The 144,179-nt window shown below is 45.4% G+C and overlaps 1 long non-coding RNA gene and 1 pseudogene across 1 annotated transcript; one reads left to right on the top strand and one right to left on the bottom strand.

Annotated features, from left to right (window-relative positions):
* Positions 1 to 81,160: 81,160 nt before the first annotated feature.
* Positions 81,161 to 104,475, top strand: LOC142572466 (uncharacterized). Its single transcript, XR_012826088.1, has 3 exons — positions 81,161 to 81,250; positions 100,420 to 100,464; positions 104,131 to 104,475. It is a non-coding gene; the product is annotated as an uncharacterized LOC142572466 (long non-coding RNA).
* Positions 104,476 to 122,431: 17,956 nt separating this feature from the next.
* On the bottom strand, positions 122,432 to 122,601 carry LOC142567897 (U2 spliceosomal RNA; annotated as a pseudogene).
* Positions 122,602 to 144,179: the final 21,578 nt, after the last annotated feature.

Here is a 144,179-nt window from a genome sequence, read left to right as displayed (position 1 = left end):
CAAAACAAGAAAGGGCCAGATTATCCATTTGGTCGTCTTTTCTTAGTAGATAACGTACACATTATTCAAATAATTTAGTGGACATTGCGCTTGTTCTACCCTTATCAACACACTTAAGAGATCGTAACATGTTGTAGGTGCTAAGTAACCTTATCAATACGCCCCCATTCATGTGCATTCTACTGAAAGTGTGGCAAATGTATTCATCTCGAAGTATGAGACAAGAGACATTGCAGACTGTTCTAAGCGGAATTGCAGTTCTTAACGTGATTGTTCAAAACTGTATTCACTATGCTGAGCATGTTCGTTCTGCACGGGCATATTGCATTAACATCCGAAAAATATGCACTGTACACTCGGGTATCTTTCTTTGAGCAATTATTATTATAGGAATCGTTTCGGATTCTCGTGTTTCCTTTATTTTTATAAGTACACTGTGTTTCACATGAACTTGTTTTGAAACGAAACGTACCGTTGCTGGCACCGGCGACCATTACGGTTGTTTAACTGCTCATCATACTGTAACATAACGAAACATTATAATGGTACTGATTCATATTACCATGTAGTCTTTAGTCAGAGGTAAACCGAGTTAACTAGAGACATAAGTGATGAGGGCAAATTATATATAAAACTGCTATTGAACTGTAAAAATAACTCATCGAATAGTTTTCCCTGACATTGTTGCACTTGCTTTGTGTGTGTGTATCTGTGTCCTTGTCTTCCGTGCTGTGCTCGTGTGGCCATGAATTACGAACTTGGCCACACCCTTGTCAGCTTTATTAAACAAGGGGTTCAATTCAGTTGAATCTAATACTGCATGTCAAGTGACTGACGTGTTCTTCGTTTTATCTAAATATTATGGACTGGCAGTACTTGACAAGCATTAAAGCACAATATTTTTTTATTGCACTTAAGCTGAAGGTGTCATTGATTGCCAGGGAATTTTCATGAAAACAGCCAGGGAAGGCTTGGGAAAAGATCGGGGAATATTAAAATGACCACATAGGTATGCTGTCTTGTTATATGTCATACAAAGTTTCCAGAGAATCTCTCTGTTCAATATATTTTTAAAACGTTTCACCTCATAAAAAGTTGATGCAAATTGGTCCCATTTATTAAAAAAATGAAAGGCAAGCATACTGACATGACATTTTTTACTCAATTTGTTTAAATAATTTACTGTGATAGCATTCATTCGAACTATAGTTTCAGTGTTGTTTCCTAGGAGGTGCGTACTTGTCGTGTCATGACACAAAATGCTCGCGTGGTATTTCAGGTGCTCATGTGGTATACCTACCTTGCAAACATATTAGCATGCCCAAGAGGCCTCATTACCTGTGAGAAACTAAACAGCCATATCAATACAATCAATCCATCTGCCTTCTGTTCAAGTTATGGCCAATGACCCATTCATTTAAGAGTATGAGAAAGACACTTAAATGTGTATCAAGGAAAGTAAATTACAATCTTTGCCATGATACTGTGAATACTCTAGTCACTCTTCTGAGCGTATCCCTGTGCACGGGCATATTAAATTACCAGCCAAAAAAATGCACAGACAGTCGAACTCGGTAACCTTAGTTCAGCAATTGATATAGAGATAATTTTGGATAATTACAATGATGTGTCATATATGAACTTGTCTTAAAAAACATATTGTTGCTGTAGCACTAGCAGCAGTTGGGACTGTTTAATTGTTCATCATGCCGTAATATGAAACATTGCAGAATAGTACTGATTTCTATTCACAAGCAGCCATTAATCATACTTAAACCGCACTGAGTATTGGCTTAAATGGCTTGAGTAAGTATATGAAGCTGCTTAGTGAACCTACAAAGAATACACAACTGTTATTTTCGGCTCAGATTCTTGCATCTGATTATTTGCAGCATACATTTGCAGTATCTTTGTAACATATGACACGAAGGTCAAGGCCGGCCTGGCGGCCCTTATGCCATGGGGAAGTAGTCTGTAAATCTGTAAATAGTCGCTTCCGATCATAGCGTAAGATCTGCATATTAAGAAAATTAATATATCAAGCAATAAAAAGAGTTAATTCAATGTCGGTGCACTGGTTTTCTTTTTTTGCATTCCATGATTCAGCACTAGTGAATTTGCTTCAATTTTTTTCTGTTTAGGCAGCACATGAGAGTGCAGCTGGTTCAGGAGCATTCTTAGGCTATGGACATTAATGCATAAGTGCAGATGAGAAGCAACACGTGAACATACATAATATACATTGAAACTTTTTTTCTGTCATATGTAAACAGAAATGTAAACTAACTTGTAGATAGCAGATAGCTAGCAGATTTCGTTTAACCGGATGTATTGCATGCAAATGTAATATTTCTTAAATGTGCTCGTGCACAAATACTCATGCAGTCTTGCATAAAGATTCACGGCTCCGTGCATTTGAGATTTTTCGACTGCTTCCATCTGCATGCATAATTTTCTATGTACAGTTCCCTGGGTATGTTCTCATATGCACGCTGGATGCAGTACATAATTATAGACATTTCTAATAGACTGCTCATTAACAACCCCGGCAGCGAGTGCTTATATAGAATCGAAACGCATTTGGCAAAATGTATGCTTTATATAGCTAGTATATAGGGTGTCGATCCCGGCTATTTTTAGCCAATATGGGCAATGAAAATACAAGATTTAAATAGAACACGATGCAAGATATACTACTATAAAAAGACCCACAGGTCAGATCGCTGACGGCTGAACACCATAAGTCTTAAATTCTGATCTTACTGCCCCGTCTTTTTTACATTATTCTTCGTTGAACAGCTTCACTGAATTTATGTTAGCTCGGACACCCTGTATTAACAATAATGGACAAATAGCGTAAGGCTACAGTCTATAGATTAGCTATAGACTGATCTGCAATAATTGTCTGCAGACAGTCAATGGACTGTTGACCTTATACTTTTTGTAGACTAGTCTAAAAATGTGTGTCTATAGGCACTCTATCAACTGTCTATAGATAAATGAAAATTCATGTTTGTAGAGAAATGTCTGCAGAATGCCTATAGAAAGTGTGTTGAGGAATATACAGTTTTACTTTTGTAGACTGAAGTCTATAGAATGTCTATAGACAAATGTCTATAGATAGTCTATAGGCATTTGCTTATAGACATTTTGTAGACTTCAGACTGCAAACGTTCAACTTTATATACCTCTATTTTTGTAGACATATTCTATGGAATGTGCATAAACAAATGTCTATAGATAGTCTATAGACATTTGATTATATACATTTTATAGATTTCAGTCTACAAAAGTAGAACTGCTGTATACAGTTCTATTTTTGTAGTCTGAAGTCTGTGGACTGTCTATAGACAAGTGTCTATAGATAATCTATAGACATTTGCTTATAGACATTTTATAGATTTCAGTCTACAGAAGTAGAACTACTGTATAGAGTTCTATTTTTGTAGACTGAAGTCTATAAAATGTCTATAAGCAAATGTCTTTATAACTGTCTAACCCTATGCACTTTTGTCTATATACATTCTGCAGAGATTTGTCTACAAACGTGAATTTTCATTATTCTATAGACAGTTTATAGAGTGTCTGTAGACTCAGACATTTTATAGAGAAGTCTATAAAAGGTATATGGCCATAAGTCTATAGATTGTCTACAGACTAGACTAAAGAAATGTCTATAGACAGTCTATAAAAATTTCTCCTTCGACAGTCTATAGATATTTATCTATAGCCATTCTATAGACTTCAGTCTACAAAAGTAGAACTGTATAAGCCTATACACATTTCTCTATAGACATCCAGCAGACATTTGTCTGCAAACGTGTTTTTATTAATCTATAGAAAGTCTATCGACAGTCTATAGAGCCAGACTTTTTATAGACTAGTCTTAAAAAAGTGTACGGCCATAAGTCAATAGAGCGTCTATAGATTTTCTATAGACAGTCTATAGACCTAGACTTTTTATAGACTAGTCTACAAAAATTGAATGGCCTTAAGTGTATAGAATGTCTATATACTAGTCTAAAGAAATGTCTATGGACAATCTATAGACTTCATAGACAAATGTCTACAGACTGCCTATAGACTTTTTATAAAAATTTTTGTAAGCGTATCATCTGAGTTAACCAGGCGGCTAGCAGATGGCAGGACGAAGTCCAATTTGTCAACAACTCGAAGCAAAGGCAAGAGTTTGAGGCAATAGTTGTGCGGAAACCCGCAAGGTGGAGATAAGTAATTAATAAAGGGAAAATCAGACATCCACCCGTTCGTAGCAATTGCTACAAAAGAAACCCATACGGGTTTCTCGAAAGAAAAGCCTCGCAGTTGAAGAAAAATTCGTCCTGCTCCGGTACTCGAACCCGGGACCATCGCCTTCTCCGCGCAGCCGCTCTGCCATCTGCTAGCCGCTTGGTTAGCTCAGGTTGTAGAGTGGCTGTCCTGGAAAGGCGGTGGTCCAGGGTGCGAGTCCCGGACGAGGACGAATTTTCGTTCAACTGCGAGGCTTTTCTTTCGAGGAACCCGTATGGGTTTCCTTTGTAGCAATTGCTACGAACCGGTGGATGTCTGATTTTCCCTTTATTAAGTAACAATACGTGCGTATTTTGCTGCAAGCTACCAGAATCGTTGCACGATGGAAGAGCACGCTCTGTTGGCTGCAGAGGCTAATCGTGCACCGGAACAGGACGAGCTCAAAAGGATCGCAACGACATTCATGTCGGCTTGCTCACAACTGATGACTCCATTGTATCAGTAACGCTACTTCCGAAGCCCTATTGGAAAGAGCACCTGTGGCAGTCAGCCTTCACGTATGCGACAGAGCATGATCTCAAAGAAGAGTACCTTGTTACCATCAGCGATGAAAAGTGAACTATTCGTTTATATTCTGGACAACAACCTTTCTAAAAAGTTATATACAACAAACCACATGAACAATTCGCTGTGGCAGTCAGTGTGTTTCACGTGATAATGTCAATAGTTTGAGAACTATGCGTGTAGACTTATGTTTTTCTGCCTCCTCGAATAGGAACATGGAGCTAAAAAAACATGGAGCGCTTGTGTATGTATGTTTCCCTTCTTCGTCCTTGAGGGTTTTTGTGCTACAGGAAGAACTGCAAAATGTTACACCAAAAACCTAAATATCTACACTGATGGACTTTATTTCTCGTGCTAGCGCCTGTGTATTTCTTTTCTCTTCTACGTCCTTGTGTTTTCTGCGCTACAGGAAGAACTGTAAAAAGAAGGCTCACTTGACTCTAGAAACGCAAGCACAACACTAAAGGAACACAATCCGAAAGCGTCTGCTCACGTTTCAAGAATACGAAAACGAATAATACGTTGACAAGATTCTTTGAAAACACCTTAAAACGCTTGATGCAATACGGCACTAGTTTTTTTTAAGTATGTCTCCGCGTTCTGTCGCTTATTCCGCCTTTTACCATTCTTGTTGCTGGCGGAGAGGTAACGCAGATGCAAAGAACATGTTATCTAATCCAACAAACTAGAAACGAGATTTCAGCAGGCGTCCTCAGCAAGAATTACGAAAAACATAGGAATGTACACAAGTTACTCAGGCACATTTCACACATGAAAAGCTTTCCTGCTTCATATGTGTTAACCAGACGAAATATTGTATGCAAATAAGAAAGACAGGGAAACACTTTTGTGCCCTGAAGCACTAGGCTTCCAGGTCTGTCGTTCAATCTCTGTCCACAAAAGAAGTGCAGATGCACTTGCATTAAAAAGCATAGATGTAGATGTGTCCCGTACGGCACCCACGATAAACCAGACCACCGGCTGTCTCCCAAGACGCCAAAATAAGGGGCGAAGTGCCTTTAAAGTTATCAAAATGACACATGATAAATCATATGAAATAAAATATTCTAAATTAATATTATACTCTGCGGCTTTAGTTGTCGAAACTACGATCTGATTATGAGGCACGCCGCAGTGGAGGGCTCCGGATTAATTTTGAGCACCTGGGGTTCTTTAACGGGCACCCACTACACGGTACACGGGCATTTTTGCATTTCGCCCCATGGAAATGCGGCCGCCGTGGCCGGGATTCAGTATCGCGACATCATGTTTAGCAGCACTACGCCTTAGCCGCCAATCCACAGAAAATATTCTGTACACCGTTCAAGAACAACAAACTTCTGGCGCTTGCCAAGAGGGAAAGAGAAACGAGGACACAAAGAGAGCCGACTAAGTGCATTGTGCAGTATTCCCGAGCACCCCGGCAAGACACAGCAGAGCCCTGTTTCTTCGGCAACTCAAAAGCCTGCTATACGTCTGGCCTTCGCAATTTCAGAGAACACAGGCCGTAACTCAAACTCACCGGAAACGTTCCAGCAACTTGATGGCACGCAATATCCATGCTCTCTATTGCAGTGAAGGTACTTTTCGAGTTTTTCCCGAACAACATTCCCGAGATCAGCGCTCTTTTCTTTTCAACATTTTTAGGTGTACCTGATACTGAAGCAAAAGCTTGCCGCATAGTATATAAGACCCTCACAAATATAATAGTTCTCGGGATAAAGCCCGACTTCCGTGAAGCGCCAGTGGTGTAAATACAAAAGGGGAAAAGTACACAGTTCAGGCTGAGAGGGATACTGAGAGGGATACTGCTTTTCCGAACCGTGCCCTAATGAGGCCGCTGTCGGCTCCAGCGTTTGGTTCTTAAACCAACTTGCACATTAGCACAAATTCTAATTTCACAGCCTGGGAAGCTGAGTTGAAAGAGCTGTCAGTGAATGTAATGCATGTTTATGTGCCACCAAATTTTAACGAAATGTGTCTCTAGAGACAGACCTGTTGAGAAAATTACAGGCCTGTTGCGCTGCAGTGAAGGGATTAGGAAAAACTTTCTGAACAGCAGCGTTTTCCATCTGTGTCGGGTAGTAAACACCCGAGCATCCGCTAATGCGTATATGGAGGCGATTTTCAGCTCCTCTGTTTCGTGAATTACGACAAATCTTCTGCATGGAAGTTTAATCAAGTCTTCGAAAGTTTGCGAAGCACACAAAGTGCTGAGCTAAGCATAGGTTTGGTGCAGAGCATTGCATATGCATATACATAGTTTTGTCGTGGTGTCGCTTCTAGTACAGCGAGAATCACAGCTGTCAATCTCCAAATAATTGTAGCAAGATGTATCCAGTATAGCACTACGAAGGAACTGCTCATGAACAACGACTCGTCCAGCGGGTATTCTTTGCCTCAAATGGTGAGATCGCCACATGTATTGATCGTTCTATGGTGTAACATCCATGTGGCCCACTTTAGCATTTGTTGATGCTAGCTGCTACTATAGCGGTCACAGGCGTGGTGTTTGGGCAAATACGGAATTGCGGAACGTGATCGTCGCTAAACCGTTCGATTTGTTTCTGTATCGTTGATATGCTTCTCGTAAAAATGGCTGCAAAATTTTGTTTTAGAGTCCGCGGGCGATATGGCTATTTATATTTGCAGTGAACATTACGCTAGCCGCGTTTAGAATGACTGTTAAGTCAGGAGCTGTTACTTCACACCCTAGTACGTGCTGTAGCAGATTGTTAATTAAGCTTAGTGCGGATCTTACTCGGATAATCAGTACGGGAATAAGTTCTGTTCATGGGGTGTACGTATTCCTGCGAGTTGCGCGCGTTACCTTGCGAGTGTACAAGAACAGTAGCAACAGTAGCCAACCACGTCATTTGCTACGATGATAGGAAACGTTGTAAGTGGCGATACCTGTCACCACTTTTCTCAAGGTGTGCCACAGATATACCATTCAAGGTTGCGGACATTAATTTCATAAGAAGAAAAAAGGTTTAACCGCCCTCTATAATCAAAACAATTCACCCAGAGGATCTGGTATATTTCGGTTAACAGAGAATTTTGTCCCCAATATGGGAACTTAAGAGAAGAAGCTGCCAAAGATTTATAATGCTCATAAAGTATGCTACATAAAGTACACTGCTACAGCCTTACATATATGACTAGCAGTATGTACTAAATAAATAAATAGCGCCTCACCGCTGCGCTTGCGCTGAACCGGAACACCGGACGGTTGTTTGTATTCAAGTTCGCTTCGCGCCGTTGACCGCGTTGTGCAGCATGGCGCCACACCTTCAAGCGAGCGCTGCCCTGTTTGTAACAGACATGCCAACGTTTTAACGTTGAGCGCTTCGTAAGAACGGACGAATGGCATGACATTGCTTTTTCTGTTTCATCCTGCTGCCAGAGAAAGGTTTTAACACTATTTCAATATATTCAAATCTTTAGGAATGGATGTGGTTGCTTCAAGATCAGATATTGCCCTGTAGCAATCGTAGGCCAAATGAAGCGCTGTGCATGTTTTTCGCCTCGCAAATACGATGTGAAAATGAGTTCCACACAGCGACTCGCCTGTTTTAACGCGTTGGCAAACGGCTAGAGCGACATCATGCGATGCCAGCTCGCATCTTTCTTCGTGCTACCCTTGCAAATCCCAAACGCGTCCATAGGAGAAGACAAAAAAATGAAGCAACAAATTGAACTGGAAAAAGACCCATATGCCCGTATCATAATCCTATATGACCTTATGGGTTTATATGGGAAGATACAGGCTTTAATAGAGGATTGTATACGATGGGGAAAACAGAATTTTTCTCGAGGCCTGCTCAACCTTTGCGTCTAGCACATAGCTGTAGCAAATAGGCAGTTAATTCTTAAATTTCTGTATTGCTCCTTTGATAACTTTGTTTCGTCAAAGCCGGTGAACGAAAATGCGAGACGAGTGGCGAAAGAGGAAATGTGAAGGACCACCCACACCGGGTACGGCGTAACCCTCTCGATGAGCGTTGGCGCCAGCTTACGCGTCTTTTGGCGAGTCCTGCGCGTCTGGCAATAGCGGAGACGCCCGGGCGACTCGCGCATCTGCATATGGGCGTACCCGCCGGAATCGGCTAACAGCGTGCCGGCATCGTGTAGCCCGCACACGAAGTTCCGGCACAGGGGCTCGCAAAGAGGATAAGCTGAGAGAAACTGCGCGAAGCGTCGCCAACCTGTCGAGTGCGGATACCATCAATAATTAATCTTTGCTTGCTTGCGTCGAGGCTCGACTGGCACTGCGGCACGCCCGAACGCAGACACTATAAAACAAGCACGCAATTTGTGAACTGCGGCGGCAGGTAATCAGCAAGAGCGGAAGTTTTTGTGCAACAAGTAGTAGCTTCATTCTTGAGCAGTGGATTTGAAAGAACAGGAACGCCGTTGGCAAGGCAAAAATAAGCTTCCAAAAGCAAGTCGCGTGAAAGGAGACGTTTGCCGCGTGGTCGGAACCTTCTAGTGGCGTCGTTGCGCGTAGAATATGCGACGGTGTATTGATGCTAATGCAGCTTTGTCACATATGCACTGTACGCATGATTTATATTTAAAACGATGTAGTAGTTCTTGAAAATAAAAATAATAGCAAGAAGTAATACTCACCTAAACTAAACGTTCCTCAAAACCAGAGATGACCGACGCGGCTGAGGGTGATCTATAGCAGCACTGCGCTACCCGCAATGAAGCGCATGCAAGTTGCACGCGTGCGCGTACATCGTATGGCTCGATCGCCGGTCGCCTATCCCGCGTCACACGCATATACAGGCACCGAGCTGCATAAGCTGACGCAACCTACCGCGTACCTTAATAGCTATGGCGTTTCGCTGGGGAGTTCGAAGTCGCTGGTTCAATTCCGGCCGTGGTGGCTACGGCTCTATATAAATAAAAAAATGAAAAAAAGACCGCTCGTGTGCTTAGACACAAGTGCACGTTCCTCAGGTGGTCAAAATTAATTCGGAGTCCCTCACTACGACGTGCGTTCATATCATGTTTCTAGCACGTTAAGCCTAGTATTTGTAATTTAGGCTAAGCTCACAGGCAGGGTTAGCCAGATGCATGGGGCATGTCCCGCCTGGACAGTCCTTAATATTGAACTGCACGCGCCCTTCATGCCTGCAATGAAACGTGCAATCCATCTCGAACAATATGGCACCTTCGGCATATGCGCCTGTGTTCATTTGCTGCGTTCCTTCGCGGCGCTGGCGAAGTTTTGCGCTGAACGCATTAGATTGTTCTTTATACCAGCCGTGACTTCGGCCGTGAAAAACGCATTGTTCTGTTGGGCAACAACTGAAAATAATGTTTTCCCATACTGCTTATACACTCATTATGACGTAAGTGAAATTACATTAGTGCAGCACGTGCAGCATGTTGCGAATAGACAATAATTATAAAAATGCAAGTTGTGTTCCTAGAATACTGTATTTTCAGCCATAATGGTGCAGCAAGTGCGGGGCGCTAATGCGTACTTGGAAAGCGTTCTTGCGTCCCCAATCACCACAGGGACATCTGGGCGATAGGGGCACCCTACGGTTGTGTGCCTCTATATCGAAAACTGTCTGTTGTGCAAGCCATGATTAGTAAAGCAGCGACCGAGAAGACAGTTTGAAGTTCGTGTCCGGTCGCGTTGCTCACTTCAAATAGCGGCACATGAAGGCTAGCGGGTCGTAGAACACACGTTATGAGCACACTTAATTGGCCCGCATAGCTCCTAAGCGTGATTGAATTTCGGAAACAACGAGGAGTTATATATCGAACTCGCCTTTCCACGTTAGACCAGAAAAATCCAAAACCCGTTGCAGTGTTTATTTGCCGTCAGATGTGTGCGCAATTGAAGAAAGACGGAATATCCGTCCTGAAACAGGCCGCTCTTACTTTCGGGATCGTTACCCGTCGTATAGGGGTATAAATCTTTAGCGACAAATATTGAGTTTGAGTTTACTTTTCCCACAATCAATATGGTACCTAGTAACAAATCTCGCGCTCAGTGTAGCTGTAGTGGTCAGACAATGCTTCTCAGGCACTTTCCATATGCATTCGCTACTATACGTGAGAATTCTCAAAATACAACCTTCCTGAAAGGCAAGCACTAGTGCGGAAATACTACTTAAGGGCAACGCCATGCTTACACCACCAGAAAAAAAAAAGAAGTTTTGCATTGAAGTGCGTTCGGTGCACTCATACCGTGATCGTTATGGTGTAGCCTTTTCAAATGGGTGATGCCACAACCGGATCGGACGAAAGAGTTGACAGTGAAAAAAAAAGGAAGAAGAAAAAGAAAGAAAACAGATGACGTTCTCCATATAATATTTCAAATAAGAGCTTTCTTATTATGTGGCAGCACATGTCTTTCATATGTCGGTCACGGCACCAGTGCTTTAGGCGCTTCTTCCTCTTTTAAATGGTTCCCAACTACGAATCTGTCAGTCCTGGTGCCATTCACAACACGTCGGTTCGGGTAGTAGCGGCTGTAGTACAGTGCCCGTGAGTGTGTGAGGAATGCTGTAGGGATAATTTAAAAAAAAATATATGTATTACAGAGTTTCTCCAAAGCTCACCGTCACACACAACTGGAGTCCAGTCGTGATGAGAACTGGGATCTGCAAGGAAATGCGCCGCGTCATGCCTTGCAAAGAAGACCGCTTCCCGTTCTGTTGTCGTACATGCTTTGATTCGAAATGGTGTCGTTGGCCGAGTGTCCATGGCCCAGTGCGTCTCTTGACCACCGCTTCTTGTCCACCAGCTGACCAGGCACTTTCCCGTTCCAGCACGGCTCAAGCTTTTAGGCCGGGCTGTCGTGCAACACTCGCTATCGCCCACGCAGTAGCCTTATTCTGGCTATCCGCTTGCTGCTCACGCACTGGAGGTGCATACCATTGGATCTAGCCGTTGACTGCGAGAGTTCGCTGAAGTTGAAGAGGACCTAGAGAAAGTAAAGTTTGTCTACTTTATGTACAGGTCTAGAAACACGTAAAATAACAGTAAAAAGTCATCGATGACCCTCAGCAAATCGTATGCTGCGGCCCGTGGCAAGAAGAACGTCTCTCTCTTTCCGATGATTCTCGGGCTTATAACCCCTTCACGGGGTCACGTCATTTTCAGCCAATCATCGAGCCCGTGCTGATGTCGTCCTTTTCATCCTATCGGCGAGCACGCACATGTGTCGCCATGTTCATCCACTCCTAGGGCCCGTGCAAGTGGCGCCATGTTCGGCCATTGGGGACACTCCATGGGCTTTATTCTACGATAGCGGCCTCCACCCGGTGCTGTCTCCTCGCCTGGTAGGCACTCAGCAGGAGGGGACTGGTCGTACTTGAACGACCTTCCAGTGCTGCAAAGCAGCTCGGGAGTAGGGTCAACTACCTCGAACCGTGCCTGCCTCCAGTTGCACTTTTGGGAAGCGTCACACAAAGGGGGGGGGGGGCGTTACTCGAGGGCGCGTTACTCGAGGGCCGAATAGCCGACTTTTCTGACGGGTCCGGTAGCATGGTCGACGCGCAGCTGCCGCACCATAATCAGAATGCGATGGCGAGTGGGTGCGTTCGGAGAACTTGACCGATGCTAATTAATAATCCTTATCAAACACTACATATGTAGGCGCATCAAACAGCTTATCAGGTTGTGAACACAGGCAATGCTAACATCGGGCTGTAAATATGAAGAGCTAGGCACAAGGGCAGGCACTGTCTAACTTACAATTTTATTGAGGAGAAAAAGGAGGAAATACAATAAGCAATCCTGCGCGCTCATACAATAAAATTGAACCATTTTTAGAGCAAATCAAGCTTCCACTCCAAGATGAAAATATAGGGGAAGTGCCACATAATTAACAAATATTTATTTTCTGGTATTTAGGGACCGAGCAATCTCGCTCCCATGCTGCTTCCCATGTTTCATTATCACACATTGCGCTCAAAGGAGACATATGAATAAAAAAGGCAGGCTAAGTACAAGAAATTCCTTAAGTACTGCAGAAGAAGTAGAGTTACCTTTGACATAGTGCACAGCCTATAACTTTGGCTACTCGGCATGTACTAAAAGTGTAGGGGCGGCACTAACGTACGCGCCATGCGTTAGGCTGAAGCTGCACTGCACGTGGCACCGTTGCATGTGCGTTCTGACCGTTCTCATGGAGCTTCAATTTGTAGTTTCCTTCTCCCTGGGAAGCACCGGAGAAGGGTGATAGCCAACCTGCTCCCTACTCTGCGGCTTCAGGATAGGAACACTAGGAGCCTTTCATCTGGTCGCTCCAAGAGACGGCGCCTCAAGGTCCAGTCATTACTTCGATTTCTATACGACTAAAAATGGTCGATAATATCTGAACTGAGCTGCTCCTTTATTGCTCCGCCACACTGTTGGCGAAAAGTTTTTATCATTATTTTAATAAACGCTTTCCCCACACCTACATTCAGATATTCCTGTTTTTTTTCTTTCAATTACCACTCTTTCGGTTCGCATCTGTGTGGGCATGTGTTTTCAGGCTCATTCGCTTGACTCCACATTTCGTATCTCCTTCTTCCGAACGGTTTAGCGCTGTCGGGCACCTGTTACTTGACTTGATTTAATAATCTTAATCCTCCCTTTACACGCCCTCCTCTTCTTCATTACTTTCCGATGAAAAGGATTCAGCAGTGTACAATGACCGAGTATTTCCATTTGATTAAGAAAAAACGTCACCTAGCGCTAAATACCGATGTTCACAGATGCTGCTAAATGAGTCGCAGAGATGAAAGTGCGCATCAGAAACGATATAGTGAATAAATACACAGAATTTGGTGCGGAGATACAGAGCCTCCATGCAATCCGCCGGCGAGCGGAGCGACGGTACAGACGCACTAAATCGGTTTACGACCTTAGAGAGGCCAGACGCATTCAACATAAAATTCAGCGTCGCCTTGCTGTACTGCAAAATCAACGCTGGAAATCCTTTTGTGTCTCTCGATCCGCGTAAACCTCTGTCAGTTGTCTGGAGAACAGTACGTCGACTTCGAACAGCTCCTCAACAACGCCGGCCATTTAAATCTCTAGCCCTCCACCAAGGACGCCGAGAAGTCGACGTAGCCGAAGATTACTGTGCAAGGATCGCGGGTCCGGCGATCACCCATTTACCTTGTGCACCCCTTTTATTATTGTCCACCCTTGCTCCCGAAATCCTCGTATGGACGCTCCTTTCTCCATCGAAGAACTGGAGGCCGCACTTGCTGGGTGCAGGCGCTCTTCGTCACCAGGACCCGATGACATCACATACTCTGCGCTTGCAAACCCTGGTGAAGAGGCCAGAGATGCACTTCTAGGTCTATACAACGCATCATGACGTGACGGCCTTGTCCCTACCACGTGGAAATCCAGTCGCCTTGTTCCACTCCCCAAGCCTGGCAAGTCTTCATTGGAATTGTCATCTTACTGTCCGATAGCACTGGCCAGCTGTGTCGGCAATGTAATGGAGAGAATTGAGAGTTTTAGCAGTGCCGTATTACGGTACGGTAAGTGCGGTATACGGTACGGTATTACCGTTCCGTACTAACTTACCGCGATGACCGAAGACGTTTTAGCTGCGTGTGGCGCTCGATGCGTACGGTAATGGGATAATGATGATAGCGGCTAACATTAGGGCTTTGTAGAATACAATAACTATGCGCTCAGCGCGAACTATTCATTTTGACGAATACTAGAAAGCTTTAGCTTGTCCATACACGCATTATTCTTTACAGAAGTGCCCGGCTACGGATAACTTTGGACGCCAGTCACAAGGCCGGTAGCGACATCTTGTGACACTTCGTCCTGCAACACGTGAATCCTTTTGTTAGATAGGGGTTCTTATCTAATCAATACATAAAAAAGGGTTTGTTTCTTGTAAATTGCACCGCTGCTGACACTTTACACCAGCAGATAAGTAGAATATGGTTAGTTACTGCAATAAAAACTCTGCGTCCCCTCTAAGTAATCTCTGCATCACTAGATGGCGCCACCTACCTGTTTCCTTTTTTTTATGCCACTGTTTACTTGTTGCGACTTCGTCGCTCCCGAGAAGGTGATTTAAAGTAACCTCTTGGCTTGCTATTATCATGGTAAAAAAAAAGCACGCGAGACGTGGATTTGTGGCCGACATCAGCTTCTCACTGTTTTGGCTTGGTGCAGCTCGGCTCGCGACACACGGTGCCAGCCGAGCCTTACCGACTCCTTACCGTCTAGTATGCAGTACGGAAAGTCATTCCGTACGGTAAAGTTCGCGCATGCGCAGTCCTCGACCGGTACGGTATTACGCACTTACCGTACCGTATACCGTACTTTCCGTAGCACCGCTAAAAGACCCTATTGATCCTTACACGGTTAGAATGGTACTTGGAATTTTACAACGTCTATCCAGAGGTAATGGCTGGCTTTCGACGCGGACGCTCGTCAATAGATAGTGTTATTGACCTCGGAACATATGCACAGCACGAGAAACATCTGAAGCGAATCACTGGGGTGTTATTCCTTGATGTTAAAGGAGCGTACGACAATGCCCATCATCATGCGATTCTGGACGCCTTAGAAGCTGTAGGGATTGGTGGACACGCCTTTCGCTGGATACGCAGCTATTTGAATGGAAGATCTTTCTTTATTTTGACTGAAGACGGACCAACGGCGTCTAGCTATACCAGTCGTGGAGTACCGCAAGGCGGAGTACTCAGCCCGACTCTGTTCAACCTGGTGCTCGTTGGTCTCGCCGATCCGTTACCGCAAACCGTTCAGCTCTCCGTATATGCAGACGACATTTCCATATGGGTTTCAGGAGTGACACGTCTACAAGTCCGCGCACGACTTCAGAAAGCTTGAACAGCCGTGTCAACATACCTAAGAAGGCAAGGCCTGGAGCTTCCCCCTGAGAAATATGCACTCGTTGCCTTTACTCGCAAAGCGATGGCTCCGTATGCTTCGCGGATTAATGACCAAACTGTACGATACAGACGAACGCACCGATTTCTTGGCGCCATCATTGATAGGGACTTGTCTTGGAGCCCTCACGTCTCGTACGCGACAAAGCGTTTGGCCGCCATCGTGAACCTTCCTGCATTTCTCGGCGGGAAGTGCTGGGGCGCAGCAGTTCCATCAATGCTGCAACTATACAAAGCACTGTTTTTGGGCTTCCTGCGGTACAGCTTACCTGTACTAGGAAATACTTGCGCTACAAATATCCGCAAACTTCAGAGTGTGCAAGCACAAGCACTCAGAACTTGTCTCGGTCTCCCCAAAAACTACGTCGTCGATTGCGACAGTGGCCATTGCCGGAGACACTCCTTTGACAGTCTATATAGATGCAGATGTCCTGAGAGCCCATATCTGTCACCTGACTCGAGTTCCCTCACACCATCTTGCTTGCTTGCCAGCAAAAAGGCCACATTCAACCTTTGCCAAAAGTATTGTAAGACATCGGTCCTACTTGCCATCAGATTTTACGCCTGCTACACGATTATCAGATCCATTGTGGTGACTGCACCGGCTGCAAGTGCAATTGACAATTCCAGGAATCAGAAAGAAAGCTGGAGCGTCGTTGCAAGCTTTGAAACAGAAAACTTCGGAACACATTCACAACGTACACAGATTCCAGCAACACGTCTGCGCAGATGGTTCCGTAAAACTCAACAGCTCAGCTGCTGCACTCGTCATCGCTGCAAAATCTGAAGGAATTAAATTAAATACTTCATGTGTGACCATATCAACGAGTGAATGTACGCCCCCTATTTAAAGAAAAAAAAAGAAAAAGAAAAGGAAGCAGAAAAGGAGACTCGAACAACGACTGTTAGACAATTTCACAAGTGACTAAAGCAACAAAATTCCAGACACGCTTTTAATTCGTAACAGTGGTCATCCTGGTTATGTGACAAGACGAACTTTCACTCGTCTGTTTAGGTACCTGAACGCAATGGAGTTAGTTATCGTTCTTCTTTTTCCGCGATCTCACAGTTCTAACCGCTATATGGAGCCAAAAGCAGAGAGGGAGAGCACCTAATTCATTAATTAAATTATGCTTATCCGTGCCAAAAAAAAAAAACAGGTATGATTACGAGACAGGCCGTAGTTGAGAAATTTGGATTAATGTTGACCACCTTGGCTTCTTTAACACCGAATGCACGGTACATGAGCGTTTTTCCCATGCCGCCCCCATCGGAATGCGGCCACCGCAGCCAGTTCGAACCCGCGACCTCTAGCTCAGCGACGCAGCGCCGTAGCCACCGGACTACCGCGGTGGGCGATCGAGAGCGGCTTTGACTATTGCGAACGCCAATTGTGTTCTGGCTTCTGCCAGCGTAGTAAGGCTAGTTATATGTTCAGGAGGGTGTGGCTTGGCTTTTGTTGCGTCAAGACCAGGAACGATAGCTTATCGCCGCGCTATTCCGCAGTACGAAAGGATTAAGAGATTATGTGCTCCTCCAATTTATTTTTAGCATTAATAAAGAAATAACCTAAGGTTCGAGACTTCTAGAATTGGGAATCATGCAAAAGTACTACATTCGCATGTATATGGCACCACGACGTGGCTGCATGAAAGGAGTTTGTGAATCCATAATGGGGAATATACGATTAAATTGGACATGTGCTTGGTACCCGAAACTGTTGCAGTGCTGAACGCAATAAACAATTTATATATATATATATATATATATAAATTAATAAAGTCAATTTATTTCAATATATATATATATATATATATATATATATATATATATATATATATATATATATTGAAATAAATTGACTTTATTCCGCAACAAGAAACAGTGACGAGGAGGACAGGTAAAAGCTATAAAAACATCTTGAGGAGCCCGGACCCCCTATCACACGGGGAAACATAAAAGCGTGCGGCTAAGGGAGTACAACCTACTAAGAGGAAAACACTTACAGGAGTTATAAAACGTCACTTGTAAAGGCGATTATACAGTAGTTAACTAGAAAATCATCGTATCATCGTATCCCATCATTATACAAACATTAAACGCATATATATACATATATATATATATATATATATATATATATATATATATATATATATATATGTATATATATATATATGTTGTATTTCAGGTAACTTCAGCCAGAGTTTAAAAATGTGCCAATGCACTCTAAGGCGACGCGACCAAATGCATGTTGCTCACTTTTGTATGTAGTGTGTCACGCTATATATTGTATTTTGCTTCATTAGATAATTAGTCAAGATCAAGTAACCAACCTCTGAAGCAACGAAGTTAGGAAAAAAAAATTCTCCTTTAGAAAGTTGTAGATCGCATTGCAATATGTCCGATTAAACAGTATCCAACTTTCTATGTATTAAGTGTTAGTGTTTTTCGGTTTACTGCGGAAGCCCGCGAAACACAAACAATACCACGTGACATAACCGGTTGCCTGCCGTGATTGCAGCGCTCCCGAACTGTCCGTGTAGAAACGAACATAGCATATAGCAGGGCGTTGCTGTACACACACACACACACACACACACACATATATATATATATATATCTATTATATATATATATATATATATATATATATATATATATATATATATATATATATATATAAAGAGAGAGACTGAAAGAGGATGTCAATTACAAAGAGATTCGATGGGCAGCAATCGACCCTATATCGGTGCACAGCCACGGAACGCAAACGCATGCATTATAGGTCCAATGCTTCTTATATGCCCCATCGATAACTCGCTTTCCCAGGGTGCGCGGTCCCCGTTTCCTTTTTACCGTCACGCTTTCTTTTTTGTTTCTCTTTTTTTATTTGCGCTCTCTCCGCTCCAGAGGCTGCGTGTGGCTGCGGGTCACCATGTCGGGTGGGCGCACTTTGCTGCCATACGTCAGCGGCCAGGCCTTGCTCCCGTGATGAGCTCATTCCACCGGGATATTTTTGTCCCCACGTCTCGTCTTTCTCTTATTTTAGTCCCTATAGCACTTGTTTTTGACCCCAAGTCTCTGGCTGCGATCTCTTTTGTATGTGCACGTCCCTTTCGGACGAGCTGCTTTATGAATACCGCCCGAACGTAATGGCCGGGTCCCGGCTGGAGCACGCCGACCTGCGGGAACCCAGCTTTGCGCGCGCTTCGGCTTCTCCGAGGAGATGTTATTACGGTCCTTGTAATCTTTGCCCCCACACGGAGGCCGTAGTTGGACTGAGGTATCCCGCGTGATATCTGGTCTAATATCGAAGGCGCGCGTGAAACACTGCCTTTTCTTCTTGCCAAGAAATTCAAGAAATTAGGGGGAAGGAAGAATGCGTTCAATATGAGGTGATCTCGAAGGCTGAAAACACCAGCGCGTGTAGCCCAATATCTTTTGTGTCTATCTTTCCCTCTTCCGGCGTTTTCCTTCCGCTCGTCCTAGCTGCTGCTGGCGGTAACTAAAAAGAAAAAAAAAGAAAAAAGCTGTTGTTCATCAGAAAAAAAAAAAAAGACCTTGCAGAGGACGGCATAAGCATTGATTGTAACCGATCATGATTCGCTGTGGGGAAAGGGCAGTCCCAATATCAGTTCCCCAGGAAACTTGAGGCTGTCGAAGCATTTCATCTTTATCGTGGGCTTGGTAATCTTCTCATAAATATATATATATATATATATAGTCCCTATATATTCACGAGTATAATAAGACCAATGTATAGAAGCACATACATAGGGCACAAATATTATTAGCGACGAAATGCTGAACGCGCATTTTTAAAAATTTAATTACAGGGTTTTACGTGCCAAAACCAAGATGTGATTATGAGGCACGCCGTAGTGGGGGACTTCGGAAATTTGGACCACCTGGGGTTCTTTAACTTACACCTAAACCTAAGTACACAGGTGATTTCTCATAGAACAAGGACGGTTTCTCAGATAGCACAAGGCCGGCTCCCTTCGATCCGTGACGTCATGCTACCTTGCGCGAGTGCAAGAAAATCTAATGAGGATTTAGTTTAATTAGAGGATTAATTTAGAGGATAGTTTAACAAAGAAGCTCGAGAATAAGTTGAGGACCGCGCAAAGAGCGATGGAACGAAGAGAGAGAGAGAAAATAATGCAGAGAAAGGCAGGGACGTTAACCAGAGGTAGTTCCGGTTGGCTACCCTGCGCAGGGGGAAGGGTTAAGAGGGATAAAAAGAGAAACAGAGTAGAAGGGGGAGATAGAAAGAAAGGGAGACAAGCACGAACAAAGCGCGTACACTACAGAGCGGTAGGGGGCGGCATTCTTAGAGTCTGTCGTGAAGCCCCGTAGACCGCAAGAACCTTAACAGCGCGAGTAAGGCCTTCAACGCGGATGTTCTTTCGGAGCATTGGCCTAAAGCATTTAGTTCTGAAAGTGGACGATTGTCCAACTGGTCCAGTACTCTGCACATCACTTGTCTCTCAGCACTGTATCGCGGGCAGACACAGACAATGTGTGCGAACGTCTCGTCTATGTTACATGTGTGGCACGTGGGTCTGTTGGCCATTCCTATGAGGAAAGCATAGGCGTTTGTAAAGGCAACGCCTAGCCACAGACGGTAGAGCATGGTCTGTTCACGTCGTGGTAATCCAGGCGGGAGGTGCATCCGTATGTACGGAGACAATGAACGCAACCGACTCATGGTGAAAACATTTGAGTCCCACAGGGGCAAAGTACACTCACGGGACATCAATCGCAGCTCAGCCGCAGCGTCTGTTCGCGAAAGCGGAATGAAGACTCGTTGACCGCTTTCATGTGCAGATCGGGCGGCTTCGTCGGCGTGGTCATTCCCGCTGATGTTACAATGTCCTGGAAGCCACTGAAAGATTATGTCGTGTCCCTTGTCATAGATTTGATGATATATGTGCCGAATTTCTGAGGCCAGTTGTTCATTCGGTCCGTGGCGCATTGGGCTTCGTATGCACTGAAGTGCTGCCTTGGAGTCACTAAAGACTGTCCATTGTTGCGGTGGCTTCTGCTTAATGAAATCAAGTGCAGCACGGAGCGCCGCGAGTTCTGCACCTGTCGATGTGGTCACACATGAAGTTCTTAATTTGATTTCATGGAACGAAGAATGCTAGCCGTAACGTTAAGAGACAGTAAGAGAGCGGTGTGAACGGGGATAGCCGATACTCTAGTTGACATTAAGCGAAAAAAATGAAGCTGTGTAGGCCATGTAATGCGTAGGATAGACAACCGGTTGGCCATTAGAGTTATAGAATAGATGACAATGGAATGTAAGCGCAGTCGAGGACGGCAGAAAACTAAGGGGGGTGATGAAATTAGGAAATTTGCAGCCGCAAGTTGGAATCAGCTAGCACAGGACAGGGGTAACTGGAGAACGCAGGGAGACACCTTTGCCCTGCAGTGGAAATAAAAATAAGCTGCTGCTGCTGATGGTGATGATATATGCATAGCCGAGGAAAACGACTCTCGTTTAGCCACTAGCGCGACATATTCACAGGAGCTATGGATTCTGACTCAAAGACACTCGAGAAGCTCGTAGTACGGCCACGGAGAAAAAAAAAACAAGGCTTTCTTTCCCTGTCGACTTCTGAATGCGTCTGGCAGACGTGGCTATTTTGTTCGACTGAGTGTGCATGTTCTAAAAGGGTATCAGTGTCCATCCGGGGCCGCTTGGCCGAAACAATTTACGCGCTGGGAGGTTTACCGGCAATTAAAAGGTTCACTCGAATTTTAATGAATGCCACGTGCATGTATCGCTTTTTTTCCAATGGACAACTAAGTGCGTGGCAACCTACCTTCCCTTGCGCTAAGTCATTAAACCCCGTAAGGGCTCTTTCTTTGTCGAGAAAAATATCCCATCTTTAGTGGCGTGAAATGCTTTAATAACATGGTTAAAACAGTAACTGGGCCCCAGATTTCGCCCGACAAAGAATCAGCATTTATTTACAGGCATGAATTATCACTTTTCTCCTGCAAACTTCGTGAAAAAAGAAATAAAGAGGTCGCTTTGAATGACAGTAGTAAATGCTATAACGTTCTTTTAAAGCTACCGCGAGTACTGGACACTGAACGCGGTATGATAGTACTCACAGCACAGGACTTCTAATTCGCTGTGATCTAGAAAGAGTCATCGCAATTATGGTGCTCCCGGCACGTACGGCGACCCTATCTCTCTGTATAGTGTGCAGAATCTACCTTTATAAAAGTGATGTCCATAGATTTTCTACCGCCAGCTACGTAGTGGAAAAAAAACGCTTGACGCCCTCTCATGCACAACTATATTCAGCAAGTGGTGAAATACCCAGGACAAAGTGCGCTCCTCATAGAGTAACGTTATCGCTCATGTAGAGCTGAGGTTGTCTAGGTCCCATCATGGGTATATATATACTTACGGATGGGCAAAAACGTTGCCTGCAAGTTAGTCAAACCTTCTAGAATATTATAGTCGACGAAGTGACAGGCCCACAGGTGGCGCAGCAAGATCTGGCTATAATTAGAGTAGACAGAACTGAACGTCTGCTGCGCAGGCAAACGCACTGCATAGGCGCAATACGCCGCGTTAACCGGAAGCTGGCCCATTCGGAGTTCCTGTATAACGCACTTGACCACTCGGAGACGAAGCGCTATCAACGCAAGCCAGGAGTTGCTTGATTTATGAGGCTTTTTTATCAACTCAAAGAATTCGTAACATCAACAACCAGTGCCCCTAGCGGGCGCGAGCTGTAAGCAGGCACCATTTAACGATGAAGTAATCCGAGATGCAGTCATTCAAACATTTTCAGAGAAAATAGACTCTACACGTCCAGCCACCCATCCAATATGATGGGTACTGTTTTCCGCGCCCGAATACCCTTTACAAATCCCATAGGAATTTCGAAGCATCGAAATATATGAAAAGCGCCCGAATTTGGTCACTGGTACAATGCATCTAATACATTCAATTTGGACGAATAATGTCGCTGGCTTTCACTGCGCTTTAGAGTCCAAAAAAGCTCCGTTTGCGCTCATGCCAACCAAGCGTCTTGTGATGACCGAAATTATTTTCCAAAACTATCCTCTTGCAGAAGCCTGCTTGTGTACGCCCGAGCGTTCGTTCGGGTTGTACTGGTGAGTAGTGATCAAGATAAACGCGAACATGTGTTTCTTAGTTCGATTCTAACGCGTGTCATATAGCTTTTGTGGCATAGCTTGGCTAAGTTGATCAATGGCGCTCTGCATCACATCGCAGGAATTACGAATATTAGTAAATGTACGCCCCGTGGCGGTGGAGTGGCGAAGTCGCACTCTGATGTCCCTAATTCCTGTGTATGCGTCCCAGAGCAGGATTGGGATTATCAAACACGCTGTAATAGATGGCTGGCCGTTTGGCATATACCATAAAATTAAAGGGAACTCACACAGGCTCCCCCCAAAATACAATTTTTTGCTTAGTGATCCCTCGGTCTCTGATTCGGCATAATTCTACTCGTGCTCATTCAGACTCAGATTGTACAAAATTCTTCTCAGTCTGTATTCTATTCAGAGCACTCGGAATCAAGCTCACCAAAATAGCTATTATCTGAGATCACACAGATTCAGACTCATGGATCGGTCTGTGTCTCAGTGAGTCTGACTGAATCGACCTATGGATAAGGTTCTCGACGTGTGGTCTGAGGTTGTTTAAGGTTCATTAACAGCGAGATACGCGCGCATATTGCGTTGCACCCTAATTTGGTCGCCGTGGCAGGAAACCGTGCTCAACAGAGGAGCGATATGAACACTTAGCAGCCGGTGGCGTTGGAAATAGGGGATAACCAGAGGTGTTTAGCAAGCCTCGAGGGCGCTCTAGCGACTCGAGCAAGCGCAAATCGCTTAAGAAGACACCCTGCATCACTTTTGGAGAAAGTAGTGAAATGTATTTCACATTACGCGGAGGAGGAGGAGGAGGAGGTACTTTATTATTGCAGAAACCGTTGCGCGGTTTATTCCTGGGTGGTTCGCTCTGACAGAGCTCTACTGGCGATCGCGGCTCGCCGGGCCTGGTCGAGGGTCGCCAGTTGGCTTCCCAGGTCCAGTTCGGAGAGTCTCGACTCCCAAGACCACGTAGTGAGTGTGTGTGTGTTGTGACATTACGCGGAATCACTTTCCGAATGTCCTACAGCAAGAAGTAATTGAATGTGTTACGCACGAGCGGAATTATAGGCAATCAAAGATCGCTGTCAACTTGCATGATGTCGGGCCTGAATGAAGCTGAAAAGAAATTATTCTTACACGAACCTGAACGTTACAAATTTTTTTCCCGAAACGAAGCTACAATGTAAAAAAAGATTTTGGATACATATATAGGTCCGCTACCTTCCGAGGATGTTTTTACCGGTGTATTGTCGGTGTGATTGCGTCTGTTCGCTGTCAAATTTGAGTACACGCGCTCTACTAACCTTTTAGAAGTGCCTGACCGCATGGTTTCTGCGGATTGGAATGTGACTCGTTGGTAGGCAGGGCGTATTAAGAATACATTGACTCATAGACTCGCTACAAATTTGATGCTATCCACCATAAAAGCCTGTACTGTTTAAATTATTAACTATCCTGTCGAGTCGCGGTGCCTATCCGTGCGTGTCGACACATTTTTGTGTCGTTTTCGTACTTCCAAAGTAATAATAGATATAAGGTTTTTCGTAAGCACTCTGTGGCTCCTACATTAAACAGGCAGGAAACCGCATGCATTAGTTCTGCTCGACTTTCCCATTTATCGCATTCAGCAGATACAGTTTGTTCAGATAACATAAGGCACACAGCAGCGATGAATTGTGACACGCATGAGATTAAGTACTAAAGTAGCGGACTAATATGATTTTAACGAAAGATGTTACGCCACCTTGTGGCGCAGGGAGGTATTCTGAAAGGACGCGCAACAAAAGGGGGATTATGTGATTTCACGTCCAGCCTCAGCTCTATTTGATTCAGAGAGAAAACTAGGGCAAAGCTGCATGCCCTCACTCCATCGCCGATTCCCGCAGACACAAGACTTTCTGTCTTGGAACTTTGCCGCACGGAAACCGCGGGGCCCGCAAACGAACTCTCGCGTGAACTCCGTGGCGCAGCCAGAAATTTCGTTCGGGGGGGGGGGGGGGGGGGGGGAGAGGTTGAGCATAAAAGACCCAGCAACTGAAGAGTCGCGTGGCCCATTACTTTGCGCAAAAGAAGAAGTAACAAAATCGAACTTTCACGATGTGACAATTCACTGCGCCGCAAGTCTTTTGTTCTTTTGTGGAGTGGGGGCGCCGAAATGAAAAAAAAAACGCAAAAGAAAGCATGTTGGCCCCAATCGAATGGCTAATTTGGGCACCTAATGTAGCTAGCGAAGGAATATCGAAGGAACCGTGAGACGATTGGTCCACAGAGAACCATACACATACTGCAGGCGAGACGAAAGGCTTTCCGGAGAGGTTGCGATGACATCGAAGTGAAGGTGATGCCCTCAAGCGAACGATCTGGAATCCGTCGAGCTCCCACAGTGATGGTGGCCAGTGACCATTGCTTCTTTCTTGTCTGCTAGCCAGAAAGCGTCCAAAACTCTGCCAGGCCAAAATCCACTCGGCCAAAGAGAAATAAACCTGCACCGAAGTGAGCCGCGTGGTGGTCAGGGCAACACGAGAAAAACGCGTGCGCTGTGGCTGGCTCTGGCAGCCCGCGGGTGGCGAGAACAAGAAAATCGAAGAGGCTCAATGTGTCCTCGCGAATAAAAGTCAAAGTAGAAAAAATAAATAAGAACGTAGTTGGCCTTTGCTGGCTTTAGTGTCTTGACATGGATGCTTTCGCGCAGGCGAAAAAAAGAATGTTGATATTCTTTTCTATGACATGACAGCATAAATGAACCACAAGGACGTTTTGTCTCATCCGACGTCGCTGCGCGCTTTGTCAACTTGTCTGACAGTGTGTTGATTTGGCTTGTCTCGCTGTACGGTCCTATGTATGACTAGAAAGGTGAGTGCACCTTTGGCGTCAAATGTTTATAAGAACATTAAACCGACAAAGTTCCGGAACTAAAATGTAAAGCTCGACTTTGGAAATGTCACTGCACCTTTCGCTTCAGAAGTTTATGAGAACGTTATACCCATAAAGTTTCGGAATTGAAATACATGCGCTCCGTAAATTCCGCGGTCTCCGCGACATGCCGCGAGGAGCCCGCTCGCCATCCAAACGACATTGAAACTTTGTGCTCGGATGGGGCTCCTCGCGTTATGTTGCTCCAGGTGCGTGGGCGTTGCCACGAAATGCAGCCCGAGTTCGCAGTGTTCGCGCCGAAATGTCTTTTGTCTTTTCGAGCGTGAAAAAGACATTCTAGACAAAATCCGGAATGATTTCCGGCGCTGGGGGTTGTTTTGGTCGGCGGTGCATCACAGCACGAAAAAAACTCGGGGAGGAAGGCTGAAGCCTCTGGAAGCGAATGGTGTAGAACTTTCTGGAAGACACGCAGGCACCAGCGATTTCTCTGGAACGTTCGATGGTTCGTGTATAAAAGCCGACACACTTCACCGGCTGATCAAATTTTCGACGATCGCCGACTGTGTTCGCCGCTGTCGCCATTCTTTAATCGTAGCCTGCTTTTGAGGGCACAAGTTGGCCCAATAACATACTAGTTTCGTCATTCCCAGTTTTGCTGCTGTCTTCACCGTCAATACTACGTGACAATATATTGTACGCGTTTCAGTGAACGTCAGTAGCTAAGACTAGATTTGGGGGATAAACCGTAACAGTATGAGCATATGATTAGTCAAACACATGTGCTGGAGTAGGTGGCATGACCAGCCACTTCCTGTTAAAGAAAAAATTTAACATTTGATACTTTCGTCAGAGGGTTAAACATTTGCGAAGGAACAATTTCCTTTACCCACCCACCTTCTATGTGCTTGTTGAGTTATGGTAGTAGGATAAATATTTTATGAAGATTTTTCTGTTTTCGGACATTCTGAGAACTGTTCTAAATGCCATGCAAAACTCACCGTGGAATAAAATTTGTATTTAGTATATTTAGAAGAATATGTCTTATGCGTGACTTTATTCTGAGACACGACCTCATACGACGCAATCCATATGCACTCATTTAAGTAGTCATGTAATTGAGGGAACGGAAATCTTCTCATTAGCATGCTAATGAGGGGAAGAACTCGGTCCACGCCGCTATCAGCGTTTGTGGAGAGAGCGTAAACTTTCATTTTCAAATCAACAAGATTGGAGTCCGGCTTCTTTTTAGTGGGTCTGGGCACCCGCCGCGGACGCGGTTCCGAGACCTTGTCTCGAAGCGGCTTCCTAGGCTCGCTGGACGGCCCAGAGTTGTGCTGTCAGGTTCGAGTTGAGCAGTGCGGTCTTCCAGCGCGAGCGGAGGCTGGCGGTGGAAGAGACGGAGGGGTCGGCGCTGCCCGACAATACCGAAATTAACACAGTTGCACAAACCTCTCTAGAGCTTTATTTTTTCAAAGCAACAGTGCTGAACATATTCTGGTGCAGCAAGTGCTATATTCATGTTATACGAGAATGTTTATTATTTATTTATTTATTTATTTATTTATTTATTTATTTATTTATTTATTTATTTATTTATGTATACATACTGCAGACCACATAACGTGGTACAAGCAGGACGGACACTTTTTTAACAAATCACATTGAGTATAACGGTGTGCATATATTGTGTTTTACTTCCAGAGACAAGTAAAAAAAAATGAACACAATGAGTAAATGTACACAATGCTACACGATGGCAAGACGATCACGCTCTGGTATAGAATTCCATTGAGACACTGTGTGCGGCGAAAACGAAAATTTATAAGCATCGGTTTTTGCGAAATATGGCGTTAAAGATCTTGGCTGTTGATGTGGTTTTCTTGTTAATAGGGGGGATCAATACAATGAAGGGTCAATAGCGAATTTCTGGTTAAGGACAGAATTCAGGAAGCCCAAGAGAAATTGCCTTCTTGTGTACTGAAGTGGGGGTGTGTTATTGGCTATCAATTGTTCCGACGGAGAGTCCACACGACGAAATTTAGAAAAGGTAAATTGAACGGCCTTTCTTTGAATTCTTTCGAGTTTATCAATGTTACGTTTTATGTAAGATTCCCATACTATGCTTGCATATTCTAGCTTTGGTCTGATGTATGATTGATAGCTTGGAAGTTTTAGATGTGGTGGTGAATTACGAAGGTTGTGTCTTAAGAAACACCACTTTCTGAAAGCAGAAGAACAAATGTTGTCAAAGTATGAATTCCAGGAGAGTTTAGCAGTGAAGGTTAAACCTAAATATTTGTGGCTATCGACCTGATTAACTGTAGATGAACCTAAGGAGTAAGCATACTGGAAAGGGGATTTCTTTTAGTTATAGAAATGGAAACTGTTCTTTGTGCATTTACGACCATGCTAGACTTGTTCCACCATTGGTATATGTAATCTAGATTTTTGTTTAGTTCTTGTGGATCATGTATGCTGCAAACTTCACGGAATAATATACAGTCTACTGCGAACAATAGAATCTGAACACTTGGACCAATTACATCTACGATATCAGTTATATAGCACAAAAATAGCAAAGGCCCTAATAAACTGCCTTGGCGCACAGCCGACGGGACTGGTTTATATAGAAGGCGCGCATTTCGATCCTCGGCTGTGACAAACTGCACCCGACTTCTCAAATATTCAGCCACCCAAGTGACCAACACCTTCGGAAGACCAATTTTGTTTAGTTTATAGCTTAGTTTGTCATGAGGAACTTTATCAAAGGCCTTATAGAAATCTTAAAAAATTGTGTCTATCGGAATATTATTATCAAGACCTCTGGCAAACTCATGCGTAACAGTGACGAGTTGCATAATGGTCGAATACTTTTTTCTAAAACCGTGCTGAAAACTTGTTAATACGGAGTGTTTGTCTAGGAATTCTGTAATATGAGTGGGTATAATATGTTCTATTATTTTACAACATGAGGAAGTTAAAGATATCGGTCTGTAATTAGGTAGTAATAATTTGTTGCCTTTCTTGAAGATAGGGATTACTCTGGCCGTCTTCCAGTCACGTGGCAAGGTTGCTGTTGATAAGGAACTATGAAAAATAACAAAAAGGAACTTGGCAACGCATTCGGCATATCGTCGAAGAAACACATTGGCAAGCTCGTCAGGACCGCAACATTTTTTTTTGTTTAACTTTAAAAGCATAGAAACCACACCAGGACATGAAATGAAATTGACTTCGCATGGTTGAAATGAGCCTGCGGTAGGCGTACACTGTCCGGATACTGAAAACACGTTATGAAAATAGGCGTTAAAATGATTTGCTATATCGTCATAATTTGTAACCATGCTACCATCAACTGATATCTTAGAAACTGGTTTCTTGCTTTCACTAAGATAATTCCAGAACTTGGAAGGATCATTCTTTATAAAAGTGGGTATTACAGTTTTAAAGTAGTAATCCTTTGCCTGATGCATCGCTTGTGCAAGGATTCTTTGGTGTTCGCTGACAATTCTGCACTGCGCATGCTGTTTTCTTAGCCGCTTAATTTTTCCCTTCAATTTAATAATTCCGCGTGTCATTTGGGTGTTTGCCTGTCCGTTTGTTTGCGTTTGATGGGTATGAAGTTGTTGATACAGTAGTGACAAGTCTCAACAAATTTCTCCCAAAGAGCGCGCGTGCTTGGGGCGCCTTCATCAAAGTCTGCAAGTACGGTTTCCATGTATTCAAGTGCACGAGCATCGTCAGCTCGGGAATAGTCCTTAAAATACGGAATGGGAGATGTTTGGTAGCTACTACATCTAAGAAGAGGAATTGAGACGCTTATAAGTTCATGATCGGGTAACCCTTGTTCCACTAGAATGATATGTTATGAAAAAAGCGCTATTTACAAATACCAAATCTAGAACCGAGCTTGCATGTCCTTGTACGCGTGTGGGTTGTTTGATTATTTGAGTTAGGTCGTGAGCGAGCGTGATATAAAAATAATGTTAGCGTTTTTACTGCCCTGGGAAAAGGCCAGGCCCTCCCAGTCCACACTTGGCAAATTAAGGTCTCCAACCACGAAAATTTCTTATGATGCAGTGACATATGTTCTTTGAGTACAGTTAAGTACTCCGGCCACGCGTCCGGAGGCCTGTAACATGCGTATAAGATGAAATTATGTCCCCAACAGGACAACTGTACGCACACGCATTCAAGAATGTCAACATCAGTTGTAATCGTAGCTTCTACTTCGGGCGTAACAAGGATGGCTACTCCCCCGCCTCTGGTAGTTCTGTCTTTTCGACACACGTTGTAAGATGAGGGAAAGAATTCATCGTCACTAATTTCCTTTCACTGTTATCACCACGATGTGAGGATCGTGCTGCCTAAGTATTGTTTCTAACTTATCTATTTTATTAGTGACACTGCGCGCGTTTATATATATATATATATATATATATATATATATATATATATATATATATATATATATATATATATATATATATATATATATATGTTAAGCAGCTTCAGTTCTTTCCAGTTGGTTACATCTCCGGCATTTTTGAAGGACCTAGCGATTTTTACACTGGGTGTGGTTTCTAGACGAGGGATCTGGTCGCATTCCTCAGTTATGTCTGTGGCAGTGGCGCTTTGCTCCGAGTGTTTGGCCGTCGGGTTTCGCTTGCCGCAGTGCTTCGCTTTTTGGTTTCGTTTTTTTCGAACAGGTACCTTATCATTTTTGTTTTCGTCCCAACAGTCTGCCTTTTTATTGATATATACGAGTGAGGCATTGTCGCCGTTTTCTCGATTCATTTTAGAGCTTTGCCCCCATAGTTTCCTTCTGATTTCCCACATTCTTACCGAAAAATCCTCGCCAGCAGAGTAATTCGTGCCTTTCAGTTTGCTTCCCTGCTTTAATATTGTAATTTTGTCTCTTGAATCTAGGAGCTTAAGAATAACAGGCCTGACCTTGCCAGGCGACGGACGTCCCAACCTATGAATACGTCCTATAGCCACTGCTTCTAGCTCAAGAATACCTTTTATTACCTCATTGTTCACAGCACCCCCCAGCGATTCGGTTTTTTCTTCTTCAGCTTCAGGTAGTCCGTAAACAATAATATTAGACCTTCTGCTTCGGTTCTCCAGCTCATCAATTCTCCGGGTCGCAATTCTCTCCTGGCACGACGTAACCTTAATTTCTAGACTGGCCAAGGAATCTATTTTTTTTTTGTGACTATCGGTAAGGCGTGGTGAGAGCGGCCGCAGCTCTCGCCATGGTGTCAAGGCGGTTTCTCCCGGGGATTAAAATGACGGTGTCGTCTGCGTACGCCTGGACGCGGACGCCTTCCGGCATTTCCAGTCGCAGCAGACCGTCAACAACCACATTCCACAACAGGGGGGAGAGGGGCGATCCCTGTGGGCTGCCCAAGGTAGCCTCCGTCATCACGACGCCCGAATGACATTCGAATTGCACCGAGCGGTCGCATAGAAACGTCCGCAAGAGCCCGAGGAGGTTGCTGGGGCAGCGGCGCTCCCTGAAGTAACTCAAGACGAGGGGGTGCCACACGCAGCATTTCCCTAATATCGATGGCAATCTCTTTAACTTGTTTTGCTACTTGTGCGAGTTCAGGGCCGGGGTTAGTTTCATTGTCGCCACAAAGCAGTAGTATCCTCCGAACAGTTGAAGCAGCAACGAACAGTACCTAACATATTCTGGAGCCGAACAACCGTGGCTCCGGCAATACCACCAAGAATGTATCGTCGGAACGAAAGCACTTGCCGCAATGCACAATGCTCCAGTGACAAAGAACAGGTGCGATCAAAAGTGCATGCACTGGCCTCGTTTAGGATAAAAAGCAACCCGAATACTTGCGAAGGCTAAGGGAGAGCAATGCAGAGCAGTGCATGTTGTGGAAGAGCCGCAGATCGAAGCCAACATTGCTCGAATAGCTGCGGAGATGACGAACACCGAAAGTATATAATGGTCGATAGCATTAATCTTTAATTAACAATTTAGTTATGCGCGCGCTAAATTCGTCTTCATATTTTCACAAGTTTGGCGAGGAAACTAGTGGCCTAAAGAAGCATCCTGAAACTTGGTCACTATGATGCATTGGGAATTCGCGTAAGCAATCCACATACTCAAAAATTCACCGACGTTTACGATACTCCTTAATGCGAAATTTCAGCGCAGCTCTATCCGTCTTTTGCTTAGATCAACACATTTCGCGATGTGTTGGCTAGCGCGGATGATCTGTTTCCTGCGGCACATCGCAAACGGAGCGAAGTGTGACGCGGCTGACTTGGTAATCGGGAGATCGCTTAATGCAGCACGTGGGCGACATTTGGGCGCGATTCGCAGCATCCGCCGCAGACAGGCCTCAGCTGATGCAGCGCTTTGTTTCCATCTATGGTATCGGTCGAGGCGCTCGCCGCATGCCATCGGTGAACACACTACGGCGTGGTACTCTATAGAGCCATCTCGTAGCGGTCTTCACCGAGGAGCCCGTAATGCGCGGCACTAGGCTTTTCTTGTCACGCTCTCTTCGCCATCGCCGTCTTCCATCCCCGGCTTCGCTCCGCGTTCCCTCTTTCATCCTTCACTGTGCTCGTTCGCTCGGTTACGCTGAGCGACTACGCCTAGGGACGAAGCCGAGGGACGCTGACGCTAAGCGCAGGAACGGGCGCCACAGAACTGCGCTTTAAAATTGCATTTTGTCATTCAGAACAGAACGGCCTCTGTCAAGCGTCAGGGAACAGAACGCGCCTGCTATGAGAGCAAGAGCAGACAGCACAAGATCATACGTGACGCGAGCACAGCCTGTCCTCGCATTTTACGCCGTGCATGTCTGTGACAAACGCATCTCGCGCACGTCCACGGGAATGATATTGGTATTATTCTTGTATATGTGCGAATATTAGATCGCTTATACTAGAATGTGCAATTCCCTTTACGAAATTGCTTAGATTAACACAGTCGATGCGGATTCACTAGGATAGCATGGTCATTGCTTGAAATCGGTACCTACACTATATAGGAAACCCGTTTTTCAGCTCGCTACTACTGTCGTAAGCAGCGACAGACAGTTCACCACTGCTATGCGTTCCTTGACTTCAGAGTCTGATGGTTTAATTGCCTGTTCCAGTTAGTCCATTACCACATTTCAAGGTGCATTGCTGGCAGAAGCGGACCTTACTTGCCGTTAAAAAAAAAGAAAAGCGGCCATGTTTCAGCTATTTACACCTGAAAAAGCGTGGGGGAGGCTTTAGGTAAACTATAAAGTGAAACACCGATGGTATTTCATAGCACATTTTGGAGACACATACCTCAAAACTTGGACTAGTGTTATAATTTCTGCTAAGCGGATATGACTACTCTACAGCCAGGCTGCAATTTCGCACATGTGCCCTAATATCAATAATCAAAAATTAATCACTGAAATCTAGTACATGCATACATATGTACTAGATATACATTGATACAGATATAACATATACAGACATAGACACACATAAATTTTTGTTTATTGTTGTTTAGTAACTGTAGCACACATTTGTTAACGCGGTAAAAATAAGGAAATCTGAGGTGCTCGATTTCTTGTTAATCGTACTCATACGAAGATGCAGACATAGAAGCTTTAAAAAAATTATGCGGTTTTACCTGCCAAAACCACTTCCTGAATCTGAGGCACGCCGTAGTGGAGGACTCCGGATATTTTGACCACCTGGGGTTCTTTAACGTGCATCTAAATCTGAAGCTTTAGAAATAACGGGAGTTCATTCTTATGTTTAATTAAAGTGAAGAAATTATCAAGTAAGAGGAAATAGATTGCCGCAGCTGAAGACTAAGCCCACATTCTCCGCATTAGGCGGGCGGCGCTTCACTAATTAACCTACTGCGGAAATTATTGGGTCGCCTACTTTCCTCAGTGTTTGTGTAAAGAATCAGAACTGAAAGTGTAATTTAGCACCGGTAACAGCCATGGTGGCGGACGCCAAATGCCCTTTTAACCGCAGGTGACACGTAGCACGTAAGCTCAAGAGCACGCAGCTGGCCAATAAACCCTTGTATGCTATCTGACGTCATCAACACTGCCAAACTTCAGACCCTCGCTATGCAATGAGCGAGATGTTCGCTCATTCGATAGCGAAAGCTTTGAATACCACACACACACACACACACACACACACATTATATATATATATATATATATATATATATATATATGTATATATATATATATATATATATATATATATATATATATATATATATATATATATATATATATATATATATATATATATATATATACCCGCCGTGGTTGCTCAGTGGCTATGGTGTTTGCCTCTGCTGAGTACGAGGTCGCGGGATCAAATCCGGGCCATGGCGGCCGCATTTCGATGGGGGCGAAATGCGATAACACCCGGGTACTTAGATTTAGGTGCACGTTAAAGATCCCCAGGTAGTAGAAATTTCCGGAGTCCTCCACTACGGCGTGCCTCATAATCAGAAAGTGGGTTTGGCACGTAAAACCCCATAATTATATATATACATATATATATATATATATATATATATATATATATATATATATATATATATATATATATATATATATATATATATCTTGAAGCACAGCTTGGCTGTCTTTCGGGCCCGCAACGCAGCAGAGAGGCTCGGCCTTTCTGTGCCGACGTGGGAGCGGCCCGCTACGTGCTGACGCACGTTCGGAAGGACCAGAATAAAGATTAACCATACCATACAATTCTGGAGTCGCCTAACATTTCTTTCGTCGTACCTCGCAGAACATTCTAGGTCGGTTTAAAACTCCTGTGAAAATGAGGAAATTGACAAAAATAAAAAGGAAGAAAAGAACCCACTACTATTTGTTTTCTTAACCAAAGTAGATTACCGCAGAGGCTGCGACCCCTGAATGGCATGCCATAAGAACGGTTAAAGTAGTAACAAATAGATTTGCAAATATATGATGTCGAAATTGATGTTTGCGCGTGGTTTGTGATCTGCATTGTTTGAGCCACCAGCCAGGTCCAATCGTTCCTTGTTCGTTTCAAAGGTACTGTTGGATTGTCAGCCCCACGCTTTCTCTAGCGGTGCAATCTAGAGCGCTCCGTTCAATTCTTTGACGACGATGGAGTCAATGCTCCTGACGGAAGCATGCAGGGCTGACACGTACGTCACTGAAGCATAAAGATTAGCCCCGAGAAGTTCACGTGCCTGTGAGATGCGTTAAGCATTCATAAAACATTTATGAAAGCGATTTCCGGCGTCCTAGCTTTGATGTACGAGAGAGGGGAGCGTATATGCTGGTGTATGCCAATCCAAGGCAATGGCAAGCGTGTGTCGGCTCAAAAGATATTGATTTCTCAGCATTAGAACTCGGGCGCCATCGGTCACCGCACGATGAGCAAGAATTTATACATTTATAATATTTTTGTTATATTAATAATTATGCGAATCCCACGCACTGTGGGAATCTATGGAAACGAAGCTTTCTGTGCTGTATCCTTTCATTGACGATAATGAGCGGTGATGTCAACAGCGAATGTTTAATTTCTTCAACGCTTAGTGCAACATGAGAGGGGTAAGTTGATGTTCAACCTTGCGTGCACCACTGATGTTTGTCTGCGTAGTACACAGAACACACAGGGGAACGCGTTTAGTTCAGGCGTTACCGTGCGTCATACTTCATAACCTCTTAGTCGAACATATTCATTGCCTCACATGGAACACCGCGTGACAGGTGTACTTCTATATCTCTATCCAGTGACCCCGTTTCACCGCCTAACAAATGTTATCGCACCCAGCAGGACGCGCCTGCATGTATCGGAAGTTTCTGGAAAGTTATGAATGGCTCTATCCACTCTCCGTTTTTACCGAACCTTGTGTTATCTGATTTCATCACGTGACGCGAATGGTGTAGAACTTTGTGGAATACACGCAGGTTCCAGCGATTAGTCTGGAACATTCGACGATTGATGTATAAAAGCCGACGCGCTTTACCCGCAGATCAGATTTTCCGACGATCGCCGACTGTGTTCACCGCTATCGTTGTGCTTTAAGTGTAACTTGCTTTGGAGGGCACAAGTTCGCACAATAAAGATTTAGTTTCGCCATTTACAGTTTTGCTACTGCATTCGTCACATTCACTACCACGTGACAAGGCGTTGCTATACGTCATACTTCATAACCTCTTAGAGAGTTGAACATATTCATTGGCTCACATGGAACATCGCATCGTGGCAGATTAAACATTAATTGAAATATGGGGCTGTACGTGCCAAAACCACAGTCGGATTATGAGGCATGCCGTAGTGGCGGACTCCGGATTAATTTTGACACCGTGTTGTTCCTTAACGTGCCTCTATATGGAAGTGCGCAAGCGCTTTTTTAGTTCAGCTCCGTCGAAATGCGGCTGCCGCAGTCGGGATGAAACTCGCGGCCTCGAGTAATGCCACAGCCTCAAAGTTGCCGCGGCGGACACGTAAGCGTTGATTGGACGTGTGACCGCTTCCGCAGTGTCGCCTAGACCCTACGGTGCGCTTTAATGCGGAACTGCTTCTGAACGCTCTGCGTAAGTTGACCGCTTGACAAATTTGCATAGCGTTTAGTTTTGAGAAATAGCAGAAACGTACCATACCGTACCTTGAACATAAATGTGTCCCGTTTGCCCGCAACTGCTGTCGTGTTCATAGTATAGTAGCGTTTCCTTGCCTTCTTACCTCATTGTTTCCCTATACCCGCCCTTGTATATGGGAACTGCGAGCGAAGAGTGGCAAGGCTGTTATTCACTCATTTCGCGACTGCATCAATTCTACACATTCTCTGCCCCCTCTCCTCCTCCTCTCTACCATTCTACCTAGCTTCCCTCTGTACTTGCATGTAAGTAGAAAGGTAAGCGCTGCAATTTCTGCAATGCTTTTGCGAGGGATCACGAGTAATTACAGCTGTCAACAGGCTAATGTGGCGACGCCTAGGGAGCTCCAGAGGGCATTGTGCACATTCGACGCGGTGCAAAGATCCAAACGAGTCTCTCGCGTCGCCTTTCCTCTCTGCCGCACTCCTGTCATGTATACACAAGCTCTGAACCATCCCCGGCGCGGTGTGCTACAAAGCAGCAGCAGCAGCAGTGGCAAAGTCGAAGGAAGTGGCTAAGAAAGTTTCGCTTTAATAACCAAGTGAATAGGGGTAGCGGCCGCCAGGAAACGGCGTCAACTCGTTTATTTATTTTCATCCCAATAAAAATATAAAAAGAGGTTGGAGCTTGTGATACGCTTCTATGTCGCACGCTGCATTGTGAGAGCGTGGAACCAGTGACCTCAGCATAAATCATGCGTCTGCACCAGCTAGTGTTCTCTTACAATTTTGTCAGAAGCGCTTTAATTCCAGAAAATCCATCGCTCGGAGATCATACAATCACGTCAAGGTATTTCAGACACTCTCCACCCCCACAATACAGGCTGAGGAACATTTTGCGATGTTCAGCTATATAGCCGCACGTTAGTGGTGCGCTCCAAAGCTTGCTCGTGCCTTCTACGGTGCGCTCCTGATTAGATAAATATTGCGTTAGAGAACTAGCTGCCGCGTGAACAGAACCTCGATGTGCTCATTTTGTGAAACTTTATATGCCTTCTATAGTTCGGTATCCTTTTGACTACTTGAGTTGAAGCGGCCATGAACCACATTTCTTTGAAGCCTCGAAAATGCCTTGGAACGAGTATGGTGCCTCCCAGGACTATATCACCGCAGCAATTTTTCAATAAGACGTAGTACAACGTAGGTATACTTCGAGCACGATATTTACCTTTGCCATTCGCTCTTAACGTCCGAAGGAGCGCTGGCGGCGATAGAGCAGCGATGCCCCGGCTACGGCCTTACGGTGGGAGGGCTCGCGCTGTTTGTGCTACGCAGCAGACACAGCTGCGCGCAACTATAGTGAATACATTGCTGCGCCAAAAGGAAAATAAAGGCTTAGGACGGAGAGTAAGAAGCGGCAGGTCAAGCGCTGATGCCTGCGTGCAAGAAAGCGCGCACTCCAGCCCAACACAGAACTTGCTGCTGGGCGAGTTGGTTAAAAATTATGGGGTTTTACGTGCCAAAACCACTTTCTGATTACGAGGCACACCGTAGTGCAGGACTCCGGAAATTTCGATCACCTGGGGATCTTTAACGTGCACCTAAATCTAAGTACACAGGTGTTTTCGGATTTCGCCTCCATCGAAATGCGGCCGCCATGGCCGGGATTCGATCCCGCGACCTCGTACTCAGCAGCCCAACACCATAGCCACTGAGCAACCACTGCGGCTGAGTGAGTTGGTTGAGATCTAATGAATACATTGTTGCGCCAAAAGGAAAATAAAGACTGAGGAGGGAGAGTAAGCAACGAGAGGTTCAGCGCTTGACCTTGTTGATCGCGTTTTCTTATGCTATAGGCTTGATGCACCATAAATACCTGCCTGACCGACAAACAGTAAACCAAAACTTCATAATTTACGTGGTAGAACATTTGCGCCCAGCAATTCGATGACGCCACCTTGATTTGTCGTTTCTGGACAGGGGTTTTTGTTGCGCTTCACCGCGAGACCTCACACTGCTGTATCATTTTTTTTTTATTGAAGTGAATGTTAGGAGAGGTTGGTGCCTCTATGATGGCACCGGCTACTCCTTGTCACTTGGCAAACGAAATAAATTTGCGTAAAAAGGGAGAATAGCGACACAAAATATAACACTCAGTAGAATACCCGATCAATAAAAAATATACAGTCCAACAGTACATGAGTCGCAAAGTTATGTGCATTAGTTAAGTCCACGTACGCATATATAAAGTCAGATGTTTTAAACCGCCAAAACACACAACACATGTAATACACTGCAAGTACAGAACAGAATTATACGGATTGCGTAAAAGTTGCGATCACCACATAAACCAATTATGAACCACGAACTACTTTTATGTAACTCATTTAGCGTATTCGGATCATGTGATACTTAATACTTTCCCAAAATGTTGGTGTCCTCTAAAAACCTTTTCAGAGCAAGAAGTGCTCTTTTTTGAAGGCGCGAAGTTGTGCATGGGCCAAGTATCTTTTTTAGAGTGAATGGTCTTCTGTCTAATATAAACAAATTAGCTTGCAGTACCGTTCTTTGTGTATCGTATTTCGTGCACTAGAGAAGAAGATGTTGCACATCTTCTGGATGGCCACAAGAACACTGCGGACTAGAGACACGTTTTATCCTGTACAAGAAGTGTTTCGTAAATGCAGTACCAAGACGCAGCCGGTGTACCAATGTTTCAAATTTTCTGTGTTCTCTTAGAGTTTCCGGCACTGATAAGTTTATACATGGGTCTATAGAGTATAACTCCGAGTTTTTAGTTTACTGGTCAAACCAGGTAATTTTGCTGAGGCGACAAGAAATCTGTCTCAGGAGCAGACGGACTTCACTACACAATAGGGGAAGATTGGTTGTCTCTGCGTTATTGTGCGCTCGATTCGCAGCTGCATCCGCTGCAGTATTACCAGGAATATTGCAGTGCCCAGGTATCCACTGGAATGCAATTACGTGGTTCATTGCGCTTGCTTTTATAAGTTCTTTGAGCGTCTCATACAATAGCGAAGTGTTCAAAGAATTTTTCTTATTGATCTGCAGTAATGTGAGAGCGGCTTGCGAATCGCTAAAGGTAACCCATTTTTGCGATTGTTTTTCTGATGTTATGAAACGCAAAGCACACAGGATTGCAAATAGTTCTGCCATGGTGGAAGATGTCTCCCGAAATAATTTAAATGTTTTCTCTAGCACTAAATGTGGAATGACGAATGCTGAAGTCGAGGAATTTTTATGACACGAACCATCTGTATAAACGTGGATGTACAGGGGATATAATGAGGAAATTTGGAAGAGTGCCAGTTGCTGTGCGGCTACTATGAACATGTCTCTCTTAGATATAATCCCGTCAGCCGATAATTCTATTTTAGGGCATGTTAACATCCAGGGAGGGTAAGTAACATCCACTTTGCATAATTAAAATCTTGGGAATAATGCTTTATGTTCTCGAACAACATCGTGAATTTTGCTTTTGTTTCTTTCGGTGAGCGCCAGGTTTAATGGATGCTTCTCGTGCTGGTTTAAGATGCGATAAATATGTCGGCATGTTTCAACCTTTCGTATGACTGGAAATGGGGGTGACAAGTTTCAGCAATTACTGAAGAACTCGAAGTAGCCTGCGGAACCCCAAGACATACTCGTAGCTCCGTGCTAGTAAATGTTGAAGACGTTCCTCAGAAGTTTGCGATAAATCATGGAGAATAGGTGCCGAGTAAGCTATTTTTTGTTTTATGAGTGCGTTATGGAACTTGTAGTAGCGAAGAGACTGATCCCCCCCACGTTGTGCCTGCGAGTCGCCGAAGTACGTTTATTACTGCATTGGTCTGCTTTTCAATTGCACGGATGTGTGAAGACCATGTTAGCTGGCGGTCAAGAATAACTCCAAAAAATTTATGCTCTTTCACAAACATCATGGTTTGCCCGTTAAGCCTAAGTTGGAAATTAATCAACTGTCGTCTAGTGAAGGGAAGCACGGCTGTCTTTGCGTATGAAAGACTCATGCCTCTTTCTCTTAAAAAGGTGTCGATACTATCAATACCCTTTTGCAGCGTTGTTTGAATGTCTTGTATATTAGATACAGAGGCCCATATGCAGATGTCATCTGCGTACACAGAATACTGTAGACCAGACGGGAGTTTCTGTGGCAAGGCTGCCATGACACAGTTGAATAAAAACGGACTGAGAACACTGCCCTGCGGAACGCCCTGCGTGAAGATGTGATAATTACTTTCTCCTCCAATTGTTTCCATAAATATTTTTCAATCTTTCAAGAAATTTAATACCCATCGCAGCGTTCGACCGTGTAGGCCAAGCTCTTACATACCAGCAAGGACGTGTATGTGACTTACAGCGTCGAATATTCTTTGAATGTCTAGGAATACTGCTATTGTCACATTTCCGCAAATTCGGTCATGTTCGACGCACGTGGCAATGTCTAATACTGTATCCATTGTACAAAGATTTTGCCGAAAACTGGTCATGTGGTCGGAAAACACATCTGTGTGTTCACACCACCATTGCAGTCGACTGTCTATCATCTTCTCCATTAGTTTGGAAAAACAGCTTGTGAGATTGACGGGTCGGTAGGAGTCAAGACAAAGTGGAGTCTTTCCTGGTTTTAGCGCTGGAATTACCCGAGCTAATTTCCATGAATCAGGGAGAGTCTCTCTTATCCAGATATCAATAAATATCTCCAAAAGAGTCATTCTTCCTACTGGACCTAGGTTCTTGAACATCACATACGTAACACCATCTGGGCCTGCGGTTGTCTTTGTACGGCATGACGAAAGAGCACTTTTCAATTCATTTATACTAAACTCACAGTCAAGTTGAAGATGTTGTGACATAAAGCACGCACGAAACTTCTGTTCTCCTAGTGTTGTCGAACTTGCGAATTGTAGGTAAGTAAACGGAATTCCTGGTCTGGATATAAGTTGACGGAATTCGTCAGCAACAGATGTTTCCGGAGTGCTTCGATCTACGGCAAAGGCTCGGAAGGGATGGCTCTGGGTAACTGGATCACTAAAAGATCGGACAACAGACCATATTCTGGGAACTGGAGTTAATGGAGACAACGACGCGCAGTATTCTCGCCATCTTCTCGTACCTAATTTTTGTAAGCGTCTGCGCGAAGTTGACTGAACTTTCTGTGCCATGTTGTAGTCATCCAGCTTGCCACTGCGGCGGTAAGCCAGTTCTGCGCGTCTTCTAATTGCTCTTAGGCCTTCATATTCGCCGTCGACTGCAGCGCATTCACTTGGAACAATGACTTGCTTTGTACAGATCTTGTAAGACTCACACGATCTATTTGCAAAACTTTCAAAGTTCGGATTTTCGCCCAATGAGTTACTTAAATGGTGCCGAAAACTTTGCCAATTAGTATATATTGAGTAGCTTCGGGTCCCCTCACTCCGTATGAGGCGATGTTTTACCAGGATCGGAAAATGGTCACTACCGTGCGTTTCTATGTCCGCTGACCATTCAACGGCATCAAGAAGGTCTTGTGAGCAGAGCGTAACATCCATACAGTTTCAGTAACGAAACCCCCGCAAGAAGGTTGGGGAGCTGTAATTTAACACGATCAGATTACCTTTTTCTGCGGCACACTCTATAATGCTTCTACAGGAATCATTATATTCACTGTCCCAGATGACGTTATGTGCGTTGAAGTCCCCAGAAACCAGCACATGTGAGTTTGCGATACCAAACACATTCACCAAGCTGTCTACTGATATTTTGCTAGAACATTGTAGATAAAGACTGATCACTGTGACGCTTGTATTTCTAAAAGATATCTTGCAAGCTACGAATTCCGGTATATTTATATCGCTCAACTGTATTGAATAGGGCGGCAGGTCTTTTCTCACGCATAACATCGCTCTGCTACTTCCAGCAATGGGCGATGATTTATATATAACATAGTTCGAAAGACGAAAGTCATCTCGTACGCCTGCCTCCTGTATACATAAAACAGGAAAGTTGTGTTGAGCTAGTAGTTTGCGAAAATCAGCTGACTTATTTCGAAGGCTATTAGCATTCCACTGAAATATGAAAACATTGTTATAACGATTATTCATTGTAAGTCTGCAGTGGAGCTGTTGGTGGCTGTGGAAGCACCAACGATTCCATAGAAAGCAGTGCTTTTACCTCTGGAAGGTTGTTTGCGTGTGGAATGGCACAGAGAATTGCACGTAGAGCTGTGAATAGCATGGGCAGGATCATATGTGCCACGGGTAAAGACGCGTAACCACCAAACGACGCTAAAGCTCCGTGTGTGCTCGAAGTGGGTCGCTGAAGAGCTGACTGAGGTGGTCGCTGGGATGACTGGTGTGGTTGAGGCGAATGTTGAGATGTTAAGATGTTAAGTGAGGTTGCTGTGTCAATGGCAGAGGGCGTTGTTTAGAAGGTCGGCGAAGTTCACTCGAAGCCTGGGCAAGATGAGTAGTGTTCTCTGGAGGTGGATCGTGTCGCTCGCTGTCAGAACGTTGTCGACCTGAGTGCTTTAGAGCTGCAGAATAGTTCATATTGACCACTTGCTCTTTTTCTTTGTTGGCAGTTGGAGGCGCGCATCTTACAGCATCACGGTTGGGTGGGGGCGCATGACGAGGAGGCAGCCTTCCCTATTTCAACTCATGTCTGCGTAACCTTGAGGCAGCTCTGCTCTGAGGGCACCCGGAGAAGGAAGCTGTATGGTTTCCGCCACAGTTGGCACACTTTGGCTGACACACAGACTTGCACTCTGAATGGTCGTGGTCTTCTGAGCATATCTTGCAGCGACGTGGACTGCTGCAGTTCTTCGATAAATGTCTAAATCTGTGGTAGTTGTAGCATCTCAGAGCAGGGCCATGATGTTCTCTTACGGGATGACTCGTGAAACCTAAATGCACTCGTTGCGGCATTGGTTTGTCTTCTCTGAAATGGAGAATGACAGTTCTCAGAGGGCGTGATTCTACCGCTCCGTCTTCTTGGCGATTGTAGCGTGCCTGACAACGGGCAGATGTCCCGCCAAAGTCCTTCAGGAAGTCAACCAGTTGTTCTTCTGTGTACTCAACTGGCACATGGCGTATCTTGCCAACAATCTTGGTATAAGATGCCGGAATGAATGGTTTCACTCCCAAACCAGCCACTTCGCTCATCGACAGTAGGAGTCTTGCAGATGAGACTGAAGTAACGTTGACAGAAAAACTTCCATCTCTATTCACGCGGAATGACTGTACTTTTTTCCTTTTCCGCGGAGACAATTTCTGACGCAGCGCGGTTTGGATTCACTTGCCAGAACTTGCGTCCTTCCAGTGAGGGTAGAAAAACAACTGGAATTCCCTCAGGCCGCTTCTTTTTATACGTTACTACGGAGAACGGCGTTTCATCGCAGTCTATGTCTTCATCTTCACTTAGCTCATAGGTAGATGTCTTGTCGTCGTCAACCCGTGGTTTCTTGGCTTCACTGTCGCTTGTCTCAGCCATATTCACTGAAGGTGCGCTGGAAGGTAGGGCAGCGTTCAAAACTAGCGTCGCCGGCTTGATGACATATGCGCGTGTTGTGGCACTTCCGAGTGCGGCGCCCATTCTGCGGCACTCATGCGCCTAGGAACGCGCTGTCGGACATATGGCTCGTGCCGGTGTTCTTTGCTGCCCACCGCCGTGGCAGGCGTAGATGCGCTGCGGAGCGCAGCAAAACCACGCGATACTGTGCGCGATCTCCAGCACACATGTATCCCACGGGATATCCGTTCTCACTGGACAACAGCGAAGTCTCAAGACAGCACTCATTCTTGAAGAAAACAGAAAATATCTCACCGAAGAAGCAGCAGCCGCTCAGAGGGACTTCTTCTTACTGCGCATGCGCGTATTCCGGTCACAGCGCTCTCAGCAGTGTCTTTAAAGAACGAAGTCAGCATGCCCGTCGTAAAAAAATAAAAAATAAAGCATACCAGAAAGTGTATTGATCCCTTATCATGACTTCCATCTTCAGAACGACGGCGCTGACACGGCTGCCTGGCATACTTGTTGAATGAATGTCTAGCAACTTCTTTTGCTGTTTGAAAATTACTGGCTTGTGCGAGCGCCTTTGACTGAGGGGTGTGGTCTGCGCATGTGCGCACATTTACCGATTTCCTCCGTCTCTTCTTTCTCTTCCACTTTTTTCTTCCCCGGCATATAGTGTAGCCACCCAGACGTTTTTCTGGTTAACAGCCCTGCCCTAGGTTTTTATTTTTCCTCTCTCTCTTTCTTGAACTAACCTTTGTTTGTTTACTTTTCTCTTTTTTCTGTTTGCGATGGGCATGCGGGATTTGTTCTTTTGAAACATTATTGAGAGTGTAGCAATCCTGACGTGCACCTTCGCGGCGACGTCAGTTCGTAATATTTCACAGGCTTTCTTCAGAGTCCCGGATGAGAGAAGCAGGAAACTTCATGGAAAGATGTTCACTGGATGTTTTTCAGCATGCGCTATAACTTTTCCAATGCAACTTATGCTCTAAAGCGAATGTCTAAATCTTTGCATAATAACCTTATCAATTAGTCAACTAATCGTACTTCAAAACGTATAATGATCAGCTCACGACAACTACGGACAAGAGGCTGTTGGTGTCATTCACCTGAGATGTACTCTTTCTTTAAGGCTTGCCTGAAGTCACGTGAAACACGCGCATATAAGAAGTCTACACCGTGATGCAGTACTTTATGAGCTATCAGCTCCATTTCATTTCCTACGCTTCAACATTAAGACCGGAAGTTAATCTGCATGCGTCGAAACAATACAACGAAACTATTAAGGCCAAAAATTAAGATTTAGAGAAACGTAAATTTTCGCATGTATATTTCGTCACCTCACGTTGCAGTTGGTCCCTGTCAGTTTGGTGGATGCATGGTGTATAGCAGGTTTCACACAAGTCGGCAAACAGAACATAGCGAGAGAGAGAGAGAGAGAGAGCAAAGAAAAGGAAACATCCCCGTGTTGACATTTCTGGCAGCACGGAAGAAGTTCTCAACAGATAAAAAGTAGCTTTTCTGTTCATTGCTTTTTTTTTCCATTGCATGGAACGAAAAACACAGCGCTTTTCTTGCAGGTAAAACAAAAAGAAAAAGGAAAAAGCACATAAATAAGGCTGCAACATATTGCGTGGTTAGTGGTATACCGGTGGTGTCGACGCATACTGTTGATGCGGGCGGCTTAAGCATGGCAAGCTTGGCCGGCAATTTCTCCGTCTGAGGGATCATAAACGGGAACGGAGTCAATTCTCCTGCTGCCCTGCTCCTCGATGTCACGGAGGAAGGCATAGGTTCCCCTTATCTGTTTATGCCTTGCTGCAAACACCACCTGCTGAAAGATTGCGGGGGAAAGGGCTCTCCAGCGTAAGCACTCAAACAACATGTTTCTTTCCGCACCATAGACACTGCCTAGAGAAGTAGTGCATGTCTCCCACTAATTACATGGGGTCATTACCAGAGTATGAAGCCTTGCTATGATGACGCAATAGAGCGTCGAGAGGCATGTTACTGCTGAGGAAGATTACCAGAAACCTAGAGTTTCCAGCATTCAGAGCAATAAACGAAGCTTCGACTCGTGGCCTCGAATTGTAGAAATCGCCCGCTGGGCTATCCGTGCAAGAGTGGCAGTGCAGGTAACCAGATATTTATTATTTATTCAAACAAATCCAATTTCACCAACCGGCATTATTGCGGATTGCATAAAGGAGTGTAAAACAAACCAGCAGAGTTGCTGCTCACGGAAACCGCGCAGGGTATTGTTGTTAATTCCATTCTGATATGATCCTAGGAGAGACAGAAAATTTTAAAACATATGCCCTTGGGAGACACTCCTGAACCGGAAAAAAGATGGTATCTGCATCCAGATATGTCAAGTGGAGGACAAAAGTATGACGAGGCCACAATTCCAGTGTGGTTATTACAAAAAAGAATAAAAAATGTTTTAAAGGAAGGGTTGCGTGGCGTTCCCTTAAGGCTGCCTATTCTAGTACTTTTGTTTTATTTGGTACACCATGAAACCGGCTCTTCCGCCCCAGGACATACCTTACCTTGTGGCACTGGACTGTATGCGTTCCAGCGCCCGAACTGGCATAGAATGAGACTGATCCCAAAAAGGGCAGGCGTACTCGAGTAAATGCCTTATCTCATTTATATGTTTTCCCACGTGCGTAAGAATCCTTTGAAGGAAACTGAACGTAGCACCGGCTTTACGCAACATGCTATATCAACGTGCTTGGACCACGACACATCCTCAGATAAGATCACCCTAAGTTACTAGAAAGTAGATTCCTGGCGAACAACTTGGTTATTTAGGTTGTAGCAATTGTGCACTTTGTGACCTTTCCTGACGAAGCTGACATGCATGCACTTATCGATGTTCAAAACCATTCAGTTTGAACTACATTGTGCTTCAGCGCGATGGAGATCTTTCTCCAACTGTGCGTCATCCGTCCCATTGTCCACATTTGAATACAACACACAATCATCTAGGAATAACCGTGCAGTTGACTTCATTTCATTAGAAATTTCATTAACAAAGATGAACACTAGCAAAGGTCCGAGTACGGACCCCTGCGGAACGCCAGATGTTACATCAACGCTTGTAGAGCATTTCCCATTGAGTACAACTTAGCGTGGAAGTTTAGGCTTGTTGGTGATTCATTGGAAAAACAACACAGCGCAAAAAAGACGCGGACATGAGAGAACGACACGCACACAGCGCTGTGTGCATGTCGCTCTCTCGTGTGCTTGTCTTTTTTGCGCTGTGTTGTTATTCCAAGAGTACAACTTGCTGTTTCGGGATGTTAAGCAGTGTATTAATAAATATTTAATTGAGGTATCAACATTAATGCACACAGACGTCTGTGTTAGTATCTGATAGGAGGCAGGGACAAAAATATTTTGAAAATCCAAAAATATACAATTGATCTGGACCTTGCAATCGAGGCTGGGAAGTATATCATAGTAAAATTCAAGTACTTAGCTGATATCAGAAGCCAACAAACAATGACACCAAGGACAACCTAGGGTAAATTACTTGTGCTTAATAAATGAAATAAAGAAACGAAAAATAAATGAAAGTGGGTGAAAAAAGAACTTGCCCCAGGTAGGGAACGATCCCACAACGATCGCGTAATGCGAAGGTTGTGGGATCGTTCCCTACCTGGGGCAAGTTCTTTTTTCACCCACTTTCATTTCCATTTATTTTTCGTTTCTTTATTTCATTTATTAAGCACAAGTAATTTACCCTAGGTTGTCCTTGGTGCCAGTGTTTGTTGGTTTTTTAAGATATGACTAATAAAAATCGGGACCCTCGGTTAACCCCCTTTCTTCTCGTTCAAGCACGTAGCTGAGTTGCACACAAAAAGCCTTTTCGAAAACCATGTTCTGCAACATTTAAGCGTCCTACTCATGTAGCGTGTTTCAATAAGGCCGTAAAAAGAATGTGCTCAGATGTGTTGCAGCACTATAAGGTGAGAGATATAGGCCTGTAATTACACGCATCTACTTTGGTACCTTTTCTAAGAACTGTTATCACGTATGCTAGCTTCCGTTGTCGGGTAGCTGGCCATTCCCCCGAGACTTGTTGTGAATTACGAGAAGGTGATGGAATTACTTATGGAATTCAGTAGCTTTTGTTGAAGCCGTGTAATTTTGTGTGATTCATGCTTAACAGAATATTAGTTCTTTTATTTTTAATTTAATTGCTCTTGAACAACCTTATTCGAATCTGAAGTGGAAGCCTCACGAATAAAATGCAGCAACAATATTGAAAAAGCTACCGGGAAATCCAGGGTTATACTTAGCCTAACATGTGGGTATACTTCATGCCATAATATGCGACCTAGTTCTCTTAACGTTTGTAATCGTACTTTTACGCTCACAAAAAAAACAATTTTACAAGACTTCGTGGCTGAAGAAACGTCACTCACAGACACGACCTTCATGATCGAAGTCGTGAAACGCACACACACCCTCAACAACAAACACTTCACCGCAGCATAGAATCATCAGCTTCATTACGGTCTTGCGGTTGAACTACCTGATCTTTATATCTAAAGCTTTAGGGATAAACTTCCCGCCCCCTGACGCCGCCAAACTCTTATTTGCTTTTGAATAAGAGAGCCATCGTCTCTGCCTGAGATGGCCAGAGCAAAACCGAGCTGCTTTCCCGACCGCTGATTCCTCAGACCATGAAGGCGAGTTCGAGCGACTCCCCCAAGCGTCCACGTTGTTTTCTCGAGCAGCAGACTTGACAGAGAATACTCGGCCAGGTGTGCTCGCACGCACAAACACTGCGCGAATGTCCAACCGCGCCATCATGCGACGAGACGTCGCCGCGGTAACAACGCGCCGCGCACCACCGCGCGACGCGCACAGAACTCGTAAATCTTGTTAATGAAAGTAGTGCCCAGCTCTTTCCTAGCGCCCGAGTTGATCCGCGGCCGCAGCAAGAAAACGAGGCCAGGTCAAGGCACCACAAGAGCCGAAAAAAGAATGCACTGCTATGAAAAGGGAACGAGCGGAGAAACGAAAGCGGGGGAGGAGACCAGAGAACTTGGGGAGCTATACCGAGGCGAAAGAAGCGAGGAGGTGCCTCTCGGTGTTCTCGGCTGACCACACCCGGTTTCCGTTTCACGGTTTTCTCTCTCGCGTTGATTGTTCCCGAAAGAAAAGGGCGAAACCTCTTTCGTGCGTCCGTCCTTTTGTTTACACGAACCACAACATTGGCTAGCTAGGACCACTCTTTGTTTTGCACCAGTGCGTTTCCTTGAACGTGCAGCGTAAAAAAAAAGAAAAAGAATACTAAGCCGCGTGACGCTGGTCAAAAGCGAGACGGCGTGACGCCGCCTCAGCGAAGACGTCTTCTCTTGGGCTCATCTCGTCGCCCTTACACTCTTAAAGAAGGTCGTCATTTTCACGAACTAAATAATAACAAGTTACTCGATCCAAAAACCACTACGTTCTTAGTAAGTGCAGGTAGTAAACTAATGGTTAGTATTTTCACTACCTGCTGAAGCTAGCAAAAATCGCTGACTTAGTATTAGATAAATACTACCTCGGTGGTGCAGTTACTATCGCAACTGAAATGTAATTACCGAAGATACAATGGGGCCTATTCGATTCATAAGTGGCGCTTGCATTTGCATACGAAGTGGATGGCAATGTAAAACCATATGAAAGCAAAATAATAAATATACATGAAAAAAGAGCACTGCGTCCTTTCGTTGTACATTAAGGCGTCAATTAAAGGTACATATACGTAAAGGTCACCAGGGATCTTGGGCCGCACTGACTCCGGGTAAGAATGTACTAAATATCTCCAACAAGCAACGATACACAAGAACACACATACAGAACGACAAAGGTGCTTCGCGGCACCTTCTCAAATGGCAACGTCAAGAGTACTTATAGCCCTACTTTGTGGGAGCACATGTTGCACCAATGAGCCAGCTATGTATTTGGTTAAATAATCAAACCTTTGTGGAAAAATTTCTGAAGCATGCTGTCTGTATATATGTGTGCTACAACGTCGCACGTAAGTGTTAGTCCAACATAATGAACAGCACTACAGTTTATGTAAATTTTGCATAAGAGTGTTACAATCAGATCATAATAGGCCACGGCCAGACGAAGTAGTAGTGGCTTAGCAGTTACTTAGTAAAAACTACTAAGAAGCCTTTCTAGCTAGTAAAGGCAGCACTTACTAGCTTTACTAGCCGCTGGTTAGTACAGAACTAGTGAGAAGGTAGTAAAATACATAGTAATCGAGTAAACACGTACATTTACTAGCTGTTTACTAACTTTATTTTTAAGGGTGTATACGTAGACTATTTGCCCCAGATACGCATTCACCCGATGACCACATAGCGGTTTGACAGAGCAGCGGTTGAAGGTTCCACGACAAGACGCGGCCAGGTGTTTTCCCATGCAAATAAAAGGAAACGAGGAAGCTGAAAACTGGCTACAATTGCACAGAGAGTCGCTCACTCCTAAAAAGACGTGGAAAGGAAAAAGAACGTTGCGAAAACAAGTCTTAAGACTCGCCCGAAGCCTCCAATTCGCCAAGTCAATGCGTACACACACCACTGAGTTCCTGCAAAAACAATTTAATGTTTTTATTTTTACTTGAGTTCCATTGATATTCTTTTTTCGCGGGCTTGAGTATCTTGGTTTTTAAGGCCATAAAGAAAAAGTCCAATAAGTTGGCGCAATTGTGTTTGGAAGATTTTCGAAATTGAACAGACGACAGACTTGCAGCTATAATAAGTACCTATTAATAAATTTTCGCTCAGGTCACATACAAAGACACTGTAATTGTTGTTGTGTTGCTATGGTTACTTTCACTTTATGTTACGCACACTATTTGCCTTGGTTGTCGAAATATAAAACATGGTAATGCATGAAATTATTTTGTGTCTTGAGCACACAGTCTGGAATTGAAAAAGGGCAGTCCGAATAGGGGGCGCTCAGTGGCTATAGGAAGCTGCTACGCATGGTGGACAAAAACAAAGACTACCCGTTTGCTTATGGAGTGATGAAACTGAGCTTCTTTGTGACCGAGCCGTTTGAAAAACGTCTTTGGGAAAGCGGTGATTTCTTAGCGCCTACACTGATGGCGTTCAAGTCTATACCGACTCGCTGAACACTGCGAAGCAGTAGAAACAAATGAAAAAAAAGCAAAGAGATTGATAGACTTCACATGTCATTGTATTTCACCATCAAAGCACACCAGGTACAGGGCCACGGTCCCGATAATTGTACAGGGTGTCCTAGCTAAGGCTAGCCAAGCTGCTTAAAAAAATGGAAATAAATAAATAAAAAAGACAGAATTAAAACGAATTTCCACAATATACGGATATGGCAAATTATATAGATTAGTTAAACAATTTTTTGATTTTCAAGTTCGAGGCACGACTCAAGATGTGAACTGGTGAAGGAGGTTTTCGAGTCCTAAATCATCCCAATGTCTCGTTTTCCGCGCGCTATAGTCAGGAATTTTTTTCTTGTTCAGCGCCTTACCTGCAGTTCTCAAAATAGGAAGGAAAAGTGTCACGTGATTTCGTGCCCGTACGCCGCGACAACAGTGGTCCCAAAAAGAATTTGAAGGAACCAATTTTACTCCTTACCTGACACGATCAGCATGGAAGTGGCAACCTGTCTGTGTTGTGGCTACCGCTTAACTCAAGCTACGTGTTCCAGATAATTATCGAAGCCTATGCAATGACCACGCGATTGTCAAGTCAGGAAATGAGCGGAGTGAGCTTGTTTAAGTAACTTCAGCGACCGTTATCCTGCCCAGGCGCATAATCGCGCTGCATTTTACGCAATTAACGCGCTACTAGTCAAACACGAAAAACAAGCGCAGGACATAGCTCTATCAAACGACTGAATGGGTTGTTTCAGGACACAATAATAGCTTTCCCATCGGAACTCGCGCGCTGAATTAAAAGAATGGATGCTTGCTTAAATAATTTTACCTAAATACTTAGATAATTAGCAGCAAATATTTATGCTGGTGACGGAAGAGAACCAATAACCATATACCATAGATTGCATATTCGTACCTTGCGCGATTTTTTTAAGAAGCTCGGCTGAAGTTAGCAGGGGTAGTCTGTACAAAATATAGTTGACAAAATCACCCATCCTCCTTCTTGACCTGAAGCCGACCTTCTTATCCTTTAGACCCTCGCTCCACCTTCGTAGCCCGAAAATCTCCTTCTCCAGCGGGACACACGTGCTATAATCCTCTCATGTCTCTGCTCTCTTCTTCGTAATCTAACACGGGTGGATGAAGTCTCTCTCCAGAGACTTCGGTGTGGGGCGGCCTTTAACCTTACGTAACGTGGGCCTGGGTCCCAGCACCTGAAGGAGCTGTGAAGTTCAAATGTGCTCTGTCCCAACGTATGCACAGATGCTCAATATCTGCTATGGCTGCGCCTATAGAGACAAAGGCAACAAGAAAGAGCTCAGAGGTGCCACGATATGGACAGGCCACCGCGAAAAATATGTATGAACCTTTAATTATGAATGATAAGTTTCACAGGCCACTTACGTAGCTCTTTCACAAAAAGGACTCCACGCACTCATTTAACCTTTTATTATAGCACATGACAAACTTTGCAGTAAATAAATAAATAAAACAAAGAAAGAAGAGATGAATTAGGGTGGAGCGCAAGATATCACACAAAAATGCATCGTCGATATCACACAAAAATATAAAAGTATGGAAGATATGGGACGGTCACCCTTACATGATGCTGCACACGTATGGCGAAAGCAGGTCTCATGATATAGCTCAGCTGATAAATACGCAATTTCTTGGCCAGATAGTAAAAAGAGATGACCTAATCACACATTTTCCATTCAACACTGCAATTCTGTGGGCCTCGATGATTTCGCGCGTCATTTGGTTTCTGTTTGCGGATGAAACGTCACATTTTTTTTTATTTGAGGGCGGCACCCCCACTGCTTAATGTGAACATCCAGACGGCCACTCACGGCGCTACTTAGACTGTAATGGTGCTCACGAAGCCTCTCATATAAATTACGGCCGGTCTAGCCGGCATGCGCTTGCCCGCATGTCAAAGGAATGCGCGACACATTCGCGACACATGGAACAAACGGTGACTGGTGTTTCACGGAGAAAGTGAAACCATGCTTAGTAGAGTTGTCGACGCTGTTACATAATTTGGACAACTCGTTCGGCGCGGTTAAAACAACTCTAACATTCACGCGCTGGCCTATCCTCTTCAGACTATGTGACAGGGTACGTAAAGGTATTGTGGTCGTTTTGTGAAACTGCTTTTGTTTTCCTCGCTATTGTTTATCCCTTGTTTGATAGACTGTATATATTTTTTTTATTTCTTTCATGATCTTTTGCGCGACACAAGTGAGCACGTGACTTGGGTACCCGGTGCCAGTTAACTACGCGAGCCTTGTTAACAATCAGTGAAAGCCGGCACATGGTCCGCTTTCACTATGTCGGTTTTCACTCACTGCGAACAACGCTCCAATGGGGCATCCGAAAGGTTAAACAAAAGGTTTTTAAATAAGTTTGGTCGGTGTCCTGGCCCTTTCCTTTTTACTACGTATCATCCCGCTTTCTGTAATGCTCTCGACTTCATACAGAAGAGTGCACTAGAATATTTAGTACGCTCTGCTTTCAAAAAAGCGTATACGAGGGCCGCCGGAAGCATTGCGTTTACCTCACGGCGCTCTGTAGAAACAGTGTATCGTGTCTTTGTTCAATTTTCTTTCTTCAAATTTTTTTATTTATTTATTTAAAATACCTTACAGGCCCTATGGGGGTATTGTGTAACGGGGGTACAAAATCAAGGGGGAAAAAAAAGAGTAAACAGCCTTCTAAAGTGTAATACAAAAGATACGCCTCAATGCAGGGCTCATCAACATTACTACCAAAAACATGTAAAAGGAACAACTGAAGTAATGAAAGGCCACAAAGGTACACTTAAGGAAATAACACGAGTAAAACTCAACGTAAGGTACTAATACTATAAAGTAAAATACACGAAAAATCAACATATCAGGGAGTACAATTCTTGAAGGGATATTTAGGGAAACAGACTCAAAAAAGCTATAATATATACAGGGCATACAAGTGAACACGTGACGCAGCATAATATAGCAATTCATAGGAGCGAGATAGCAATGCATCAATAAAAAAATCACAAGTTCGAAGCACATTGCCAAGTGTAAGAAACAAGATAAAGTGATTTGTAAGTGCTATTATGAAAAATGCTCGTGTAGGAGATGACGAAATTTTTCTTGATCTGACTCGGAAGCAATGTGATCAGGCAGATTGTTCCACAAGCGAATGGCCGTAGGGAGCGGGGAAAAGTTAAAAGCATGTGTCGTACCGTACATGCGCGCAAAACTGAAGTGGTTATTTAATCGGCGAGACGTGTTCGAGGCGATCTGGATATGTAGTGTGGATTGTGTGGCATTGTAAACATATTTGTGAAACAAGGATAACAGAGCGATATTACGGCGAAGAACTAAAGGCTGTATGGAATGATCGAGTTTCATTTGCGTTACGCTGGAGTGATGGCTATAATTACGTGTAATGAAACGGGCCGCTCGGTTTTGGACTGATTCAAGCATGTCGATTAAGTATGTAGAATGCGGGGACCAAGTGGATGATGCATACTCGAGCTGTGGACGAACAAATGTCTGATAAGCCAATTTGCGAATGTTGGAAGGTGAATTACCCAGATTACGACGTAGGTAACCTAGTGTCCTTGAAGCTTTTGCGCAAACGGCTTTTGCGCAACCGTTTCTGCAGAGTTTCCCCGAGTGTCACTGCATGGCCATACGTTGGATTTTCCTGTCTCTACTTTTCTCTAAGCAACATATTTTAGTTCAAAGAGCCATATTTAAGCTGCATTCAATAATATTTTGTTACGGTTGTTATACGTATGGTTATTAGTTAGATAACTATTGGATTATTTGCGCAAGCCCATCGAATGCATGTTTTCAAAGAATGCCACAGCATATAGTAAATTTTTACGTTTACGCAGTTCTATAACTCGATCCAATAAATTGAGAATATAAAAGAGAGCTAATGCGGACAAACAATGTGTCATGCTTTAGAAGTGAACATCATATCCTTATAAAATAATTTTCATCTCAAGTCATTCAAAACCGCTCGGCCTCGGTACGAAAGAGCCCGTCGGCTCACGAGAAGATTTCTTTCGCTAATTTTCCGCTTTTATCTGTGTTGTGTGTGACTGTGCTATGAGAACAATAATTCGGTAGTAACTTTTCGTTCGTTTTCAGGCACAATGTTACTACGAATTGGAAGCGATAGCTTTGAAGCTGATGTCCCTGATTCCAGACTTCGTAAATTATTCGTGCGCAACTCTGCGCACCTGCTTGTTTCCTTTCAGAAACGATGGTCATAGCTTCAAAATAGCTGGTGTTCAAATCCACGACCCAGTGACGCCTCTCTCTGGTTTCTGGATGACAGAAACAAATCTCTACGGCTATGATTTTGCTGACTGCATGCGCCACAATTAATTTGGCAACCAAAAGTAAGTCATGTACGCCTCATTTTATACACCACCTATTTATTCAATGGGAATGCGATTAGTAGCAAATCCAAAGTTTGAGTGGACACTCATATAAATTACATGGTGTAGCTGAGCCAATACAGGCTGTGAATAATTACGCTGACAACAGCCATTATTTAACAAGTAACTCGTGGTAATGACTAAGAAAAGAGAAATGAGCAAAGACTGACGGGAAAGTAAACCGTAGCTATTTCCGGTTGGCTGTGCTAGGAGATGGGCAGTGTGAGACACGGAGACCAAAATGCAAAAATGATCTCAAGAGGAAGCGAATTATCCGCACGAAATCGAGGGGCAACACGTGACACTATCAAAGTGAGCGATATGTTGGCAGAATTGTGCGCTACGTTGCTTGTCTGTGTAGTCGCCCATATATATTCAACTTCCATTAACTCGACTTTGAGGGGACCGAGAACAGTGGTCGAATTATCCGGCGGGTTTAATAACACAGGAGGCACGCAAAACGGCAAAACACATCGGCGATTAATTTGGCCTTGTTTGCCCAGATTCTAACACGTCCCCGAATGGATAGCCCATACACTTTTTATAGGCTCGAAGTAAAAAGAAAAATCTGACGTAAAAGTGACATTCTAGCTCCTAAACGAAGTAGAAATCGACTATGCACCAAATTTTTTAGCAATGGAACCTAGCATGCCTCCGATTCGGGGAAAAAGAACACGAAGCTAGCGAACTTCATCTTCACAGAATGGAACTTTATTTATTGATGCCCATCGTCTTCACTCTCAGACAGCAGTTTAGCGCTGTTTATGAAGGCCGCAAGAATGCCGTCCTTCGTACGGTCTCTATAGAACGCTTCATATTACGCGTTTGAAATTTATTTATTGCGATTTCATGTATTTGAATTTGTTATTCCGCAACAAGCTCAAACAGTATGGTGGCCTACGCCTGGACTAGCCACGCACTTCGCTAGCTTGTCCTGCGACGTCTGCAATGCTCCGGAATGCGAAGAAGGCTTGACGCGACTTGTAGCGCTAGCTTAGAATGTAAAATGACTTATCGTTTGAATGCACTTTCGTAGTCAGCTCGAAAGTGGCGCATTGTCGTCGCGATGCTATGCGAGAACTCGTTCTGTCGCCATTCATCCCTATTGAAAAAAAAAAACCATATGCACCATAACTTCCGTATCTGCTAATCCGATATGGAACATATAGGAATCCATATAAAACACGTTTTTTCCCGTATGACGTTATTGGATATAGCAGTTATGGAGAATAAGTTCTTTCTTGGTTTTGTTTTTTGCAGTAGAGATGGTCGTTATCTTGTGATATCAACGACGATGATGCTGGCTAAGCTGACTCTTGGGCTGTAGCGAACGCCGCGAACGCGGTTCTGTCTTACGTATCGGATTGCACCGCCCAAGCAATTTTCAGACGAAGTTTCATGGGAAAAAAAGCGTGCGTTGTAATTGGGTTAACACTGTAATAATTGATTGTGAGCTAATCGCTTTCGCTATAACGTATACGTAGGGCAGGCCCAAAATGGGTGTTTTCTCCGGGAGACGTCGTGTGTTCGGCTCATTCACGTGTGCCCTAACGCCCGCCAGACGGACACTGCCGCTATTGGAGTCACCACTGCGGTCACCATTGGGGTCGAGCCCGCTTGTGATGCCCATTCAAGTTCAAATTTTGCAACGAAGACTGCGGTGAATTCGATCGCGCCCGGAAGTCCGGCGCCCATACATTTCTATGGGGTCAAACTCTCTCTCTCTCTCTCTCTCTCTCTCTCTCTCTCTATATATATATATATATATATATATATATATATATATATATATATATATATATATATATATATATATATATATATATATATATATATATTTGACCTCATAGAAATGTCCGGGCGCCGGCCAGGACTTCCGGTCGGCATCGACGTAACCGGAGTCGAATTAACGGAAGTCTGCTGGTCTACGAGGCCGTCGTGTGTTACTTATAGATTACTAGAGGAAAAAAAAGAAACAAGTGCTATGCACTGTGAGAATCTGCGACGCTTTCATGAGTTAGCCAGGCGAAATGGCACACTACAACAAGAGACGCGCTGTGCATTTCAGTGACGAATGCGTCCCTCAGTCACACTTGATCAGCCTTGAAGAGTAAACATAAACTTTAATAAGCAATAAAATGGTGTTCTATCCCAAGATACGATGTGCTCGATCTTGTTGAAAAGCGCCACAGCACCAAAGTACGATGAGAGACACGCAGCGAATTTCCGCGACGAATGCGTCTCGTAAACTTCTTTCTTCTTGGACAGAAAAAGTATGCACGCACTCACTATTGTTGCTAGACGACGCAACTAACGCGCCAAGCGTCTCAAAGCGCTGGCCTGTACTAAGAAAATTCTTAAGGTTATTTTATTCCGCCTGTTCAGACATGCGTTCGTTGCCTAATAAAGCAGGCGGCTTCTGTGCTAGGGGTGTCCGGGTACGAAGTGAAACATTAGGAAATTTCATTATTTACTTACACACACATACTATATATATATATAGTGGTCCTAGGCACATGTTAAGGCCACAGAAACTTCACACATGTAAACCGCAAAGTGATGGAAAGAGCCAAAGAAAGCTCTCGAGAATAGACGCAAAGTGCGTATCAGCGGCCAGTCGTGCGGCAATATTGCGTGTATTCGTGGGCTTCTTTCACGCTCGAAAAAACACTTTTATGTAGCACGTATTGGGCATCAGAAAGCTGTATCGGGAGTTTTTCATGTTGCTCTGCAATTTTCTCAGTGACATTCTTCATCTAATTGTACTATTTGAGAACTTGATGAAATAATTAAGATTAATTATGTAGTTAGGCGGACTGCCAAAAAAAATTCTCGGTATCTTCAAGCGACGGCAAACAACGTTAGCTTTGCTCTGTCCAGCTACGTGGCATTTCCATATTTTTAAATCTTGGTGCATGATAGTTGGGACACCCTGTATATTAGTCAATTCTTTACATGAGTGCTGTTTTATGTGTGAACTACTCGAGAAAAGCGCGGCAGCATCCAGCAGCCACGGTAAGGAAGGCCCGGCAGTTCTATCAAATAAACTTTACCTTTTCAACACGTTATCTTTACGTCGGCCAACCAAGAAGCCACATTCACGTGTCGAACCGAAAGCTTCCTGATGAGAAGGTAAATCACTTGTTACAACTAGACACACACCGTACCATGACATGTAGTAAAACGCTAGGCACGGGATTTCAATGTTTAAGCTTTAATGTGCACGTTACCTAACAGCGACCATGGAAGCTGCGGGATACATGTTAGGTACGCAACTATTTCGACCAAGATTGCCTTGATATACACCCGCAGTGGTTGCTTAGTGGCTTTGGTATTGCGCAGCTAAGCAGGAAATTGTGGGATGAAACCTCGGACACCGCCACATTTCAATGAGAGCGAAAGGCAGAAACACCCCTGTACTTAGTTTTAGGTGCACGTTAAAGAACCACAGGTGGTCAGAATTAATCCCGGGTCCGCCACTATGGCATGCCTCATAATCATGTCGTGGTTTTGGCGCGTAACACCTGATAATTATTATTTTTAACTCGCCTTGATATCAATTTTGAACTTCTCTACTTGTCCGTAATTTTCTTTCTATACTAGCGCGAGAATACAATTTACCTTTATTTAGATGAATCAACGAACAACGATTAGGACAGTGCTACGTAAATAACAAGGTGAAAAGACAAAAATAGAGCACAGCACAGCATGAGAGAGGTGGACAACATTGTAACAGGAGCCCACGCACATTTGCACCGTGGTGATGTGCCTAGTATCGCAGCCTCTAATACCTTTCGTGTCAACAGTGAGCACGGTGAAAAAAAGGAAGAAATTAAAGTTAAAAGAAAGAGCTAAAGTAAGAAAAGAGCTAATTAAATTTGATGTCTGTCTTGTCTGCACAATTCTTAGCATATACGTTAGCATTCTCAGAAACGCTCTTTATAATTCCACTTCTTTCAGGCTCAAGATAGACCGATATGCAGACGGTAGGCTAAACTCCAGAAGAGCGGCCGGATTCGGAGCCGCCAGAAAAAACAAGCCGACATAACGCATCGTCCCCGGAAAACATTATGCCGGCAGAAACCGGATGACTTGTGACGGTAATGAGATTAGCATTGAGGCCGTGTAGGGACACGCCGTATTGCCACCGCTGAAAACAAGGCGTGCACTGCAGCTGGGCTTCCCTCTCGCGCTTCCCTCTGGGCACATTGCGCCATCTAGCAGCACTACCGTGAAGCCCGCGCTTGGTGCGTTCTTGAATGTATATTCATACTGGATTCTCTGAATATATATGACGCGGGTTTGAATCAGGCGAGCACCGGAAAAATCGTAAATATTTTTTTATCATTACAAAGCGGCACTTACCCAGTAGCAAGTAATCCAAGTTGGCGTCAAAGAAAACATTTGGTTTGATCGTCAGTGTATTAGAGTTCTCAGTTATACTACACTGACCCATGCATAAAACACAATTCTTTCAAATTTGAGCGATAACTGAAAATTCGAAGCATTAGAGCACCACCTGCGGCTTGGTGCAGCATATACCCGGTCCTTTTTGTGCAGGATAAAATGTGCCCACAATCCTCAGTGTTACTGCAGCCACACAGACTACACCACCTCCTTCTAGAGTGCTCAAGATCCGAAACTGCGAGGCGAACATTGAGTGCATATTTAAAACTTGGCCCACGACAAAAAATACTTGGCTCATGCGCAACAGCGGATCTTTAGAAGGCAGCGCTTTCCGCTTTAAAAGCTTTCTTAGAAGATGTCAGTATCTTGGCTTTGTATTAAATTGTAGTGTATTCCGATATAAGTATTTGTAAGTTGAAGTTTGTTATGTCGCCAAGTAGTTATGCGTTATGCTGTGTATGTGTATTAACTTAGCTTTTGTAAGCGTTCTCGGACTATTAGACGTACTTGTATTTTCTTAAGGAGCCTCTGCATGCTTATTTCTTGTGGTTTGCTAGGCTCATGTGCAGAACTTTATGTTCATGCAATCTGAATTCATTCAGTGTTTCTCAGTGCATTTTGTGACTTCATTGTTTTTGCCAAGGGACGAGGAGTAGCCGGTGCCACCTAAAGGCGCCAATCTCTCCTATTACATCATGAAAAAAAAAGGTCCACTGAAGAGTGAGTGGCACATACTCAGTGACACATACCAAGTTACCCAAGTAAGCGTGACATACCCGCAAACTGGGTGAAATTTCCAAAGAATGCTAATCGCGTAAAAAAAAAGAATACAGATCATCGCGTAATTAGAATGTCGGCTGCAGTGGGTCCCTGTCTGTAGGCAGCACCGCATCGAAACCTAGCTGTCTTTTCTCCATTCCTTAGATATTTTTTTGTTTGTCGTTACCTTTTCCATCAGAAGACAACACACATCATTTCTTCGCATTGGCTATACCCCGACAGACCGTACTCTTCGTTCAAACCTGTTCCGTTGCTGGTATTGAGCTTCCGTGCTTGAGTACGTATTGCTGCACTCGCGTGGCTTAGAAGGATTACAGGACAGCAGCGTGCATCTCAGAATCTTCAATAAACGAGGAGACGCTCGCGAATCGAACGTTCCGGCGATGTTGAGCGTAGCGGGTCGCTTTCTGTATCTGCATAAGCCAAAGGTCGGTGCTACACCGTGTTTATGAAGTACTCTCGCGGACCTGTTCCATTCTGCTACTTCGGCCCTCCTACTAAGCTGATTTGTCTTGTAAGCACCTGCACAGCTGCCGGCTTGCATTGGAGTGGCATGCATATTGTACGCGCGCAAATGGACATGCCGCAAGCCAGAGCGACCCTCCGGCCAAACGGTCGTTGCGATAGCGGTTATAAGGCTCTGCTAGCTGATGTCAAAGAAATTGGCAAGTCCTATTAAAGCAAAATATATAAGGAAGACACAGACTTAGCCACGTGTGGAATCCTCAAGTCGTTTACTGCTCAAAACAGTTAATGCCATGGCAACGACGACACGGTGACAATGAACATCACAGAGGTACGTATGAGGCTGATGGTAGAACGAAACACGTTGATTGAACTCTGAGAAAGTTATGAGTGGTATTTATGAGAACCTTGCAATTACTTACTTATTTGAGCTACCATTTGGTCCTTGAGACTAAAAAAAAAGAAACAAATGGTCGCCTATCTGCGATACTTCTTAAAGCGAATCTTTCTTTGCCTACTTTCGCGCATATGTTACGGCTGCTGCCTGCCAGATCGTGCGGTATCACGGCGGATATGTTCCTGGATATACCAAATTCGTATGTGTGCCGGATGCTGGTGCCAGCGAACGGGCTTATATAGCCTTTCTACTACGGCCGACAAAGTAGTGCGAGTGTGTACCCATCTGATCGGCGTAGTAAAAATTTTAAAAATCTACATAAAACTTGCACAGATAATGTCGACTCACAGGCATTTCTAATGTACACCAACCTGTTAATAAGATGGCGCATTATATTCAATATATTCTTTGAGTTGCTTGATTCCATTTCATTGACTTTTTGTGTGCCCGCTCTTACAGTGTATCCCCCAGGAAAGGAAAGGCCACTGTGACACAAGAAGTAGAGAATACCGCGCAATATGTGTTGTACTTCTCCGTGCACATGCCTGTCATCACCATTATTATCTCGACCACCGTCAAACATCGCCTTCATCGTCGGAACACTGCTGCGTAGGCGTCGCGCGCTTTACATCCGCCTGATTTGGTGTTTTCATTTCCGTATGGCTTGTGAGTGGTGTAGTAAGTACACATAAAAATTACATGATAATGAAGTTATGACGCTTGCGGTGAATAAGCATAAACATTCCGTGAGGTTGCGCACTGCCATAGAATGAAAGCAAACTCCGTTCAAAAGAACCGACTGGTGGGCTCGTTGGTACTGCGTAACTTGAGGTATAGCGCAAAAGGGCACGCACATGCCTTAGTCTCCTCTGTCGTCATGTGCGCTTCCTTGCGCTTTAACTCAAGTTAAATAAACTTGTTCGCACCGCCGTTAGTTCTAAAGGATTTAATTGAACGCTTTACTAAAGCTTCGCTTCACATAAATACGCATACGAACATGTGTGTTGCATCTGCATAATTTTTTGTACTTCACAAAACAAAATTAACCGTTTTACTACTTTTTCTTATTGGCACAAAAAAAGTTCAACACGTTTACGTTTTACGTTACCTAATTATCAGGTATTACACATGAGAGTGGCTGTGGCTACGAAACTGGGACTATTATCACGACTTCTTTAGGGCCAGAAATGCTCGGTAAAAATAGCTAGGAAGTGGGCACAAATACTCCATTTAGTATACACAAACATAAACCATGCTTAGCTAGTCATGTGAGGTCAATCGCGATCGTCTTGAAATAATTTTTATTACACACAGCGTTAGATATGAATGTGTGACATGTATGTTGGGATGAACAGTGATGTATGCGGTGGATAATTTCGTGTTTCATGCTATGGACTCAGCTGGAACTGAGCTATGTGTTTGGACGTGCCATCCATGTTAGTACATCGATGACTTCTTAGGCCAGAAAATGCATACTCTATAGCGCACTCGAATAGCGGACTGAATAGAAGCCACATGTTTACTGAACTCTGCCTCGTGCATGCTCGTGCATATCATGTTCATTATCACATTTTTTCGATTATTGATTTTTCATATTCAATAAATTGTCAGAAATGTTTGGTGTAGAAGAGAAATGGTGTAGCTGGTTATTCCTTACCATGATCTCTCCTCAGCAGCTCATTTACAGCGGAGCAGGAGAGATACCTTCCCCCCTAAAATGCCGCTAAATTCTGTGGCAAGAATGTTTTTCCTTTTGTCTGCAAAATAAGCAGACGGGATAAGAGGATGCTCTGGGCATCCCATAGAGAGCATACAGAAGGACGCTTATGTAAAGAAGAATGGCCGGCGTAAGTTTACTTACGCAGAAGACAGCTGTTCAATTTGGCAAAAAGATCACGTTTGGTTGCTAAACTGATTTACTTCCTGGAAGGCGTTTTTGTAAATTTGATTGGCATGCATAGTGCACAGGCGTGAATTGACTTGCGAGAGTGTTAAGAACGAGTTAGCCGTTTTCACGGCTAGACAATCGCAGAAGCGGCTTATAAGGGGGCGCCACAAATATCCAGCTAAACTTGGTGTGATCACCTTTAAGCTTTACGGAATTTTTAACAATCGCCTGCGGAAGATAGCACAATTCTTTTCCTTCAGCTGGAATATTCCAAGAGGCGGGCATAACTAGCCCGAGAAATCGAAACATATATTCAACTAATTACCGAAGTTTCAATAATTAAGTTCGTAATTTATTACTTTAAGGCAGAAATTGCAATTAACGAACTGTAGCCGGTGGGCTTGCAACACGTATAGAGAGAGAGAGAGAGAGAGAGAGAGAGAGAGAGAGAGAGAGAGACAGAAAAGCAAGGACAGGAAAGGCAGGGAGGTCAACCAGAAGAACATCCGGTTTGTTACCCTACACTGGGGGTGAGAGAAAGGGGAATAGAAAGAGGAAAAGGGTCGAAAGAATTTAAAATGAGTTTCCAAGATGATATCGGTTTCGAGATAATGCTTCCCAAAGTGTGGGACGAAAAACATGGGCGTTCCAGTTAGTTTTGTGCTTCAATGCATAAAAGAGCATTTTGTTAAAAACGTAGGTGAAAGAACCGTGCATTTGGCGAGTTTTGTGCCGCAATTTCTAAACTGGCGTCATTCTGGAAATTGATTCCGAGTGCATACGCCTTGCAAGCTCGCCGGCTAAAATTTGTAAATTGCAATATATGTGCTGTAAAGTAACTAATTAGGAAGCCAATGAATGAATATTTCATATTAGTTGAATATATTTTTCATGCAATCAAGCAATATTCGCCTCTGATTAATACAGCCCGAGGGCTAGAATGATAATATATGCAACACGGGATGTTTAAAAATTCCGTAAAGCTTGATCAAAAAATTGCCCCTACGTTCCAGCTGTAAAAGTCGATGTACAACGAACCTGTTGCCTAGGTGAGACAACCGGCGTTAGACAAGTACCGCCACCGCAACTGAAGCTCGACGACGTTACACAAGCACCACCACCACAAGTGACGTACGTCACGCGCACGCGCACGTGTGTCGAAGTGCAGCATACATCCTCATTATTCAAGGTCATCCATCAAGTGCAGGTGCTGTATTGAACAAAATGAGTGTGTAAAAGTAAATTGTGCCAGGAAAATCAGCAAAGCACGACTTACACACTAGCTGCTTAGGATTGCAATACGAATGTACTAGAAAACAATTCTGTTGCGCGGAAACTGAAAGACAAAGTCCTTTTCCAGCTGCTATTTGTGTACCTCATGAGCCACAGCCGATAGGTGGCGGTGCTGTAATTTGGACAGTGCTATAATACCGATTACGGTCGCAACACCAGCTGCGCGTCAGATGCAACCGGCAGAGTGCCCGCATAGGAACGACAGATACATTCGTCGCACCCGCGCGCTTTTTCAAGGAAGCGCCGCATTCATTCTGGTAGGCCCTCCGCCAAGCGCAGGTTCATTATTGAACTAATTGAATTTCTCAACATGATATGTATCAGAAAATTGATAAAGTAATACTTAGGAACAACCTGATGACCTGATAGCATGGGACTATACTTCAAGCATACAAGATTGTAATACGATTATACAAGAAAACATATGTCTGTTACGCTGAAACTCAAACACAAAGCCCTTTTCCGGCTGCCGTTTTAGGTCAGCCTGAGCGAGCACGGCTGCTAGGTGGTGGTACTGTTTTTTTGCGTGAGCAGGCGACGAGAAATCCCGACCAACTTAAGGCTAACAGCTTTGCTGTAAAATGATCACCTAGTATAATATATGCGGCTCTTCAAGCTGCCCGCCAGGGTGGCTTAGCGGCTATGGTATTGTGCTGCTAAGCACGAGGTCGCGGGATCAAATCCCGGCCGCAGCGGCCGCATTTCGATGGGGGCGGAATACGAAAGCGGCCGTGCCCCGTGCTTTAGGGGCACGTTAAAATCTCCTGGTTGTCAAAATTAATCCGCAGTCCTCCACTACGGCGCGACTCATAACCATGTGGGACGATGCCCTCCGCGACGGACCTCCCGAGGTCCTCCGAGCTGTGATACAACGGGCTCGAAACATCGCCGGAATTCATCTTAGGGACCCTGGACTGAGGGTTCCTCCCACACTGCTCTCGCCATTCAAATATTGTTAATAAAGATGTTTTTCTCTCTCTCTCTCTCATAATCAAATCGTGGTTTTAGCACGTAAAACGTCAGGGTTCAATTCTTCCAGCTAATCTGGTCAAAACCGCCATCTAGAATAAACTCAGGCCTCAAAGTCGAGCATATCGTACAGTACCTTGTCTTTTCGTATGTAGTTCAACAAGAAGCAACCGCTGGCTCTGATTAGTCGTTAGGCACTACAATCAACGCGCGCGCGAGTTCGTGTGGGCGTACGTATCTCTGAGCACATGCGCGTACGTGTGTGTAGTGGGCTTCCGTGCATGCGCCTTTATGTTCACACGCAAAAAACACGTTTGTTTAGGGACGATTGGTTTATGCCACCTGTAGCCGCACTATAATAACGCTGCATCATGACCACCACACTTATCAGCAACATGGCATAATTAATTCTACGAACAGGGCCATAATACTAGAAACATGGTGCATTGGGGACACCAACGTGACCTAGACAAGAATACGAGAATTCTTTCACTCATCTTAACCTTTTTAACCACGTGCCTTGTCTAATAACATTCAGTTAGCATTGTCCTCGTAACTTTCGTGTTTCCTTGTCTCTGTTTCGAATCGTCTGGACATACTCGTAGAATCATAGGTCAACAAGCATACTTCAAGTTTTTAATGATGTATTCAAAATATTAGAAAACATCACTTCACTTCGGCGCTTCGTTGAAAGCTAAGTACTTTTAAGAAGTTCCTTTATTGAAATCAAATGACTGCAAATGACCGGTTATCCACGGTAAATCGACGCAAGCGCTACCTCATGCGTTCATTCACATTTGCAGCTGCTTGCTGCGGTACTCAGGCCCACAGAGATGGTGGATCACCTCGCGCAGCTTTAAACTGGCCTATAATGCTCACCAGAGTGTTCAAGGAAAGACATTATGTTACTTTCGTAACACCTGATGCACAATAGGTTCATTCACGTAATTACCCTTGAACATATTTTGCCGGACGAGTCTCCAGTTCCACTCTCCTTCTTTTGTTACAGCAAGCACTCTCTCCCACTGGGGCAAACAAGGTGCATGCGGACGCGCACAACAACGCTGAATGACTCTTCTTTTCCTTTCTTTTGGCTGTGGTTGGTGACACGCTTGTGAATGAGATGCACTGAACCAGTTGAAGAAACCCACATATTGCACTAGTTCTAAAACCATAGATTGGATGAGTGGCCACAGCAAAATACAGGGGAGGGTGAACAGGGGTTCGAAGAGCTGCATAAATTACCGATGTTGCTTAGACCTTCCACAACCTTTCGTGCATTTCGGTTCGTCTGCATTAACAGGGCATGAAAAGACAGAGTCGAAGTTAGGATGAGCCACCCTAAATGATAGTGTTTATATGAAATCGTTTGACAGTGGCAGATATAGCAGCGACATCTCGCGTCGCATCAAGATTATAGTAGAGCATGCAACGCTGCACACAGTCAGGTTTTTCTTTCCTGGCTGCGAACCACCCACTTGAAACGAACGCGTTTACCTGTGCTTTCTCGATCTGAGTCAACCGTGTTGGATTCGACCCTCTCTCAAACCAACAGCTAGCACGTACATGAGCGTGACGGGCAAGTTTTGACTTGTCAATCTGATCCGACCCTCTTGTACTGGATTATATAAGCACCATATGGACCGGGATAGCGCAGCGATATTATTATAGTGCTATTCCTTTTCGCGCTTCCTCAGTAGTTTGACCGGAGATCCGCCTACGCTATCCCCACGATCCGTCGGCCACCAGCGGTGGTCGATAAGAAAGCAAAAGGGCTCCGTACATTAGACTGTTTTAGCAGAGCGCTGCCTATGCTCCGCTGAGCGCACATTTCACGCGCACTACTGGCTGCTTTGAGTGCATTGATTTCGCATATCTAACAAGTGCGTCTCCCAAAGACGCCAGTAACGTGCTCTCGGCTGAGCTGTAAAACGATTACGAAAGCAACTAGACGCACCCTGACGCTCCGCTAAATCGGATTGCTAGCGGAACGTGGTCAGCGTTCTACGTTCCGCTGCCGCTATGTGCATTGTGCACACGCGCATCCATGTCCCCGGTAGCGTTATGCTGAGTGACTGTGTGCAAACTGGAATGATACGCTGGTCTCAGCGGAGCGGACCGTAAACGTTCTGCTAAAACTCTCTATTAAAGCAGTCAAGTTAGGGTCCCAAGCCTTGCCTTCAGTGACGTGGGCGAGCAATTGTTTGTAGTCGCCGCATGAACTCTCATGGAAGCTATTTCACAAATCTTAGCACTTTCCTCTTTTTTTACAGCGAAGCTGTCTATGGCTAGTATCCCGGATTTTATGGCGTTTGCACGGAAAAAAACTCTTCCCTGAAATGCGAGATTGAAAGAGCCAACAACAAAAGCAAACGCATATCACCGCTCGAGCCGGAGCTTGGTTTAACGGCCACCTGAGTCTAAACCGTCGCTCCGTCGCAGCTGTGTGTCTGTGAATGTATGGCGTAGTACATGACGTAGTGTGCGCCTGATAAGGCGACGAAGTTTTCGTATCTACGAGAAGCGACAGCGAGAGCAGCGGCGAGAGAGAGACCGTCGAGGTCGTGCCAACCCGGCGGCTCGAGAAGAAGAGCGTGCCCGCGATGTGGTACGTAAGCGACCAGCAACAGCCGACGACGCATATCGCGACGTCCAGAATGCCGCAAAGAGACGTAGACTGAGGGCATCGTCCCACATGATTATGAGACGCGCCGTAGTGGTCGACTGCGGATTAATTTTGACAACCAGGAGGTTTTAACGTGCCCCCAAAGCACGGGGCACGGGCGTTTTCGCAGTCCGCCCCCATCCCGAGGTCGCGGGATTTGATCCCGCGACCTCGTGCTTAGCAGCACAATACCATAGCCGCTAAGAGAGGGGCCGGATTTCGACTGCGCCTACGCAAGATTCCAAAGAGACTTTCTCGATCGCAACTTAGGATCAAGCTGCCAAGCATGTGATCGCATGCGGTTCTATAACGACCTCTCGGAAATCAACGGCATACGGTCGGAAGAGCGACGGCAGAAGACGGTGGATGTGCTGACGCGGTGCTTGCCCGCTGAGAACGCTGGAGATTTTCGAGTGTGCGGCACGTGTAAGGAGCCTCTGTAGAACGCGTGTGCAGAGGCTCTGCTGAAGGGTTAGGTTCCACGTTTCTCGACGACGAATGGTTACGGGCACCCGCATGTGCCGGTGCATCTTCCGAAGCTGAACGCCGATAGGATCAACCTCGCCGGTCATCGATCTTCATAGAGTGTAATGGCTTATAAATCGTTTTCTTCTTGAGTAGACTACCTGGCCAGGAGCATGACGCTCCAGCCACCGCTTCGCAGCCTTGATACCATGCGCAGACGGGAGATCATGTCGCCTGAGTTCATTCGACTAGGATGCTGCTTACACGGGTAATTTTATGATCCACCCCCCCCCCCCCCCATGTCGCCGAGCACTATTTCTTACAATTCTTTCTATCAGCCATCGCTCGCTTTGTCATTGTAGAACATGTGGCATTCAACATTTAAAAAAGTTCACCGAAGGTTACGATACTCCTTAATGCGAAATTTGATCGCAGCTCTATTCGTGTTTTTATTTTGCCATATATTGACTGGCGCGGACAACCTGTCTCCTGCGGCCCATTGCAAACGAAGCGAAGTGTGGTGCGACTATCTTGCTAATAGGGAGATCGCGAGAGGCAGCGCGCAGGGTGACGCGTGGGTGCGATTCACATTGGCCGCCGCAGACTGACCTCCGCTCATGTAGCGCTTTGTTTCCATGCAGACGACACACGCTACTCCGGCACCATATCGTAGCCATCGTCGCTACACAGCCAATATTGCGCGGTACTACGCTTTTCTTATCACGCTTTCGTTCCACCAACGTTAACGCACCGGACGTTAACACACAGTGTAGCTTTCACGTATTTTAGAGGTTGGGGAAATACGGCTTAATGATAGCGCCGAAATCGCCCACTTTTTTGCCCAGCAATTGGCGGTGTGCGTTTGTTCCACGCCTTGATTGTTCTTGGGAAAAAATAGATATTTTAACATGTTCCTGTCGCAAGTATGTCCAAATAATCTGACTGTTCTTGTGTAATGGCTTCATATGCACTTCCTGTGGGGCAATCATTAATGCTTCAATCATATGACAAAATTATAACGCATCTTAAACCTACCACTTTGTTCTTCATGTCACATGCATCGGTAGGCTTGATAGCCGATAGCGGTCGCTTACTGAAGGGCCCCTACTCAATGGTTGAATATAAACTAGGAACTCTTATTGGAACAATGGTCCCAAACTACACCAGTATGTTTTAACTTGGGGCGTGCTATATGCATTTAGGAGTGTATAATTTATCACAGGTGTAGGGTGCCGCAAGTGCCTTCAGAAAGACTATACCACTTTAAAAAAACCACGTGACTGAATTTCCCATGTCGTCACTGGAAAGTTAGGTTGAAAGACCCCGTTACACCTAGGGTGCGTGCACTTTTGTACAGGTTTTATAAGCACAAATGTAATTTCAACGAAGAAGTCATTAAAACTCAGACAATATGATCCCGTTCAAAGATCAACAGGGATATTGCTAGAGATTGCGTTCTTTTACAAACACAAAGAAGGCTACACAACCTAAAGCATGTAAATATAGCACGAAGGCTGAACCATGTAGTGCGACGGAACAAGTGAACAAAACAAAGCCTGGAAGGAGAGGGAGAAAGAGAGAAATGGGGGTAATTCTACGTACCTTGGCCGCGCTTATAAAGTTGAGCACGAGGTAATTATTGAGCGAATAATAAACAGCGCTCATAAAGGCAATGAAGAAAAAGCCGGGATCCACGAGGATAAAATTAAGAGCGGCATAAATGAAATCTTTCTTCCTTCTAAGTCAGGCACGTTCGGTGCGCACGAATGCTCCGGCACGCTAACTGCGGCCCGTAAGCGGACGTTAAGGTGCCTGTGTGGGAAGGCCTGACATTTTGGGCCGCACTCGTGTCATTACTGTTCGCGCGAAAAAGTCCCAGCCCACTCTTAAAGCAGCACGGCCCATGCTAGCCGCGAGGACATGAGCAGTTAGCACTTGGAAGATTTACGCATGACTGACTTAATTAAGACTACCGGTTCTGGCTTGGTCACGCGGTAAAGTGAAGACAAAGAAAAAAAACTGTCGGGCTCGGACCCGCCGACGACGTCTGTCGCAAGCTAGCTGAAGTGGGCCGCGTATTGTATATAGGACGTCCAAACAACTTTGACACTGAATTGAGTGCATGAACAATGTGCCTTTTGAAAGGAGAAATTTGATTTCTGGTAGTGTCTGCTCTTTCTCTATCATTAATAGGCTTATGCTTCATGCAAAAAGGAGGGATGCGAGAATGTCACATGCCTGGGTGAGTTCGTCGGTGTCAGTATAAGCGAAGTGAAGCACGTTACCGTATATGTTCCGCCAGCTAATAAGCCACCCAATTAACAACGCACTAACGAACTTTAAATGTAGTGCATTGGCTAGGTATATTGCGATTTGAAGCTTGCAGGTTTGAATGAAGACAATAAGAAGGCGTTTCTACATATTCGGAATCGCGATGCTGCAAGGCGCGGTGACGCAATAATATCATGCTGACTGGATGGCCAAAACAAACAGTGCGGACAGGAAGCGCAACTTCGATATGGAGATAATCAGCCTTCGTCGCTAATATAGCCTGTCAGTGTCACCATACCGCCGTCCCTTGGCAGCAATCGTTCATGATACTTGGTCAGATATACTGAGACACGCTCACCCGGCGCCAAAAGCGTGGTAGCATTACGCGGCCAAACACTGCGCCGCCTATGACAATCGAATGTATCAATATTGTGATTTAGCCCCTCATGAAAATTATTTCAGACACTCTGTATTTTGTCTATCCACTGTATATTGCAGACTACTTTACTTTCTTAGAGGCTCGCCCTTATTTCTGTATAACCCCTGTATACTGTCATGAAGTATATTTCATTTAGCCCATCGCGGTCGATTAATTTAGGAGTGGGCTGCTCACAAAACTTCCATCGGCATTAGTCGACCATAAGTTTAACGTCTAACATCCGTAAGATAACCTAGAGGCAATCTATGCCTAAAGCTCCGCATCTCGCACCTCTCAAGTTGGAGCTTATGTTGCACCAATTTGAGCCTTGTGACTAGCCTTTTTGGAAAATATAAACTAAATGCTGTGCAGTACGCTTGAACGAACCTCCAAATTTAGAAGTTTAATCCTCATCGAGCGTCAGTAGCAATAGCAGCTATACTTCCTTTGACTGCAGGACTGAAGCCCTAGAGTTAACCTTATGTTTAATGTACAGTTAACCTGACGGATAGCTCAATCTATCCTATCTCCCAGCCAACTTTTAAATCTCAACACTCCGCCTTGTTTTCTGCCCTCCTCGAGTGGAATTTCCTAAAATATGTTGTATTGGAATGAACCATTTAATAGGCTTGAGGACAAGTTCATTTGATAATATCTACAGTTAAGCGTCACTGTGGTGTTATAACCATGGTCGGCACGGCAGTGCGCACCTTGGTGTACTTCTGGACTGCAACATCGTTTACATACAGAGAGTGCTGGCGTAGCGAGGTGGCGTTCGTGGCTGCACCTTGATTCATAGGTGAATTCAGTTATGGGGTTTTACGTGCCAAAACCACATTCTGATTATGAGGCACGCCGTAGTGGAGGACCCCGGAAATTTTGACCACCTGGGGTTCTTTGACGTGCACCTAAATCTAAGTACACCGGTGTTTTAGCATTTCGCCCCCATCGAAATGCGGCCGGCGTGGCCGGGATTCGATCCCGCGACCTCGTGCTCAGCAGCTCAACACCATAGCCACTGAGCAACCACGGCGGGTCTTTCATAGGTCCCTTTTGCGCCCGTATGTTCTTTAGAATTCCTGCAGATTGTTGTAGTGTTCATTTGAAAGTCTGGTGTCTCCTGTAAAAAAACAAAACAAAAAAAAACTGGAGGTTTAAATAATGACCTTAATGCCGACACTTTTCCAACTCTCACTCATGTTTTTGCATAACTTGACGTATGTAAACGCATATTCTGCTCAATTTAGTATATAGCAAGCATGAGACGTGCGGGTTCCGCTTTGGTGGCTCAAGTTACGGTCTTAAGATGACACTCCAGTAGCCAATCATCGGCACATTCTATCAATCTTCAGCAAGCCACGGCAAGATTACTGGAAATAAGAAGCGGCGATTGCGGCGAGCACACGGTTTTGCTTACTGGCTCGCTTACTGAAGGAAGTATTTAAAAGCTTGCTCAACCCATGTAAGAACCTTTAAAAGAAAATGCACAGCTATCTTACTGAGATACATGCGTTTATTCATAGATAGTTGTTACCACTTCGATAAAAAACACGTTCCAAAAGCATATCGATCATTTACCTACCTCATGTACAGATCACTGTCACCATCGCTTGATCACTTCAGGCATACATTCTCGTCATGTAGAAATTCCATGCAGTTTGAAAACCTCTGCACGCGAACTGAATTACCACCCAATATCACTTACACGCGTTCCCGGTAAGCTACTTGAACATATAATATTTTGAAACTGAGCAAATCACTTGGAAATCAACAAGTTCTTTAAACATCAGCATAGTTTTAGAAATGGACTATCATGTGAAACGCAACTAAACCACTTGACTACAGGTACTTTAATAAACATGGATACGGGCCCATAGGCAGATTCCATTTTGAAAGATTTCGCTAAGGCTTTCGATCGCATTGCTCATTGCCGTCTCATAGCTAAACTTTCATGCTTAAACATCGGTTCCCTAACAGTATCTTGGATAAAAAATTTCTTGTCATTCCGTGAGCAATTCACCGTCGACGATAACGTTATTTCCAGTATCAGCGATGTAATATCTGGTGTACCACAAGGAAGCGTACTCGGACCATAATTTTTCTGATCTATAATAACGACCTGCCATCCGAAATAACGTCATCCATTCGCTTGTTTGCAGACGACTGTGTGATCTATCGTCAAATCTGCTCACCTTCTGATTACGTCACTCTTCAACGAGATCTTGACCGTATTACTAACTGGTGCTCTTCTTGGCAAATGACCCTGAACACAGATAAATGCAAACTAATGACGTTCACCCGCAAAAAGACATTTTCCGCTTTCGATTACTCACCGGATAAGAACCCCGTCACACGCACTAACTCATACAAGTACCTCGGCATTCTCCTTACACCTAACCTGGCATGGTCTGCGCACATCGAAAGGATAACTGCTAAAGCCTCACGTAGGCTCGATTATTTTAAACGTAACCTGAGCGATGCTCCTGCCCTCACCAGACAAACCACCTATCAGACATTCGTAAGGCCACAACTGGAATTCGCAGCCCCTATCTGGTCACCTCATCAAGCTTACCTAATCGCGACCCTCGAGTCAGTCCAAACCAGGGCCCCCCCGCTTCATTGTCAGAGATTATCACCGCGACTCTAGCGTGACTAGCATTAAGTAATCTTTATCCCTCTCATCTTTTGAATCACGAAGAACCATAGCATTGCTTTGTCTGATTCACAATATAGTCCATAGCACGCGCTCGTCCACCCTGCCGCTCACTCGTCCATCTGGTACATCTCGGCGTCTGAATAATCATCCCAGTTTCCAGCGTATCTATGGCCGAACCAATGCTTTCAATTATTCCGCGTTACCACGTGCCATTCAGTGTTGGAATTACCTACCAAACGACATAGTTGACATTCTTGACCCTATATCCTTCAAAGCACGCTTATGCATACTATTTCCATAATTCATCACAAGTAACCTTACTGCGCACCTAATTACCTTTAGCGAAGTTGCATAGTTTTCTTGTGTGTGCTTGTTTTTTGCTTGTTTGTTTTGTATTGCGTTAACACTGTTACAGACTTGTTCTTTCATCTTCACCAGCTACAAATTGTATAATCTATTTGTACTCCTTTCTGTTTGCTAATTCCTTGTATCCTCCCTTCGGTAGCCTGTAAGGTAAATAAATAAATAAATAAATAAATAAATAAATAAATAGATAAATTTTGTACATCAGAGACGCACCTGTATTTAGGCTGGGTGTGCTCAGAAATTCATATCAGATGAGACCCTCCGCCTAAACAACGCCAAAAAATATGGAGCACACAAAACTTTTGTTTTGATCTATCTGTACCGTAGAAAGCAGTTATAAATACACAAAAATGTCCAAATTGCAGCAGCGCGTACTTGTCAGGGCCGTGCGCGCAACCCCTCAGACTTTCAAAGCCTGAATCATGTAGCTTTCGTTGCCATGAGGAAATCTGCAGTCAAGAGTACTAAATTTTCACGAAACCCTGGAACAACAATTCGGGCACGTGCTCTGCAGATGAACCGATAGCCAGTCACTATAACGAGCGCAGAACAGATACGAGTCTAAGGCACATGGCAACCGCGAGTTAACTCACATTTGGAGTCTGCCTTCTACTGCATGAAATGTGCTTTGTACATCAATACACATGTACAATACACATCATACACACGATGCTCTTCTGTCTAATGCTAGATATGCTTAAGCGTCAAACTGGATGAAAGCGTTTTTGCTCTTGCGACGCTGCGGGGTATCTGTTGCCAACGGGGGTGCAGTATAACGCGCCTGCACACAGCGAGTAGCTGTATAGTTGGGTCATTCTACGCCAACTGTCCCAACCTTGGCGCTTGACCGTCAGCGATACTTTTGAAAAAAATTGAGGATTATATATTTAAAGAAAAAAGTCTTTCTGTAAAACATATTTGCGAAAAAAATTTTTCAGCACCGCTACGAACATGTGAAGTTTTTTAGAAAGCTCGAAAGTATTAGTCGTAAAACCCATTGTCAGAAAACGTTCTCTACATAAATTAGGCGATCACACGATTTTCCCTTGAGAATGAAGATAGACTTTTCACTTTAAAAAGGTGTTATCGATTTTTACGTTTCCGTGAGTTTTTTATGCGGCACTAAATATGCAAAATTGGGTGTATATTGGGAATTCTTTCGCAGAAAGATAACTTTTACCGAAAGGTTATATTTCATAGTAACTAATTGCTAGGAAGTTGTACTGTAAGTGGAAAATAATTTGCGACGAATATAACGTAATATGGACTGTACGCCTGGCGACAAAGTTGCAAGAAAGTTAGTTTTAGCTTATGTTTAGTCGTAAATTTAGCATTGACATGGTCGGGGTAAAAATACGCTCAATAGTGTATTTATTAGAAACATTAATTATCTACAAACTGAGAAATCTTTATCAAATTACTTTTTGTTTTAAGCAAGAAAAACATTTCTGAATTTGTGTTACACCGGTCTCAGTGCTTGCACGTGTTTCCCCTTCGTAGGAAAGCATCCTAGCGGTAAGTAGAACTTGCGCGGACGCAAAATTTCTTAACTCGATGGAGGAACATCTAGACAAGATAATCAGCTCCTCAAGTTTTTACTTGAGCGCTTTATTAGAAATTATTAGCCAATTAAAAACGCGAACCCCGATAGAGCGCATTTAACCGAATGTCGCCGTACACCGACGGCCTGCATAGCGTCGTCACGCGGCATCGGAAAGTTACGCCGGTGAGTACAGAGTGCAGTTAGGTACACGAAGATTTAGAAGTGGGCGAAAACTTTGTGAATAAGAAAACAATCTGTTGCTTTATTACGGAAAATACGTAGCAAATATCAGCCAACGCAATCGTGTTTTAGCGACCATGTTGGCAATGATGTTAGAAGGAGTGATGTCGACTCGTGATTAAGCGTTTTGGCATGCTGAAGCTCAAACTACTGCATTTAAAAAGATGATTGAAAGAAAGAAATACGTTTAGTTGCTTGTCCTCTCTGTCTTTCTTGTACTTAAATGGTTAATTCAGACCGAATGAGGCAGTCCGCTGAATTTTGGGAAGCGCAGGATTTGACATCCAGTCTGCGATAACTAAAGAAAATAATGGGAAGGCTCGTTCGAGCTATCGACTGTATAAAGGTTGCGCCTCGAATCAGCGGTTCTGCAGCTCGCCGGAGCAGAAGGGCGCGAAGTGTGAACTTGCATTGTTATGAACCGCCGGAAGCGTGTGCTGCCGACGCGCGTCAAAACAAAGCCTACGAAACTTCTGTAGCAGTTTTAGTGAAGCGGACGCGCTCCTGTTTTTTTCCGTGGCACGTTGAAGAAGACAACGAAGACCCGCGCCGAGATTGCTTGAGTGTATATGTTGCTGGCTGACACTCACCCTCACAGACCCAAACAGAACTTTCAAGCTTACACACCACACTCATATGTCAACTTTTTCGTGAACGAAGTGTGCTGCGAAAAATACAACGGCGGAAAAATCTTATCTCACTTTTCAGAGACCGAGCGCAGCAGCGAAAGCTTCATGAGCGCGGTTGGTATGGCAATGTTGACATTTGGGGTACCCGTCCCAGTGCTCCTTTGCGAAAAACAGCACGTGACTTCCGCCATACTTTCTTCAATACGTTCGTGCTGGTCGAGGCCTCTCCTGGGTTTCCTTCCTCCATGTCCGATGCAATAAACGTGTGCGAAATCAATAGCATGCGTTTTTTATCCCTACGTTCCGACATAGGAAAGAATGAGTGCGACCACTCTAAACACGCATATACAAGAAGGCTATTAAACACAACCGCGAAGAAAAGTATCTGATGCCCTTCTTATTCTATAACGCAAAAGTGGCACAGTCAAAACTGTAATACTTTAGGCGGATCTGGATGAGTCTCTCCACGCTTCAGCATGTATTGTCTGACTTCTCTGGCAGATATCACCAATAAACGTTCTGATGTCTTGCTAGAGCCACTACAGAAATACATTGTAGCTGTAGGTACCAGAAATATTTGCACTTGAAATCTCTCTCCTTTTATTTAAAACAATTATTGTGGCCTTTGAATGCCTAAAAGACGTCATTCTTACATTATTCTGAACATTGCTGCTAGAAGACCACCAAGGGAAGTGGAAGCATTAAAACCTACTAGGTTTTGCGTGAAAAAATATAATGCACCTGAGGAGCATAGGAGCACGTTTCAGCACTATAGCTGCAACCTTTCTATGGTCGATAGCTCCAACGAGCATCCCCATCTTTTTCTACATTTATCGCAGACTGGATGTCAAATCCTGCGCTTCCCAAAGGTCAGTGGACTGCCTCATTCGGTCTGAATTTAACATTTAACTAAAAGAAAGACAGAGAGGGCGAGCAACAAAACGCATTTCTGTCTTTCCATCATGTTTTTTAAATGCAGTAGCTTGAACTTCACCATGCCAAAACATTTAATGACGAGTCGACATCACTCCTAACATCATTGCCAGCATTGTGTTGGCTGATATTTGCTACATATTTGCCGTAATAAAGCAACAGATTGTTTTCTTATTCACAAAGTTTTCGCCCACTTCTAAATCTTCGTGTACCTAACTGCACTCTGTACTCACCGGCGTAACTTTCCGATGCCGCGTGACGACGCTATTGAGGCCGTCGGTGTATGGCGACATCCGGTTAAATGCGCTCTATTGGGGCTCGCGTTTTTAATCGGCTAGGCTAATAATTTTTAATAAAGCACTCAAGTAAAACTTGAGGAGCTGATTATCTTGTCTAGATATTCCTCCATCGACTCAGGAAATTTTGCGTCCTACTACTTTGCAAGTTCTACTTATCGCTAGGATGCTTTCCTACGAAGGGGAAACATGTGCAAGCACAGAGACCGGTGTAACACAAATTCAAAAATGCTTTTCTTGCTTAAAACAAAAAGTAATTTGATAAAAATTTCTCAGTTTGTAGATAATTAATGTTTCTAATAAATACACTATTTAGCGTATTTTTACCCCGACTGCCTCAATGCTAAATTTACGACTAAACATAGGCTAAAACTAACTTTTTTGCAACTTTGTCGCCAGCTGTACAGGCCCCATTTCACGCTATATTCGTCCCAAATTATTTTTCACTCGCAGTACAACTTGCTGGAAATTAGTTACTATGAAATATAACCTTTCGGTAAAAGTTATCTTTCTGCGAAAGAATTCCCAATATACACCCAATTTTGCATATTTAGTGCCGCATAAAAACTCACGGAAACGTAAAAATCGAAAACACCTTTTTTAAGTCAAAAGTCTATCTTCATTCTCACGGGAAAATTGTGAGCTCGCCTAACTTAAGAAGAGAAAATTTTTTGAGAATGCGTTTTACGACTGATACTTTCGAGCTTTCTAAAAAACTTCGCATGTTCTTAGCGGTGCTGAAAAATTTTCTTTTCGCAAAAATGTTTCCCAGAAAGGCTTCTTGCTTTAAATAGATGGTCCTCAATTTATTTCAAAGAAATCGCTGATGGTTGAGCGCCAAGGTTGGGACAGTTCACGTGGAATGATCCAGTTACCGTGTTTCCAGCTTGCTTTTCCTTGCTGTACATACCTGCCCGCCCGTGAACTTAAAAATCAGTAAAGATCCCGAGGACGTGGATGAAGGAGGAATGTTAGGATGCCTTTATAAAGACTTTGCCCTGAGCACACACCATATGTGGCATACATAAGCACTTTATTAACGATGATTTAGCTTTGGACGCCGCCTAGAAGCAGCTGCAGGCTTGGCGCAGCCGAGACTGACAAGCAGACATTGTTATTAAATGGCACGAATTTCCTCAGCGACATTGCTGCCGCTGACCTGGCCTGCTTTAGCACAACCACAAAAATGGCAGCGCAAGGTACCGTCATTTCTTTTTTGCATGTATATTTTTTTTTGCAATGTGGCCCCGCCCCATGTTTAAACAGCTCTAGGCTTTTTCCCGGAAATAATTTATGTTTCGCAAGACATGGCGCAACATTCGCAAATCGTAGAACGAGTCTCAACTCGTGAACTTCCCGACAAAGTTGGGAGCGTTGGCAGGTACGGCTATATTGCCTGAAACATGTCAATACACTAGTTATGTTTTTATTTTGTATTATTTAGATAGGGAAGCGAGCAAAATCTTCACCATGTACATTGAGCTGTGGGCTTGGTGCGATCGAAACTTCGTGTCAAAACGCTCCTTATCACTCAGCTTCAGTACACTTGAGGAAAAACGACTTGACGCATATGGCTTCAGATATTTGCAGCGTATATAAAACGTGAGATGCTCGCTTGAGGAATAACTTCGCTTCGACCAGAGACAATTGTGGCAGACAGGATTTAGCGCTGCTCCTTATATCACCAAAGGGACGTAAAAGATGGATTACCAATACGAGAGAATAGGATTTCCTGATACAATACCTCATGAATACAGAACAGGCTTTCGTGCGTAAATCCTATTTCCCTATCTAGTCACTTGTTGGGTGGGTGGGTGGAGAGTCATGGATAACTACTGCAAATATTTCTAATTCCTTGTAAACAGATACCAGAGCAAAGTTCATAAGAAGTGGGATAACGTTTAGACGTCTCTATGATAATAGGTAAAAAAAGGTGAGCTGCGGCATGAGATGAGTAGTCTTTCTAAAACATTTTACTTGCTCTCCGAAGCTGTCCAAATCTGATCCTGCATTCCCAAAGCAAATAATACACTAGACTTGTTCGTAAGAAAAGGCGCTGGCCAATTCTGGTAGTGAACAAATCAAAGAAGCCTCGCCAATGATGAACACTCTTAGACGCAAGAAGCTTGTAAATGGGGCCCTTGAGGTAGAATGTACTAAGGTTTGTGGCTAGGGGCACTGCTACGCAACAAAACTTTAAAACACGTTGACACCATGGAACAATAAGGGGTTGTCTCATAGGCACCTGTGTCAAATAATTAAGTGTAGGAGAAAAGAAGTACAATATCAACCTTTGTTAATTAAAATTTGTTCCAGTGGTAAGCATAATAAATTATGCGATACAGAATTAGAGGTGCGCTCAAACTAAATTTCAGTCATTGCATGTTGATTAACAACTCAAGAACATTTATACCAATTATGAAATTGATTTTGGAAAGATACTCAAAACTTGTCCACTAGTAGAAATTTGAGGCTAGCATCAGTTCCAAAATACTTCTCTTCCTCTCCAAGTCAGTGAATAAGTATAACTGTTCTGCGCGTATTTTGGTCCCGCAGTGCTTGCGGAAGGATCTGTTGAAGAAGTGTTCTAAAAGTCTATCATTTTTGGTAAACCAATGTGGTCGTTTCTCTAGTCCTCCTAGGCTTATTAAATTACATGAATGGATTATTGACGGGAAATCAATGAAGAGGTAGACGCATTAAGTGGCACCGGTGGCTCAACGTCGAGAGGTGAACAAGAAGCGAAAGTGCAAGATGCATTGGAAAAGAGTGAAGACATAGCTAATAGCGTGAACCTCTCTTTGGCTGAAACAGCTTGCATATGCTTAATTTGAAAGACAAGATTGCCAGCACATTTCACTAGCCTTCCTTACTCGCTTCAGTGTCACTATATGGCTACTTTAGAGCTCCTTCGACGTGTTTTCAGCTATTTAAACTTTATTTATGCTTTAACACTGACACATGTGCATGGGCAAGTTAAAGCATAGCTGCGGCAACTGCGTATCTCCACTCCACAGATGGTGTGCTCAAGGGCGGTGTGACTCCCGGAATATATACTTTCTGAACCTTTCTGATGCGCTAACTTATAGTCCTACGCTTGATTTTTCGGCCCACCTGTGCTGCTGTTCATTGGGTATGTTCTTGCTTTGCATTGTCTCTACTTGTAGGTTGCGTGTTTCGTGTATTTAGTAGTTGTGTCAGTTGGCATTGACAGTCGTCGGACAGGCGAGGCCTGGTGCATGCTGTTTACTCGAAGGCAGCGTCTTGGACCTTGTTCAAAAACTCTGAAATGGACAAGAATAAGGGACGTGCAACGCTTGCTTTCCGAGTGCGCCTGTTCCTGAGGCGTGAGTAGAAGAAACCTCGATAGAAACAGATGCCTTCGTTGTAAGCTCTCGTTATGTCACATGAAATCCGCCAAGTATCCGACATTTCAAGAGGAGATTCAAGTCTTTCCATGCTGTGTTTTCGCCAGTTCGGTTGCTTGAATCGGCTGGGGAGTCGGGAAAGCTGGAATGAACGCGAGTGCGTGACACAGGGGCTCGCCTACCGCTGAGCAAAGCTTCTAGCGGCTTGACATGGAAACTGCGAAAAGCGCTTAGTCCCTCGCTTAATACTACGAAGACCTGAGCGAAAACATGACGCAGCAAAGTGAATGCCATTTTACCCTTGCATCCACGGCCCTCTTCTGTTTTCTTGCCGGGGTCTTTCGGCGGCTGGGTCACAATTGTGCTGCTGTAGAACGCTGAAAGCTAGATGAAAGGAGAGGGAGGTACCGCCGCGTTGCTGCCAACCTAAGTAAACCAGTATGACGGATATTCGTTGCTAGCAATTCGCCGAAAGTGACACAGCATCAGGGTCAGCGTATAGTCGCCGTGTCGCTGCTGTATTTTTCTTTTACTAAATTTTTATTCCGTATGTTTGATGACGGTTTCTTGTCGTTCGTTAGCCACAGTGAAATCCTATAACTTTTCTAATCGCCGGAAACTGACTGCTGTAATCGATTTCTCTTCTCCTCTTTCATACGTATTTTCCGCTGTGCACCGGAGCCTTTGGCCAGCTGTACTGTTTTCTTATACACTAAAAAATTCTTCAATGCATATTACGTGTGCCAATATCCTTGATAACTGCTATATGTACCGCGAAATTAACGATATTGATGAGCACATGATAATTTAACGCTGTGATATCATCATTGCGCTTATATCTTTCAATTATAAAATTCCTTCCTTAAACTATAGGTGCCACATAAATTACAGCGAAGCTGTATATGGCTAGGGTTCCGCGAATATTTCATGTCCGCCAACAAATCTTCATGTGGAAAAACTCAGCTCCCGAATTTGATGCAAAATCGCTTCATTCTGTGCAAAATCGTATATGTCTCATCACTTGGATATGCATTTTCAGTAGATTAGTTATCAACAGGCACCATTTTCAAGACCAGCAGACTCCCAGGAAGATAATTTTTTTTGCTTGCCTAAGGGGGTATGAGTCATACATTGTCTTACGTGACGGACAAATTTCTCTTTGGGTAGGATTACGAATGCTTACGCATTTAATAACAGAGGTGATACGAGAATGTGTGCGTACCTATCGTTACAATGATCACCGATCAAGACAATAAACGCATATCCAAGTAAGGAGACGCATAAGCTCTTGCATAGAAAGAAGCTAATGGTACGAACATGGTCCTACTAAGACTGCCGACTAAGACACACCGCTCAAGAAAATGTGTGTGTGTCTGTGTGCCGCCGATCAAAAGCGCCGATGAAAATAAAAGTATGTGCGCGCGCGTGTGTGTGTCTTTCTCCGGTATGACCGTGATCGTCACTCAAGACAACAATAATTTGCTCAAACCAGTGGCGTAGCCAGAAATTTCGTTCGGGGGGGGGGGGGGGGGGGCTCAGATTGCAGCTTGGCCTCCTCCTTAAGATGAAGCTTTAGCTCGGGTGCTCCTATCCAAATACATGTAGCAGATGAATTATTTTTTCTCGGCAACAACTGCACCAAATTTGACGAGGTTTGTTGCATTTAAAAGAAAAACTTAAATTATACTGACTCATGGTTGCAAATTTTTCATTTAAGTTGTCAATTCTTTATTAAAAATTGGCAAAACTCCCAAATTTTCAGAAAACGAAGTTTTTACGTTTAAAACTATGTAACTAAACAATGAAAAATAATATGAAATTTCCGTGAATCGCATCTAATGGTACATCTACAGCGGACAAAATTGATATGTTACAAATGAATCTCAAAAAATTTAGTATTAACGAAATACAGCTTTTGCAGAACCCTTGTACACCACGTAACCAATTCACGAAAGATACAAATTGGTATACCAAATTTGTCCGCTTTGACTATTATATTAGATGCAGTTTGAAGAACCACGACATCTGTTCTTGAAGCATAGCTATTAGTTTGTAAACGTCGTGCTTCTATTTTTTCGCAATTTCGATTTTTTCAAAATATTTTAAACAACATTCAGGCCCTAAATCGAAATTCCGCTTCCATCGGATACTAGAATTTAACTTTCTCTCTCAAATGCAACAAATTTCATTAAAAGCAATCCAATGGTTATCTCAGAAAAGCGTTTCTGCGTTTTACACATATTTCAATAGGCCGCGTCGGAGTTGGGCCCGAGCTAAAGCTTCGTCTTAAACAATTTGTCGAGGGTTCAAATACATGAATAATACCTGCATTGCCATTGCGAAAAATGCTGCAAACGAATTCTTGAACGCTACGCACTGTCAGTACATGTAATATATGTATTTTTTTTATAAAAAGATACACTCGTATGGGCCATAGATTATCCCCAATATAACTGATATCAATGCTTCCATGTTTTTTGTCTATTTATTAAGTAAAGAAAATATCACACGATCTTTAGAACTACATCATTTCGAAACCGGCAAAGCATGTCATGTGGCTGATATGAAATATGTAAAGGCCATGAAATGAACAGGTTGAGGACAAATATGTTAATGAAACTTTGTCATTCAAGAACCTTGTTTTCATTTTTGTACATATGCAACGGCCAGGGAAAAATCTCTATGACGCTGTCATTTATTCCGATGTATTACGCAGGAGCAGCTGTCACCGGTTGTGTATCGTGAGTAATTGCACCGAAATTATTGTCCCAACAGAGAGCACGTATATAAAGACGTTCTGCAACATATACGAGGGCGATTCAAATGAAATTGAGCCAATGCGAATATAAGACAAACGGGGTACCTTATTTAAAAGTAGTCTCCATGAGCATTTAGATATTTGTCCCATTCACTAACGAGTCGGCTGATTCCCGTCTCATAGAACTCCTTGTGTTGCTGCTTCAAAAAATCTGCAACTGACTCTTTTACGTCATCGTCTGACACGAATCTGTTTCCGTTGAGCTATTTTTCATTCGTTCCAAAATGTTGAAGTCGCAAGGCGACAGGTCTCAAGAGTACGGGGAATGTTGCAGCGTTTGCCACTTGAACTTTGCCAGTTTTGTATTAACCACATCAGCAAAGTGGGGACGGGCATTGTCGTGAAACCATTAAAAATTAATTACGATGTGTTACGTGCCAAAACCACTTTATGATTATGAGGCACGCCGTAGTTGAGGACTCCGGAAATTTCGACCACCTGGGGTTCTTTAACGTGCACCTAAATCTAAGTACACGGGTGTTATCGCCTTTCGCCCCCAACGAAATGCGGCCGCCGTGGCCGGGATTCGATTCCGCGACCTCGTGCACAACAGCCCAACACCATAGCCAGGTCGTGGAACAAGATGACCCATTCGCCACTTTTCCACGTCGTTTGCTCTTGGTTGCGACACGCAGACGATCCAGCGTTTCACAATATCGGAAACGAATAATAGCCTCTCCGGCTCTAGCAAATTCTATCAGTAATGGCTCCTGACGATCGAAAAAAAAGAAAGTCAACAACACTTTCCCGGCGGAAATGACGGTTTTGCTTTCTTTGGAGGTGGTGAATTCGAATATTTCCACTGTAAGCTTTGCCGTCGTATTTCAAGCTCGTAGTAGTGGCACCATGGTTCATCCCCGATCACAATTGCAGACAAGAAGTCATCGCCCTCATTGTGATACCGGATCAGATGAGTCAAGGCAGCGCAGAACCTTCTTCTGGCGGTGGTTCAAAATTCTCGGTATCCATTGCGCACACAAGAGCCGATAATCGAGATGTTCATGAATTATGGTGTGAACAGAAGCATGGCTGATGTTCGCACGCTCTGCCAGTTCATCGATGCTTATCCTTCGTTCTTGTCTCATCACCTCATCAACTTTTGCAATTTTGTTAAGGGTGATTTCACGATGGCTTTAGTCCCGTCTTGGATCGTCTTTGCAACTTTCACGTCCTCCTTTGAGCCGTTTGCTCCAACGCTTCACAGTGGCCAATGAAATGCGATGTTCAACGTACACGGCAGCCATACGGCGACTAATTTCTTTTTACGAAATACCTTCAGCAGTCATAACCTTCACGGCACCACGCTGTTCAACTTTTGGAGTTTCCAATATGTCACGCAGCCATGTTCAACCGAATGTATGAGAGCATTACAGAACCTTTATCCTCACACCTGCGTGTCACTTTTCTAAATGAGACATCCCTCTCTTCTACGCACATGCCTCGCAGATAATGAATCGAACCATTATTGCGCGGGGTGGGTTGGCTCACTTTCATTGGACTCGCCATCGTACATTAGAAATGCGAAGATACAGTGGAATATACAAATGCGAAGATACAGCTTGATAAAGGGCAAAAAAGTGTCACTGGAAACAAAGTTCGCTGCACGTATACACAAAACCTCGCAACAAGATATGTAAATATAGGTATAAGTCTGCAATAATTCTACGTATCTAAGCAAAAGGCCACTGTTATAACGTGTCAAACAAGGCAAATAAGCATGTTCCGCAATCACAGATTCAAAGATCACAGAATCCTAAGGCCCACCCACCCTCGTTCCACTTCCCCCGATGTATAGCGCACGGCGGAAGGCGGCGCGCTTGCTCCCCGCTTTTCTCCTTTGCGCACACAAGACTCAGCCACCATTGTCGGCTCACCCATTCCACCCCCCCCCCTACGCTTTCCCTCGCACGTACACCATGCGGCGCGATGTCACGATGTTATCACCCTTGGACGTTATCCGAAACATGAGGGGGACGGCAACGGCAGGAATCCGCCTGGAGTGTCCATATAATTGCTATCGCAATAATATAATAAGAGTATCCGGCAACCGAAGCGTCCCGTGGCCCATTACTTTCCGCGAAATAAGAAATAACAGAATCGAACTTTCACCATGCGACAATTCGCTGCGCCGCACCAATGTGATTTTTTCTTCCTTTTCAGGGGCGGCGCCACCGAAATGAACAAACGCATAGTATGTTGGCCACAATCGAATGCCTAATTTGTGCACCTAATGTGGTTACCTTAGGAATATCAAAGAAAACGTGAGACACTTGGTCCACCGAGAGCCAATACGCATATTTCTCGGTATCCTACACTAGCGAGACAAGACTTTCCGGAGAGGTTGCGCTCAAGCGAACGCGGTGCAATCCGTCGAGTCCCCACAGTGATGGCGGCGAGCGACCATTGTTTCTTCTTCTAGTCTGCTAGCCAGAAAGCGTCCAAACCTCTGGAAGGCGAAAATCCACTCGGTCAGAGTAAACCGAATGCGCACCGAAGTGCGCCGCGCGGTGGTCGGGGCAATACCAGAAAAACGCATGCGCTCTGGCTGGCTCTGGCAGCCCGCGGGTAGGGTAGCGAGAAAGAAAAATTGAAGAGGCTCAATGTGTCCTCGCAAATAAAAGTCAAAGTAGAAAAAAATAAATAAGAACGTGGTTACCTTGGCTGGCTTTAGTGTCTTGACATGTTTGCTTTGGCGTAGATGAAAAAAAAAATGTTATGTGACATGACGGCACAAATGAACCACCACAACGTTTCGTCTCATCGGACCACGCCGTGTGCTTTGTCAACTTGTCTGATAGTGGGCTGATTTCGCTTTTCTCGTTGCATGTTCCGATGTAAGATTTTAGAAAAGTCAATGAACCTTTGGTGTCAAATGTTTAAAACAACATTAAACCCACAAAGTTCTGCCATTGAAAATCTAAAGCCCAACTTTGGAAATGTCAATGCACCTTTCACATCAAAACTTTATGAGAACTTTATACTATGAAGTTTCAGAATTGACATCCATGCGCTCCATAGATTCCGCGGCCCCCGCGATATGCCGCGACGAACCCGCTCGCCATTAAAACGCCCTTGAAACTTTGTGCTCGAATGCGAATCCTTGCGTTATGTAACTCCAGGTGCATGGGCGTTGCCGCGAAATCCAGCCTGAGTTCGCAATGTTCGCGGTGAAATGTCTTTGCGAGCGTGAAAAAGACATTCTAGACAAAATCGAGAATGATTTCCGGCGCCGGGGGTTTCTTTGGTCGGCGGTGCATGGAAAGCACGAAAAAATTTCGGGGGGGGGGCGCTGAAGCCCCATATGCCGCCCCCCCCTGGCTACGCACCTGGCTCATACCTGTAATTCTGTGTCACCTCTATGTCGTGTGCTAAACAGCTTCGCTGGTAATCCAGCTTCACAGCAGTGGAATGGCGCGACAGCTTTTTTGTCGGCTAAACTTTATTTTATAAGTAGTTGGACGTTACTCTCACGCCATATCTGTCCTGATCGAGCGTCAAATCACCAGCGTTTGCGCCAACCCCTCCACATTATTGGAAATATTTCCACTGTCATTTACTTATAATACCGGCTAATGTATGCAAGTCGATTTCTCAGACATTTGTTTCTTCCAACTCCTATTCGCCTGCTGTGCAGTATGTGCCTTCATCACAAGTAGTTAGCTGATATTATCTATTCAGAACAAACATGCTCGGTGTATGTCCGGTAATTACAAGTACTACAGCTCAACCATAACGAAATTCAATATGATATTTCAATTCTTCCGTTAAGCACCCATCGTAGACATTATCATTGTTTCACAAATACATCCGCAGCACCAGAACATCCCCGCTAACCGTAGTAATCCCAGCTTGCACAAATCGAAGCCTCCATAATCGCCGCTAGTAGAAGTGAATACACTAAAGCCAGCGTTCAACTTATCCAGGCTTCCACGTACCATCAGCTTATGGGACAACCTGCATGATAATACCATCACTGAACCAAACAAAAGAACAAAGGAAAGTTATGCCAGTATTTTAACGCGTATTTTTTTTTCAGTTTTGGTGGAGGCCTGTTGAAAGGTCTCGCCTTTTCAGATCTTTTCAGAGGTTGCTTTTTGCATTTTATCAGGAGAATTGAAGTTGGGTTCAGAGCTAACCATTCACTCAAGCGTCTCTGCATAGTGCACTTCTCCGATGCGAATAAGTACGGCAGGCACTCTACTTCCCTTGTTTCCAACTAACCCTCGTGAGACATGGCAGCATTTCAAGAACAAAGTGGTTCCAACAGGTCTCGCTCCTTACTTCCCGAGACAGCCGTATTTTTCATCGAGAGCTCCTGATGCGCACGCTATGTGCAAAATCGTTGCACAGCAGCGGAACGGTGCTAGAAGCATTGAACCAAGCGCACAGGAGTGCAATCCGCCATTTTCCGGCTACGTGGAGCAGTGGGCTTCTCGTGCCTGCAGGGTGCGCTGACTAGATACGACCATGTGCATAAAAAAGAATGGTAGTTCCTTGGAAAGGTTGAACTGACGAACGCCAACACTCACTCGTGGACATTCATGGAATGCATCAACGCAGTCTTCCCAGACAAATTTATTCAGTTGGGGAATGCAGCGCAAGGAAGACAGGGCCAAAGACAATATCGAAGACTAGGCCCTTGTCCCTGCCTTCCTTGCGCTGCGTTCTTCGACTAACTACGAACGAACTCGCCCAAATCAAAGCCCAGACACATATAGTTTACTTTCCTGATGAGATGCCACGGCTGCACGCTCGCTTATTCATCGCCAGAGCCTTCGACAGTCTATGCTTATTTTTTCCCGCAGGGAAACAAGCAGGAAATAGTAGAGATAGTAGAAGAAAGAGGTCAAAGGGTAGCGGGAAGGAGGAAGGGAAACAGAGATCAGGACGACGTGCCGTAGTCAGACCATGACTGCGTGCTGACTTGAACAGTACCAATTTTTGTTTTTACTGTTCACTTTGCTCCAGACGTTGCTAAATGCATGCACCTATATTCTTTTTTTTTCATTTCGGTTTGCTTTCCTGTTCTGCTGGAAGGGAAAGAGCGCAATGCTCTGCATTACTCTAGGTTTAGCGCATACACGTGAGCTATTTGTCTTAAATTAAAAACTGTTTGCTCTTTGTATGCAGATACTTCATGTTGCTGGCATCTCTTAGTTTCCTGTGACATATGAGTACCCGCCGTGGTTGCTTAGTGGCTGTGGTATTGGGCTGCTAAGCACGAGGTCGCGGGATCAAATCGCGGCCATGGCGGTCGCATTCCGATGGGGGCGAAATGCGAGAAGACCCGTGTACTTAGATTTAGGTGCACGTTAAAGAACCCCAGGTGGTCCAAATTTTTGGAGTCCCCCAATACGGCGTGCCTCATAATCAGAAAGTGGTTTGGCACGTAAAACCCGATAATTTATTCCCATTTCTTTAACCTGCGAGTCTTGTTTATCGTATTCAAATGGTCATAAACGCTTTCAGTCCTTAGTCAATTTTTGTTTTTGCCCATCTTCGTATCTCTCTGACACGTTGCATCACTTAAAGGCAGATCCATGTAACTGAACCAGATGCACGTCTGAGTTCCCTCTCTCTGGAGGAGAAAAGGAAGTGTAAGCGATGACCCATATTTCAAAGTAAATTTTTTACAGTCTTTGAAAAGTCTGTTGCATTTTGTTGCGATCGTTTTAGCCTCAGGGATAGTTATTTAAAAAGAAGCATGAGCAGACGGCGTACATATTAGGATGGCGAGTATGCGAGTATGCGAGTATGAAAGAGCATCACGTGGGTTAGTTAGGGAGTATACGAATGGCCGCATAAAATGTAAACGAAATTTTCTGCAGAAACGTGACTAAAATAGGAAAGAAAGGTGAGCGAAAGGTTTTAATTGCTTATGTGTTTGTGTTTCGTAATATTTACAATGTGTTTATCGAAAATTTGTTTCGATATCATGTTAATTGCGGCAGATCCGTTTTATCTTGTAGTTCTAGTCAAACAAATAAAATATATTGGTAATCTGTTTGCACTATTTTCCTGTATAACACAGAAACTTCCTTCTACAAATATTTGTAGTGCAGTGTTACACCTAGTTAATTTCTTTTTTTCCCAATTCTTTCTAATAAAAAGAAAAAAAAACGGGGTCGAATTCACGCAGCTTTTTTGTGAGTGCGGGCCGAAGCTTTTTTCAGGCCATCAAAATTTTTTAGGAAAATTTGCGCCTTGACTCTCGAAGCAGTATTATGGGTTGATGCTGCCTGGGACATGGAATTTTTCTTTACCGTTCTGTTTGCGTGGTACCGACCGGAACTTAGTGAACAAAGCAGGTGGACTCGTGGGGTATGACATGCTGCTGCGAGGCGTATAATGCATTTTAGCCGCACCAAAGCGCTCGTAACGGAAAGCATTTATTCTGTGACACTGTAGCCGCAGGAGGACTCTGCGTATAAAATATGCTGAGATGCCAGCGCTTCTCAATGAACCAATAATGAACTGAGCTAGTAAAGTAATTAGGATGCTAGAAAGAAGAACATAGGCTTTGCCCAAATGACTGAAAATGTTTTCCCATTTGATTTGTTCGGGCTCTGAACCAGTGACTAAAACGGCAGAAAGTGGACATCTTTTTTGTTTCCCTCATGTGGATGTAGTCTCTGCCGTCAATATGTGATCCTTCGTCTTGGGGAAATCGGCACTAGAACTTCTACGTTGGCGAATGGGCAGCACACCGGAGCTGCCATCCTGCGGCAATGTGCAGTCGACGCAGGTGGTGATAAGGAAGGGGACTGCTTTGCACAATAATAATAAAAACAAAAAGTAACTACGGCGAAATCGACAAGTGAACTCAACATTCCCGATATTCCTTCTACGTGGCCTCGTGTCAACACGGAAGCCGAAAATTTGTGACCCAGCCTTTTAGCCGCTTCGAGCCTCCGCTATGACGGACCGCTCTACGCGTGCCGACCCCCTCTCTGCTGCTGCCCCATGGGTTTTGCGTCGGCGAAAGAGGGACTCGAGCGTCGATAAGTTTTATGTTCTCGGTCAACGATGGGATAGCGCGCTCAGGCCGGGTCGCCAGCCGTACGTGACAAATGCTCCTCGGTGCCCACCCTGTCCGCCAGAGGAACAAATGGCACTCGGGGCGCCGTGCGTGTGGTGCCCTTTCCCCCTAATTGCCTTTCTTTTTCTTTTGGGGGGGGGGAGATAGCAGCTGGGTCCGGATTCACCGGCCCCTGCTTGGCCTCCGTGTTTTGTCTTGTCCGATTCCTCCGTCTCTTTTTTCTTTATCACTGCCATACATTTGTCTTCCCGCTCATGAAGACTAAAGTCTCACGTTCACCTGTCACTCGCTCTCTCGCCGTCGAGCCATGTTCTGGCCGTGGCAGTATGCACCTGTGGCATCAAAGTAAAGATGACGGACACTCGGAGAGACCCTTCGTCATTGTGCCACAGCTGGAGCATCAAAATTGATTACAAGGCACCCGCGGTGGCGCTATTTTCTGGATTGGAATTTATACTGTCTGGGGCGTATTGAGTGTCGGGTTAAGCACGTTGGTTAACCACGACAACGGGAAAGGAATTAGGATGTTGAATTTCGTAGACGTGTTTCTGCCGTTACTCCAGAAATTCGGTTGTGATGCTGGAGGATTAAATCGTGTTTGCTAAATACGCAATGTACTAGAATTTTTTTTTACTGTTCTCACCTCACTTCTTTGGTACAGGCTGTACTAGATAACACTGACAAATGAAAAAAAAAACGAATAATAACACGGAACGCGAAAACAATATACGAAACGTAGAGAACAGTGCACGCGCCATGCTTTAAAATTCATTATATCAAATCAATGCTATATATTTTGTCCTTAGCGCCGGTATGTTGCTTCCCCCCCCACCCCCTAATTCTGACAACTAAGCGCTACTCAATCATTATGATGCTTTCTCCCGACGCAGTGTATCAACATTTACGGCGCTTTGATGTTCAGTATTCTGGTAATCATCAGTACTTATTAACACTGGTGGCAGCTCCACTTACATGAACATAAAACGCGAAAGCAAGGGTAAAGAAAGACTCTTGTCGTAAAATATCGGTGCACGGTAAAGAAACCCAAGCGATTAAAAGCAATCGGACGCCTTACAGGAGCATTTTTGTTATCCCAATACCATTTCCAAAAATCAATCAATCGATCAATCAATCAATCAATCAATCAATCAATCAATCAATCAATCAATCAACCCGTTCGTCTTCGTTTTGTGCCTTCAGTTTCCGGAGTTGCATACACTTCAGCCGTCTACATTTTTTTCTCTAACTTAACGGAATCAAATGGGGATCTTCGCACAGCATTTATAAATGCTCGGATCACATTCAATTGTACATATTGCAGTTTCATAATCAATTGTACATATTGCCCCCAAAGTATTAATAGCTTCATATAAAGAACCTTGCAGCCTACGGACATGCGAAACACGATCTGCGCGCTAGTCTACAATGTTTCTTAGTCACATTGGTCTCTTTCCTAGAACGGATACTACAGAGCGAGTGCAGTAGCGAAATTCTACGCGAGGGTGTTATTGAAAGACGAAAGCTGTAATTCTGTTCTTCTCCCATTTTAAACAGTACGCACTACCAATGACAGCGGTGAACTCGGGTAGCATCTTCGGGCCATTATTACGCGCTAGCATCTTCAAGCGTCCCCATATCTATGCATGTATCCTTAAGATCTCTGCAGAGTGTTTCCTTCAACCAATCATGGTAGACAGCGGCCTTTCGCACATACCGTTACAATATTTAAAGATTTGAGATAGAAGAAAGAAAGAGAAAATGCAGGGATGTTAACCAGAGAAGGGAGACTCGGAATTCTACACAACAGGAAAACAAAGATGACAAAAAATAGGCGTCCTGCGTACAAACCCTTTTCTATAAAAATTACTGCCTCAATGCTACTCCACAGTCCCTATTTACGGTGCACCTCAGGTGGTAGACCGGGCCGTTAATATAACGAGTGCATTTTAAATTGGGAGGAGGTTTTATCGGGTGACCTAGCATCTGGTACAATTCCTGCCTTTTATTTTTGAAAGAAATGAGTGCATAGGTACAAATTAGAAATCGACATTCGTTGGTGCTTTAACTTGCTAGCAACGCCGAACTCGAAACGATCAGTTGTTCCCTATTAGCGTATACCAAAAAGAAACTTTTGTTAATAACGTTGCGTCATCGGGGTGGTAAACGAAAACTTCACTTGAGAAACAGGCCATGGCATGCGAACGTGAACGTTATAAGTACACGACCGTAGGAGCAAGTCACAGCTTGCCGCCAATTGCGTGCTCTGGCCCCGCATACTTACATAGTGATCGAAGCGCTTCTACCACGTGTGACTTGCGATGTTGAGTGGAAAGAACGCGCAAGTAAGGATAATGACAGCGCTTGCAGTAGCTCATATTTCAGCCCTCCGTATGATATTCAAAGCTAATGACATTGATATTGTAGGTCGTTCCCATGAAACACAATAATGCTCCTCACTTCACGAATGAACCAGTACTACGCAAAATTAATTTTTTCTCTTTTAAGTTGACCTTGCGCGAGAAACTTATATTGTGCATGTACAAAATGACTCCTAGCAAAGGGAAAAAAATGTCAAGCATGCGCAGTGCTTTATAAGGATACCGAACTGCACGCACGTTTAATTTCGGCACAGCAGAGAATGCAATACCTTAGAAATGCCTGAAATTCCGGTACTTTATTGAAGGTTCGCCATGTGAAATGCGGTCTCTGTGGCTTTTATTGCAGTCAAACGATTCTCTTTTTTTTTCTTTTTTACAAAGTTCAGTATAGTGGCATTAGCTTGGCTCATGTGACGCTGATATTGAAAGCAGAGTTGGTTAGCAGCACATCCGACGGAACTCTATAGGCCACATGCGCGAATATGTGTTCGCTGTGCCACGGCGCATCTTTTCATCCCGGCCCCTGTGTAAAGGGCCGCCAATGGAAATATTCGCCTTTGTTCTCGATTTGTGGTCTACAGTGCAACGCTGGGTAAATCGTGCGTCGCTGGACGTCGGTGGGAGCATCAGCACTGTCGCTAACGCGCGGCAGAAGTTGGAACGAGTTCATGCGCGAATATATTTACTTCCCTGGACATTGGCTTAAATAGGATTTGTGCTGCCGGCGAACAAATTATCCGCGCTTGAGGACACCCTTTTCAGCTGACTGTGGCTGCTGTATGCGCACGTGTACGCGCTCACAGGTAACATCTGTTGCAAGAAAGTTGTGGTTGCGCGAAAGTTTTGGCTTATTTAGGGCAATTAATTCCTCACTGTGAAAAGTGACCATTAGTCAGCTTTCACGGTTGATTCCAATATTTCTCAGCGGCCTCGAGGTGGAAATATTACATCGATATTAATTTTACGAGATGTTGGTGACTCCTTCTCTGGCACATATATATATTTATATATATATATATATATATATATATATATATATATATATATATATATATATATATATATATATATATATATATATATATATATATATATATATATATATATATGTATTGCTATCATGGGGCATCATAAAAGGAAATAAAAAATTGAGTATTCTGTATCAGGGACGTCGCCATGGTGATGTTTTTTGCGTGATGCAGAGGGTGTATGAGAACTACGGCACATACATGACTTAACCAAATGCAGAAGTTACATTTATTTACGCATTAGAAAAACTCACACACCTAACTTACGTTACAGATAGTGGGGGTCTTACGGCCCAATTTTACAGTACTGTTTGCTCCCCATTCGTAGTGGGCCTATTTGTTTTGCAAAGGTCTTTGAGCACTAGCGTAAAGGAATGATCCCTATATTGGCGGCGCCAGAGACTACCCTCAGCCGCTCAAGCCCAAAGCAGTAGCAGATGGCTCGGGCTTCTGCACTTCTTTACCAACGGAAATGGACACGTTCCACCATGGCCGAAGAAAAGGTCAGGGGTTTGTATTGCTGCCTGAGCCTCTTAACCCCATTCTAGGACTTTAGGTGTTGAACTAGGGGCGCAAAAGCGGAACGAGCGAAAAGTTTCTGGAACAAATTGCATACTTGTAGACATTTCTCCTGATGAGAGTAGTTTGAGTTTGATAAATTATACCTACAATGGCATAGTGAGCTCTCTCAAACACGGCCACACCCGGTCGGATCGGCAAAGCTAGTGTCGAGCGATGCCTCTCTGAAAGCATATAGTGAGAGCCTAATTTAGCTCCAATTGCGCCGTGCGCGCTGCCACAACGGCGCAACCTGTGCATGCGATACATACGTGGTAGAGAAATGACTTGTTTCTTCTACACTGCGATACACATGGAAGAATGTTGTTCTTGGATTATCGCTGGCAAGCATGATTGTTGCAGAGGTTGAAGCGCTTCAGTGTACTCCTAGACAAGTGCGCAGTGCCTGGCCCTGTAAGCTCTCTATTGAGCGAACATTGGACTTGCACGCAACGATGAACACTGGCAGGCTGCAGCATAGTAATCCCAGAAATAACGCCCCATAGCACCGAGCATACAGATATCCCCCTAACTTCCAACACATTAATTTCAGAACATGCGCAATCAATAGTATCTTCTTCAGATATGCACAATGGAGATTCCGCGAAGTGCTATTATCGATTATTATACCCCAAAATCAATGAGTTCTTTCATACTTGAAAGTCTGTCCGTTAATGGAGACTGGGTATAGCGTCATAGGTTTGTGTGTGAACGCAATCGACGTGAACTTTTCGATGGATACCATCAAGCCTCGAGTTTGATTGCCAGACAATGCCAACGTTGTCGCCTGCTGCAGTCAAGAACGCACTTAAAGGGTAGTAGGGGTAGCAGCAGCAGAAGTCCAAAGGGAAACGTCATCTACATATGTCCTTAAGTGTACCGTCTTTGGTGAAACATCACCCAGACCAATGAGGGTCACATTGAACAATGTGGGGCTTAATACTCCTCTCTGAGGCACGCCGCAGTACGGGTAACGTTGTTTGGCCCTCACAAGGACATCGATTTACATTTTCTGAGGATCTCACCACTCATTAAGACTGTATTCCACCAGACATTCATCCCCCTTGTGAAATCTCCACCAGCTAGCTACAGCTGCGCCTTACTATTCCCGTGATAACTAGGTAGACCCGGTAGACCAAGAACAGTTTTAAAGCAAACAACGCTGCTGTTATTGAATGAGACATACGGGGACCGGTTGCACATCAGAACTGATGGGTTGGTCTCGTCCACCAGCTAAACAGGTGCCGTTATCATTCTGGCTACGCCAGTCACAATGAAATGTTAATTTTCTCGTTTAACAACACCTACAGTGGCAGAGCTTTCTGACTTGCGCGCTACTATACAATACATCCTAAAATAGTTATCTCGCAAATGGGTCATACATGCTTTTCAGTATGTATGAAAGGCATTCTTTCAGTTTGCAGTTTGCCTTACTCCACAGGACTCATGAGCAAATGGTACAGGAGATAAGATATGATCACCATCAAGCTCCAGAGAAAGAACAAGACATAATAGTTTAGTGCCTCCTATAACTACCGGTATCACTTGTGATGACTTTGCCGACGAGGCTTCCTGATCCGCCCATGAAGGAACTCGCACGGTTCCGATACTACCGTCGAAAACTCACACTGCAAGGATCCATAATTTTCTGACTCCGACTATCGCGCATATTTATTGGTGGCCTCCTAGTTCTCGAAAATGTCGCCTACATAAGCGTGATCTTTCCTTAAAGCTGCCACTACCATCCCGAATTCTCCGCTCCAGTGCAAGGTTGTTATGCCGCCTCTGGATAGAGAAGGCATTCACAAAAGCTTACTCCTTCCGCATTGGAATGGCTCAAACACCTACGGGCGACTGCTGTGGGACTGTAGAAAGTACTGACACGTCTTGTGATTTTGTTCCCGTTATGACGGGCAGCACCGTCTCCTCCGGACCGCATTAAACCGACTGCACGGAAGAACATTTCGAGAAGCCAAGATTCTTGAACTACGGCCGTGCGCGTCCCTGGTGCAGAAGGAACGAGGACGTTGCGCTTGTACTGGAAGTCGTCAGCTCTCTGTGACAATTTATAGACTTGGTGCGCACCTTTAAGTGTGCGATCAACAAGTGCTCTATCTGTCTCTCTTCCTTTCTCACTGTATTTTCGTCCCTTTATCCCATCCCCCAGTGCAGGGTAATAAACTGTACGTGCGGCTGGTTACTCTCATTTCCTCATCTTGTTTTTCATTCTCTTCTGTAAGGTTGCTGAAACAGCTTTACTCTACAGAATGTCATCGTTCACAGAAAAATGTGAAGGAACAAAGTTTCCTAAATTAGGTATTAGAAAAAAAATATTGTGGACACAGGTTAAAATTTCTCACCTAGAAAGAGCGTGAGAATTTCGCACAGGAATGTTTTATAGATTTCGCGAAATAATTTTTTTTACTGTAACACACTTTACGTCTGCACGAGCTAAATTTTATGGCAACATCCTCAACAACATGAGTACCGTATTTGGCGAATCCTCACAGCATGGCGAATGGCGAATCCTCACAGCATAATGAGTACCGTATTTGCTCACTGTATTTTAGCAATGGCCGACACAGTGTATCCTTGGATAATCACGGTTCTTCTGTGAAATAAACGTTTCCCGCATTGCACAGAGTAGTATATTTACTAATCCTGAAGAACCATTGCGTCGCCCTGGTCTTAAAGTAACAGTCGATCAGTGTTAAGGGCATAAGAACTAGCCTTCCAAAACTTATTGACTACCCAACACTGAGAAAATCAAAATATTGTATCTAGAGCAACAACGAATTTCTTGGGGAGAGAGATTGCGTAGTGTGCGGCCTCCACATTAGTTAACAAGCTAAATGGTGCGCTGGTAGTCGTTAAAATTGTGGAATGTATGCTCCAAGCGGCTGAAAGGCGATGCATCTGGTGGTAGGATCGTCATCAGCCTAATTTTATGTCCACTGCAGGGTGAAGGCCTCTCCTTGCGATCTCCAATTACCCATGTCTACAGCTAGCTGATTCCAACTTGCGCCTGCAAGTTTCTGAATTTTATCACTCCATCTAGGTTTTGCCGTTGTCGACTGCGCTTCCCTTCCCATGGCATCCATTCTGTAACTCTAATGCTCAACCGGGTATCTACCCTACGCATTTCATAGCCTGCCCAGCTCCATTTTTTTCTTAGTGTGATCTAGAATTTCGGCTATTCCCGTTTGCTCTTCGATCTACACCGCTCTCTTTCTTCTTCTTAAAATTACGCCTAACATTTTTTGTTCCATCGCTCTCTGCGCGGTCGTTGTTCTCGAGCTTCTTCGTTAATCTCCAAGTTTCTGCCCCATGTGTTAGCACCGGAAGAATGCAAGGACTGTACACTTTCCTTCCAATGACAGTGGTAAGCTCCCAGTCAGGATTTGGTAATGCCTGCCGTATGCACTCCAGCCCATTGTTATCCTTCTGAAAACTTCATTCTCGGGATCAGTGTCCCCTGTGAGTAACTGCCCTAGATAAACGCATTGCTGTACAGACGCTAGAGGCTGACTGACGATCCTCGATTCTTGTTCCCTTGGAAGGCTACTGAACATTATCTTTGTCATCTGCATAGTAATCTTCAAGCCTTGTGTTATACTTTCTCGGTTAATATCCTCAATCATTTGTTCTAATTCGTTCCCAGTGTTGCTGAATAGGACAATGTCACCTGCAAACCGAATATTTCTGAGATATTCCCCACTGATTCTCACTCCCCAGCCTTCCCAGTCTAATAGCTTGAATACTTCTACTAAGCACGTAGTGAATATCATTCGACAGATTGTGTCTCCTTGCCTGACCTCTTTCTTGATAGGTGGTGGCGTGGAGGGGTGCTAGAATACCGGGATTCTAATCTTAAGATCGTAAGTTCGAATCCTCCTCCAATGCACTGCATTTTCAGGCTTGGAATGGCGCCTGACACGGGTAAAAATTGCCGAGAACCAGTGGGGCTATTCTAGTCCAGGTGCTTCCAAATTAGAAATGCCTACTAAGCTTCAACGAACGCACTCCGTCACCAGAACAACTGGTCTTTCTGGTGTAGTATTCGGTCACTACCTCCCTAATTGACTCTTGCAAGTAGGCCATGGCCCTGAGTCCACAGCGGCTGCGGAGCACCTTACGAAAGCGGTGGTCAGACCTGCGACGAGGCAGAGGGTGCTAAGAATCTCTGGATTCGAACAGGCCGCCACAGGAAACTGAACCTAGCAACGTTTAAAACGCAAACCCTTAAGAGTGAGGCTAGCTTAGCAGGGCTCTTTGTGGAATTATCATACATTATCTGGGATATTATTGGCCTTAGCGAGGTTAGAACTGGTGAGGCTTATAAAGTGTTTAGCAACGACCGCCTCCTCACCTCCGAAGGTCCTCTAGATAAGAGAGAATACAGGATAGGACCTCTAATCCATAAGGACAAAGTGGGCAAAATTGATGAATTCTACAGCATTACTGATAAGATATCAGTCGTCGTGATAAAACTGAATAGGAGGAATACACTAAAGGTAGTGCAAGCCTACGCTCTAACTTCCAGTAACGATGATAAGGAAATAAAACAGTTTTGTGAAGATGTTGAATTAGCGATGAGAAAGGTCCAAACTCAGTATACTCTATTCATGGAGACTTCAATGCAAAAGCGGGGGAAAAGGAGGCTCGGGAACAAGCTATTGGCAACTATGGCATCGATTCTCGGAACACTAGAGAAGAGTTGTTGGTAGAATTCGCGGAAGAAAATTGGTTGCGAATAAGGAATACCTTCTTCAGGAAGCGTAGCAACAGTAAGTCGACCTGCAAAAGCCACAAATTAAGAAACCAAAAATGGAATAGAGTTCATGCTGTCTGCCGATCCCACCATAGTGCCGGACGTAGAAGTGTTAGGTAGGGTAAAGGCGCAGTGACGATAGGTTAGTGAGGTCTAAGATTTGTCTTAATTTTAAGACACAAAGAGCAAAATTAGTCAAGAAGAAATAGGCCAAGCTAGACACAGTAAAGTTCAAAGCAGACGAATTCAGGCTGGTGCTAGCAAACAAATATACAGCTTTAGAACAGGAAGATGACGATAGCATCGATGTAATGAATGGAACTGTATTTATGCTGATTTCAGAAGCCGCAATTCAAGTGGGAGGTAAGGCACCAAGGCACCCAGTAGGTAAGCTCTCCCAAGTTACAAATGGCCTAATAAACATACGAAAAAGGATGAAAGTGTATAACTCCAGAGAGCCGATAGATTTCGCTTCAAAACTGATTAACAAGAAGAAAGCAAGGGATATTCGAAATTGTACTGAGGGAAAGATTGAGGAAGGAGGAAAAGATGGCCGTAGCATGAAATCAGGGGGAAATTGGCATAGGACAAGACAAGATGTACGGACAGAAAGAAAAGCATGGTAATGTCATGAGCAGTTTTGAGGATACCTTCAAAGCGCGAGAATAATTATTTCCTGACCTGTACAACAACCAAAGCAGCCACGCTGCCTTCATCGAAGTACAGATGAATAGGATGCTGATGAGGCCTAAAGAGGATGAAGTTAGAAGTGCCTTGTAAGTGATGACCCGGGGAAAAGCGGCAAGCGAAGACGGAATAACAGTAGATTTAGTCAAAGATGGAGGAGATATGTTTGAAACGGCTGCGGCCCTTTATGCGGAATGCCTCATGAGTTGAAGTGTACCAGAGAGTTGGAAGAATGCCAACGTTATTCTAATCCGTAAGAAGGGAGGCGTTAAAGAATTGAAGAATTATAGGCCCATTACACTGATTTCAGTATTGTATGGAATATTCAGTAAGATAATTTCCAATAGAATCAGTGCATTACTTGACTTCATTCAACCAAGCGAACAGGCTGGCTTCTAGAACGGATACTCTATAATGGATCACATGCATGTCATCATTAAGGTAATCGAGAAATCTGCGGAGTATAATCAACCTCTCTACATGGCCTTCATAAATTATGATAAGGCATTTGATACCAGAAGTCATATAGTCATCGCATAACCAAGGAGTACAGGAAACATACGTGAATATCTTGGGAAATATGTAGAAGGATTCTTCCGTTACCTTGGTTCTCCACAAGGAAAGTAGAAAGTTACCTATCAAGAAAGGGTGGTAGAATATTCCCGAACAATCACAATCGTTGCAGCTATCCGAGCACATTGTGGATGGCAAGATCAGTCCCAAGCATTGGATTTTGTATACTCTCTCGGGCGCATATGTTGATCTTGTGTCCATACCTGTGATTACGTCAGTGCGTGTTTCTTTGCGGACGTTGCGCTCTGCCTAGTTGGCCATTCTTATTCTTCCTTCGCCCTTTCTCCTTCCTAAAGTTCCTAAAGTGTAGGATAGCAAACCGTCACAACGACTTTGTACCTTGCTTTGCTTTTGCTTAATGCACTGCACACACGAGATTAAAAACGTTAGGTATAACTAGCACCAACCATATGCTTGGGACATGCACACCGATACTACAGCGTGTAAATTGTCGAGTAGTAAGTTCGTGATACCCAAATCCCGATTCGTTATCCGCGAATATTAGATTTCGCTTTACAATTTAGTTTTCCATATGAAGTATACATGACTTTTTTCTCGTCCGGGAAAATGCCTCATATATTTATATGGATAAACTTTCTTGATCAACTTTAGAAGTAAGAGAATGAGACCTAAGCGATAACATTTACAGCTAACATCTAAATATCATATTCAGCTAATGCGCTCAAGCAGAAGTTTATCAATTAACAATGTGAGATACTATAAGTGTTGCCAATGTCTGTGCATTTAAAAGCTGCAACGCGACGCTGCGATGTTTTAGCTTTACTGGGAAATCTGATTTACATACGAGTGTGGATGATACAAGAAGACGGAAAGCTTTTCGTTACCTCCTGATAACACAAATTATGAAAAGCAAAAGTCACCTTACGAATTAGGAAAGTTAACTTACTTCTACGAGCATTAGTGGTTGAAGAATTGGCTTGCTTGCAGCTTAATATTTTTTTTCATTAGCACATTTTCTTTGTACTTTGATTCTGTATGCGTTCGATTGAACCGATCCGTGCATGTCCTTATGTTTTATGAGTGATCGAGTGTATATGTTATTAGATGCACTAAATGTGTATATTCTGCTATATAATGTGTATATACTGTGACATTCGACTACCCCAATTAGACAGTCCACTTTTTAAACAACTCAATAAAACAACGTTCAATTTAGCTTCCTTGAGATAATTGTTGATGTGTTTTACTGCACTTATGGCGTTTACAATTATCCTGCAGCTGGTGAGCGCGGTTGGTGAGCCGACATATCCCTTTCTGAGCGATGACAACAAGCAGCTATCTCCTGCAAAGCAATTTCCACTCATTGAAAATTCAAACTGGGAGGTATAGCGTACCAAAGCTGCATAGAGGATCGTGAGGGACGCCATAGTGGAGGGCTCCTGATTAATTTCCACCGCGTGGTGTTCTAGAACAAGCGCTTGCGCGATCCGCGCTTGCTAAAAGGGGGCCGCCGCAGCTTCGTGTTCAGCAGAAAAAGGTAGTCGAAGCGGGTACAGGTCATTTGAATATAGATGCATCACCTATTAGGGAGTCTGCGAATTTGTTGTCTCAATTTGGGCAAAGTGTTTTCTATTGGTCCGATGTTACCAGGCTTGCATCCCTTCGAATTAATCTGTGCAGCGTTGTAGTATTACAGTCAGCTATACTTTAAACAATACAAAGTTCTACGTGGACCGTGGACCGGGTGACGTGCTGTCTCTTCTGTTTCATTGCTCTCACTGCCATGGTGCACTTGGTTCTCAGCTATAATTCTCATTGGTTCTTAGTTATACGTTGCTCAGTTGACCAGACATCCTGTTCTGAACAGCATTAACTGTATAAAAATTTAAACATGCTTCTAATAAAATAAAAAAATGTAAGCAAGGCCACTATCCACAAAATGCTCTTACACTAGATATGGCCGTAATAGAAAATTGCAGAAAATCCTGATGTGAGACATATCAGCAACGAAGGCGGCCAGCCAATGACAAAGAGCACTTACGGACGAGATGCTTTGTGAATTCAGGCACCGATTCTATGGCACTTTTATAGTTTTCTTCACTTAGGGATGAAAAAATATAGATATATTCCGTATTCCATTCGATATTCGAAATTTGTTTTTCTCCAATATTCGCATTCACATTGTAAACTTCATATTCCATCAGACTTAATTATCAAGCAGTATACGGTGAGATTCCTTCAGGGACCGTATATTGCGTTAGATATGTTCGTAAGAAAAACAATTCAGCCAATCTGAGTTCTTGACATATTACTAGCAAATGCGGCAAGCCAATGTCCGATACCACTTGCAGACGAAGAGCTTTGCGAACTCAGCCCCAGGGGTGCTACGCAGAATCCCCGAGTTTCTCGCTGGCCTTGGTTTGCTTGACGGCAATCAGTGATCGGCGATAGTGTGGAACGCATGAAAGCAGCAGACAACATGTTGAGATAAAGTCACGTGTGTCAACACGACCGTACCCTGCGCACGCACTTCCTCGTTTAAAACACCGAAGACTGGTCAATATTACACGCCAGCGCCAGTTATAATTATCAACGCTATATAGCCATATCGCAATACCGTGACTTTCCCGTTATCTATATATGCACATTCGGAGCAAGCCCCTTGCCACGCCTCTCTTGGGCGCGCCGCGGGCGTGTCTCCCCTTTCGGGCTTTATCTGTCTATCCACCGTCGAATACGATCTGTGCAGACGTGGCGCATTCTCACGCCAACCCTTCCCTTCTTTTCGAATACGTTAAAAGATAACATTTTTTCTATACCTTCTTTCAACAGGTAAAACACTGGGTGGAACGATAAACAAATGAAAGAAGACACCAACAGTCTGACCATGTAACTCCATTTCTTTCCGGCCGCCCATGAGGTAACGCCCAATTGATGTTAACCCAAGAATGAATCATGAAAAGCCAACGAAATTGGAGGCGTGCCGAGAGTTGAATGTTATGTCATGATACCGTTGCCTCATTCATCTGAGACCACCACCAGATCTCGCGGAGATCCCGGAGCTCGCCAAACTAGGGCCTTCCGGCATACTACCCTATAGGTGCGCGAAGACGTTGCCGCATAGTGTCAATTCTCCCCTAGAGCTCTGTGTTGCTGCTTAATAAAACATACGGAACAATGCCCTATACATAATCGCAGTTGAAACTCTGCTGTTGAAAATGCACAGTCGTGACTCGCCCTCCATGCTCGACGTCTTCAGCTGTGGCGCGTTCTTTGACAGTTTTGGTGTCTCTCGAGTCAGACCCCATGAGGCGGCTTTTGATCTTCGTCCAAGGCGAAGTCGTTCAAAGTCAGCACGTGCATCACGATTGCTTATCCGCGTTTAGCCCGCGTGAGCGTTCCTTTCTTCCCGCGCCTTCCCTTTCCGGCAGTGTGATTATATGTGTTAATTTGGACGAAACATTAAACTCGTCTTCCATCGCCGTCATCTGGAGTAGCATTTCAGGCGCGCGGCCCGGCAAGAAGCTTCAGCTCGAACAAAACAGTGTCTCTCTGCATTTCAAAGCACTCATCAAAAATGACGCCATCCGAAAGCTCGCCCCCCGCTGTTCGACAACCGTTTCATTCTATTCAAATTGCAAGTGCATATGTCCAGTGCTGCTCGAACCGTGCTTTCAGCTCGCATTGTTTATTTGCGCGCCGGTCTTAATTCCGCGTTATTTTCCAAACATATGCAAAGTCGACCCGCTAGCTATCAGTTCTTGTAAGCCCCGGTTCTACAGAAAGAACAATCCGCCCGCTTTTGAACCTGTTACGAACGGCAAAGCGGCACGTACATGACGAGAAAAGAGTTTCCATTAAAACAATGCCAGTAGTTCAGTCCTTGCATTTATATTATTTCACTCGCGCTGTCGACACGTTTCTACAGTTGTTTTGCATTTCACTCCTTCTAAACGATTGCGAGTTCGCGCCAGGCATTCGCGATGAAAAACCCCTTGTTTTGCAAGCAAGGTTAAGCAGCAATTCTTTGCCACTCTCCCAAAATCGTTTTATGTGCAGCAGCGGGCCAAGATGGTTTGAGAAATTATGCCATGCACACAACGTGGGCTTTGACGGAGCGGAAGAACGAGCGCTTCCCAATCTGCACGACGAGGTAATCGCTGCAGACTCACGCGCGTGGCAATCAAGAAGGTATTGGCAGCTTTCGTGCCGGAGAGCGATTAGTGAACTGGAATACTTTCTCGACATTACTTGCTGCGTTATCAAACGCCGAACCACGCAAACGTAATCAATATTTTTCTCGTAAACACCAATTTACCACCGCATGATGATTGCCACTTGCGTTTCTATGCTTAAGTTTCGGCGCTGTGCTGCCTTAGAAAGGAATTAAAGTGAGCTTTCAAGAATATAACCCAAATGTAAAAGAAACAAACTCTCGCTGCGTGCACGGTATAATGCTAGCAACAGTAACATCGGCATGTTCGATTTAATTAAGGAAGTATGAAGAAATAAAGAGAAGCACTGAAGTATCAGAGGACCATGCAAGCAGCTGCTTCACATTAATTTTTGCTCGTACTTCTGATTTTCAAGGATGAATATTTGCCATTACAGTGGACCTTACAAAGGCTTACAGAGCCCACTCTGATAACATTCACAGACGTCTACATATGATTGACCCAGACGGTAAATTCTGTTTGCCCCCGAAGCTTACACGGAGCAAAACATCATTGCTACACAGGATTCGGCTCGGCGTTGCTTTCACCCGTCGCTACGCACACCTCATCGGCCAATCGAACAGCCCTGATTGTGTACACTGCCAGATGCCCGAAACACTGCAACACGTACTGTGCGACTGCCCAGCATATATGCTGGAGCGAAGGACGTTAGACAGTTTCTTAGCCAGTGTTGGCAGGCAACTACTGTCGGAGGAAGCTATCCTCGGCCCATGGCCTGACACTGCAATTTCGATGCGTGCAACAAAAGTATTGTTGGAGTTTCTGCAGGACACCAAGCTCGACGAGCGGCTCTAGCGAGGCAACTGTCTCATGTATATAAGCACTCACCACTTCTCTTATCATCATCATTCATTCCAATACTTTCACTCCCCTTCCCTCTTCCCCAGTGCAGAGTAGCAGACTAGAGCGCACTAGCTCAGGTCGACCTCTCTGTCTTTCCTATCAATAAATTCTATTCGTTCATTCGTTACGTTTTAAGTATATGCCTCTACAGCAGCTTGACAAAGACTCTGTTCTGATGTCCATGTGTAAAAAATTAAAAAAAAAATATAACACAGTGGCATTAAAATGGTCCACTCGGCTGCGTCACATCAGCTAAGCAGATGCGAGTTGTCTTCTTCATGTGATAAAAGCACTGAAGGTCCATGCAAAGTAACGGCGATAAGCCTGCAGGCGACGTTAGTTAATGAAAACAATTGAAGCGAGCGCTCGTTAGCGGCACTCAGCACTGAACTGGAAAACAGAGTATTGGTAAATGAAGTTCGATGAGTGCGAAATAACTTCCTCCGTTTTTGCGCTTTCAGAGTGTTTGTTCATTTATTGTAGTTTTCTGTGCAGCTGATGCGTAATTACCACCGTTTATGCAGGGATGAGGGGAAATAGTGTGGGCGTATTATATTCGCAATATAAACGGAATGTTGTTGATCAGCCACGACAGATGTGAATAGGCATACTGAAATAGCCTGCTGTCCTAAAATCACCTATAAAAAGTGAACGCCCTCAAGCACGAAATCTGGGGGCATCTCGTGCCTGATATCAAGATCACATTTGCAACGCGTCGGCGAGCAAACTCTACCGGCTTATGTCTGCTGATTTATCTTCGATCGCTTATTATACTTCGGGGCATCTGAGGCAACCACATTACTCCGCTCATCATATTCACCGTATACACTGACCGGCCCGCTTCGTGCTCTGCCTGTTTAACTCTATCTTTCATCGTCAACTGCTGCATCACACAACAAAAACTACCAATTTGCTAGTATCAGACAGCACAAGGTGCGCCGTGTGAGCAGTTTGCCTTCCATTGCCCCCCAAATATACGCACGTACGCTACCAGAATGGCCTTGCGCCCGTTATGAACCCAGCATAGACTGTGACAGACGCGGTAGTTTCGCGACAGCTATTTAGTTTACGCATCCGGCTTCCAGCTCCGGTATGTAACAGCGGCATGAGCTTGATCTCACGTGGCTGTGCCAAGGTAAGTTTTCTTTTGGTTATCCTGTCCTACCGTGACCCCAGTCACACGTAAATGTCAGCGGCGCTTATTAACCCATCCGTTGGCACCTATACATGCTGCGCTGCCAACTGACATAGCTCATCATTTTCGCCAGCAAACACGGCTCTTCGCCCTAAAATGAAATAATGAAAACTTCACACCGGCACTGTCAAAATTACTTCTAAGCTAAAAATAGAATAACGATTACAAATCTCACGATGAAAGCGCAAGTGATACACCGCACTGACCGCAGGAAAAAGTTCCTAACGTTCGTAGTCATCGGAGAGCTCGGCAGGTAACTATGTAAGTTGCCAACACGCAAGTTATCCTATAGAGGTTGTAGTGACTTCCTTGAACAAAATAGCGCAAAAAATGGGACACAGTGAGTGGCAAACAGAGCGCCACTCACTGTTTCCGTCTTTTGCACTGTTTCGTGCAAAGATGTTGCCTTACCAACATGCTCGGATTCGTATAGTAGTAATAGGAAACTGAGGCAAGTTGGGGTGGGTAAGTTTGAAAAACACGTAGAACTAGGGACAAGGAGAAGAATAAAAAGCAGGACACGCGCGCCGACTAAGAATGTGCGTTTGCTGAAACACACAACACACACACACAAACACACACACTACTCAAGAATGATGGTTAGCAGTTCTTGAGAGTATTTCTATTCCCATACATCTATCCGCATGGACAAGCCACTTCAATGTCATGCAACAGTTCTCTACTACCAAGTTCAAAATAACTGAGCCAGCAAACAATGTGTGAAACATACCCTGGTAGGATTTCTTGCCAAGAATCGTTGCAACTGGAGGGCCGTGAGGCCGCTACAGATCCGCTGAAGAAACATGTTGAGACATTATGATGCTCGGGTAAAATTTTGAACTCTTGTTGAGCAATGAGTGGTGGAAAAATATTATAGGTTATGGTACGGAAAACGCCGGTGTAGTACACTAGCACTAGTTTCGAATTGACACTGAATAAGTTATAAATATCAATAGAGCTCAGCGATTCCGCTTTCTCTGAACTCATTTACTCCATGGGGAGTACGGTCCCCAGAGGTGAAAAAGTGTTATTTTCTTCACCATATCACTACCGCGGTGAAGCTTAAAGAAGGAGGCGGCATTACAACGAGTTGACGGCGTCGGTGATGTAACGCAAGTCACGGATGCGGCACAATCAGTTTCGAGGTTTTAAATGCTGTTGCCGTATGCCTCAAGCGCGCGATTTCACAATTCGTTGCAGTTGGGCCATAACTGCGACAGCTGTATATTATGACAATAAGCCCGTCCACATGCAGTGACATGATCTATCATGCCAGCTTCCCACGCGATTCACTGCACAGTTTCCTCGTTCACGCTGTCGCTTGCAGTGTGATGCACTGTTAGAAAGTGACCAGTCATGTATCGATTTGCAGCACTGCTTCTAGACCGAGAGGACTGGACGTGTGTGCAGGCGACTCGTTGAGTAACAACAAACGTTGCAGCGTCGCACAAAGTCCGCGGCGTGCACATGCAAAACAAAGGTTGAAATAAAGAAATAAAACGTTAATCTGGTTTCGGTGCCTTAAGGAAATCTTGGTATACGGATGAGTGAGGCCACAGAAAGATAACACGTTGTATAAAGCACTTCGCTGGAAGGATGCCATGTGCAATACCAGCGAAAGTTTGAGACGCACAAGGGTAAAAAGTTGTGTATTCGTAAGGCTCCTATTGATCAACACAGAGTACGTTTGGTTCTCTGGGTTGCCGGAAAGGTGGAGCTAAATGGAGGCTTCCATACTGCGGAGGTACTACAGTAGCTAGAGTCGTTGCGACTATGACAAATTCCGCGGTGCCTCTAGCCTATGTTCCATCGATCTCTACCCTCCCGACAACTGGTACAACGGCGCTAAGTGCAACTTTTACTAAAGCGGGCAAAAATAAAACTTTCGCAGCGTCGTTTTCCGAAGAAGCGCGGCACACTGCTCCTGTTGTAATTTGCAGAGAGCCAGACGGATATTTCCGGCTTCCTGGAAACAAAGTGTCGTTAGCTCGTTCCATGCCTTTTACTTGCGCTGAGACAAGTGAGCCCGGAACTGTTACTACAGGAAACATGACCAAGAGTGGGTGGAAGAGGAGTTGAAAAAGAGCACGTGAGTAGTCCTTCTGTAGGCGTCGGTGGTCGTGTCGTGTCGTGTCATGTGTCTTGCGCCACTCTTCGACGAGTTTTCTCGTCCTGTGACGGGAAAAGCTCTGCGAGGAACTTGCTGAGAAAAAAGAACAAAACACCAAATGCGGAGCGGATGTCAGCGCCAATGAAAGGCAGATGGACGCACGTTCTTTTATTATTGTCGAAGGACTCACTGCTTGTCGTCATACTAAATGCGCGACACAAGCAATGGCGATAGATGAGGAACACACACACATACATGCACACAGCATAGATACTGAATGCACAGTATACTAAAACAAGTGCAGTGTATGTATCTTCAAGCTCTCGCCGTCGTTGGTACACACTGGTTGTAATCAAGCACTCTAAGGCATTGTATCAGGTACACGACTAACTCTGTTCATTTTCTTTCGTAGGATTTAGAGTCAGTTTTAAGCCGTATATTTTTATACGTGCTGAACATAAGTAGAAGTAGTGTTGGTTTTAGAACGAAGCATGTGTGTCTCATTTCCTGCTGGGACTCGAATGCAGGGTAACGCTGCACAGAAAGGATCGTGGTTCATTAAAGGAGTAGCAGCAGGAATGTAGGCCAGCGTGTATTCAATGGTTCTGTCGTCATTTCGGCGCTCGCCCTTTTTCCCCCAGTGCGCGCCGCAGCGACAGCACACCCGCAATACTAAGCTTAGGAATGCCGTGCATTCCACAGCTCAACCAGGGGAGTCTGCTCTAGGCACGCCGGGAGATGCGGTTTTTAAGAGACTTCTGAGGAGTAAATACTTCGCTGGTTTTCATTAGCATGCGAGCGCAAACACAGCAAACAGCACTGGTGATAAGGGAGCGAGTCCTTCGTAGTCATCATACATTAGCAGCGTAAATTTCCCCGATGCAATCAGGTTATCGATGCTAGTATAACAGTGAACATGAGTGGGCGCGGCGTTTGCTTAGTAGAGAAGATTTTCTTCGCGCTGATAGTGACATGCGACTGTGATGTACAAGCAAGGTAAATGAATATTTTAACTGAGCGCACACTTTACATCATCCGTTGCTCTTGTTTTCTTCTTTTTTCAAGGTGTTTAATTAAATCAGACTGAGGTATACTCAGTAAAGTGTAATCACCTTCCCAAATTTTTACCATAAGCTTGGCATCTGCTATCTCAAACTACCTCAGAAGCGGGCCGCAAAAGTTGTTCTCAAACATGAATAAATATTACTACGGCTGCCAACTCTCGCTGTAACGCCTCAGGGTAAGAAGACACGCTAAATAAGTATGTGTTTTCACGACGAAATACTGTTACACACACAAAAAAATAGTTTTCTATGGTTTCGATGTTGCCAACGCCGGAAACGAAAACGCTGAAGCAGTGGCGTACATGAAATCACCGTTTACTTCCAAAGTGAATGCACGGCCAAATGATCATTTCCCATTCCTTTAGACACTGCTTGATGAATCCTACACAGTGAAGAGGTTTTGCGTTGAAGCTTCATCAGCGCAGACGATTGGAACTGATTTTGGTATATGCCGGTGCGGCTGCTACGGGAGGTTCATGTCGAATGTCAAACACTTCAGATATGATGGTAATAAGCGCTTAGTATAAGATCTGATATGCCTACATTGTACTGTCGGTTATGCAGAGGGTACGGGAAGACATGCTTAGCTTTCGTGGCATTTAATTCTTTGGATGATTATCTTTTCTTGCCTTTTCCTTCTTGTTTTTGTATTTTACGTTTATATTTCTCTGTGGATTATTTGTGATAAGTGCGGTATAGCCAGAGTTCAGGTGGCCTGTATTTTAGACACCCATCATTCAGTAAATAACTTCGCTTGGTCCTGCCCATGCTAGACTCCGAAAAGCAAAGACAGCTTGAAAACTTATGAAAGAATGGCATTCTACACGCGTTCGTGTCATACTTAATCGCTTTCCTACGTCACACTGACTTAATAGATAGATTGTTTGATTGACTGAATATATTGGAGTATGTGGAAACTTCCGACACAGGCCTTTTCATAGCATGTTATTGGCATGTGAGGGGATACATGGTGCATTCGATACAGAAATTAGGCAAAGAAAAACAATTATGATGATTTTAGTGCCTGGAATATTGCTAACTTCGATCTCTGCTGGCGCAAAATGTTCTTAGATGGATCGATTGCCAGCATAGATTGTGAACTTCAGCTCGCTCCACCATTTATTTACCTACACCAAGAGAGCCTTCGCCTGCTGGGGTACGTAACTTCTGTGCCACAGTCAACTGTGGGAGTTCATACCAAAGCGCATGCACTATCAGTGAGTGAAGAATATCATAAAGATGTGATTGCAGCTCGTGACGTTTACACATTGTCTTTACGGATGCCTTTGCCAACATTCACTTAGGCGGTGATTACATCTTGCGCATCTTAGCTTCATTTTACTATTCTTCGACGCATCAAGTGCTTTTTCTAACAAAATGCATGTTCTTTCTAATCCTCCATGCAATATACAAAAAATTCTGTCCTTACGCGTGTGTGTCCTACCTTTCTGTGTTAATTCGTGTACATGGGTGCTGATCAAGAAGCAACAAAATCAGTTGTCAGTAGAGCTCCGTTGTTGTTCATCTTCTTCTTCGTCGTGTCCATTCTTTTCAAATGGTCATTCCGAAACACGGAAATTCGGGCTAGTTGCTCCTTTGCAACTACAGGCAAATCGCAGCGCACTGCAGAAAGAGGACGACAACAGAAACGAGACACACAGGGTGCTGTCGTGCTTGGTCTACAATGCGCTGGGGTGCACCCACATTTATTGCAGATGAGTGCTGTTTGAGCGCACTGCCTGTAATAGTTATGAAACCAGCAACCGTCTAAACCGGTGGGCCCTACTGACAAGCACAACAGAACCCGCAATCTCCTTTCTGAGCTTAGTAGCTCACGCAAGTTAAACATTTTAAGGGTTGTTTCTTTGAATATTATTTGAAGATTACTAGTAACATGATTCTTATTAACCAAGAGAGCCCGTTTTCTCTTTCACAGCACGCAAGAGTGGCTCGATAGGGATTCTTCTGTTGTTCAACCATGCGGTTTAAAAATAATTATTAATAATTATTTTAATTCACGGATGCCTAGTTTATGTTCCTGGTTTAATAAAAGTATGATCTGCCTTCATCTGGTATAATGTTACAGGAATTCTCAATGAGGCACGGACCTTCATTATTGCGTGTTATCCGGTATCAAAGTGTCAGCACCACGAAGAATAGATTACGTAATTATTTTGCAAAAAGCCTTTGTTTTTCTCTTTACAGCACAGTTTGTCTAATCAGTTTCCGACTTAGACTGGGGCAGTGGTAAAAACAAGTTAATTAGCTCAAAAATTTTCAAGGTCGAGACACTGATGTAGTTTTTAATGAAGACAAAGCTGGATTTGTCCAACGCAGTAGAGAAAAGGGGACAATTAATTTTGAAGGAAGATTACAACGCGTCTGGAAGTCTGCCTTTGTCTAACGCAAAGCCTGAAGCACTGCATACCTCGTTTTAGAAAACGCACCAAATAGAGTTAACAGGGGAAATGTTTTAATTAATTGTTGTTCTTATTAAGCGCTTCAAGTGTTTATTCCTTTCTCATTAAATTCAGTGGTCACATCCCATAAAACTAAATGTAATTAGGACCGCTATCCCGAAGTACGCGGCTTTTGAGGCAGCGTTCTTGAGAATAGGCGCCTATGTGAGAACTTTATTCCTCAAAAATAGAAAGACATGTCGGTAAGTGTGGCATAACATCACCACAAGCACGCATGTATGGCCAGGTGCAGTATTAAAGACTATTTAAAGACATAAATAGAGAGGAAAGAAGTGGCACAACATGGAATGCGTCGACAAGCAGGTACATTGCATACATTAAGAGCAGGGGCTATATCCCAAAAAGGAAAAAAAATGGTAGGCGAACCTAATATTTGACTTAGGTGTCTCTTATACCCCTGTCACACATGAAGATTTAATGTCATTCGAATCGAATGGCATTCGATGCATCGAATGCCATTCGGTCTTTTGCGGTGCTACACAGTAAAATATAATGGCAATGATAGCAATGACGACCTGGAACAAAATTTTTGAAATTCAGACATTTTGTGCCTAATAAACGCGTTTAAGAATGTTTGCGAGTACTTTTAAAACGGCCGATTGAAAACATTTTGACGCCAATTATTCACAACTAAAAGGACTTAGATCAACACATCCAATGTGGCCGACCGCCGTGACCGACTCCTGATGCAAAGAGTAATAGCGCTTGAGCACAGCCCGTGGTGAAAATGTCATCGCGGCAAAAATAATTATTCCTTTTCATAGGTCTAAAAAAATATCTTCTGATTTGGCTGATGCACGCATTATATTTTTGCGTTGCGTGTCGCTGTTGTCTATCTGGGGTCAAGAGTATACATTCGGTTCGAAATCGAATGCGAGTGAGTTCGCCTAACTCATTCGATGGCAAATGTCATTCCATTCGCATGACATTAAATTTTGTCGTGTAAATCCCGATTAGTGGAATTATATGCGAATGCCATTCGATTCGAATGATATTAAATCTTCCCGTGTGACAGGGGTATTTGTGGCACTCGCACCTCGGCGCTGGTGTTCTCCAGGTTAAGCGAGCGAACGTCTGTCCCCTGGCACGATATGCGGGCGAGCAGCGAGGGAGGGCCAGGAGGAAGCGCAGCGCCCGCCATCTGGCAGGGCGTGGCCCCCTAGCGAGTGGCGCACGAAGCGCACCTTACGCGCCTTCTCCGGTGCTGACGTCAGAGCATGTAACGAGCGCGCGCGGGCAGCCATTGCGAGCGCAAGCGAGCGATCAGGTGAGTGGAGGGAGAGAAGCGAGAAAGGAAGGAGTGATGTCACATCCGCTCTGCTGGGCAAGTGTTCAGTCTGTGGCCCCCAACTGTTTTCCATTAATTGGCCCGTCAAAGATCATGCCAATTTCTTGTGTGTGACCTCATTGGTGACTTCTTTAATGCCGCTTCCTGCTTTCGGGTTTCCAAGAATTTCGCCAAACTCATGCTCACGTTCGGGTCACTAAAGTCTACGATTCTGTCCTTTGCTGCGCGATAATCAGTGATTTCTAATTCATTTTAATTATTAAATGCACTTCAGTAACTTAACTTACGGTCTGATATCATATCTATAATGAAACCCATGAATTTTGTCCTGTACTATTCTTTTTCTATTGTTTTCTGATTTATCTTGAATTTCGTTCCCATTCGTCTCAGGAGGTGAACCGGAAGCGCTGCGCAAGAGGCAAGAGTGTCACTCGATGCTCGTGCCACTAATAACGCGACATATAGGCATTGCGAAAGCCTTTCTGGACGCTCAAAGTGATAGTTTGGGCTACTTGGTTATGCACTGTGAAGTGTCTTTTTTTTGCGCTAGAAGCCGCGCACAAAGAAACATTAACTGTAGCGAAAAAAAGACAGTGTACCACCTAGGTAACTTACACCATTATTCCACTTGCCATCGTGGCTCAGTGGATGGCGCTTGTATAGCTCAGGACAAGGTCGCTGGCTCGAAACCTTGTTGTGTCACTTTTCCTGCAGTTGGGGGTTGAATGTGGGAATGCCCATGTACAACTGCGACCACTGCTGGTGGTCGCAGTTGCCACCCATGTCATCTCTCTGCAGAGTCCCCCGCCACCGGCGCATCACAAGTATTGCGACACAAGCGCAATAAGAGCGAATGGCGAAAAGCCTAGGGAGTCGTCTACTATGGTGAGTCGTCTACCAAGACTTCACGAGGCGCCGGCGGTGGCGCTGCGCCGAGCGCTGCCACGGGTTCTCGTGTCCCCGCTAGAAGTGGCCGCGCCTGTACTTATATTTAAAGGGCAGCGGCGGCGATTTTTCGATGTCAACGGAGGTCGATGAGATTCGCTGGCCACGTTCCTCTGAACAATTCCGTCATGTCTTCAAAAAATCAGTCTTGAGAGTTGCACAGATTTTTTTACAAATGAATTTAATTTATTACCTCGTACACCCTACCTTACCTCCTCCTCAGTTACAGGCCACATTGTGTATGACGTCAGGAGTGTTCGAAGCAGACGACGGCTACAAGAGCATCGAAGAGTCGACGATTGTGAGCTAGTGCATGGCGTGAGAGGTTGCTGTCGCGAGAAGTTGCGTTCCCTGTAGATGGACAAGAGATGGGAGGCAAGTGGTGTTGCGTTGTTTACTGCAAGAACTTCAGCCGTCGCCATCCGCACCCACAGTTTGAGCCGATGTCGATCGAGTTCAGCCGATGTTAAGCCTATATTGTCACAGTCGCGTAGTTCATGCGTCTACTGCTGGCGGACCTGAACGACTTCATCAGCCTGGTTACGCCCACTGCAGAGCAAAGACCTCTTCTATACTTCTCCAACTACCCAGGTCAAGTACTAATTGTGACCATGTCGTCCCTGCAAGCTTCTTAATCTCATCCGCCCACCTAACTTTCTGCCGCCCCCTGCTACGCTTCCCTTCCCTTGGAATCCAGTCCGTAACCCTTAATGACGTATTGTATTCCCTACAGGAGGTTGTGGCCAAGCACTGCACCAGGGTGCCCAATCCTGCTCTGGTGAGGGAGTGCGTTACCCAGTTGTGGTTACCGGGATCAGGCCGCACTCCAGGCCTGTTTATGCAATTTTATCAACACGCGGATTTTTTTTAATCCGGTGAAAAATTGCGTGGCACCGGGATTCGAACCACGGCGCTCTTGCACGCGAAGCGGATGCTATAACTCTATGCCACAGCTGCTAAGAACCTGAGCGACTTACCGTAAGTTATTTAGCTATCAGGATTAAGAAAACTCCTTCTGTAGTTAAGTTTCAACCATATAGATTTGAAATAAATTATTCCTCATTTCGTACAGTGCACACTCAAAAAGCGAGAAGCGACGACATGGAGCAGTATCGACATCGGTACTTTCCCGTTTTCGACGGAAAGTTTCTAGCCACACTCACCGGCACTTCCCTAAATGAAATGCGGCAACGAATGTGGGTATATTTTTACGTATTGTCATGCAGGCTTACTATTTAGCTTCCGAGGTGCGCTGCTTGCCTCGTATTGCAAATGGGCAGCAAGCGTAGGCCCCTTGGATAACGCAGCGTAAGCAACCGCCTCGTTCAGCTGCCAACGGTGTTTCCGCGAGAAAACTACGCCTTCTGTAAATGAACGATCATACACGCAAAGTCCTCATCTGTGTCTATTTTACGGAACATATTGTGTGCATGAAGAGGGTACGAAGAATGATAAGTAGGCAGCATAACAACGCCCTCGTACTATGGTCTCCCGCTCGCTGTCTTCGAAGGTCAGAGCGATTCAGAGTTATTCAATGATGCTTACGTGCACAAAATCTGCCTATATTGATATGCTCTGACATTAATTGATGCCACTCATGAGCGCCTCAAGCTCAAGCGATGGAGGAGTAGTAACTCTACTTGCCGATGTAAACAAAGGAACCGGTCGATGCTTTGGACTGTCAGCAGCGTTCTAGCGGGGTACACATGAGGAAAGTCGTGCTCCCCATCTTGCAGTGAGCATGCGAAGCGCTTTCCCGAGAAGTGAAACACCTAAATAGCAAGCAGCACCTTTAAAATCAGTGGTTAGGACTACCCTTGGTCTTCATGGTGCAGCACGATATGTAGCGCATGGGCGCTAGCTCTTGTGGTGGCAGGTCGAATGCGAACGGCGATTCGTGGCTATTGAATACGTAAGAATCATAACTGTCAATATTTGACAAACCCGAAGAGCTGGTGCAGCTGACATTGTCACCCGAAGGTCCGGCGCGGTCACGAATAAGCTGAGCGTCTCCTTTTCGCTGCTTTCGTTGGCTCCATGGATGGAGGAAAATGGAAAAGAGGCCCACTCCCTCCGCGCGCTAGGAGAAAAGTGTGGAGGAAATGACGTAGTACGTTCTCCTTTTTTTGCTGTTTTTTTATTTCTTTTCCTGTAGCGGTCACGCCTTTCGGACCCCAATGGCGGCTTTGGATATGGTTCTGTGCGCTCACACGAGTTGCTCCGTAGGTTTCGTACCGTGGCAAAGGCGCCATGTGGGCAGGTTTGCGTTTGTCTCTGTGTTTTGTTGCGCTGTTCTATCTGGACCGTGCTCTCCCGGATGTTGCTGTGGCCAGGTGGGACAGGAGGAACTAAAGTTCGAAAAATTAACGCGCATGCAACGCTGTACGCAATTTACCGCGGCATGGCAATGGCAACGGACTTTTGGCAATGAAATTTTGGCCTCTTTGGCGGAATCATGCTAACGTGCCATCGCAAGCCAAAACCGAAGCGTTTCAGAATCTGTACAATGAACGCCTTTCAGGTCAGTGATTCCTACTTTTGACAGCACATGGTGCATTTGTGGCACGTAGAACGTACGTTATGCAAGAATGCATAGTTCGTGTTCAGTAACAACTTGCCTTTGCGCATATTAAAACACATCTTGCTTAACTGTTGCTTGTATCTCGCAGTACTCACGACAGCACGGTCTTTTAAGCAGAGCGCGTTCGACGTTCATGCACACCTGCAGAGGTGTACCTCAATATACGTGCTGATAGAGCGTTACGCAGAATATGTGCATTTTACTGCCCTCGTCACCGTGCGCCGGCCAGCCGATGCTTTATCCTGGAAGATGGGAAAGAAGCGGCTGCTTTGACTTAAGGAACGAATCCTCTTTACCGCAGGCGTATCTTATCTGTGCGCGCGAGAAGCGCAGGGAAGTGAAGGTTAGCGGATGCGCTGCATGAGTGAGCAAGGCTCCACAGAGCGTACGCCTGCGAACACATCAAACGGCTGTTCTATGGTCGCACGTAGGCCGGATCTACACGCGTACTGTTCTGCACCGTGCGCCGGCTATCGCAAAACTTTGGTTCCGTGAAGCTTCACTTACCGTGGTAAAAAGGCACCTCAGGCTGCAGTCAATGAATCTAAACGCGGAGTCAGAAATGCCATTTTGCCTCCTCGCTGGCGCGCTGTCGTAGGTGATGCGCGGCCATCCGAAGTTTGTTCAATAAAGCACGACGATTCCTCAAGCCACAGCGAGAACATGTGTCTGTGCTCAGAAACACCAAATGGATCGCAAATGGGTTGGTGTGTCGTACGTGCCTCCAGTGTGTTCTTGTAGTGCAGTCAGAATGCGTAAATTTTTTTCGTATTGCCAGACGTCTAGCTTGCAAGACCGTCTGAGAGCCCCAGGAAGGCCAAGCAGAGAAAAGCACGTAGAAAGCAGCGATAAAGGTGTCCTTTTTTTTTTTGAAACACGCAAGAACTGGGCAGCGGCAACAGTTCAGTTGGCTGGCCTTACAAGGCATGTTTATTTTCTTAAAAGCCGGTAAAAGCAGCCGATTCGACCTCACGGCGCAATTTGCGAAGTTCATTATGAACTTCTTTCAACATGACTTCGGCAGCGGTAATGCAATGAGACATCGCGCTTGCATCCTTTTGTTTAGTATTGCTGCGGAGCGCGCGCGTCCGAGCAGCGAAGTTGCGCGCAGCGCGTCGTTGTTTCGCGAGAAATGTAAACAAGAGAGGAAAGGTGGCCTGATAGGCGGAGCAACGGCAACTTCCGGCAACACTTAGCTTCGCAAAGAGGGACGTCAGGGCCCCTTCTCAGTTTTTCTTCAGCCATGGTTGGCCCCGAGGGCGAGACCGGCATGCCTTGCGCGCCTTTCCTGCTAGAGACACTCATGACGTCCCACGAAGAGGTTCGCTTGGCGGCTTGGTCAGTTTTCGGTTTCGTCTTTGCGATTTTTTTTTTTCTGATTTAAGATTGCTTTCGAATTCGCGGAACAATTCTACTCCCAGATGCGGGACAGGGGGGTCTCGAGAACGTAAATATTCCATTATCTTAACATGGTGAAAAATCGCCAGAGTTGCTTTTTAAGTGCACGTTGAGCAACTCCAGAAGATCGATTTTAATGCATAGTCCACACTGTATGGCGTCCTTAACAGCTCACACCGTAGCTTTGAGACTCAAAATACCTGCTTAATTAATACTAAGGTTCAACTCATTATAAGTGCAGTGTAAAATTATTATATGAAAGATGTTTAAATTATAAAAGAAAGGTGCACAAAACGCGTCTGAGGCATAAGTTTTTCTTGCCCGCTCTCAACAAAGGACTGCGCTTCATAATTATCGTCAGTAATAAAAAACTGCAAAGGTAATATAATGACCATGCGAAAAAAGTTAATACTAATAAGACATCCTATAGCTTCACTTCCTAATTTATGGGTACATTACTGAATTATTATGGCGATTCATTGGTACTGGAAGCTTTTAGGTGTAGATGCGTGAGGGGATGTACCCGGTGATCTATTTTAATGGAAACAGATTTTGCTCTGGTCGCTATTCGCCCTTCTCGCGCGGCGCATCCTACATGGACGAGTAGCCGTCGAGTACAGTCGCTAATTAACAAAAAAATGCCTATTAAGATTGTAATTGCTGGCCCTAACGTCCACGTTGCAGCCACAATTTTGCAAGTGGGCGCCGCGGGACACTAAAACAGTTGACGAAGAGATTATCCGTTCGTTATTCAGAGTTTCAACGAAAAACATTCACTATTTTTCACTCCGATTCCGAAACAGGCTTCGCGTAGAAATAGCGCCGGAGGTGCTTCCCAGACCATTCTCGAAGCTGTCGTGAAGCAGAGAAGCTCACTGCGACAACCTGCTGAGAACATCCAATCTACCGGTGTGCGTTTGTATCGCCAGCGACGGTAGCTCGCAGACGAACAAGCTGCGTGAAATGAGATAAGAGACGTGCACAGGCGATCGACCCGTTGACCCGACGAAACGGAAAGTATCACGTGCCCAGTGCTGGCGAAACTCCTCGGTCGCCCAGTTTCGAGATTGTAGCGGAAAAAATGAGTTTCGTTGGCGAATTTCTTAACAATGGATAGCACTTTTACAGACACATAAAGTGATTTTTTTTTGCCTCCAGTGGTGCCCTCTTGCAATACTGATATTGAAAAGCGGGCGTTAAAACCAGTAATTAATAAGTTACTTATCCATTTGAGTTAATTAGCGAGCAGAATGCAACGACCTACTTGACAATCTCGTGTCGGCTGTGCTGAAGGAACCAATACGGAAGAACGAATCATAACATCGTTTAAATCTCCCTTTTGTATAGTAGGATTCGTATGGGTAACATCCAAGGGGGCGCCAGAGAATAAGAAATGTGGAGAGTATTGAGCCCAAGTAAGGGTTTTGAAATCGGCTGCGAATGTTGTTCTTCATCTGGAATCGAGAGACTCTTCTCATGCGTGCAAGTTACGCTTTTTAACAGTGCTGACGTTCTTGAGAGTTTACGAGTCTCAACTAATGCGATCCGAAGCGGTTTTTTATTTTCAAGCTTGCATACGTTCTTTTTTGGTGTTGACTGGTCGCGATTACTATACTTCGCAAATACAATTCGTGCAACAGTTAATTATCCCCTTCAACGTGCATAACCAATCGGTAATGGAATACCCACTGATTTTCTAGTTCCGATAGCCCTAATTTTATTAATATTCAATGTCATGACACTTTCCCTAATAATGCAAAATTACTCCCTCATGATATTTTTGATGGCCTATTACAAAATGATCTGCAGACTCTTTCAACAAATATCATCATTGCGGCAGATGCTTCACAGCGTGAAGAAAAAGCTGAAAAAAAAAATGCCGGTCAACAGTTGGGTAAAACGTAGCTTCGTATACTTTACGCAATTCTTGACCGGTATTTTTTCCTAGGGCTGCTGGTTTTTAACCCATCTTTTTGGCTAGCTTCATGACAGTGGTGCTACGCAAATTCAATGCAATAATTATGTGAGCAATGAAAATGACTCACTCTTTATGTTACATACATCACTTAGATACTGCTTCCCATAGCTCTATTATGAGGACGTGTCACTCATCGGTACCTCATAGGAAGCCAACAAACATTGACACCAAGGAAAACATAGGGGAGATTGCTTGTACTTACTAAACGAATTAAAGAAATGATAAATTTATCATTTCTTTAACCTATTTAGTAAGTACAAGTAATTTCCCCTATGTTGTCCTTGGTGTCGATGTTTGCTGGCTTCTTATGATAAGCTTAATAAAAATCGGGCTCCTCGATTAACCTCCTTTCTTCTCGTACATTGGTACCTGGATTCTTGAGAAGGGTTCGTTTAATTTGGGTACCCTTGCATAAAGGACTACTTCTTAATGAAATTGCAGGATCTTTAGGTGAGGCTTGTAAGGCGCCCCGATTCTTCTATATTGTCTTTTGTCTACTTATCTAACCGCGGCTCAGTTTCGTAGACGTGTCATTATGCAAGAATTGTCAGACTCCGCACTATAGAACTGCGCAGATTACCAGCATGAATACATGAAGTGTCCATCACGAAGCTGCGCTGTCGCATACAGATGCGAAATTACTACCAACATAAGTCTCGACTGGTTCCCTCAGCATCATGCTGATTATGTGGTGAGGCCGACACAAAATTACGTTTCTTTCTCTCGCGCAGAAGTTTCTGTGTAATGCGAAAATGAAGGTTACAAACGCCGCACCGCATTCTTAGTCTAGATTTATCTGTACATGTAGTTTTCTCATTGAGGGCCCCATTTTTGGGTTCAGCAGCACAAATGTTTGCTTAACAGTCCGAAATGATCTTACTCTATCCAATCCATTGCCCTGCAAGACTGATTCCTCTTTATTTTCTTTTTCTCTTCATTTAAGTAAATTCTTTAATCCATTTTAACAGCGAAGCAGTATATGGCTAGTTTCCAGCGCATAGATGTCCGCAGAACAAATATTTTGGGCCGATCCCGAAGATAGTGCAATACCTGGCGGGTCCACGGCGGAGGTGGAGCAGGCTTCAAGCACTCCGCCATCTTGCTAAAATAAGTTTATTGACTTGAGTCCAAATACAACCCTATCAAATATTAAGCTGATAACAGATACTGCACTTTGACCCGCGTTGACCATGTCTACGTTCGCACCACCCTCTCTTTGTCGGCGTTCTAAGCGCTAGCGTATCTCCTTTCCTTTCCTTCCGCTCTCCCGTGGTGGCGTTAGTGTGTTGGCCGCCAGGATCACGAGGCGCAAAGAAATGCGAACCGTTCATGTGGCCCCGATATCGCAAACTTGGAACGTTTCACCGCAGCAACGGCCAGGTTTCAAGGGGACCTTCTGGGGAACCAATCTGGTGTGGCCTGTGTTGTGTGTGACAGCTCGTGGTTTTCAAGCGGCCTGACAATCATTACTGCACTGCGGGATGTCGACCAACATACGAGCGCCTTGGCTACGGTGAAACGGTGTGTGGCCTCGGAATGCGGTGAGGTGCATGTTTGTTTAACGTGCCGGGATTCGTTAGTAAAAGGTGTCGTGCCACGTTTTGCAACAATACATGGGTATGTATACCCCCCGGTGCCTCATCATCTTAAGAGGCCCAACATCGTGGAGGAGCGACTAGTCGCTTCTCGCCTTCCATGCATGTGCATACGGCGTTTGACGCATGTCAATGGACAGCTCACCAATAAGGGTCCCACATACACAGCTTCGCTGGTCATCTACCTTCACAGAGAGGAATCGCACTGAATTTTTTATTCCTACGTTTTCATGTACACTACAACTTTTATCTGTAAGTGGCTCTTTACAAATTGTTAATTCCTCCTCACTTGTCGGTGTCTCTTAAGCACCCGATTCATGGCCAATGCCCCACAGTGGGTATGTGTCACCACATCGATTCAGGACAACAAAAACTTAGAGTTTTGACCGAAAGGCGAAGCATCTATTGCGATAGCAAATTAGTAGACAGCTATATTGTTTTATCGGCTATATAAACTCGTAAACATTGGCTCACTAACTAAATTAATGAGCATGGCGTCACATAGTCTAGAGGAATTTGACATCCCACAAGTAACGCCGCAACAAGTAAAGAAAGCCTTGGGAGCTATGCAAAGGGGGAAGGCAGCTGGAGAGGATCAGGTAACAGAAGATTTGTTGAAGGATGGTGGGTAGATTGTTCTAGAAAAACTGGCTACCCTGTATACACAATGCCTCATGACCTCGAGCGTACCGCAATCTTGGATGAACGCCAAGATAATCTTAATCCATAAGAAAGGGGACGCCAAAGACTCGAAAAATAGTAGACCGATCAGCTTAGTGTCCGTTGCCTACAAGTATTTACTAAGGTAATCGCAAATAGAATCAGGAACACATTAGACTTCTGTCAATCAAAGGACCGCTGACTGTACTTGTCGCCGATCGCTTTCAAGATAAGACCGGCGCGGCCGTGCTGAGCCGCTCTAGCGCCGCTCCACCGCTGGAATAGAACGCCCTCCCTCCTCCACGCCCTGAGGTGCCTTGCGCGCGGTGAAAGACGGCGGGCTTTCTCCCCGCCTTCATACTGTCGCGAAAAGAGTGTACCTCGGGCCTCTTTGCCTTCTTTCCGCGAGTGTTCGATGCGGGGGAAGCCTTTGTACAGAAATAACAGCGTCGGCGCCGCGGGCTAGCCATAAATATATATGGGAATGACGGCAGTAACGCCGGCCACCCACCATGGAGCCGAAGATGGGCACGCCGCAGGTCTTATAAAATACAACTCCTGTGGACGCCAACTGTACGTTTCTGCCATAAGCAAATATGTACAGCCAAGGTTGGTTGTCCACACAAGCTTAATCCTTGCTGCCAGGAAGAACGGAATTAAAAAGAAGTGAAGAGAAGACTGCAAATATTGTAAGTGAGAGAGAAAGACAAAAGTTGGAGAGGGAGGTTGGAGAAGGTTGGAAAAGGCAACTACCGATTTCCCCAGGCGGGTCAGTAAGGATGTGCCGTCTACGTGAAGCCGAGGCCAAAGGCGCGTGTTGCCACCGCCGGGGCACTGTAAAGATCTAAACTCCCGGCATCGGCTCAACCCCCATGATCCCCTTTTCCCCGTACAGGCTAAGCCACGCACGATTAGGCGCGAGAGGGTCCGACCCCCATGTTCGCGGGTACGTGGTGGCGCTACTCACCAGACGACTGCTTACGCAGACGACCCTGCGGGGACTTAAACAGCGTGCCGGTGTTTCATGGTAGCGCCAGAATACTGGCACCCGAGCGGGACAGATTTTTACCCAGCTTTATGGAACAATCCAAAAATTATTTTCCACATCACAAAAACTTATGAAATATTTCTAGGAAATTAAGCAATGTATCAGCTTAACAGTATGTGCATGTGCACGTGCCTGTGGTTCACACCTTACAAAATAAAACAAATGGGATACACAGCCGTTGCCGCAGATGTAATGATTTCTATCAGCATCCGATTTTGAGGATTCCAGTAGGGCGATTATTTTTGTTGTGCCGTCGCGGTACAACTGCGACAATTGGCCACGTCGACGTTATCACTGAGATCGGCGCTATCAGCATAGCCGGACTCAGAGAACGCACCTTTGAATACCGCGTAAGAAAAAATTACAGTGCACAACGCCAATGCGGAACTGACATAAAATTATAATGCGTCGCGAAGGAAAGCGCTTCGGCCGCGATATCAGAACTCATGGCGATGCGATAGAAAGTGGCACGTTTTTAATGTCGCGCAGAAAGTGTCCGTCGTCGCAACAGAGTTCCTGTTGCGATGTCATGAAAAATTGTCGCGATATAAACTTTTGTTGCGACGTCAGAAATCTTGTTGTCTCGACAGCATCAAAGACAACACTCGATGTCATGAGGACGTCCACAATTAGCACAAAGGTACTCGCACTTTTTGCTATGTCTTTAGGACGTATTGAGGACAACATCCGTTGGACCAACCGAGAAACGTCCTTTCGACTACTTTCTGTGGACAATGAAACGCCCTGAAAAAATCAAAGCGAGGGGCACAATGAGGGCAATATAATGGGGGCGTACTGGGGACAATAGTAAAACACGTTGTGGGGCTAGTTGGTGCATAACTTTCAATAGGTGAAGCGCCAATAGTGACGGCACACAAGAAGACAGGAAGCGCCTTGTCCTGTCTGTATTTCTTCTTGTGTGCCGTCACTATTGGCGCTTCACCTATTGAAAGGGGACAATAAGAGCTTGAAATACGATTTGGCGCTTTCGTTGTTTAGGAAGCAAGTACGTATTATTAAAAAAGTTGTATTTCATGTCCGCTGGCCATTATCTGAATTGTACTGCGCCCTTTGGTTGTCGAAAGTGTTTTTTTTTCCTGCTTGTGAAGCAGTTCGTGTACCCACGTTCCATCTCAAACTGTAGAGTCGTAAGCAGTAAATTTAACGCTGCTTTGTATTTTTGTATCATTGACAAAAGTGGGCATAGCTCACGGAACAGTGCGGAACAAAAAGGAAGCTAGTCGCTAGCAACATTTTACCACTCTGTCACATATAATATTCCATAGCCAAGCTAGGTAAGCCAAGCCAAACGACTGTCGAAATCAAGATGGCAGCATGCAGTGAAGGCATGAGCTAGAATGAGCTACTGTGCCTTGAGTGTACTTTTTAGGCATGAGCAGAGGTGTCTTCTTATTTTAGAGCACAGTTCCTAGGCACCCATTCCTGTGCCGAACGTCAGCGCCTCTCCTAACCGAGCGAACGGGAACAGCGAAGGATGAAAGAGCGTGTAGCGCAGCGGGGTATGAAAGACGGCGATAACGAAGAGAGCGCGAGGAGGAAGGGTGAGGAAGAGGGCATGGCGAAAGCGTGAGAAGAAAGGCGTAGTGCCGAGCAAGACTGACTCTGCGGTGACAATAGCTACGAGATGGCGCCAGAGTAGCGCGCGTAGTCTGTTAACCGATGACGCTACCGATACCATATATGGAAACAACGCACTGCATGAGCGGAGTTCTGTCCGCAGCGGCTGCTGTGAATCGCGCCCACGCGTCACCCACCCGCTGCCTCTCGCGATCTACGAGCCAGTCGAGGCAGTCGCGCCACACTTCACTCCGTTTGCAACGTGCTGCACGAGACAGATTGTCCGCACCAGCCAATATATAGCGAAATGAAAACACCTGTAGGGCTGCGCTAAAATTTCGCATTAGGCAGTATGGTACTATTTCGAGAATTTTTTTTTCTTTGCGTACAAGGACTATAACAGCAAGTCCTGTGTGTGTCGGCAGGATTCGCGTTGATGGATGCTTGACATGGCTGATACATGAGCTCCGTTTCGACAGTTCGCTGAGTGGTGTTCTGCGCCAAAGCACGTTGACAATGCTATGACGTTCAGTAAAGTTGATTTGGAGCGCACAAGAGGCTCACGCTAAAGCGATCGCACGGCGCAAGCGCTGAATGGAAACTGAGACGTTTATTTTGCTTTCGGTAAAATCTCCTGTCTCGTTCCCGATTCCCGCTCGCTTTGCGGAATGAATTTGCGCTTTGTTGGTCTTTGCTTTTTGCTTCTTCCTTCACGCGCAGGCTTGTCTTGCATCCCCTGTCTCACAATGCCGCCATTTCCAACCGTTGTGCATCTTTGCTGGTGTCCGTGAACACAATGATCGTCTAGAATTTTTGTGTGTGCTCTGTGTCTCTATCGCACTCCGTTTTGCTGAGTGCAGAGTGAACCCTTCAGTTGCCAGTCGCTGCTTGCGTCATCCTCCCGCTCGCTCATTTATTTCGCGATGTTTCCACTATCGGCGTCTCGGTGGCTTAGTAGCGTGCGCGGCGAAATTCAATAGCCGGATGTTGAGCGAATAAGCTTGCACCTTTCATAACGTTCAATCGAACGATACCAGCGCGTAAATTGTGTGTTGACGTCCGATAGTAATGGCGTGGTGCCAGCTGGTCAATTACATTGCCATGGTCTGAGCTGACGTGCTCACATCGGCTCCGGATTTTATGACCAATTTTGCAGTGCTAATTATTTTTTACCGCGGTATAACTATTACCACTGTGTCTGTGAGAGTGCGGGTCATCAACCGGTACCGGTGGCTACCAAAGGTACGATTTTTCGCCAATTTCCCGGGACTTTCCGTGGAAGCCGGCGCCGTTCCAGTAAGCCTAATCGAACAGCTTGGATCTGCCCATAGCCGGGCCCATCCTCTGCGAGGAAAGGCCGTCGTCTTCGGGCGGCGGCTATACAAACATGTCGACCGAGATGGAGACGTCCATTGTTCGGGACCCGGCGAATTCCGGCGTTAGCCAGATGTGTGTTGAAACTCAAGGGGAAGAATTTTCTTCCGAGGAATTCAACGACAATGCAGACTGGTCGCATGTAGGCCGGCGTATAAAGACCTTGGCCAGCCAGGGGACTGCCGCTCACCAGTCAAGACCTACGACGAAGAACTTTGCCAGGAACGTGAAAGCTTCGGTGACGAGGGCAGCAAGGATGCCGGACGCTCTACCGAGGGAGGAGACCAAGGTGATAGTGCGGCCTCGGGGAGGCCTTAACATCGCGAGGACCCAGACCGCCACCGTGGCATCAGCCATCATGACGGCGGCGAACGTATCAAGGGAGGATGGAGCAGCGGACACCTTCTGCCCCAACTTGCAACAAAACATCATGGTGGTGAGTACCCCCGACGATATACGTGCTTCACGTTACGCCGAAATAAAATCGATCTGCATTGGTGGCAAGGAACACGTGGTTGGCGCATATCAAACCGCGCCATATGGCACCGTTAAAGGCATTATTAGAGGTATCCCAATAGAGGACTCCACGGCCGCAATCGACCGGTGTTGCGTTTCGCCTGCGACACGCGGTTTTGCCGGCGCGACTGCGGCGGGGCGGCAGACATTTTGGCCCGTTCGGCGTCGCCGCAACGCTCCCCGCCAGGTGTTTCCAGGCGTTTCCAGGCATGTTCCGATGCCACGTGTCTTCATGTGCGTGTGTGAGTGTATGTGCCATTGTGCCCGAACCAGGCGATGCGAAAGCAGGGGTCACCCTCTCCTTCCAGTCATTGTGCCCGAACCAGGCGATGCGAAAGCAGGGATCACCCTCTCATTCCAGTCATTGTGCCCGACCGGCAGCGCTACGACAGTGTGCGTCACCATTAGCCCATTGTACATTCACGTGCTCGTCTATTGAGGGGTTCCTTCTTGCCCTCAACTGCGAGAGTATAAAAACAGCTGCCCCCGGACGCCAAAAGGAGGGCTCCGATTTCTTCTGTTGAGTAAAGTGCTCTCCCGTCTCTCTACTTCGGTCAACCTGACCGCCAACTCTTTGCGATGTTAAAATAAACAAGTTGTTTTGTTGTTACCAGTCGACTCATGCTTTGCCGGGACCTTCGGATGCTTCCAGTTGTACCCCAGGCCGCCAGGCCAACGCTACCCTTGGGGCTTGCGACCCAGGTACAACCACGGGCGTCAGCGCCGAGTTCCCAACAACCGATGCCATCGGTGGGATCCAAACATCTGGTGGCAGCGGTGGGATCGCCTCCGACTTCAAACAACTGTCTGCCAGCGGTGAGATCGCGACAACGGAGGCCAGCAGCGAAGAGATGCAGTTGACTGTATGCTGAGCAGCTCATCGACGATCCGGGAGCAGTGCAACGAGCCCTGTGTGATGACTGGTTGCCTGCAGCGGAACGACTGCGCGGAACTCTTGGCTGCGAGGTTTGGTGAGTGCGGGACTTTCTTCTTCTGAGCTTTGCCAGGCTTTTGTTAGTGTCAGAAACAGAGCTGGTAATTGTGGTTGTCGTTGCTGCCGGGTTAGTTTGCGGCAAGACAATAGTAAGCAGTAGAGAAAGCAGCATTCAGAGCAGCCATGGATTTGAAGTCGTTGCGCAAACCGAAATTGTTGGAGCTTGCAAGAGAGTTGGGTCTGGATGTCTCAGACAAACTAAGAAAACCTGAACTGCTAAAGGCTATTCTTGAGTTAGAGGCTGAGGATGACGAGCTGTCGGAATGCCTTGAGACCATTGAGGAGAGGGAGACTGCAAAAAGACAGGAGCGCGAACTTAAAGAGCAAAAAGAAAAAGAAGAGCGTGAACGTAAAGAACAGAAAGAAAAAGAAGAGCGTGAACGTAAAGAACAGAAAGAGCGAGAGCAACAAGAGCGTGACCGTCAACACGCTTTGGAAATGAAGCGTCTTGAGGTAGAGATGGAACGCGCTCGTAATGGAAGTCAGGCACACGGTGCAGGAGAACGCGTATTGTTCAAAATGACTGACCTGATGCGGCCGTTTAAGCTTGGAGAGGACATTGGTTTGTTCCTGGTTAACTTTGAGCGAACGTGCGAGAAGCAGGAGTTCTCTCGGGAAACGTGGCCACAGCGCTTGCTCACTTTGTTACCCGGCGAGGCGGCCGACGTAGTCGCTCGCTTGGATAGAGAGGAGGCAGAGGATTTCGACACAGTGAAATCGAGTCTTCTAAAAAAGTACCGGCTGTCTGCGGAGGCGTTCCGTCGGAAGTTTCGGGAAAATGAGAAAGGCAAAAGTGAGTCATATACAGAGTTTGCGTACAGGCTTATGTCAAACATGCAGGAGTGGCTCAAAGAAGAGAAAGCGTTCGGTGACCACGATAAAGTTCTGCAGTGCTTCGGGCTAGAACAGTTTTATAGTCGGTTACCGGAGAACGTGCGATACTGGGTCTTGGATAGGCCAGACGTTTGTACGGTGGCTAAAGCCGCTGAGCTAGCCGAGGAGTTTGTGACGCGTCGGGCTCGCGGAGCTAAGGACGGTCAAAAGGGTGAATTTGGCTCGAAGTTTGAGAGGCCGAAGTTCACACCCATGAGAGCAAAGGGGAACACGCGTAGTGCGGATGCGAGTGAAAGCAGTCCGACCAAACGTAAAGAGACGGCGGCAGCCAAACGCAGAAAGCGGTTCGAGATGAGGCGAGCGCGCGTTTGTTATACGTGCCAGAAGCCGGGTCACTTTTCGGCGCAGTGTCCGGAAACAACACCAAAAGTTGTGTTTTTTTCAATAGGCAGCACTGACGAGAACATGAAGCTTCTCGAGCCTTACATGCGAGACCTCCTCGTGAACGGGAAAGAGTGCCGAGTGCTTCGCGATTCCGCAGCTACGATGGATGTAGTTCACCCGTCTTACGTAGAACCCCATATGTTCACGGGCGAGTGCGCGTGGATCAAGCAAGCCGTGGAAGCTCATAGCGTGTGTCTGCCGGTAGCAAAAGTGCTTATTGAAGGACCTTTCGGAGCGCTTGAGACGGAGGCGGCAGTGTCCTCTATGCTGCCCCCCCAGTACCCGTACCTATTTTCAAACAGGTCCGATCACCTCCTGCGCGAGAAGGGGCTTTTGTTTGGTGAGGCTAGCGTTCAGGCCTTAACCAGGTCGAAGGTTCGGGAGCTCGCTGCAAAGGCGGTAGTTGCGGGGCCGACGTTATCGAACAATGAAAAAGGGTCAGAGGCGCAGCAAGCTGATATTCAGAGCACGCCCGAACTGAATAAAATTGAGTCTGTAGCGTTGAAGGCGCCAGATACTGGAGAGGAAATGCCCGACACGGGAAAGTTAGAAGAGCTATCTACTGATTTGCTCATCGCGCCTACGTCAGACGGACTTGATAGGTTGCTAAAAGTCAGCCGGTCGGCTTTGATAGCCGAGCAAAAGAAGGATGGTAGCCTAGAAAACATACGCTGCAATGTCAAGGAAGGTATCGCCAGGAAAAATGCGCGTTTTGTGGAAAGAGGTGGAGTCCTGTACCGGAAGTATCTAGACCGCAGAGGAGTGGAGTTCGATCAGCTGATCGTTCCTCAATGCTATCGTCAGGATCTGTTGCGCTTGTCACACGGGGGTTCGTGGTCCGGACACCTAGGAGTTAAGAAAACTAAGGACCGTCTCTTGCAAGAGTACTATTGGCCAGGGTGTTTTCGGGACGCAGACCATTTCGTGAGGACATGTGACACCTGTCAGCGGGTGGGCAAATCAGGGGACAAATCAAGGGCGCCGTTGAAATTGGTACCTATCATTACGGAGCCTTTTAGACGGCTCGTTATTGATACAGTGGGACCTCTGCCGGTAACAGCCACGGGGTACAGACACATTTTGACTGTGATCTGCCCAGCGACAAAGTTCCCTGAAGCAGTGCCGCTTAAAGAACTCAGCTCAGTTGAGATAGTTAATGCACTACTGTCCATATTTGCGCGAGTTGGTTTCCCTGCGGAAATCCAATCAGATCAGGGCACAGTGTTTACTAGCGCTTTGACGACAACTTTTCTCGAAAGGTGTGGGGTAAAGCTGTTACACAGCTCAGTGTACCACCCACAGTCGAATTCCGTTGAGAAGCTCCACTCCGTCATGAAGCGCGTGTTGAGAGCGTTGTGTTTTGAACATCGAACTGACTGGGAGCTGTGTCTGCCTGGGGTGATGTTTGCTTTAAGGACCGCGCCGCATGCGGCTACGGGCTTTTCGCCAACTGAACTGGTGTACGGTCGCTCGCTTCGATCTCCGCTTCGCATGCTTCGAGAATCGTGGGAAGGTAGGGGCGACGACCCAGTCGTGGTGGAGTACGTACTTAAGCTCCTCGAACGCTTAAGAAGGGCACAGGAGTTGTCAGGTGAAGCAATGACAAAGGCCCAGCAGAGGGCCAAGGTTTATTATGATCGGACAGCCAGGGCCCGTCGTTTTGAGGTGGGCGATGAGGTCATGATATTGCGCACATCGCTAAACAACAAACTAGACGTGCAGTGGGAGGGCCCAGCACGAATTGTTCAGAAACTGTCGGACGTTAACTACGTGGTAAGTCTGCCAGGAAAGCGGAAAGCACAGCAAGTTTACCACTATAATCTGCTCAAACCTTATAGACAAAGGGAAGCAGTGGTGTGCATGATGGTAAACGTTCCTGAAGAGCTTCCGGTCGAGCTTCCGGGACTAGGCTCAGTGACGAACAGGGAAGACACCGGTCAAGTCATTAGTGACCTTATCAGTAAAGCACCGCTGTCGCCCGAGCAGAAAACCGAACTACACCAGCTATTACAAGAGTTTCAAGGTCTGTTCTCTGAGAGGCCTGGTAGGACTTCTGTACTTACTCATGATATAGAACTTACCTCCCCAGAGCCAGTACGATCCAAGGCGTATCGGGTGTCACCCCGCCAGAGCGATATTATGGAGGCTGAGGTAAAGAAAATGCTACATCTCGGTGTTATTGAGGCAGGTGAGAGCGATTATACCTCCCCTTTGATTTTAGTTGAGGTACCGGGCAAGGAACCTCGTCCTTGCGTCGACTACCGCAGGCTTAATTCCATCACTAAGGATCAAATTTATCCGATCCCTACCATCGAGGAGCGCCTTGAGAAAGTTAGTAGCGCTCAGTTTATTTCCACCCTAGATCTTGTCAGGGGTTATTGGCAGGTTCCACTTACAGAAGAGGCTAGTAGGTATGCGGCGTTCATTTCACCAATGGGAACATTCCGTCCTAAAGTGTTGAGTTTTGGTTTGAAGAACGCGCCATACTGTTTTTCAAACCTCATGGATAAAGTGTTGCGGGGACAGCAAGAATTCGCTTTACCGTATCTAGACGACGTAGCGATATTCTCCGCATCCTGGTCTGAGCATATGGCACACTTGCGGGCAGTGCTAACCCGCCTGCGCGAAGCGGGCTTGACAGTAAAGGCTCCTAAGTGCCAGTTAGCACAGGCCGAGGTTGTCTACCTCGGTCACCTGATTGGTCAGGGTCGTCGCCGCCCCTCTGAAATAAAAGTGGCCGCTGTGCGAGACTTTCCGCAACCGCGCACCAAGACCGATATTCGGTCGTTCTTGGGTGTCGCCGGCTACTATCAGAGGTACATCCCTAGGTACTCTGATATCGCGGCTCCCCTGACGGATGCTCTAAGAAAGACAGAGCCTCAAACAGTCGTCTGGGACGAGACAAAGGAAAGAGCTTTTAGCGCCCTAAAGAGTGCCCTAACAAACCAGCCTGTGCTACGATCGCCAGACTATACAAAAGGGTTCGTTGTTCAGTGCGATGCTAGTGAGCGAGGCATGGACGTTGTACTGTGCCAACGGGAAAATGGAGAAATAGAACACCCCGTCCTGTATGCTAGTCGTAAGCTGACCAGTCGTGAGCAGGCGTATAGCGCCACCGAGAAAGAGTGTGCATGTCTCGTGTGGGCCGTTCAGAAATTGTCATGCTATCTAGCCGGCTCGAGGTTTATCATTGAGACGGATCACTGCCCTCTCCAATGGCTGCAGACCATCTCTCCCAAAAATGGCCGCCTCCTGCGCTGGAGCCTCGCTTTACAACAATATTCCTTTGAGGTGCGTTACAAAAAGGGGAGTCTCAACGGTAACGCCGATGGCTTAAGTCGAAGCCCCTAACGTAGGAATCAGCCTCAAAATTGTTGGTTACTGATGTTTTTCTTCCTGAGGCAGGATTTTTTTTTAACATATTGCTTTTGTTTAGTGTTTCAAAGTGATGATATGCTTTCTAGTGCAATTTTCCAATTTGTGGACGCGTTCTGAGTGATGCTAGACTACTGTAAGGAACTAGGCAGTGGTATAAAAAGGGGAAAGAGCCTGGCAGGGCTTAGTGAGGGTTGTGCCGTGCTTGCTGACTGAGCGGTTGAGTTTCAGCGTAGTTCTAACGCTTGCCGGGAACGAGAACAAAAATGTGAACTCTCCCGAAGTCACTTTGCAGTGTCCCGTGCGAACCTGAACGAGAGAACAAGGCCTTCTCTGTGCGCTGCGCTCAAGAAACGTCGAGGGACGCCCGACTTCGGTTATGAGCATCATCGAGCGACATCCCTCCGGACAGCGGATGCAGTCCCCTGTCCATCGGGATCTCCTTCCCCCGGCGGGGCGGTCTGTTGCGTTTCGCCTGCGACACGCGGTTTTGCCGGCGCGACTGCGGCGGGGCGGCAGACATTTTGGCCCGTTCGGCGTCGCCGCAACGCTCCCCGCCAGGTGTTTCCAGGCGTTTCCAGGCATGTTCCGATGCCACGTGTCTTCATGTGCGTGTGTGAGTGTATGTGCCGTTGTGCCCGAACCAGGCGATGCGAAAGCAGGGGTCACCCTCTCCTTCCAGTCATTGTGCCCGAACCAGGCGATGCGAAAGCAGGGATCACCCTCTCATTCCAGTCATTGTGCCCGACCGGCAGCGCTACGACAGTGTGCGTCACCATTAGCCCATTGTAGATTCACGTGCTCGTCTATTGAGGGGTTCCTTCTTGCCCTCAACTGCGAGAGTATAAAAACAGCTGCCCCCGGACGCCAAAAGGAGGGCTCCGATTTCTTCTGTTGAGTAAAGTGCTCTCCCGTCTCTCTACTTCGGTCAACCTGACCGCCAACTCTTTGCGATGTTAAAATAAACAAGTTGTTTTGTTGTTACCAGTCGACTCATGCTTTGCCGGGACCTTCGTATGCTTCCAGTTGTACCCCAGGCCGCCAGGCCAACGCTACCCTTGGGGCTTGCGACCCAGGTACAACCACGGGCGTCAGCGCCGAGTTCCCAACAGATCGTACCAGCGGTGCGATCCAAACACCGGAACATTGTAAACTCGAGAAATCCCTTGGCACTTGGCGCGAAGAGGATTGGTAGCTCGACCACAGTCATCGTGGCTTTCAAGGGCCTGAAGGTCCCGAATTACGTGTGCTATGGTCCCGTTCTCACCAAGTGCAGCCTATATCGAAAACAATTCGATGTATGTAAGCAGTGCGGAAAGGTGGGCCACCGCCGCGACGTTTGTCCAAACCCTCACGTGAGGGCTTGCTTTGCTTGCGGGGCCGTTGACCCCAAGGAAGACCATAGTTGTACCCCCACTTGCCGATTGTGCGGAGGGCCACATCTGACCGGTGACAAGGTTTGCAAGAATAGGTTCAAGGTCCCATACGTAGTTACAAGGAGACAATGGGAGCGCAAGATGGCCGAACAACAAGCGCAGCAGCAACAGCGAACATCTCTCAGAGCTGAGGAATTTCCATCGCTGATGTCAGCAACTGCAACACCTGCCGGCCCAGCTGGTCGCCGAGCGTCACGTTCCGTGTCGAAGCGCAGGGCCAGCGAGAGTAGACAGCGTAGCCTTAGCGGCAAGCGATCGCAGTCACGTGACCGCGTGAGCTGGGCCGATGCAGCAAGGCACGGTGCCAAGAAAGCACAGGGGGGTGCCACCACCACCACGACCACCTCCAATACCGCAACGACCACCGCAACGACCATTAGCACCAGCAAGACCGTCGATGGCAACAACAAGAGCAAGACGAAGGAAGACGAGGCGATGAGGATGTTGCAGGAAGACAACGAGGCACTCAGGCGCAAAAACACCGAGCTCGAGACAAAAGTCAGTAGGCAAGAGGCCACTATTAGCAAGATGGCAAACGAGATCATGGAAATCAAGAAGCTTCTCACGACCCGTTCCACCAATAACGAAACGCCCCAAGCGGTATCATGTGAACCAACACCCAGCACAAGCAGCGCTTTACCATCAACATCCGCTGAGAAGGAACCAGCACCCAAGAGACGAGCGATCGAGAACCTGAAGGAGCGCAAGCTCAACGACCGGGTGGACAACCTGAAAGAGAAGGTCGACCAAATCGAGGAACACCTCGATGGGCTCGAAGATTATATTAAGACAGCGTTCACCACGATGATTAACGACAGGTTCGCCGCCATCGAGCGGACGTGTCAGCAGTTAACGAACGCAATACAGCAAATAAGGCGGCAGTACAATCAGCAACAATCATGGCCGCTCCAGCAACAACAACAACTACAGCAGTGAAGGGTCTCGTGACCTGGCACTGGAACTGTAACGGTTTCGCTAGCAAGAAGGCAGTCTTGCAGCAACACATAACACAAGTAGCAAACAAGCCAGATATAATCATGATACAAGAGACTCGCACTGATACAGTGTCGCTACCCGGTTATCGCGTATACGCCAAGTCTCCAAAGGTCAGCGGCGGCAGAGGGATATGCACATTGGTTCGCAAGGGACTCACCTTCATTGAGCACGAGTTGCACAATAGTAAAATTGAATACACTCTCATCGAGGTCGTTACGGGCAAGAAACAAAAGAACAGCACCTTTCTGCTTAACGTCCACAGTAGCCCTTCACACTGGAAGCAAAAATTCAAGACGCTCCTTCACAGAGCCAGCACCGTGGCGGGGACTCACAGGCTCGTCGCCTGCGGGGACTTCAACGCGGCACACCCGGCATGGGGATATAACAAGCAATTGGCCAAGGGGCGAGACCTGTTCCAAGACACATTGGACCTGGGCTTCACCCTCATCACAGACCCGACTGATCCTACAAGGATTGGGAACTCTGTGTCCAGGGATACGACGCCGGACCTCACGTTCGACGCGATTGAAGACCAGCTGAACGGTTCTGGTTTGATCTGCTCACCGAGCAAGTCAGAACTGCTGGTGTTACCACCGAAATACGTCAGACGTAAGAGGAGCGAAGCGAGGGATTACGAGGCCATCAAGATCGTGACGAGGAACGGCCACGTGATCCCGGAGGTCGACAAAATCCGGGTGCTCGGCATGATCATAGACAAGCGACGGGGCAACGGCGAGACTATTTCCCGCCTTACAGCCAAGATTACCAACGCAATACGTCTCATCAGACGGGTCGCCAACCGCAAGGCCGGGATGAAGGAGGAAAGCTTGATTCGGCTTGTGCACTCCTTCGTAATCAGCCACGTCATCTACGTTGCAGCCTTCCACAACTGGATGCAATGTGAAAGGAATAAAATCGACGCCCTGATACGCCGAGCTTACAAGGCGGCGCTCGGACTACTCGAGTGTACGAGCACCAACAAGCTCCTGAGCCTGGGGGTACACAATACCCTCGACGAAATTGCGGAAGCGCAACGAACCGCCCAGCTGGAGCGGCTCTCTATGACCGAAGCCGGCAGGCGCATACTTCAATACTTGGGCTTCACGCCCGGAGCGAAAGCGGCGAGTAGCGACGTTTCTGTCCCGGACGGAACCCGGCGCCGGATTCGGGTGGACCTCATCCCGAGAAACATGAACCCGGAGTACAACAAGGAGAGAAGAGCGGCGAGGGCCAAGGCCCTCATCGACTTTCACGCCAAGGACGAGCACGCAAGGTTCGTGGATGCGGCAGAATACCAGGGAGACTGCGCGGCGTTCGTAGCTACCGTCATCGAGGCGTCGTCCGGCGCGACGAGGGCAGCGGCGAGCTTACGGGTCCGCGAGGCGTGTCAGGCGGAGTAGGTGGCCATTGCCCTGGCCATTGCCGACCCCGGGTGCCAGACGGTGTTGTGCGATTCCCGAAGTGCAGTGCGGAATTATGCAAAGGGCAAATTGTGTGGTGAGGCTGTGCGCGTTCTGCGCTCGGCTGACCTGCAACGACAGAATCGGTGTGTTAGAATCAAGTGGTTCCCGGCGCACGCGGGCACCGATGCGTCCGAGAAGCACGATAACCACAACGAGACGGCACACGCAGTGGCGCGAGCGCTAACCAACCGCGCCGCTGCAACCGACCGTCCAACGTGGTGTAGTGCCAAGGACCGCATTACGACGTTCAACGAACTTACCCAGTTCTACCGCCTCGCTCGAAGGACTTTCCCACCCCCGCACCCGGGGCTGAGCCGAGCGGAGGCGGTGCTGTTCAGACAATTGCAAACTGGTTCTTTACCCACCCCAGTATTAATGACTCATCTATACCCTAAATTATATGTGAGTGATGTGTGCCGCGTGTGCCAGCGGGAGAGGGCCACCCTGACGCACATCCTATGGGATTGCACCAAGTTCCCCAATGAGGCTTCGACAAGTACAACGATTCCTCCGCGACTCGCGGCTGCGGCGGAATGCTACGACCACGAAAGCCAAACCTGGGCCGTCTAGCAGGTCTCGGCGGCTCTTGAAAGACAAAGGCCGAGCGAAACCGACGGAACGTTGCCCCTCAGGGCGACCGACCGCGGGAGTAACACGCGCTGGAGTTGAGTAGAGACCACCTGCTGAGAAGACGTCAGGGCCCGCGTCACGGCGCCATTTAGTCATGGTGTCGTTCTGCAGGCGACTACATGAAGTTGTCTCTCTCTCTCTCTCCCTGCGGGTGAAGCTGCAGGCATGGTTGGTAGAACTTTGCTCGTCCCATGGTGCGACCAACACAGTGCAGTGTCTATTTAGGGAAGGGAACACCCTATGTAATTTCTTGCAGTAGTGGTACACGCAAAGTGGTAGATTCAAGGAAAGCATGTGCACTTGTTCTACTCTTCGTTGTACAGACGCATTATTGCCGCTCGTGTTCTAGGTTTCTTCTCGGACTACTATGTAGGGCAGAGAAGTCAGTAACAAAATCGATGTAATAATTATAAATAAACGATTATTTTTACCTAATTCTGTTTTTTTTCAACAAATGACTAGCCGTGCCTTTGTGCGTTGCTAGGGGCAGTGTTTTTGTCAACGAAAGTTCCAGAAACATGTTGGCCCCTAATGCATGAAAAAAATCCCGGAAACAGGTTATAAGCAGTATTTACAGACGATATTATAAAATGTAGTATCCAACGAGCCCTGCAATTGATAATACTCAAAACGAACAGAAAAAGGCTTGAACAGTTGTTTCCAGGACGTCCTCATGTTCTTATGAGGCGGAACAACAGGACTGGATTAGTGCAATTCTAGTGCCATTAGAGGAAATTCTGAGGATGTTACTGTGTTGTTTGGGATGTTTCTGTTGCGACTTCAGAACACTTCGTCGTCGTGACAGAAGTTTTCTGTTTTGACGCGAGAATTGCTATGGTAACATCATAAATTTTTGTCGCAACTACAAAAATGTCAGAAATTTATGTTGTAAGAGAGTCGCGACAGAAATTTTCATTGTCTTTTTCAACCGAGAAGTTTTGTAATATGCATGGCAGGTGTCATTTACCAAATTGCTACAACTTTCGGAGTTAGCTACATCGGTCAGACTGGTAGATGCCTTAACGATATATTACGTGAGCATGAAAGCAAACTGAATGAAGACCAGCCCGATTTTTTTTTTGTATTGCGCTGCAAGTACCTTGCGCCCCCTCCTTGGATATACAGCGATTCCCGGGAAAAGCGTTGACAAAACGATCAGACTCACCAATGAAGCACATCACATCGCCATCTTCGGGGACGCTTGCAAGAGCAAACCACCAATCTCACTGTCGCGAAAATAGTAGGAATTTATGCGCGTGGCATAACTTCTTACCACAATGCGTCCCATGCATGTCGTGAGTGGCGTTATCAGGATGCTCAGCGCGCGTGCTCTATTGCAGCCGAGTGAAGGGTAGATGTATGCGGTGATGCCGCTATTAAAACTCGTTGTTGAACGTTAGCGCCAAATTGTGTGTAGTTTGCGTCCTTCTTTTGTGCTGTTTCAGTTGGGCTACGCCTTTTGCCTCCTTCAACAGCGGCTACTCCAATTTATTAAAACCTGTTTCATCAAACTAGATCACTCGATGTATGAAAATAAAACTAGCGGGGCGCACACTCTAGCAATGCCTCAAGTTACATCATACTCCTTCTGATGGAGCCCTTTGGGCTGGGACTACATTGAGTCAAAGTAATCAGAAGAAAACAACGAAGTGTGAAGTAGACATAAGACGCATAACATAAAGCATTATTATAAGCTACCCTAATCGAAAGCCGGCCACAGGGAGATGCGCCGGAGGTGTGGCTGTGACACTTTCTCAGATTCACACAACAATCATGGCGGTGAGAACTACAGCAGTATTAAGAACACTTACTTATCCGTATAGGTTGTGGAACACAACTCGCAGTACTCGCACTCATTGACACTCGTACACGTTGCGAGTTACCATGCGCTGGTTACAGAATCTGGCCCTGACAATGATCCACATGGGAATATCTCTGTAGCTGCATATCAGCTTATACAAGCTTTAAGCATACTTTATATATCAGTGAGATTCCTGGTCTTTGTGGAGCAATCAGGGGATATTAGAAGCAATATCAGAACAGCACGTGATCCAGGCACAAAACTTGCTTACCATGGCGACTACAGTTGTACCGTGTTTTAATTGAACTCTTCCACAGTAATGATAAACAGAGAATAATTGTGGGTGTCTTTAACAGTCTAATAGCTTACTTTTGAAGGTGACCTTAAGAATCTTGTCATTCGAATCTGGACATTTTAGTTGATTACCAGTGCGTGAATAGGTGCAGGCTCCGCCCTGAGCCAACGTTTTCACGTGCTTGCGGACTTGACTTCGTTGGGGTCCCGACAGAAAGAAAGAGCAACTCTTTGATAACATTTTGTACCACGTCGACGTCAGCGGGAGGTGTGGTAGTGCGCTCATCAAGGGCACCATGGAAAGCTGTCAAGAAACTTCTGCCTGCCCGAATTCTTTTATCTGGTGCATGAAAGATGAAATGTTGGCAGCGAGTGTGAGACACGGGGAAGAGGCTACTTGAGAAGCCGGAGGACGCGTGACCACCCCTTATTTCTGACGCTTGCTATAACTGTAGTACAGGGCGATGATGGCAGACACTGTGGGCGGGCGTCAGGGCACCAGCATATCAAAGGCGTAGTCTTCAGTTCTCTTGAGAATATTGCCGCCAGCATTACGACAAAGAAAAGACGCCTGCCACATCCTACCTCTGTTCCAATGAGCCGGCGCGCCCCAAGGGTGAAGCAAGGCGCCACAAGGAAACGCTAAGCCTCACGTGCCCACACCACGTGCTGACTCGTGGTGTGGGCACGGCGGCTCGTGCTGGAGAGTATGATGACTGGAACGCGACAGGAGTTAACCAAGAAGGGAACGACGTTCCAAGAAGCGAAGCTTTTGAGGGACGTTTTTTTGTTCAGTGTGGAGTCTGTTGAGTTGAGGGGCACAAGTTCACCTAGAACAAATTAGTTTTCTTAGAAACCGCTGTCCTAACTGTTGGTTACAATAGGCTTGCTCTTATCGGGTACTGGCATTGTCTCATCGACTTGCTTGCACAGATCAACGATGTCCTTGATGAAGCGCAAATAATTCTCGCCTTGCTGCTGCGAGCGCTGCGTAGGATTTGTTCGGACGGAACTTTGCATCCAGTATGGCGGCCAAAGTGTTCGATGAAATGGATGTGGAACACCAACTATGTCTGAATGTAATATTCATGGTTTCTATACGACATATTAGCAGCATCGCTTAGACACAAAATGAAGTTCTTTAGCTTTGTCACAACGTCACACCGGTTGAGCGCTATTGTCTCACAAAACGGCAGAGACATTCCTCGCGTGCCTCGCACGATTTCTAGGGGCTCATAAGTGACCGCCTAGACGTTGACGAGATAGGGCATGTCTTGACGCGCCGATGATGACTATTTTCGAGCTATAATAAACTTCCGCTCAACGCGCCAACACTCGACGCTAACTTATGTGGCGGGGTATCGACTTCCAAGGCATGGCTTCACTAATTGCTTCGAGGTACCAATAGCCGACATTTTCTTTGGAAGGGACATGGACTCTCGAGCTTGGCTCTACTAATCGCTTCAATGTGCCATCTAATAGGAGTTTTGCAAAAACACCGACACCTAGGAAAGTTGGTATATATTCCTCTTGACGATCACGCGCCAACAGACGAAGGATGCTCGAATAAAGCGCCGGCGCTTGTCCTTTCTTTCATGCCCCCTCGTCTGTTCGCGCTTGTTCCTCAAGATGAGGGAGATTTCGCGCACCCAAAGTTAGGCGGCGCAAAGCACGAGGCGTACAAAAGAACGACAAAGGAGTACAAAAGAACGCTGACAGGTTGCGGGCTTTGAGTACGTAAGGACGCTTGGGTGCACAATTTTTCGAACTCCCTGATAACATCCGACCTCAAGTTCTATGGAAATGACATCGACCCTTGCAGTAGCATACCCAGACTATTTTGCGGGGAGGGGGGCTTTTGCAAATTGTAAAGAGACTTGTTTACAATGTATTTATGTAAGCGGAATCACGAAAAATTGCACGCATAGCGGTAGCCCAAACCTGCGAGGCAGAGGGGACCGGTCCCGCACAAAACGCTAAAGATATGCCAGGCTGCCTGAAGTGTGCGTGGGCGTGCGTGCATGTGTGTGCACGCAAGATCCTCAACGACGATGCGCAGTGGCACAGACGCAAGACGTCACTTGCAAGCAATCGGCCACATCCTCAGCTTAGGCGCTGAGGATGTGGCCGATTGCTTGGGAGCGCTAGCGGGCTTGTCTGCCACTGCGCATAACAGGGTGTCCCAGTTAACTTTAGCCAGAGTTTAAAAATATGCAAATGCCACGTAGCTGGACAGAACAAAGGTAATCTTGTTTGCATTCGCTTGGAGATACTCCAAAACTTTTTTCGTTCCGCTTAATTAGTGAATTATTCCAATTAATTAATTAGTTTCTTAAATATTATAGTTAGATGAAAGGTGTCAATGAGAAAATTGTAGAGCTGCATGAAAAACTCTCGATACAGCTTTTTGTTCCTCAATGCGTCTTACATAAAAGTGTTTTTACGAGCGTGAAAGAAGCCCGCAAATGCACCCAAAATTGCCGCGCGACAGGCCGCTCCAGGCACTTTGCGTGTATTCGTCGACTTCTTTGGATGGCAGAAAAAAATACACGCAGAACGTTTTTGGATTCCCCGCCTATCGGAACGCGCTGTGGAGTCGAACATGTGTACTTATCTCCACCACAAAAACGCCGTAACCGCAGAGTGACCACGGCAAGCGAGGACTCATTTCTCATGTTTTGCTTACACGCGTTTACGCATATTGCTGTGTTTCCTATCGTGGCAACAACGCTGCAGTGCTGCCGTTGCAGCCTGGCCCTGGGGCAAAAGCTGCGTTTCAACTGTGAAACAATTCTTACTGGAAACCACTACACGAACGCTACGCCAGAGCCTTAGAACATACACGACGTATCCTTCTGTCCACGCTGTATGGGGTCGGCTGAGGCACGTGCAGCGGAATGTCTCGATTATGCGTGTCCAAGTACAGCGCTCGCATGCCGAAGACAAGTAGCATCGGAGAATGCCGCTGGCGGTAGCACTATTCGTATATTTTATCCGGCTGTGTTTTGCCATCTGTCCGCTGGATGTCAACGCAGATGACAGAGCGATGCAAGATATGCAACGGTGCGTTTAATCGAAGAGCGTAGCCGGAGCTGGCTAACGATCCTTCTTCTCTCGGGCGCACTTTGCACCCTGCCACATATGTTCATCGTAGCACGCTTTCCACACCTTCCGTGAAAGTTCAGTGTTCTTGCTAAAGAAACCAATGGAAACAAGGAAGCACGAACGGGACAATCATAGTTAAAGAAGAAAGCTATAGATTTACTATAATCGAGAGGGAAGAAAATACAAACTAGATAGTTGCTGCCATACTACAAAACAACCTCTTCAAAGTCCTTGCTAGCTTCAGAGCCCCGAGCTAAAAATGGTAATTTGTTAAACTGTCCCGACAAAATAATTTTAATACTTTATGGAGGGGGGATTGTCTGTGCGAACTATGTTTGCTCCGTAACAGGACTGCCTTCAGTGTAGCGCGGGCCTATGCTGTGCTTGTGCTGATTCCGGAACCCAGCAGATGATCTGTTCGTTTGGCAGCCGCCCTGACGAAGTAAGACCAGAAGGAGGAGCAAAGGCTACACTTTATATTTTCCTAGGATGATGAGAACACGATTGCTGCAAACGTACCTGTAAAGATTTTCTCAAGAACCCATCCGTATGCTGATCGCCCTAGGTGTATAAGCACATATTCATTGCAAGTTTTCGTTGGGACTCCTCTTTTAGTTACGT

Source organism: Dermacentor variabilis, chromosome 1 (assembly GCF_050947875.1).
Source record: "Dermacentor variabilis isolate Ectoservices chromosome 1, ASM5094787v1, whole genome shotgun sequence".
Taxonomy (NCBI): domain Eukaryota; kingdom Metazoa; phylum Arthropoda; class Arachnida; order Ixodida; family Ixodidae; genus Dermacentor; species Dermacentor variabilis.
This window is presented reverse-complemented; position numbering and strand designations above follow the sequence as displayed.